Source organism: Panthera pardus, unplaced genomic scaffold (assembly GCF_024362965.1).
Source record: "Panthera pardus isolate Hobbes unplaced genomic scaffold, ASM2436296v1 HiC_scaffold_10, whole genome shotgun sequence".
NCBI classification, from domain to species: Eukaryota; Metazoa; Chordata; class Mammalia; order Carnivora; family Felidae; genus Panthera; species Panthera pardus.
The window spans coordinates 20,804,041-20,910,971 of record NW_026526655.1 but is presented as its reverse complement, the minus strand read 5'-3'; the positions used below and the strand labels follow the sequence as shown (position 1 = coordinate 20,910,971).

Below are 106,931 nucleotides of genomic sequence, written 5' to 3'. Positions count from 1 at the left end.
TTCTCCCTCTGCCCCTTCCCTGCTCTCTCCCAATCAATCTCTCTCTCTCTCAAAATAAATAAACATTAAAAAAAAAAGAAAGAAACAAAACAGATGAACATAGATGAAAGAGAGAGAGAGAGGTAATCCAGGAAACAGAGTCTTAACTACACAGAACAGACTGAGGGTTACTGGAGGGGAGGTGGGTAGGGGTGTGGGTTAAATAGGTGATGGGTATTAAGGAGGGCACTTGTTGTGATGAGCACAGGGTATTGTATGTAAGTGATGAATCACTAAATTCTACACCTGAAACTAATATTAAACTGTATGTTAACTATCTAGAATTTAAATAAAAATTTGGAGATGGGGCACCTGGGTGGGTCAGCTGGTTGAGCATCTGACTTCGGCTCAGGTCATGATCTCACTGTTTGTGAGTTTGAGCCCCATGTCGGGCTCTGTGCTGACAGCTCAGAGCCTGGAGCCTGCTTCAGCTTCTGTGTCTCCCTCTCTCTCTCTGCCCCTCCCCCTCTTTCAAAAATAAATAAACGTTAAAAAAAATTTTTTAATTGGAGAAAGAGAAAAAAAAGAACAGGTTATGGGGGGACTTTTCTTTAGACTTCTAGAATATTAGCTGTGATCAAGGAATTTGATAGCTGGTATGACAATGTGGCTGAGTGGATCCTGTACCTGTCAAATGCCTGTTATATCAGTTAGGATTCTTAGAGGAACCAGACAACATACTCAGAGACTTTCCATTGAAAGTATTATATACAGATGTGTAGGTAAGAATAAAGGAACCAATAGGAAGTATTGAGTCACTCAAGAAGGTAACCTCAGGGAGTTAAGGCCATCTTTAGACCTGAAGGAGCAAAGGGAGGAAGTGGTATTATGGAGTCTAAATGAAAGAAGCATCATGAAAAGAGTACAACTCGACAGAAGGTGGTAATGGAATGTGGCCACTGTGAGAGCAATGACAGCAGGGAAGAATCAGGAGTAATAAATATCCAAATCTCCTCTCCCTCCCTTTCATCTCCTGGTGATGCCAACCATTGACCAAACCCAACCATAAGGCAGAAGACAAATTGTCCTGGGTGATGCAGTCCCATAGTGTTCAGTTCCAGGGCAGAGAAGTCATTTGAGATTAGGGACACAGCACACCTGTGCCCCAGCTCTCACTTTCTCTGAACACTTCTTAGCTGCCACCTCCTCCACTCCCTCCCCCTTCTCTGCCTCTCCTGCTCTCACTTTTCCAGGCTGACTGAGCATCTCCTTAGGTGAAAAGTGCTGCCTTCATGGAGGTAATTAAAGCCCCAGGACATCTACCTACCGAGTGCAATGAAAAATTCACTGGCGCCAGCCCAGAGTCTTCCTAGACAGTCCCATTGACCTCCCACTGCTGTTGCTGCTATTTTGAGTCCAAATACAAACATAGTTCTTGCCTCTGTAGTCTCTTGATGAGAGGAGTGTGGGTGGTGGGCATCTGTTGTTTTTGCTGCCCAGCATCTATTCACCTCATCTTGATTACCATCCCCAGCTCTCTCTGGGGTATCACGCTTTCTCCCCTTACTCTCAGCTTCAGGTAGGGTTGTCTCATCCCTGCTCAGACACGGAACATGTGACGTAGGGTTAAACCAGTCATAGCTCCTCATTCTGCTGTACATAGTAATTGGTTCAGGGATGGATGTTATAGTTATATTTGCTAGAAATGCTGGGACAAAGACTGTTGTTTTACAGATAGAACATGTAGAAGTCATTATGATTGACTCTACACTAACCATTCCATTCTAGGTAATTGTCTAAACCAAGTTTTTTCAGTTTCAGCACTACTGACATATTGAACCATAGTTCTTTGTTGTGAGGGCTGTCCTGTGCAGTGTAGGATGCTTAGCGTCATCCCTGTTCTTTACCCACTAGATTTCTACTACATTTATGACAATCAAAAGTGTTTTTGGATATTGTCAAATGGCCCCTGTGGAACATCTTCCTTGGTTGAAAACCATTGGTCTAATCTAACATGATAATTGTATCCCACTTGTCCATGGTTGGTTGAAAAATGAGCAAGGGGGCAATTCTACCCCATAAGACATGAGAAGTCCTCTAGGACATTCTGGGGACCATTTATTTTTCCTGAAGAAAAAGCTGGAGGAAGAGGTAGTTATCCTTCTTTTCCCGTGCATTGCAATGTCTGGGTACGACACTTGGAATTCCAACAGCCATTTATGTGACCACAAGGGGAGCCATTCTGAGAGAAAAAATTGATACTGAAAATAAAGGAGGAGAAAAACTTGGCTCCTTGATGACATTGTTGAGGCACTTAATTAACCCATCTGGATCTCACAACATCTTTGGATTTCTTGTTGTGTAAGGTGAAAATTTTCCTTATTGATTAAGCTAATTTGAGCCAGGTTTTCTGTGGTTCACAGTTCAAATTCTCCTAGTCAACAAAAACTTTAATATGGATGTACATGACCCTGGGGATTTCTAAATGTTCTCTTGTGATCACAAAGAGATCCTACATACAACTTGAGAAAATACAGAGGATGTAGAGCTGAGAGGAGAAAAGAAACGTATTTTACTGAGAATGGTTCAGACATGAGACAATACATTTTCCTTGCTTGGTTTAGTCCATTAGAGTTGGGTTTTCTGTCCCTTACAGTAAAACATGGTCTAACTGATGCAGATGCAAGTAGAGCCTCCAGCATCAGAAAGTCACCTCAGAGAAATAAAGAGATGTGAGTACTTAGGATATCAGTCCACCCAAATTAATCTGGATCTTTTGGCTGTGTGTATACAAGCAAGTTAAGTAGAATAAGGTACTTCCCAACCTCCCCAGCCCAATTTCCTGAAGTATAACAAAATACTCCTACGTAAAATATTAATAAAACTAAGGAAAGTTTGGCCCCAGATGTGCACAACTTCTCACAATTTCAAATTCCACTGACTTACTGTAGATTTTGCCTGGATGCTCCATGTAGATATTTGATCAAAGTGAATGATATTGGATCCATAGAAGGAAAAAGTTGACAGTAAACTTAGATACATCCTATCTGACTTTTTCATTTTTGTTCAGGAGGAAACTGAGGCTCTGAGAGGGGAAATGATTACCAAGGTCACACTGTGCCTGAGCGGCAGAGCCAGGACCAGAAGCCATGTCTCTTGACCCCTCCATCCCTATGCATTCTCCCTCACTTCACCTACCAGATACTGGGTCTCATTTTCTGAAACGCTCCCTGCAGAGCCTCAGAGCTTGGCTGGGCTTTCCTGAGTGCTAGAAACCATTCTCCCAACATCCAAATATTCTGTCGGTGGAACCCCTGAGAACACACGCTTTAGTATCTTTTTCCTGGAGCAGCTGTGTCAGCAGCCCTGGGAAGCCCTAGGACCAGCGGGGCCCTCACCCTCAGCTAGGACAGAAGGCCCGTCTGGTGAAGCTGGTCCAACTGCCTGCTCTCCTTCAGGCTGAATCGGAGCCAGCTGGATGCTAGAGGGTTGGATAACTGGAGACAGCAGAGTGGGAGAATGGGCCCTCCCTGTGGCAGGAGGCACAGAATCTTTTGTGCCACCAAAAATTCAATCCAAGTTTAAAGCTGACACAGGTGGAGTGGGCGGGCCTCTGTGATTTGATGGGTTCTCTGAGGTTCTGGCTGCCTAAAAATATCTCCTCTACCCACCTGCCTATGACACCCTCCCTTCTTATCGGGCCTGCAATTCCTGCCATTAGAGTCTCCAAGGTTTAGATGACAAAGGATGGAGGATGTTTCCCAGCAGGTCACCGTTAAAGCAGGTTTCCTGGGAGTGGAAGGGAGGCCCTCGTGTCTGCTCCTTTTAGCACAAAGAGCTAACATTGCCAGGAGCTCAGAGAAGACGAGACTGGCCTACTTTACAATTTTGGCTCCTACTGAGACACCAGTCACTCAATTCATTCACGCCCATATGACCAGGGCTTTGAAGAAATTAGGAAGCAGGCTTTAATAAAAATAAGGTGAAGAAACTGACAAGCAAAGTATCATATTCTGCCTCTCCTTTGGGTTCCTACTTAGGTTTTTTCCTCTGTGGGAATCTGGGTCCAAGTTGGAGAACTTTTCCATGTGCCTGTGGCAGCCAGATATCAGAATGCTTCCAGAGTTATGCAGGGCTCTCCAATTACTGCTGTTCTTGTTTTCCCCTAAATCCTTTCCCATTTCCTCTTGTCATCACTTCCTTTTGGCCAATCCCAGAAGGAAATTTAAAATCCTGGCATGCTCCTGAGAAGCAGAGGGATGAAATGGTGGAGGGCAGGGAGGGGCAGTGGAGGAGATTCATAATCCTGCTGATTGATTTTGCCCACCCCATTTCGACAGGTGTGAGCTTCCACTCTGCTCTGTCAGAAGCTGAGGCGAGGGAGAAAGATCGACAGGAAGGATCAGAGGGAATGGTTGCTGACAGAAAGGGCCTGGCAGGTAGCAAAGTGATTAATGGTCTTGGGCTTGGGGAATAGACAGTGGCCACAGGAGGGGAGGACAGTGTTGACGGGGTTGGGGGTTATGCTAAGAATTTATAAGCTCTGGTGTGAAGGGGAAACTCTCTGAATACTTAAGAAGACGCTTGGTATAGGGCTGATTGGTGGGGCTCAAGGTGGGTACCTTGATTTGGATCAGATAATTCGTGCATTCATTTATAAGGTGCACGTGGGTAAGACTGGAGAACCCAATTGAAGGAATGGCTTAATGCCAGACAATTTTTCTGTCTTATCTGGGCTGGACACACTCTGGTGGCAGGGTGGGGGAGGTGGGGGATGGCTTGCCCTTGAAGCAGATGGATACTCCCATTGTCGATCATCCTGGCAAGAACTTAATCAGTTGTTAGCTATAAGAATATAAGGGGGAAGGACCTACGTTGGGAAGAAAAATAGCGTATTTGTTCTCCCCAAAGTAAGATATCTCTTCAACTGCTGCCTCAAGGCCAAGAACAGCCCCAGGATATTTCTGGTGTGAGTACATTTTGGGGCAGGTTGTCAATGGAGGCCAACCAGGAGCCAAGCAAGGAAACTGATTTAAAGGATGAGCCTGATATGGGAGCCAGAGTTTTTGATAATTCTCAGTTTTCATAATTTCCTTTCATTAACCCTGGACTTGAAGAAAATCTCCTTAAGATATATTACCTGGTCTCAGTGATGCTGTCATAGCTGAAGGGAGCAGCTGACACCTGCTTAGGACCCAGCAGCAGAGCAGTGAGCAGCATCCCCTTCCTTGAGGCCAGAGAAGTAGCAACAGTGGCAGTCACGGGCAGTTGTACCCAATAGGAATGTCATGAAAGTCACTGGCTGAGGCAGTGGCTTGCAGATAAGGCAGAATGAAAGAATATTATGGACTTGTTCCTGAACAATGGGTAAGGCAGCACTCTGGGAAGTCCTCAGAATGGTCTGATAGGACTAGGTCTCAGCTCAGGACACTGTAATTTTCTGCACTTTCTTTTATAGTATCAAACATTTCCTGAGGGGTCTGGCATTGTATCAGGCTCTAGGGATACAGGGATGAAATGGACATGATCCCTCCCTGAGGGCCCTTCCTGACTAAGTGACTTTACTGCATCCCTGCAGGTGTCTGGAAACAGAGGGCCTTGGATAGAAAAGGCACTCTAAATCCTGGGCTCAGAGGGACCACACCACTTGTTTTCCTTTGCCTTGTCCATGTTTCCAGGCCGGTGGCTTAATTTAGGAACCACAGGTTTGTAAGACCTGGAAAAAAGGTTGGAGGATATCTGGCTCATCTCTCTGATTTTACAGACTTAGGAACATCTATATGGTAGGATATAGGGGGTAGAGAATCTGATAGGATCTGATGTCCAGAACTGTCCCTTTGCAAAGCGTCTCTCTCTGCAAGTTGATATCAGAGCATCACCCTGGAAATGATGTCAGCCCTGTGGCCAAGCGTCCTGACTTAGACACAAGGATTTAAATCCTAGTTCCAGCTCTGTGACCATAGGTATATTACTGAACCTCTAGAAGCCTCATTTCCTTGTCTATAAAATGGGGACAATAACTGGCCGCTACTCACAGGGAGTCCATTGAGGATTAAATGAAAAAAAAAATCTGTGTCAAGAACTTAGCGCTGTGTATAGTACATTAAAAATGTTCCACAGATTTTAATTATTTAAGGAAAGCTTTTTCTCAAAATATGCTCAAGTTGGGATTGATTTGCCTTTTTTTCTGCCTCAAAGTACGTGGCATCTGTAAACCTTGCTACTTTTAAGATCATCAGTCATTACCAATTGATGAAAATAACCCTTGTTGAAGCTCTTGACTCTCATTTCCCTGCAGCTCTTTCCCTAATGCTTCTTCTTACATATCACACATTTTGTAATAATACTCTAGGTAAGAGGTAATGTTCCAGCTATCTACTTTTGCATAACAAACTGCCCTACAACATACTGGGTTAAAAAACAACTGTATATGTTATATCTCATGAGTTTATAGGTCAAGAACGTGGGCAGGGCTTGGCTGGGTGGTTCCTTTGCTCCATTTAGTGTTGAAAGAGGTTATTCGGTGATATTGAGTTTGCCCTGGTGCAAATGGCTAGAATTCTGGGCTCAGCTGGGATGGTCAAGTGCTTACACATCACGTCTCCAGCAAGGTGGCTTTTAAGGTAGTCAGACTTCTTACTCGGAGACTCAGGATTTTATGAGCCTGTGCAGCAAGGGGATAACCTTGCTTCCAAAATCCCAGGACATCAGTTCTACCATATTCTGTGGTCAATCAAGTCACTAAAGCCTGATTCAAGAGGAAAAGAATTAGACTCCAATTCCTAGAGGTAAGAGCAAAGGATATGCAGCCATATTCAGTCTACCAGAAGTACTGAGAGCATACAGATCAACTTTACTTACTTATTTATTTATTTATTTATTTATTTATTTATTTATTTATTTATTTTAGAGAGAGAGAGCAGGGGAGAGGAATAGAGGGAAAGAGAGAGAATCTCGAGCAGGCTCTACATTCAGTGCAGAGCCTGACATGGGGCTCAATCCCATGACCCTAGAATCATGACCTGAGCTGAATTCAAGAGTCAGATGTTCAACCAACTTAGCCACCCTGGTGTCCCAGATCAACATTTTTAATGTAAACATAGAAACCATTGGGGGAACAAAATAAAAGGAAATATACATGTTTGTTTGTCCCCTCTATGGATAGGAAAACCCTAAGCATAAGAGGATAAGAAACCAGAGACACAAATTTTGATAGAGTTCAAACTTTTGTATTTCAGAAGCACTATAAACAAAACAGAAAATAAAACTCAAGCTGTAAAACAATAGCTACAACATAAAATAGGTTAACGTTTCTAAGGTAGAAAACTAATACAAATAAATAAGAACAAATAAATCTAATAGAAAATTAGGTAAAGTAAATTCATAGACAATTCCCCAAAACAGGAAATGCATATGACCAATAAACATGTGGAAACACTTCAATCTCAGTCAAAAAATAGAAATTAAACCAATTATAAGATATTTTATAATCTCGTTGACTTTGGCTGACCAAAAATATTTGACTGGATACTGGTAAAGATGGTGGGGCAACAGAAATTCTTAACAGACTTCCTGAAAATCAACTTGATAAAATATATCAAAAGCTTTTAACATGTCATATTCTTTGAACCACTAATTCTGCTTCCAGGAATTTACCCTAAGGAAATAATTATCAGTGTGCACAAAGATTTAGCAATAAAGATATTCATTGCAGTATTGTACAAAATAACAAAAAAATTGGAAGAAATCTAACAATAAGAGATCACTTAAATAAATTATGATATGTTTGCACAGTGTAATTCTATGCCACCATTGAAAACAAGGTAAAATATGCTATTGACATGAGAACATTTTCACAATATATTGTTGAAGGGAAAATGTGCAGTATGATTCCACTTTTGCAATAAAAAAATATATTTACATAGAAAACAACATTGGCACCAGACAAATGTTATTGCTTCCACCACAGCCATTTGAAGATGCAAATATACGTTCTCAATATGACTATCATGGGTTGAATTGTGTTTTCTCCAAAGATATCGAAGTCCTAAGCTCCAGTATCTGTGAATATGACCTTATTTGGAAATAGAATCTTTGGAGATGACCAAATTCAGATGAGGTCATTAAGGTGGACCCTAATCCAACAGGACTGTGTTCTCATGGAAGGGGAAATTTGGATACAAACATAAACCCACAAGGAGAGTGCTGTGAGAAAATGAAGGCTGAGATGGGGGTGATAAAGCAGAAGTCAAGGAATGCCAAAGATCCCAGCAAACCATGAGAAGTTAGGGAAGAGGCATGGTACAAATCATCCATCAAAGCCCTCAGAAGGAACCAACTTTACTAATATCTTGACCTTGGACTTCTGGCCTGCAGAACCATGAGACAAGGAATTTCTGTTGGTTAGGCCACCCAGTGTATGGTACTTTGTTATGGCAGCCCTAGGAAACTAATAGAGATTTGCGACCCTGTCTACCAGATGAAGCTTCCTGACCTAAGCTGGGAGAGTTTTCTTGGCACGTGGAATTGGGACAATGAAAGATTGAGCCAGTGAGATGGAAAAATCATAGAAGCCCCAGAACAGACAGAGGACCACATGTGAACTAATGAGTGGGTGAAGGAGAGTGGTCTTTGGAGACAGAAGATTGAAGCAGGGGGACAGATGAAGCAGAGATGCCCTGGGAAGGAGGTCATAAGGCCCCTTGGAGCCAGAGAGAGCAGCTTTGGTGTCTGTTGGAGTTTAGTTCCCTTGAGGTCCAGAGATACTTTGTGCTCTGTGGGTTTCTCTGGAGTCCACTGCAGACTTTGATAAATACTCCTGTGTTTGGGCCAACCAGAGTGGATTTAACTGCTTACAGCTTAGAAGGCATTGAAGAGAACAATCAGGATGGATCCACAGTGAATGCCAGCACTAGGTATTTCCAGATGGTAGTCCTTATTCATTCTTAAGGCTTATCATAGTTTCTAATTTTTCTACAAGAAACCCATATAATGTGTTTCATTTTAAATTAACTAGATTAAACCATTTATTCGTTCACTTAACACATAGTTATTGAAAACTCCTTGTGGGCTAGGCACTGCTCTAGACCCTAAGGATGCAAGCACACAAGAATCCTTATCCTTGTGGAGCTAAAGATAAGGAAGATGGATCAATAAAACATAAGTGGTGATGAGGGTTATGGAAAAAAATAAAGGGGAGGGAGAAGGTATTGCCAGAGGGAAAGGGTTTTAATTTTAAATACAGTGTCCGGGCTAGGTTTCACTGAGAAGGTAAGTTTTGAACCAAGACTTGAAGGAGGTGGGAGAGCAAGTCACTGAGTGGAAGAAAAGTGACTCCAGCAGAGAAACCCACAAATGCAAAGTGTCTGAGGCTGCAGCCGGCCTGGGGACTGCTCAGCATAGGCACATCTTCATGTGGGGCTGCCTGGGTGTCCTCATGACACAGACACTGGTCATCCCTCCCCACAACCCCAGGGAGTGAGCCCATACAGAGCAGGTGACAGCCGCAAGGTCTTCTGTGACCTGGCCTTGGGAGGTACATTCCATACCCAATATTTTGCAACATTTTACTGGTTACAAAGACCAGACCCATTCAATATGAGAATGTGAATACCAAGCAGCTTTTTTGGAAGCTGGCTACCACAGCTATTCTATTTAAATGATCATTTCTAAGGGGCACCTGGGTGGCTCAGTTGGTTAAGCCTCTGACTTCGGCTCTGGTCTGATCTCAGGGTTTGTGAGTTTCAGCCCTGCACAGGGCTCTTCACCCTCAGTGCAGAGCCTGCCTCGGATCCTCTGTCTCCCTCTCTCTCTGCCCCTTCCCTGCTTGTGTGCGTGCTCTCTCTCTCTCTTTCTCTGTCAAATATAAATAAACATTTAAAATATAAATAAATAAATTGTAATTTCCGATATTTGCAATATTTGTCAAGTTCCACCTAACACCCTCTGTTGGGTTTATCTAATAAAACTAAGTTGTATAACTTGGTAACTGTCTGGTTCTGACTTCCAAGGGACCCGATCTATGGAAGCAGATCTTCAATCTGTTAATCTCCTGATATGTCATTTGTCCCCAGAAAGAAAGAATCTTTAACAGACATCAACTTAAAAAATTTTTTTAATGTTTATTTATTTTTGAGAGAGAGAGAGAGAGAGACAGAGACAGAGTGCAAGCAGGGGAGGTGCAGACACACACACACACACACACACACACACACACACACACACAGAATCTGAGCTGTCATCACAGAGCCTGATGTGGGGCTCAAACTCGTGAACCAGGAGATCATGACCTGAACTGAAGTTGGACACTTAACCGACTGAGCCACCCAGGTGCCCCTAGAGCAGGAAACTGATCTTTAAAATGCAATGTTGTTTTCCATGTAAACAAAAGGACTTTTTAAAATGGTTTTTCATGTATGCTAAGTATACACTAAGAATGGAACTGGCAGGAAAAGCACAGGAAGATGACACTTTATTTTGCTCAGCGCTTCACCAGGAATTGTCCACTGTTTTTGGAAAGTCTCATCACCGGTGGCAATGCTGTCTGTGGGAACTGAGTCTCCAACATACCTACCTGTACTAGCCTCCATTCGGATCTGTTCCATTTGTCTGTTTCATTGTCTTCTGGGGCTGGGCTCTCTGTAAGTGTTTGTCTGCCCCTTCTGTTATGCCCAAACCAGACACAGTCTCCAGCTGCATTTCCCTGAGGGTGATGTCCTGACATCCAGGGTGGAGGGGGTTGGGACAAGAGTTGAGCAGGGATCTCCTGAGCTTCCTGACATTCAGGGGCCAAGGAATGCCCCTGTGGATCACAACAGGAGGAGAGCCAGCTGGAGCTCACTGAGGAAGAAACATTTTGTTGCCTCACTCCTGTCCCCATTGCCACCACCACAGCTGCCCCCATCATTACCACCCACCTACCTTTATAACAAAACCCCAAGGCACAGGCTCTAGAGTCAACTTCTACTTCCCAGGTGCCTCCACTGTGCCTCCATTGTGCCAGGCATCTCTTAAGCATTGGCACAGGCATTATTGTCCTCAGTTTTACAGGTGGGGAAACTGAGACCCAGTTTCCACAGTATGGCAAAGACCCTGAGAAGTTCTCCTAGAACCCTCACTGCTTTCAGGAAGGGCTGAGCAGTCGTTTCCAAGTTCAGGCAGAGACAGGCCTTCTCTCTCTCATCATTCTCTCTCTCTCTCTCTCTCTCTCTCTCTCTCTCTCTCTGTCTCTCTTTTTAAATGTTTATTTATTTTTGAGAAAGAGAGAGAAGGAGGGTGAGTGAGGGAGGGGCAGAGAGAGGGGGAGACACGGAATCCGAAGCAGGCTCCAGGCTCTGAGCTGTCAGCATAGAGCCCCAGGCGGGGCTCGAACACCTGGACTGTGAGATCATGACCTGAGCCTAAGTTGGATGCTTAATGGACTGAGCCACCCAGGTGCCTGTCTGTTCTTTCTCTTTATCCCTTTTAATTCCTGTGCAGGCTTAGAGGAAAAGAGGGGCCGGGAGTTCTGGCCAGATGGCAGGGTAATAAATGACTCTGATTTAATAATCTGTTGCTCTCCTCTTAATTAAGAGGCTTTTCCCTAAATGACCTGCTGATCACACTAGAGGGCACACTGCTTGGGTGAGGTTTGGGGGGCCAAGGGAAAGCTAGATGTGGAGGAGAAGGAGCTGGATAAAGAGGTGCCAGATGGACAAGAGAAACCCACCCTAAACATGCTGGTGGGCCAGCTTCAAGGGATCCTCTTTAGGTCTCAAATATAGTTGATCTAATCACAGGGCAGTGAGGAACTGCTTCGTCTTTGCTGTGTTGGGCTGGAAGCTGAGGTAGCCACAGGGCTTTTGAACTTCTGGAATAGAGTGTTTTATCTAACACATACTTTGGCACTCAAGTCCCCAAAGCCCTATCGGGCCTTGGGGAGTGGTTAGATGGCCTATGGACCATTCTGCATATGTAGTGTTACTTATACCCTTGATACACAGGGGCAGTGGTGGGAGGAGGGCTAAGGGTGCCCATTGTTCTGGGCATTGTCAAGATCGGTAGTTGCAATCAGATGATACTATTTAATAAACCCCCTATTTCATCCATGCAGTGACACTGTGTAAGTCCTTGTGACTAAAAAAATCATGGCAATTAGCATGCAGCAGCATATTTTCAAAGCCTCGTCTGTAATTAGCATGGTATTGATAAAGTGTTAGCTAAAGATTCAGACTTTGAGTTTGTTCGTGAGGGACTGGTGTAGTTAATATTGGTACTACCCCCCTCCCCTCATCACCACTTAAATTGTAGTTGGGAGTTAGATTGAGATGTCAAATGCAATCAAAGCCTACATTAACACCCCCACTGAGGGACTCCTGTCCCTCCCTTATTGGCTCAGACTTGTTCAAAGGACCCCAAAGGTCATGTCATTCCAGAAAACAACCTGTCACTCAGTAACTCTCTCTTTTAAACATATTTCATTTAATCAACCAAACTTTGCTCAGCCTTTGTGATTTTGTAGGATTGGGTCATCCTTGTAACTACTATTTTTTCCCTTATTTCTGGATGTCAAATCCCTACTACTTCTTCAAAGACCAGTTGAGACAACACTGCTTCCTTAGCCTTCTTGGCTCTGCACTAGGAGCCCACCAGGTAAATGATCTCCTCACTGGTCCCTGCAGCAGTTTGTTCTTTTTGTATTGCATTTTTTGACACCCAGCTTCTCCCTTCCTCTAGACTTTAAGCTCCTTGGGACAAACTTTCCTTTCAGTGCTTGTTTTCCACCCACAGACAACAGGCATCTTGCACACAAATAATAGGAAGTCACAGATCATCTGCCTGTTACTATGTTATCAGTACCACACTGTTTCCATTATTGTAGCTTTATAGTGTATTTTAAATAGTAACAATAGATTCATAACTTGCTCCCATTGACCATTTACTGTGTCCCAGGAAATGGGCTAAGTGCTTTACATTCTCATTTAATCCTGGCTGGAAGTCTCTGGGATGGCTACAATTATTTCCATTTTATAGAGGAGGAAACCAAAATACAAAGAAATTAACTGACTTCAAAACAAATGCAATAAGCAAAGTGTAGAACAGTGTATATAGCATGTTACCATGTATATGAAAGGAAGGGGGGATAAATATGTTTTTAACTTAAATGTGCATAAAGTATAACCAGAAAAATATGCAAGAAACTGCTGATGCCATTAGGAAGGGAATGAGATGGCTAAGAGACAGGAAGGGGGGCAAGTTTTGGAGGCACTGAAGCTCATACACTTTGGGGGACAGGGAAACCTTTAAAGAAAAAATAATACAGGATCATGAATACAGAATTAGCTACAGGACCTTAGAAGAGGCCTATGCAGATGAGGGTCCCTGAAGCTGAAGCTTACATAGTTTCACATTAAATCTGCCTCCCGCCAGAAGAAAAACATTTCTCCGTGGGTACTCTTGCATGTGTATTGAGTTTGAATCATGCAATTGTATTGGCTATTCAAAAAGTATATAGTTATTTTGATTAATATTTTAAAATGCCATCTCTCCAACTGGCAGCGTGAAACAGGCCTTTTAATTTTTTTGAAGAGCAAATAACTAAGTTTCATTTATTTACAAGCAGAGAAGGATGTGCTCGTAACAAGCTGGAGGGGGCACAGAGAAGGAATTCTGGAGCTGCCTGTAGAATGGAAGGGGGGTTTACTTTCATCATTTAGAAGCAGAGGTTTGTGCCCAAGGTCTAAAAGTTTTGAGCGTGGAATGCATACTAGACGACACATCATTTGCTATACAAGGAGGGTTAAGAAGAGAGTCCCTGATCTTTCAGAAGCTTACAAGAGAGAAAAAAAAAAAAAAAAAAAACAAACCTAGAATAATATTGAACTGATTGCCAAGAGAGAGCTGATTTCCTGGAAACAAGTGCTGGAGGACCAAGGAGGTGAGTGGACTGGATGCTAATGCTCTTTCCCAAATGGATCTGATGGCCAGTGGTTTTCTCTTATTGCATCCAGAAGTAGGAGGTCCTTACTGTAAACTACCTAGAAAGCATTCATTCTCTTAACCACTCAATTAGGGTAATTCACCCCTATGATGAATGGGACTGTTCCTTCTCTTGGATTTGGTCTGTGCGGTGGGGGGAAGGGGGGTCATTGATGCAGATGTAGATGGTTCTGTTTGCAGCAGATGGCCAACCCCTCCCCCACCCCCACCCCCCACACCGCCCCTTCCCCCCCACCCTGTCCTCACTACCCTGATGCCTGAACTTGCAGCTTGCAGCTTGGAAGGGAATGGTCACAAGCCCCTCAGGCCCAAACAGAACATAAGATAGCTAGCAGCTCCCTCCATTTGTCTTTCTCCTGCCAACAGAACAAATCTGAACTTGCGGAGAATTTGGAGAGGATGCTTGAGAGAATCTTCTGACTGTAAAAACTGAAATACTGGATTAAGGGAAGGAAGCCTTCTTGGTTACAATGGATACAGGATGCAGCCCCCAAGGCCACTTAAATTTTCCCCTACTCTTGAACTTCCTTAACAGTTGAATGACCTTTTATTTGTGTGAAGTTTTATTTGGGTCATGATGTGTCCCCTCCTTTTTCCATTGAAGGAGAGGAGGCAATTGATGACCACAAAAGTAAAACTGAAACAAATGAGAGTGGAGGAAGGCTAGGGGAGAGAAGTAGAAAGTGCTTCACTTACATCTTTGAGAGCTGAAAGCCAGGAAGCAATCCAACACATACAACAAATAAAAATAAGCTTTTGTTCCGTGATGTGGGCAGTCTGGATAAGGGGTCAGAGAAGCAGAAATAAAAAAGAGAAGAATTAAAAGTAAATAAATATAATATAAAACGAAAAGGAAAGACATAAGAAGACACATATAAACACGGAGAACTAAGAGGTATAAAGAGGGACCCAGACAGAGGGGACAGGTCATAGTGACATGGCCGGCCAGCTTTCAGACACTATTATTCGCCCCCCTGTGGCCCTCATGGATATTGCACCAAGCCAATGACAATCTGTTGTGAAATTTGCACATCTGTAGAAACAAATGGGGCGTCACCACGTGAGCAATTTCCCACGGGAGAGATGACATTATATCAAGAGTAGAATATTGAACAAAGTCAGGTGGCTGTGCTCTCATTGTAGGGTCCATGGAGGAGCATAGTAAAGGGGGAGTAAGAAGTAGGACATCTGAGATGGAGCTTGGGCTCCCGTGTTACTTCCATCCTTGAGGAAACTACTTAGCTCCTCTTTGCCCCCATTTTCCACGAACAATCATGAAAAAATGTAATTGTTCCAGTTCATACTTCAGCAGGAAGCTGCAGAAAAAAATAACAGTCCATTAGAGAGTTCCACATAGAACCCTGACTTTCTACGCCAATTTCACATCTATTACTGCCAATGGAAGATGAGCCATGGAGCTAGGAGGGTGGGTGTGTGCGGGCCTCAGACATTCAGGCTCCGTGAGAAGGAGCAATGGTGCTGGAGTCTCCCTCCAGGCAGCTTTCCAAAATGAGCATCCAGCCAGGCCTGCATCATCTCTTCTCTGGCCCCCTGCCATGGCTTGCAAAAAGCCCTTCTCGCTGGCTCTCTTGCCTTCCTCCAGGGCACGCTCCACTCTCCTGCAGGGAGCAAGCTTCTTAAGACACACGTCAGATCACACCATTCCAGAGTGAATCCTTCAGTGGCTTCCTACCGGTATCAGAACAAAATCGAAACTCCTCCTCGTGGCCTGCAAGACCCTGAGGCTCTCTCTCCCACTTGCCTCTCCGGCCCTCTACTCCTCTAACACTGCCCTGCAGCCACACAGGCATTCATGCAGCTCTGCAAACACACCCAGCCCTTCCTCCTCTGCCTGCAGTGGCGCTGGCCTTTTCCTCTGCTTCAGAACCCTCCTTGCTCTGACGTCTCAGAGCTGCTCCCCTCCACCTTCAGGTCTCAAGGTTAATGCCTGCCCCCCAACCCTCGGGAGGCCTTCCCTGATCACTCTGAAATAGCTGCTTCTTCAGTCTCTACGTGAACCTTCTGCATGGGTCCTTCAGGCACTTATTTTATTTTTTTGTTTCCTTTTCTTTTTTTTTCCTGCTGCCCCAAATAGACCGTAAGCTTTATGGAAAAGGGGTAACATTTTCCGGTTCTTATTCGCTATTGCAATCCCAGTCCCTTTGCACTGTATGTGGCCCACAGGAGGTCCTCGAATGGTTGTTATATGAATATATGAATGGATGGATGGATAAATAAAGTGAAATTTGTGATTTTAGAGGAACACAAAAAGTGAAATTTTACAGGTCTAAAAAAACTGGATGAGGGTGTTGGGGGGGATGCTTTTGGCAAAGGGTACACAAAGCTATGCTGGGCAGAGTATGTGCCAGATTTGAGAGAGAAGCTTGTGAAGTAATCACAGGCACTAAGACCAAACAGAGAAATGAAGATGCTTGGAGAATACTCACCAAAGTATGGAACGCACCGTGTGAAAAAAAATCCTGGAGTTTCTCTGTCTTTATAATACATTTAGAGTTTGGGGGGGAGAGGAGAGCTAGGGAAAGGCAGACCCAGGAGGGAGAAAAACTGAACTGTCAGACTCAGAGCAATTAAGTCCATCAGAACGGAACAACCGCTAAGGAAGGTGAATTTCTTGGCTTATAAACCTTCACACAGCTCCTCCGTGCTTTGGATATGTAAATGCCTTTGCCGACTGGCAGCACCGGAGGAGGGAACAGCCTCCTTTTCCATCCAAAGTTTTGCATCTGCTCCAGAATCTTATCACAGCGCTCTAGGTGTAATTAACTTGAGCAATGACATGCCCTTGAGGAGGCTGTCAAAAGCTCTCTCCCCAAAGAACTGTCAAGCCCTCTCTGGGGGATCAGAAACAGAGAGAAGTGGGAAGCCCACCACCTACATCACTAGCATGTAAGCTCCAGGGGGAGGGATCTTAATCTGTTGTAGTTTTCCAGACATACTATCAGGCAAGGGCAAGCATGCAACAACCATTTAATTAGTGTCTAGAAAGAGCCCCACACTGGGACTGAGATTCCCTGTTCCAGCCTGGTCTCTGCCTGGTCTGTGACATCAGGCAAGCTGACTTCCCTGGGTGCATTTTTACAACACACCCAGGCTGATCTGGCTTCTATTTCCTCACCTAGGAAACTATATAGGCTCTGAAGTCCCTTCTAGCTTTAAAATCCAACATATCAATATATCTGTAAATCTCGTATATATCAATGTATTTTTGCTCGCAGCTCAGCTAAGCCTAACTAATAACATGAGTGAACTGTCGTTATGGTTGTCCGATAAAGTATAAGACACCCAGTTACATTTGAATTTGAATTTGAAACCACAAATGCTTTTTTTAGTATAAGTAGTCCTAAGCAACATTTGAGACAAATATTTAGGGCCTTTGACAAATCTGATCATTTTAACTATTTGTTTTCTATCCTCCAGATACAGTAAACTTTTGCAGAGACAGTATAGATCTTACACATCTTTGGCATCCCTCACTGTTGTGTCTGCCAGATTTTTGGATTTCACAGACTAAACATTATTGGATTTTCTTGGAGTGGAAAACAATTTATTTATTCTGGTAAATAAAGGTATTTATAACCATCATTGCTGTACTAAAGAAAACCAGTTAAACATGAAAAACTCTGACACCGGGGCGCCTGCGTGGCTCAGTCGATTAAGCATCCAACTTCCGCTCAGGTCATGGTCTCATGGTTCATGAGATCGAGCCTGGGCCAGGCTGTGTGTGATAGCTCAGAGCCTGGAGCTTGCTTCGGATTCTGTGGCTCCCTCTCTCTCTGCCCTCCCTGGCTCTCACTCTGTCTCTTGCTCTCTCAAAAATAAATAAACATTAAAAAAAAAATTTTTTTTAAAAACTGACATAAACTCTCTTTTTATATAACTAGATTTATAATTTACATTTTATATACATATCCATATATATTTATAATTATACCTATAATTATATGTAATTCTATTAATCATTTAAAAATGTTAACTTTACAGAATACTCACTACACTGTCCTTTCGTTTGCGGGTTTCTAAGGCAACCGGGTGACGCTTCAGATCACTTTGGCAGTGGCTAGTTGTCCTGTGTTTGCAAGCTTCAGCTGTGTGGTCCTGGCACCGCCCCCCCCCTTTTTTTTTTTTTTTTGCTTTAGCTGCCAGAAAGGTCCGAGTTCAACTGGAGCTCAACTGCTGTAAGTATCTTCTCTCCTCCCTCCATTTCTTGGCTTATGTGCTCTCCTTCAGGTCTTTAAACCCTTTAATGAATGAACTTTCACTATAAGATGCCTCAAGAACTTCAGAAGTATGGGGGGGGGCAGGGCAGGGGGAAGCCTTGCATATAGCAAAGCCTCAACAAATGATGCTATTGGCAAAACAGATGTGAATATTAAGTGGCATCTGATTATATTACTTGCTGAAGATGATTTTTTTTTTTTTAGGGAATTCTCATTTTTAATATGGCATTCTTAGAATTTTAGTGAGTGAGAGCTAAAAAGGTAGTTGCAAATTCTAATCCAATTCCAGACCCACCAGGTTGGGACTTTTGGGGATAAGATCCACAAACGTACAGGAAATGTAGGATCCAAACTGCACTGGTCCACATGCCCTCTTAGTACATGTCAAAGGGCACTATGTGGTTTTACAGGTTTTATGTGAGCACAACAGAGTAAACTCGCTGTTATATGAATAGGGGGCAGACACGGTGAAAAGCACAGCACCCAACTTTCTTAGCAAATTAACAGACTCTGTTGGAGGACAGGGAGGGCAGGTAAAGGTGTTCACTAATTTCTGTTCGTCTGTATAGTAGAAAGTTCTTGCTGGGTGAAGAGAAATGAAAGACCAAGAAGATTTACCTCAAATAATAGCAATATCCATCTGGCATCTGTTCTGGGATTTCACAGTTCACTAAGCACTTCTCTTGTCTTGCTTTGATCCTCACCACAACAAGGAGATTTAGCAAGGTGATATTGTTTTCGATACCAGATGAGAAAATGGAGACACAGTTGCTGTGCTTGTGTGGCCATAAAAGAGGTAGAGTGAGATCTGCACGCTTTCTGGTACTAAATGTCTCTGAAGTTGGCTAAGACAGGCCAATATCTTTGTCAGTTAAAAAAAAAAAATGATTTACATGTTTCAAAATTGATTCTGTGTTTCAAAAGTCACACAAGTTCTATAGTATTATTATAAGAAAATCCAAATAATTCAGAAAAATATATAGATTAAAAAGAAAAGTGTGTTCCATCCTATTCTGGTCCTGAGCAGTTTGGTGAGTTTTGGGGTTTCCTTTCTAAACCTTTTTAAATGAGTTTACATGCATTTAGAGGTAAGGCTTTTTCTTTCCTTCTTCTTCCTTTTTTAACGGATCAATCTATACACACTGCTGTGCTTTGTTTTTCTTAACATTATATCTTGGCCATTTTTCCAAATCCTTAAGTAGAGATCTACCTCTTTGTTTTTAAGTGAGCCATGTTTGAAAACAGAATAGAAACCTTTGTGTATACTGAGAGAAATATTACCATCAATATGTAATAACTGAGTTGACCGTGTAAGGAAAGGGGTACTGATGCTCAGAAATGGGGCAAACTGACTCTGAGAGTGTCAGATAGTTTAGAGATTTTCCCTGAAGAACGGGGACTTCGGATTCAGAATCACAAATAGTCTAACAAAGCCTTGAAAAGCTAATAGCTGTCTCAGTTTTCCTATCTATAGAGTAGGGATACGAATAACACATGTTCCATTAGGTTATCGTGGAGGTTAAATAAGATAATTCACATTAAATGGCCAGCACAACAACCGATGAAGACAATGATGATGACCACGACGCCAATTCTCTTTAGTCCCTGAAGGTCAGGTAGGAGTTGGAACAAAGGGCGGGGGTTAAATTCCGAGGTTATCGACACCTAAAATGGATGCTCCAGGGGATACTTTTTATTAAGAGCTACCAAATCAATCCGCTGTCTGGGATTCCCCTGGAGACAAGCTGAGACCGCGAGACTCTAGTTTTGGGAACTTCTAGTTTCGGAAAGTTCTCGTTTTGGAAACTTTAAGACCTGGTGTTTGGCTAAACCTTTGTGGGAACGGAGGACTACAATTCCCAGGCTGCATCGCTCCAGTCCCGCCCCGCCCACGTCGGTGCGTGTCCTCTAATTCCCGCCAGGCTCGTGGCCCAAACTACAGGTCCCGGAAGACCTTGCGGCACCGGTCCCCATCACCCACTTCATCACTCCCACTTTATGAAGCGCAACTGCGGCCGCGTTGCCTGCTGGGAAGCGAAGTTCTGCGGTGACCCCCTCACCCTCCAGGCCCAAGCGCGGCAGTAAGGTGGGCGAACTGGCGGCGCTGGAATACCCGCTCTTAGCCGCCCACCGGGAAGGGTAATCTAGCTCGAGAGGGATCTGGAGAAACCCCTGGGTTCGGGGAGGCCTCAAACGTGGCTCGTGTCCAGTGCCTCTACGGGTGAGAAGGCGGACGAGACCAAATGCCAGCCTGGAATAGGGGGTCGGCCACGGGGAAGGGTAGATCCAAGTGGAGATAACAGGGGTGGGAGTGGGGCGTGGCGCTCTGTTATTGCCCGGTGGCGGGAGGCGCGCCCACAGAATGGGGTGGAGCAGGGGGCCCCAGCCGAGGGGCGGCGGGGTGTGAGTGTGGGAGGGTGGGGATGGCTTCAGGACTTGGGGGCTGTTTAGTGGGGTTTCTTCGTCCCCTGGCCTCGCCTCCCGTGGCTAGTGAAGGCAGTCAGCGCACCCGGCTTGGGCCTGGAGATCTTGGGGGTGCAGGAGAGCCCTGGTTGGAAAGTTAGGAGCGTGTTACCCAGGGAGCCTGAGGGCTTCAGCTCTGACCTGGGAACAAAGCCTTTGCCATATCCTTCCTAACTGCTGGTGGTTAGAGGAAGTGAAAGGTCTTGGGGGGGTACCATGGAAACTCCGTGTGATGCAGAGCTGTGCCCAGGAGAGTCTTAGCAGCAAGGAAAGCTTTAAACCCCTTCAGAGGTGGAACAGCGCTGCTGGATTCCATCCTCAGGTCGTCATTGTAAGCACTCGTGGATGGAGGTCTGGTCTGAACCAAGCCAGAGAAATTGGTGTCCAGCTCCTTGGTTCTAGAATACTGTAAAAGATTGTATTGTTCATAGAAAAATGTCCAAGTAAATAAATTGAAAAAGAAAACCAGGACACGAAACAGTGTATGTAATGATCCTTTTCTGTAATACATAAATGTTTCTCCTGAATATGTGGTATGCATCTATGGATAGGAATAGAAAAAAATCACTCTAAGCTACTCTAAACCACTAATAGTGCTTATTGATGGGTGGTGAGATTACAGACTAATTTTACTCTTTTCTGTACATCTTTTTGTAGCATCTGAGTTTGTACAAGGAGCCTGCATTACTTTTTTTTTTTTTTGCTGATTTTTCCAAGCGTCATGGTTGCTCTAACGAGGGCCAGCTACTTGTGACTTTCACCTGGCCACCTGCAGATTGGTTTGCCAGGAAGGATGACAGGATTGAATTCAAGGGGGTGAGTTTAGTGTGCAGTCTATATGAGGCTAATCCTGCCTTCCTTCTTTATTTCTTCCAGATTGGCCAGAGTCTGTGTTCACAAGTGACACACCATGGTATGTGGCTGTTTTGGTCTATGTCAGTCTAATCCATGATCACTTCTGGTTTGAAATGTCACCCTTTTCATTATCTGAAAGATCTAGGTTGCACTGCATAACTTCCTTGGGATCTGATAACTCACATTGGCTGGGGGAGATGAGAGGGAGAAAAATACTGCAGCAAAATTACTATTTTAGCTTTGGATTCGATCTTACCTTGCTTTTTGCTTTTTTGTCAGGATCTTTGTTTTAGTGTATGCTACCCACTCTCCCTGTGTGTGTGTGTGTGTGTGTGTGTGTGTGTGTGTGTTTAATTATAAAAGAAACTTTAACATATCCCTTGATTGTACTCCTTGTGCATTTCCTGGGACAAAAGCTTGTGAAAATAAAGGTAGGAGTGTGGCCAATATGTTTGATGTTTATTTCAATATTGTTTTTCCTTCCTCAGCTTTTGCCAAGTTTCTGATTGAAGAGTGACAATCCTTGCATAAGCATTTCCCTGTTAAAATGTCCTTGCCTCTCACAGAGGAGCAGAGGAAAAAAATTGAAGAGAATCGACAGAAGGCTCTGGCCCGTAGAGCTGAGAAATTATTAGCAGAACAGCATCAGCGCGCAGGCTCCGGCTCCTGCATTGCCGCCAACTCTTCCCAGTCCAAGCAGGGTCTGCCCCCCAATCTCCCCAGGGAGCCTCCTAAGCCGGTGAGCCATGGTGTCCTTTTCAAACAACAGGATCTCAGCAGTTCATCCACTGGTGACCAAAGACCTCCTAATCCCCACCATTTTCATCTAAGCACTCCACAGCAGGCAAAGGGGAGCGGGAAGATACACGAAGATGTGCCCACAGCCTGCCTGAGCCACAGCCCACCGAGTCAAATGACTGCCACCAGGGTCTCTCCTCCCTTGGCAAAAAGTCCTCCAGGGGCTCCCACTCAACAGCTGTTGTGTTATCAGTCAGGTCAGGCTTCACACGAGACCAAATCCACACCCTTTGCTAACACAGCTCGTGAGCCTTTGGCCAAAGCAAAGAGTTTCCAGAAGACACCGGCTTCTTCCTTTGGACAGCCACACAGGGACCCTGGATTAGACGCCAAAGCAGAGAGGCCCTCCACCTCGGGGCAGAACATTTCTGACAGCCGCTGTGGTTCAGGGAGTGTGACAGCCAGGCCAGAAGGAAGGCTCTCACAGAAATCGGGGGCCTCGTTCCACAAAGCAGTAAGCTCGCAGCAGGGAGCATGCATAAGGAGTGGGGATCGTTTCCAGGTGAAGATCGGGTATAATGCACACCTCATTGCAGTCTTTAAGAGTCTGCCCAGCAGAAGTTACGGTAATGAGCCTTCGGTCTTGTTCTTCTGATGTTTTTTCCTATTTTTAGAGTCTCTTTTAATCTGACAGGTTCTCATAAATACGAAGAGAGCGCATTGGCACATTCTGTCCGTCCAGTTGTTAAAAATTTTTGTTTTTGTTCATGTTTCCTTTTGTAATAGACATCCCTCCAAACAGCTGTCAAACTTGGGGGCTGCCACAGGGCCGTATGGAGAATGAATGAATATTCACTGAGAGACCAGGTCCCCTGCCGGGTACTTTATTTGTGCTGTAGCACTTAAGCATAACAACCATTTTTTGCGATAGATGAATGTTATTTCCATTTTAAAGGCCATAGAACTGGCTCAGTAAGGGGAAGTAACATGCTGGCATTGGTTCTTCTGGAAGGGCAGAGCCGGGATGTGGTTGGTGCTACAGCAGCCCAGAGAGCATGCTCCTTCTCACTGTGCTCTGCCTGACTCTACTGGGTCTCGGAGAACTTGGCTTCTAGTTCCACCTCTGTCCTTCTCCCTCTTAGGTGAGGCCATAATGTGCCAGGGCCTGACTTGAGTTCCTCTATAGAGAGTAGAAACACTGTCCGCGCTTGTGTTTGCTTTTGGTGCTCTGCAGGGATTTTGTACATCGGTCGGGGCTCTCACTCAACTGTTTTGAACTCAGTACTCATTCATTCGTTAAGCAAACTTTTACTGAATGTCTAAGTACAACTTATAACGACAGTCATCAACGTCCTTGTGAGCAAACCAAGTACTTCTGTTTCCTTTCAGATCCTGCCACCAAGATGTGGAACTTCAGCATGACCGACTACAGTGCCCTAAGTAAGTGGGCGTGTCATTGCCTGGCATGCAGGGAGAGACTGGCACTAAACAGCTCCCAGAGCAGCAGATGTGGTCCACCTCATGGTCCAGATGGCGTTTAGGACACTCCCTCAGTGTTCTTCTGCCTTCTCACTAACGGCCAGCCTCGGGTGAAGGTCCCCATATGAACAAAAGCTAGCATTTAAAGGAGCTGCTACACAGCAGGTTTTTCTAAGCTTCCTATACAGGCATACCTCAGAGATTTTGCAGGTTTGGTTCCAGACCTCCGCAGTAAAGCAAATGTCACAATAAAGTGACTCAGGCGAAGGTTTTGGTTTCCCAGTGCATATAAAAGTTATGTTTACACCATACTGCAGTCTGTTAAGTATGTAGTGGCATGTCTAAAAACAACAATGTACAAACCTTAATTAAAAAATACTTTATTGCCAGGCACCTGGGTGGCTCAGTCACTTTAGTATCTATCAGACCCTTGATTTTGGCTCAGGTCATGATCTCACAGTTAGGGAGATCGAGCCCCATGTTGGGCTGTATGCTGGCTGCTTGGAGTCTGCTTGGGATTCTCTCGTTCCCTCCCTCTCTTCCCCGGCTTGTGCGCGTGCTCTCCCTCTCTCTCTCAAAATAAATGAGTCAGCGTAAAAAAATACTTTGTTGCTAAAAAATGGTAATTATCATCTGAGCTTTCAGCAAGTTGTAATCACTGGTCACAAATCCCTATAACAAATATAATAATAATGAAAAAGTTTGAAATAGTGCAAGAATTCCCAAAACGTGACAAAGAGGGAGTGAGACAAATTACTGTTGGAACGATGGCGCTGACACCTTTGCTCGATGCGGGGTCGCCACAACGCTTCAACTTCTAAAAACGATATTTGCGAAGTACAGTAAAGCAAAGAGCAATAAAACGAGGTATGCCTGTATACGCCGCGTCTTCTGTTTCTCATAACAACCGTTTTACAGATATCTGGGAAAACTGAGACCCAGAGAGGATAAGTAACTAAAATAGGATCACGCAGCCGGTGAGTTGCACAACTGGGATTCAGACCCACACAGTCTGACTTCAGAGTGCACGTTCCCACTGGAGTGCTGGCTCCAGCTTCGACAGGAAGCTGGCTGCCCCGAGAGTAACGGCTCGGCACACAGCACCCATCCTCACAACGCTACGTGGCTCGTTAACCTGAGCGCTCAGGCTCCAGCGGACTCCGTTGACCCAGCCTGGCCCGTTGTCAGAGTCCCCGGATGCCCCACTCTGTCTTCTCACATTTTATTGCCTCTTACACCAAGGTTTTCATCACCTCGGTGCCCGGAGCCTACACCTCTGCCAACGCGTCAGCCCTGGAGGTTCTGGTCTCCCATTTTCATCCTCTCTTTTCTCAGCCATTTCTATGCTCCCTCTTTCCCCACCCGGCTCAAATAGGGAAAAGGTGAGGCCTGTCGAGGTCACTTCTCTGCGGGTTTGGGGCATGAGGTAGAATTGTCTGGAGCCACCAGTCGTTTCTGGGCATGAGGGGTGATGGGACGGCCCCCTGCAGAACTTCCTGTGTCTCTCTTTGGAGTCCCACCTCTTTAAATGTATGGCGTCAGGTGATACCCCTTTCTTTGGTAGCTGCTGGTGATGTTTTTTGGGGGAAGGGCTCACTTCTACTGTTATTTTAATTCATTTGTTAGGTCTTGGGAGGGAGAGAGCCAGTACTCTGGGTTAAGATTGCAGGTTTCAACACCTGGTTTTCTCATTTTTGCTCAGTTTAGATCAGTGAGTTCCACTGTCATGGGTTTGTTTTACTGTCTTTTTACTCCTTTCTCACAACGCATGGTGACTTGGATGACTTCTGCTTTTGCAAATTCATTTCGGTTTTCTGTGTGATATGGTTGCTTTTTGTAACGCCCCACATCTTTTTTAAAAACTGGTTATTGGGTGGCACCTGGGTGGCTCAGTTGATTGAGAATCCCACTTAGGCTCAGGTCATGATCCCGCAGTTCGTGGGATTGAGCCCTGCATCGGGCTCTGTGCTGACAGCTGAGCCTGGAGCCTGTTTGGGATTCTCTCTCTCCCCCTCTCTCGGCCCCTGTCCTGCGCACTGTCTCTCTCAAAATAAATAAATAAGCTTACAAAAGAAACGGATTATTGGGCACAAAATTCTCCCTATTGCTTTTAGATGACTTTTACTGTTTATGAATAACTTCGCTCCTCTCTACATCCTTACCAGTGTTTTGCCCAATTGACCCGCTGTCTGCTGAGATAGCCCTTGAACACTCGCGCAGTGACCGTGGACTTGTGTGTTCATCCTTGCTCTTTTTCCTCTCTGTTGAAGTACAGTTGACACACAGCGTTACGTCAGTTTCAGGTATACAGCATGGTGACTCAGCAGCTCTGTGTTACGTGGTGCTCAGCACGAGGACAGCCACCATCTGCCCTTGGTCTTTATTTTTCGGATAGGTTTATGATGTGTCTTCACAGTGGTTTATGCTTTTTATCAGTGTCGTGTGTAAAGACTGCCGACTTGCTCTAGGCCTACCTGTGGATTTTGTCTTTTTAACCCTACCACATCTGCGTCGTAGAACGCGTAGAAAGTATATTATCGTGCAAGGAACAACTATTCCCCCATAGTCTCCCCACTCAGTTAACCACTATTAACATTTTGGTCCTGTGCCTTCCAGCCTTTTTTCTAGGCGTTAAAATATACACACTTTATTTTTGTATTAACGGTGAATGTTAACCACTAACTCTGAACTATGAAGAGGCAGGTGTCCATTACCGGACCACTCTGACCTCTAAAAAAATGATTTCATTCGGTTAAACTTAATATTGGCTTTTTGTATGTCTGTCTTTTCCAAAATTTCTTACTAAAAACAATTAATGGCCATATAACATTCCGTGGTATAAACGTGTCACCAGTTGTTTAAATCATTTCGTTTTTATTTCATTTGTATCCGCTCTGGGTTTTTCCAGTGTTAAAGCTGTAAGGAATACCTGTATCTGTTAATCTCTGTATTTTCAGTTGTCAGGTTGGATAGATTCCTGGAAGTGGAATCATTATCAGTGTTTAGGACTCTTCCTAGATAATACCAAATTGTTTTCCAAAAGGTTTTATTCCCAACTAGCAATGCAGATATCTGTTTGTGTGTTTTTTTAAGTTTATTTATTTTGAGAGAGAGCACGAGAGCCAGGGAGGGGCAGAGAGAGAGAGAGAATCCCGAACAGTGTGGAGCCGGATGCAGGGCTTAAACCCACAAATTGCGAGATCATGACCTGAGCTGAAATCAAGAGTCAGATGCTCAACCTTCTGAGCCACCCAGGCGCTTTTTTTTTTTTTTTTAATCTTGCAAATTTGATGAGTAAAAATGGCTCTTTATTTCTCTGATTATATGTGACGTCGAACACTTCCCCAGATGTTAGTCATTTCTCCCCTCTTTTGAGTTCGTTAGTGAGCTCTACTCACATTTCTTGCAAAAATCTTTATTTGGTAGTTTTGCCTTTCAATTCCATTTGGTTTTTTCGACAGTTTAGTTTTATATAGTCAAATCTGTTAATCTATAAGATGCATCTGTAACAGATAAAATAAGGTTTGAAACTGTGTTTTTGAACTGATGGTTCTGTGTCTCTTTCCCTGGTTCTCCAAGCAGTAGCAGAGCAGTGACCTGGGGGTCGGGTGAAGGGCGTGATTTCTGGGTGTTGACCTCAGTGGCTTCTGTGACACAGCAACAGAAGTTCTCTAATAAGGTCACACATCTTGGTGAGATCCCTCCTCCCCCTGTTCATTTGTGTGTTTTTTAATTTGAACACTTAAGGAGCAGAGGTTCCATTCAGTAACCCTGCAGTTCCCAACGCCCCAGTGAAAGCACGCTCACAAGCCTTCCTAATCTAACCAAGCTGTTTCTCGAGTCCCGCCCCTGCCCTTCTCCTTTGCCCGTCCGAGCACCCCCAGGGTGCTGTGAAAGTCATGCACCTTGTCACATATGTCCTTTTCTTCCGCAGTGAAAGCAGCCCAGAGCCTCCCCTCCGTCACCCTGCAGCCTTTGGAAGGGGCCGAGGACAGCAGGGAGTTGCCCTCTGCTGATGGTGTAGCCCAGGCCCGCCTGCCTTCAGCTCCCTCCCTTGCCTTTGTCAAAGGGCGATGCGTGCTCATCTCCCGGGCCCGCTTTGAGGCAGACATCGGCTACTCTGAACATCTGACTGCAGTGTTTAAGCAGATGGATTCCAGAAATTACGGCAAGTACTTGGCTTCCGCCTGATTCCCAGGATGCATGGTGGTCCGTGTTCTCACACAAGTTGTTTTTCTCTGTTTGAATATTCAGAAGTGATTTTTGTCCCTAGGAGAGCTCGAAAAACGGGCATATGCCATAAAAATAAATGCCCTGGGGTAGACGGAGTCAGTGGTTGTCCAACTTGAGCGTGCATCCAAACCACCTGGGGGGCTTGGTGACACAGATTGCCAGGCCCCGCTCCCAGAATAAACACTGATGCCTGGTTCCCAGCTGCAGATACTGATTTAACTGTTGCGAGCTGGGGCCTGGGCATTGGTATTTGTAGAAGTCTAATAATCAGCCGGAATTGAACACTGCTGGCCAAAGCAGAGCATTTGTGCTTCAGTTTTTCTGAAGCTCTTCAAAAGGTGCCCCATGAGAACACGGGGCAGAAGTTAGTTTTAAGAATTCTGCACTACCGGGTTTCATTCTCAGCTTGGGCTTTTATGTGGCTGTTATGGATCAATATTTCCCATCCTTGATATGGTTTTAGTCTTTTCCGTAGGTGAGTAAGAAAGCAAACCTTTGAAACCTCATGCCTTTGAGACATCATGTTTAGGCAATCTTATGGAAGAAGCCTCTATAGAATTACTTGCTCAGTGAGCTTTCATCAGGGTTTGGGGCTCCTTCCGGAGAAGGGTGATGCCAGCTATTACTGTTTTATTCCTTGGGTGGATCGAGTTTTAACTCGCAAGGGCAGCCTGCTGAGTGGGATTTGGGTGAGATGTGCCGGGGCCTGTCCTGAGACCAGATGAGCCACTGACACGAGGTCCAGGGTTCTTTGCCTTCCAGGCTCCCTTGGATTTTCGACTTCAGTTTGGAGTAGGCTGCCCTTAAAAGGCCAGTACAGAAGGCCTGTGTGTATTCCACAAAGAGTGACCTTTGAAATCACACCAAATAGATACGGTCTGCTGTTTTGGAAATGTAACAGCTAAAGTATTGGCACCCAGTCCTGCCCACGCTCAGACATCTAGAAACCGTGAGTGGATTTTTTTTTTTTTTTTTTTTTTTTTTTTGCCGTCACTGCTATTCACAGACTTCCCTGTTTGCTGCTCTGCCAGTGTCCGGGTCACGCTGTTGTCACGAAGAGTGTCCTGTTCTATTCCCACGGTGGGAGTAGCCTGTCTGCCTTTGGTCTGTCAGATTATACCGGGGCCACCTTGCTTTTTGTTCAGAAACTGACTCCCTATGTTTATGCAGCTTGTTCCCTAACCACCTTGCTTTCTCAGGTTGGTCATACGGAGAAGAGTTCATGTCTGCCGTCCAGAAGGCATTTATCTGCAACTATGTAGCTTTCATGATTTTCTCAGAAGGTAGCTCGGTAGGGGAGCCTCTCTAAGAACTTAGCTACGGTTGGGTAGTGAGACACTCCCCTTCTTGGTTAGTACTGTGTGTGGTGTGTACTATGCCAATCAGTGGATGGCATCATACTAATAACAACAATAATAATTTATAGTTACTAGCTTTCTTTTGAGTGCTTATTGTTTGCCAGGCACAGTTTCATAAGCATTTAATACTTAAATCTCATGTAATCCTCCTGAAAATCCTGTGAGGCAAGAGCTGTAGTGTCCTCACTTTTCAGGTGCGGAAACTGAGGCACAGAGGTGTTACATAATTTTCCCAAGGTCACACAGCTAGGAAGCGGCAGAACTGGGATTTGAACTGGTGTTTGACCGCTCTGACCCCGGTACCCAGCTTATAGGGTAGTGAGGAGCATGTGAACCTCTTGATACTATGCCTGGCTTAAAGTAAGCACCGGATAAGTGTAAGCTACTGTAATTATCCCCATCTTGGAAATTCAGGGCCTTTCTGACCTGTCAGGCCATGCCCGGTCACGTATCACCGTAGGACCCTTTATCACCCCCTTAACAACGCAGTATTATTGCCACATCGGTTTGTCTTTCCTCCCTGAATTCTGTGAAAGCCATGAGGGCAGGTGCTCCTTGCCTCTGTGTCCCCACTGGCGGGCACAGGACCAGCCACCTCATCCTGGCTTCCTGGAGATTTATGAAACCAGGGAATGAACGAATAAGTGCAGTGACGTCGCAGAAGGGCAGGCTGTCACGTTGGCTTGTGTGTTTCTTGTCATTGCAGATGCCAAGACCAGGAGGTGGAGCTTTCTCTTGGAAGAGCACAATAAATTAAGTGAGATGCCTGCCTTGCTTGTTTCATATCATGCTGTTGTTAAGCTTTAATTATCTGCCTTAAATTTAACATATTTTTAAAGAGCACCACCCCCCCCCCCCCAACCCCTGCCTGTGGTAAGTTCACCTGCTTGTGCCCAGGACATGTGAAGGTGAAGATGGTCCCAGGCAGCCACACCCCGTCTGCTGAGATGGTGGCTTTGGGGCAGCTCGGGCAAACACAGGACCTCTTCTTCCATCTGAGTGCGGCCATGCTAGTCAAGTTCCTGAGGCCCGTGCAACTTCCTACTCATCACAGAAGTGTTAGATGTGGACTTTGGGAATCAGCTGAGCTGGGTTTGCTTTGTGCAGATGGAAGCCACTGTAGATTCCCTCTAAGAAAGGCTCTCGGTTTGCTATGAGAACCAGATGATCAATGAAGGTTGCAGGGTCTAGGTGGCTGTGGGCTTTGTAGCACGCGTAGCATTTAATAAGCCCTTGGAAACTGACTGAGGGAAGGGATGTGTGTACAGGTATCAGTATAAGAAGGAGAAGCCAGTTTGGGCTTACCATTTTTCCTCTCTGTGCTCTGCATGGGTCGGGCAGTAAATTCTAGTGTGCCTGAGAAAGGGGGGACATGGGCATAGCTCAGCCTGCCCTGGAGCGCCCATCTGTCACCCAGCTTCCAAGCTGCACACTCCTGCAGTGGGTCTGTGGCTGGCGCCACTTAGGTTCCTCCTGCTTGGCCCCCTGAGGACTTGGCTGGGCCTCTGAGCCAGTGCTGGTCCCAGTCAGGCCAGGAGAGACATGATCCAGGGGGCAGCTCTGAGTCATTGGCCATCTTGCCCACCAGCCCAGGACTTTCAAGAAGAGGGAGAAGCTGGGTTTCTTCTCTCTGTCTCCTCCTCAAGCGACTGACTAGGTGACATCAGGTAGAGAATTCAACATTCTGGGTCTCCTCTGTCCTTTCAGTGAAAAAAAGGGGTCTTTACTCTGTTTCTATCCTACTGACAGAAGTTAAATAGAAGAGAAGTGTTTCTGATTCCTTGTGGAAGGACTTGCAGCAAACCCAAGGTTAAGTGTGACTGTGATGGGGTCCTTATTTAGCACCAGCAAACACTGGCTGACATGGCGAGGGTGACCGATGTCGAGCTGAGGCCCTGTGGCTGCGGCTTTCTGGAACTTGTGGTTCAGAGTGAACTATTTGGCCAAAGCTAAATTTTTGATAAGCAGTGGGAGTGAGTGTTTCCCTCTTGCCCCTTTGTTTTTCAACCGCAGGAAGGCATATAATTATGTTAGCTATAAAGGCTTTGATTTTTACGGACCAACACGAAGCAGGAAATGTACGGCCTTAGCGGAGGAATGTAATGGAAAACCATGTCTCGTGACTCCTGTAACATTATGTAATGGTTCCAAATCTTGTGTGTGCTGTAGACTCTTTGAAATACCTGAGGAACACGATGGATTCTTCACCCAGAAAAATGCACATCCTGGCCACACGTGAAATTTTGCATTTCACGTTAATAATTCCGCAGATCTTAAGAATTCTAGTGTTAGGGCTCAGATTGCTGTGTTACATGCTATCTTGTCATTACAGCGACTGGTGGAAGAGAAGACTGATTCTACACATTTCATAGATTGCAAAAATCTTGGACCCAGAGAAAGGAGGAAACAGTTGTCTTCCTCATTGGGAGCGTTGTAGGCTTACAGTCAAGCCAGTGACAGAAGTCAGACCACGCTGGTGATCTCGAGGTTGTAGCATGACCCGTTTGGAAATGTAGATACCAGCACCGTGAATAAGAGGCTGAGGAGACAAGGCTCTTCAGAATACCCCAGTTTAGCTCTCATTTTGTTGACAGACTGCAGACCTGGGGCCTCTCCTCCACCCCTAGCCCTCGTTCCTCCTGTGTGAAGTTAGGTTCCTGGCCCTGAGCTACCGAGCGTGTGCATTTGAAACTCATTAAGAAATGACAGTAAGACCTCCTGAGTGCATGAATGCTTATTGATGACATGGTGACAGTTATTTTCTCCAGATAACGGTGAATCTAAGAGCTTTCCTTCTCCCTCTTTTCTAAGTGACTTGAGGCCTTTCGCCCACGGTGAAATTGGCATAAGGCCTTTTGTTTTCGCCCGGCTGTCACAGTCCAGAAGGGCTCTGCATCCCCCTCACTGATCTTGTCTTGTCAGCTGCTATTTGAAAACACTAACATCTCTCTGCTCTGTGGCTCAGTAGCATTCTGCCGAAGAGCAATTTTACAGAAACGATTTCTAGATGACTCATGAAGCCAGACAGCACATTCCTGTCATCTTCCAGCACCTGGAAAGGACATTAGTGACTTGGGGGGCTGTCTCAGAAACTTACCCACTTGGCTGAACCAGCAGCGTAGGACCATGGAGGCAGTAGCTGGTGGGAGACCGAGTGGAGGTTGCTTTTTCCTCTTGAACGGCTGGGAGAACATAATGCTTACAAAGCACCACATTTCACACCGGCCGGGTCGTCATCCTTTTCTTAGCTTCCATCAGGTATTTGAGCACCGGCGGTCACCAGGATTAAAATAAAAATGGTTTCTGAAAGCACACGGAGTGCTCAGTCTCCTGAAGTGTGCACAAATCAGCATGTGCAGATTTAATTTGGAGGCATAAAATGTATTTCTCTGTCAGTAGGGGAAGTCTCTTTTATATTAAAGCCATCAACCTTACCTAATTTCTTATCATGGTGATTCTGTTCACGCAAACGGTTTCTAGAAATAACTGGTACGTACATTTAGTGAGAGATGGAAATGGATTTAAATATATTGAGACTACAGAGCAATTTAAGGTAGCAGTCGGATGGCTCAGCCCTCCATCTTGAGATCAATACTTACAATGGTAGCCACTTGATGATGTGGCAGAACACTTGGAATACCTCATAAGGATGTTAAGAAAAGACGTGACCACGTGGCACACAGAACCAACAACCTTAGAATTTCCAGTACTACTGGGTAGAAATGAAATACACCCAGTTTCTTATTTGGTTCCCTTTACCAGGTTCCTGAAGACAGTTAGCCCCTTGGTGGGTTACTGTGACTCCCAAGGTGCCTGTGAGAAGGGAAAGGACGAAGAGCAACAGAAGATCCGCAGACAGGAGTTACTCTTCTAATTAGATTTTTCAAAGGACAATGATAAGAGGGAAGGCCATCTCGAAAGCCTCAACCCATAGGACAGCAGGCTGTGATGAGTAGATTGCTGATAATTCCTCCACCAGTGACGTCTAGGTCTATCGTCTTTGGTGTTTAACTTGTCTCTCTCCCACCCCCAGAATTATCTGTTTTGTTTGTACCCCTGGTTTATTCTTTTTCTGTTTCTCTCTTAAATAAAGGAGCTTTTTTTTCCTTCCCTCTTAATTTTAAAATCGGGTGAGGCTAAATTCTCTCAAAAAGCAAAACCATTGAAATTAATTTCCTTTCGTTTCTTGTAGGTCCCAAGTAATTTTTCCCACTTGGGGTAATGGCTCTGACTGGAAGGAGAGATTTCCCTGTCTGTTATATAGGGGTCTGGAACCAGCACACTTGGAAGGAAAGTAAAGACCCCTAAATACAAGCTTTAATTGAAAGAGTCAGAGTAATAGTCACTCTTAGGAACGGTTTAGACTCTGAACTTGGCAGAGGTTGGTAAACTTTTTTTGTAAAGGGCCAGATAGTAAATATTTTAGGCTTTGTGGGCTATATGGTCTCCCATCTACTTGATTTTGTCATTGTGGCAAGCAGGCAGACAGTTGTCGTGTCTATGTTCCAGTAACACTTTATCTACAAAAGCAGACAGGCTGGTTTGGCCCGCAGGTCTAAGCTTGCCAACCTACTTTAGAGGTGCTCTCAGGTCACCTCCAAACCAAGGAACTTGGTCGTCTGCTTCACCATTGACGTCACTGCTGTAAAGCTCACCTCTCTCAAGGGGAGATCGGTATTCTGTCTTACGGAAAGGGTCTCAAGTGTGCAGGGCCATTTGTATTTTTATAAGTTGGTGGACTCAGCGTGACTCTGCCCTTTGTCATTGCTATTGTTGTTGTTTATAAATAGCCCTACTGTCCTCCTGATCTTTCTTGGAAACACCTAACAGCTTCTCTGCACAGAGCACAGTGCTTCCTTGCCTATCAACAGCAGATAACTTAGAGTTCTCAATTTCTCAAACATCAAAACCCAAATAAAACAAGAAGAGGGGTGCCTGGGTGGCTCAGTCAGTTAAGCATCCGACTCTTGATTTCGACTTAGGTCATGATCTCACAGTTCATGAGTTTGAGCCTTGCGTCAGGCTCTGCCCTAACAGAGCGGAGCCTACTTGGAATTCTCTCTGTCTCTCTGTCTCTGTCTCTGTCTCTGTCTCTCTGCCCATCCCCTGCTCTCGCACTTTCTCTCTCTAGATAAATAAATAAACTTAAAAAAAAAAGAGAATGGAAATGACAAGATTTATTCATTCTATATCTTGCTTTTTCATGGGTCTTTCTGGGCTGATTTTTAAGAATGTGGGTCCTTATTTGAGTGGGAATACTAAGAGAATTGTTTTAAATTACTTTAGGTTAAAAAAAAAAAAAGAAAGAAAGGAGAGTCACAGAAACATTTGCAATTCTTCCGAGTATCTGTGTAGTGTAGAAAATCAATTTGGCATTAGTGACTGCCCTCTTATTTGCAGAAACTAAGGGATAGAGAGGGAAAACCAGTTCTCTAGCCTTATGGACTTGCTCAGGATGTGACCGTCATCCCGCGGGTTTCTCTCCGGTTATGTTTTTGAGAAAACGGCATGTGCCAGAATTCCAGCCACCGAGCTCTGTATTTTGAAGCGCCCTCCCTGTCCTTAGCTCTCATGGGCATTAGCGCTTCCATTCATACCCTTCTGTGCTCCTTTCTAGTTGCACAAGTGCGCTGCCTTCCACAAGTTCAGCTGGATCCTCTGCCCAAGACGCTCACCCTGGCTTTCGCTTCACAGCTGGAGAAGACGTCTCCATGTGTCCCAGAAACCATCCCTGAGGCAGACCTTTCTGGAGTGGACTCCAAGCTCGTGTCCAGTCTGCTGCCCTTCCAGAGAGTGGGAGTCAAGTAGGTTCTTGGTCTTCGTCTTGCTTGGACTCCATCACTTAGTACAAATGGGGTTCAGATGCTTCTTCTCTTAGGAACACTCATCTTTCATGGACGTCTAGGAGCAGCTAGGCATTAACCAGCCAGGTGTGCGGTCAGCAAAGCCTGATTATAACCATTGATTGTAAATTCTGTGAGTTGATCAGGACTCTGGATCGCAGGTGTGCAGATACCCAACAAGGAGAGAGATTTCTCAGTGCGTGGAGTAGACAACCAAGGGTCTCCAAAGATCCCATCACACCTCCCTGTCTCACTCTCGGCTCGGCTCTCTCCTCAGTTTGCTTTGTTCTCAGCCAGGTGTTCCTCGGGTGTGGCGGCCAGGGCTGCCTCGCACTTCTGGCTTGCACCCGTCAGCTCAGCGACCCAGCGGAAGCACCTCTTTTCTGGTGGGCCTGACACTGAAGGGCCTGAAATCCGGTGCTGATGCCAGAACCAGTCACTGTGCCCTGGGGGCTGGGGAGTCTTGTTGGTGAGAATGGATGACAGGCCCTGGAGCCAGCTGGTAGGGCCTGCCCCACCTGAGTTACTTGGATTGAGCGGAAGGTGGTTTTCCAAAAGAAAGTCAGGGTGTTCTTATTATAGACAGAAAAAAAAGATAAGCCCACATCGTGACCTGTCCTGTGTTCTAGAGCTGCTTGGGAGGACCAAGTGGCAGGTTTGAACTTGCCTTCTAGTGAAGAGAATGGAGGTCATAGAGAGGAAAAAGGCAGTCCTCATGGCCATCCAGAAGACAGCAGGAGCTACCTCTGCCATTCGGTGGTGTGGCTGGGGATATAGCCCCGTGCAGAGGAAGAGAGGAAATCGTGGCGCTGGCAAACAGGACGGCCTGTCCACACGCAGTCCACTCGTGAGGTTTTGGCAAACGCGTGGCCACTGTTTCTGATGGGATTTTGTTCTGTGATTTGGGCCCAGTCCCGCCTCCCTGCATTCCCACGGCCCCAGCTCTACTCACACCCTTTCCCTCGTTTTTCCCTCCAGTTCCATCTGTCACGGATAACACGCTCTGCACAGCTCCGTCTTGCTTGAGAGCCTGCCCACCCCCACCCCTGGGCAGCATCTGTCTTCAGTATCCCAGTTCTCCTGGGCTCCGTTAGAGATCGGGGCCTACGTGGCACCTGCCGGCCCGGCCAGTTAACCTCGTCACCGCCGAGGGGTGTGACGCGCCTGAACGGGAGCCTGGCCGGCAGCTTCCACCTTTTTCACTATGGCTCTGACACTGCTAAACCGAAAGGCTAATGAAACTGCTAAAGCTGCACTTGCAGCCTTTCTTCAGAGCTCCTCAGTTAAATCCAGATTTTAACTTGCATTCTCTAAAGAGGGGGAATTTGGTGTTGAGGGAGCAGGGCTGTCGGTTCCATGTTGTTTTGTAAGAACTACAGTGAGAGCGCCCTTAAACGTATGGAGCAAAGTCTCCTAGGTAGGTACCAGCTTCCTCTAATATCTGAATGGTCCCTTTTAACAGATGAGGGAGTTGAGACCCAGCAAGTCATGTGCCCGAGGTCACTCAGCTTCCAAGAGTGGACTCGGGGCTGACACGCATGTTTTGTGACGATGTCGTGGCATGTTTTCTGTTAGACTGCGCTCCTGTTGTGGCCGCAACACAAGGCCCTCCGTGCTTTGTTGCTCACCTGCCCCTGTCCGCCCTGGCCATCATTTGTGTAAATCAAAAAGTAAGGGAGAAAATGAGTCTTTTCACACTTACCTCCCCACCTGGTCCGTGGGGAGAGTTGATCCTGGAAACAGGCTAGAAGATTTCTCTAAGGCCAGTGTGCCAAGGAGAGGCTGGGTCTGTTGGACAAGTGAGGCGGCAGTGTGCTGGGCTCCCTTCCTTGTCACTGAAGGCGTATGGTGGTCACGGCCCTGGGGATGAAGGGGGGGTACACACACACACACACACACACACACACACACACACCCCGGCTGGGCCGCTGTGGCCTCTGGGCGATGAGGACGGTGCTGTCACATGCCATGAGTAGCCTGCCCACCTCACCCCCCGTGGATGCACTGCTTGCTTCTCTGCCTTTGCTGAGCACTGGCTTCCCCAGGGCACCAACGCTACTTTCTGGCAACTCAAAAGGCCCCTTGCCAGCCATACCCGCTGCTGACCACGGGGGCTACGCGCTGCCTTGGCTGTGAGAAGGAAAGAAAAAGAGCTAGTTGATGGGCTTATTATCAGGTTTCTGAGCAAAAAAAAAAAAGATCAGTTTTCCAGGAATTCACAGGAAAGAGGGCTGCTGTTTGGAGCAGGAGACCAGACATCTGGCACTTGGGATCCGTTTTGCTTTTCACTGATTCATCTTGTGAGCCAAGCAAGTCATTTTTCTTCTGTTCGTCTTGATTATTTTTCCCTTTTTGAGGAGTAGCAGTTACAAGAGAAACACTTCCTCAGCACTTAGGATGGATGGTGCCAGGCACTGTTTTCAGTGCTTTAGACAGTAGCTCTGTCAAAGCCCGGCAACGGCCTCTGGGGTGGGTCCTTTCATGCCCGTCTCACGGCTGAGGCGTGAGGAGATTGGGTAACTGGCGTGAGGGTACCCAGCTGCGAAGCGGTGGAACCGGGCGGCCCCCCAGGCCAGTCTGGCCCCCCGGACGCTGGAACACGCCCCGATGCACACAGCGTTAGCAGGGGTTGTCACGCTGGAGGGCGGAGGGGCTGCGGCGGCTCCTGGTGGACAAGCTGCTGAGGCTGCTGCTCCCTGATAGACACCCCGGCTCCATCCTCCCCACGGCCTGTCCTCCTCTTCTCCAGTGTCCTGTCTCTGCCGGCTCCTTCCCTTTGCCCCTGTGCATAAACGTCCTCTCTGACCTTGAGAAAGCCTAATTTCAATGCCATCGTCTCTTCTTCCTTTCCCTTCTAGGCAGACCTTTCACGTGAGAGGCGTCCCTCCTGGCCCCTCTTTAGGGGCTGGTTCCCAGGATCCTTCTGGCCACTCCCCCAGGTCTCGCCTGCACTGGGCTGAGGGGCCGCCTGTCCTGGAAATTTTCTTCCTTGGCTTCCATGATGCGCTTATCCTCTAGAGCCCCTCCCTGCCTTTTGACCCCCATTTCACATTTTCCCTATTTTGAGTCTTCACTGTTATCATTGATTATAACTGAATCATTGTTATAATATAATATATAACTATATATATAGTTATAGATAATGCCACGCCACTGTCCTTCCCGCATCTGCTTTCAGTTTTGCCATAGCGAAAAGAGGCCGCCTGCTGCTTGCTGACGACATGGGCCTGGGGAAGACCATCCAAGCCATCTGTATCGCGGCCTTTTATCGGAAGGAGTGGCCGCTCCTGGTGGTGGTGCCGTCTTCGGTGCGCTTCACGTGGGAGCAGGTCAGTTCCCTTTGTGTTGTGATTCTAACACCGAAGCGTCCTCAGTGTTAAAGCAGTCGAGTGACAGTTGGGGACAGGGCCCGGGAGCTTTCAAGATCCTGTCTCAGCTGAGGGAGGAAGGGAGAGGAGATGGCCTTCTGAGGCCAGGCTTATGATTTTTCTGAATGAGAATCAGGTTGTACCTTTCCAAAGCTAGCCAAGGAGCCGTGAGCTCAGACGTGGACGCGTTGCCTCAGTCTGGCAGCAGACTCTTCCCCAGTACGTCCTGTGCCCCTGCCGGTAACACCTTTCACCTGCCCCACACTTCAGCTCAAAATGGTTACCTCCTCATCCCGAGGCAGCCGTGTGCAGTGGACGCAGTAGATGTCAACCCCGTTTACGGATGACAAAACTGAATCTCAGTGAGGTGAAGCAGCGTGCTCACTGGTGATGGGAGCATTACAGGACCGTGAAGCCGCGTCTCCTGAGGTCAGAGTTCTTGCACCCTGCCGAAGGTGATGTGAGCAGGATGTCCGTGTCGACCAGGTACCATTATGGCCGAGGGAGCCGACACGAGCTCGTCTTCCATAAATCTAGGGATCAGAGTGCTTCCAGTAAAGGAATAAACACCCAGACAAGCAAACTTGGTGGAGAATGAAGAGCTCATTGACCATCAGTGGCTTTTCCCAGCTCTCTGCTACTCATGGCAGCTGTCAGCCTCGTCACACGCCGGCTTCTGACTCAGCCCCACTGTGAGCCACTTGTGGAGAAGAGGCGACTCTGCCCGTAGCGCTCAGCCCGGTGCACAGACGTGCCCTTCCAGCTGAAGAGAAAGCAAAACTTTAAAAATGTGCATCGAAACAATACCTTTTTATCCCTGTCCCTATGACCTGAATCTGCCGCTGCCTCTAGAAACTAACAATTCAGCACGTATTTATTTGGTGCGTGTTAGATTCCCACAGCACCCTCAGAAATGCTGAAAGAAAGAACCAGGTGGTCACTTGGTTGTGAGCAGAAGCGAAAGTAGACAAAGAAGCAGCACTTGCCATCACAGCAGTGTCAGCCCCGGATGCCAGGGGAGCTCCCAGACACCAGCCGCTGACACGGAGGCTGCTGGGGGCCTCCCATTGGTTGCAGGCAGTGGCTTTGGCCAGAGATGGCAAGATTTCTGGAGAGAGCAGGTGACAAGTATTTTTGTCATTATCGGTGTCTTTGGTATATACCAGCATCTGGTAAGACTTCCTTTACAAAATTCCTCATTGAAAGAGTCACATTCTTTCCCTGCAGAAACCTGCCATCTAGTTAGAGGTTGAAGGGATGGAATCCGCAGACCGCATAGTGACTGCCAATGATATTTGCATACTAAGGAAGGCAGTGTCCCGTTAGTAGAAAGTGAAGGAGCGGACGGTTAAGAGGGCAGCGGAGGTGTTTGCTGTTCATGGGCCCAAGGGTGCCAGCAAATGCAGAAGGGTGTGGAGAGAAAGGCACTGAGTTTGTTTCTCGGGAGCGTTAACATTGTCCCTTGGGGGGGTGCTATTGATGGGTCGGCTGGGGCCTCAGCTGACGGCTGCCGGCCGGGTCTCCCAGGCTCCATTCTCCCCTCTCATCCCCAGGCCTTCCTTCGGTGGCTGCCGTCTCTGAGCCCAGACCGCATCAATGTCGTGGTGACCGGCAAGGACCGCCTGACAGCTGGCTTGGTCAACATTGTCAGCTTTGACCTTCTGAGCAAGTTAGAAAAACAGCTAAAAACCCCTTTTAAAGTTGTCATCATCGTAAGTGACTTGGCAAAGTCTTTAAGTACTTTCTCTCTGGGGAAACTTTCTCTTAAAAGCTCCAAGAACTTTGATGCCTGTGTTCTACGGGAGCCTCCCTCTGTTTCTAAGAGAATAGAAATCACTGTCTTTATTTTGTGGGAAACTGACATTTTATTCATCTCAAATAGCAGTCCTCAACCCTAGCTGCATATTAGAATCTCCTGGGGCGCTTTTTGAAAAGTGTCATTTACTAGGCCTGAACTGGGGGTTTGCAGCCCATCTCTCCAACACGAAGTCATGGACAGGGGCTGCTGGTGCGGACAACAAGGGCGTGTACCTTCATGTGGCGGCCTCTTGTCCGGGTGGCTTAGGCACACGGTCCAAACAGCTAATAAGGTTTTTTCCAGCCAGTATAAAGACCCTCCCTCCCCCACCTCAAAAAGTACAGCTGACCCTTGAACCACATGGGTTTGAATGCATGGACCCACTTATGGGCACATTTTTTTTGAAAAGTTCAGTCCAGTACTGTAAACGTCTTTTCTCTTCCTTGTGATTTCCTTAATACTTTTTCTCTGGATTACTTTGTTGTAAGAATTCATCATATAATCCTGTACCATACTAAGTATGTGCTAATCGACTGTATGTTACCGGTAAGGCTTCTGGATGAGTAAAGGTTTGGGGGAGTCCAAAGTAAACACTGACTTTTGACTTTACAAGGCGGGGGGCGGGAGGGGACGGGGGCAGTTAGTGCCCCTAATCCCTGTGTTGTTCGAGGGCCACCTATACTTTTTCCTCAGGTTTGTTGTTTTTTGAGTAGGCTTTACTCAAGTTCTGTGCACAGATGTGACAGCACATCTTTCAGTCACTGGCTTTCCTTGTTTACATGCTTCACGTACTCCGTAAGGAAAGTCTAGAGAGACCTGGTGCCGGCTACCTGTCAGAACCCCGTGTGTTCACATGGCTCACAACTAAAGATTATGAAAAGGTGTGCAGTCCCCATCCCCCATCCAGGTAGCCACTAACAGACATGCAGGGCCGAAGACCGCAGCAGATGGTTTTCAATGGAAGCTTACCCTTGTTTATCCTCTTCGTGAAAGAGGGACACCCAGTGCCTCCGGACCATATGAAAGAGTCTTCTTTATTCAAACGTGTGAATTTTAAAGCCAGTGGTATTTTCCTTCTCTTAAACATAGAATTCTCTGACAGTGGCTTCCCAAATTTTGATGCTCAAAATGTGTAGTGCATATCTCATCTAGAAGGAGAGAAAGGGATGAGTTTTTAGGAGGCCCAGAAAAGTCAGCAAATCGCAGTAGAGCCTGTGGGTTTCTCGACATGGGGCTGGCTGTCATGGGAGGCTCGTTCATCCGCGTGTCCAGCCAACAGCTGAGCACGAGCTCCACGGCCCGCACGGTGCTGTGCCCTGGGGGTGTGGAGGGAGGAGAGTCAGCCCCGTTCTCTAAGATACCATAGTCCAGTAGGACAGACAGACACATACGCACACGGATCATTATAGTACATTTTAGTGCTTTCATAGATGTGTGAGCCAAGTATTGTGGGAACTCAGAGAAGAGAAGAAGAAGGCATAGTTGCTGACCTCGGGCATCTATTATCATGATTTGGGCGTGAGAACCATACTATGGCCTTAGCTCAAGCAAACTTAAATGGTTATATCTTTTTGTAAAAGTTTATTTATTTCGAGGCAGAACAAGACAGTGTGCAATCGGGGGGGACAGAGGGGGAGAGAGAAGCTGTCAGCACAGAGCCTGACATGGGGCTCGATCTCACAAACCGTGAGATCATGACCTGAGCTGATCAAGAGTTGGATGCTTAACCCACTGAGCCACCCAAGTGCCCCAAATGTTTATATCTTCTCATAGCTGTCAGGGCAATGAGTCTTCGAGGGAGTCCTTTCTGGTTTGGCACAAATTTGGGTGTGGCTTTGAAAAAATGGTAGCATACCTGTAAAATGAAAACATGAAAAGAAGAATCCTAGGATGATGGTGACGGTTCTACAATGTGTAGGAAGAATAATGCCTTCATCTCCTGCGGGTTACCCTGTGTCAGGTACTTTATGTGTAACTGCCGATCTTCCCAGTGGCTCCTAAGGCAGATGTTCTCTCCATTTCAGCCCTAATGGAACCGACAGTGAAAGTGGTTACATGATTTGCCCACAGGCATGAAGCCAGCAAGATGGGGTGTCATTGATCAAAGCTGGACTGCATCTGGCTTTAGAATTCATGTTTTTCTGCTTCTGGCTCAACACTTAGCCTGCCATATGGTTTTTGGCAAGCCACTTACCACCAGTGTTGGTTTGTCTTCAGTTATTTAAGAGCCCTGTCTTCTGATTTCAGAGAAATGTTGTAAGAGGGAATAAAGTGTCAACTCTAAGATGTTACACTTCTTCGGAGAGTTCAGATAGAAGCCATTCCTTGGGGTTAGAGTGGTGGTACATGTTAGCCCACTGCTTAAAGGGTCTTTTCCTTCCCTGTCCTCTGTACTTTCTGCTGTTTCTCTCTATAAATCCCTTTTTCTTGGCTGTCATATGCATTCGTCATCACACCATATGAATATTACAGCCCAGCTTTCTGGGAACAGATACTGTGACATTTGTGGGTTCACCTTATACTCCCCTCCACTGTGCTTTTGAGGTCCATTTCGGTTTATCATAGCTGCAATGGAACAGGAGGTTTCTCACATCACCTCTAGAGATAGAGCCAGGATCCCCCCCCGTGTCCCCATCATAGTGTGGCCGACAACCACCGAGTGCTTACTAAGTTAGCTGGCAGGACTGTTCTGTGTGTCAGCTCATTAAGACTTACAGCAACCTGATAAGTTAGGTAGTGGTATTTTACCCATTTTATTGATAGAGAAACTGTAGAGAGGTCTGTTGGTTGCTCAGGTACATAGCGAGTGATTTGAATATGTACCAAAATAGAAACTTCCCCTCAAAATACTAAGAATGTATTAGTTACAAATTTGGGTTTAGAAAATATGACAGGGACTCATGATCGGTTATGGTTGAACAAGAAACCGCTAGGGGAGGCATCCTCAGTGCAACGCCATGCCAGGTCAAGCTTAACGCAAGCCCTGTCTCCATCCGCTCAGGATTTGGCTGTTTCTTTTCAGGATGAATCTCACTTCCTCAAGAACATTAAGACAGCCCGCTGTCGCGCAGCTATGCCCATCCTCAAGGTGAGTCCTGCTGAGAATAGACTTGAGGCTGGAGCCCACCCAGCGCAGAGGTCCTGCTGTATCTTGCTCAGGCTTGCAGGGGGGTCCAAGGAGAGCAGGGGCTGTAAGTCCAGGGCCAGGGGCTCTGGGCCGTGGACGTGACTTACGTTGACCGGAGCTATCACCGTGTAGGGCTTCAGTGCCAGACTCGGTGTTCTTCCTGACGTCCTGCTAAGGAACTGGCGCCTGGCGCAGTCACCTCTGTCTCTCAGAGATGAAGTCCTGTTGAAGGTCACAGGCTGGATGGGGACTGCATTTTGGGTGCTCCTCGGGCTCCCGGACGAGGCAGAGGGGAGCTGCCAGCATCGTGTCCTCTGAACAGCTCAGGAGAAGCTTCCTGTCTTCTAAGCCACTTGTGGGGGCCTGGCTCTCATGGTGCTAGGAACCAAGGGAGAGGAGTCATACAGACTTGGAACCGGGCCATCAGGGATCAGCAGGAAGCATTGGCAAACCCGAGTCATGCCCAGAAGCTGGTGCTCTTTCCTGGGGTCACCCTAAGCCTTTTTTGTTAGCGAGACGGGCAGCCATGCACACCCCTTTCTGTGGCCTACACGGGGGCGTGAGTGCTTTGGCTGGTTGAGCCTTGGCTTCAGAGCAGGTGGGGGTGTGGATTTAGTGGAGCTTCGGGTCTTTACCTGGATGTGTTCTATTCTGACATGAATTCAACCTGTGCCACGTTTCACCTGGCACACACTTCCATGTCTGTGGTTTGTGTCCAGACTCTCCCGACCCCAGACGGTGGCAAGGCCCCCAAATTTCCTTCCTTCTTTTTGTGGGGAGCTTTTTCTTAATATTGGGGGACAATACCACAATTAGGAAGGTAGCTTTTTCCTCTCCTAAGGTAGAAATCTCTCACAGATGACTTTGGGAGAATCTACTTTGGTTTATGTAGACTGAGCAGACAAAAGTACATGTTTATCTTGTGCTTTATTAAAGCAGCCTTGGTGTTGTGCCAGCACTTTAAACCTGCAGCTTTCATTGCTTAAAAGAAGCTTTAAGTTGTACCTAAACTAGGGAAAACAAATATGCTAAGTGTTGCTGGGGCTTATTAACATTTGAAAATTCACTTAATTTTTTCAACTCCCCCTGAAGCACAGCCGTCTACTCATTTCAAGTTTTATTTTGCTTTCTTTTGTTTTAGGAATAACAAGTAATATGATACATCTTCCAAAGCAGGATTATGTCATATGCTCCAAACTTAAAATAAAAGTCCTTTAATTAAAAACCTTGATCCTCTGCTCATGTAACCTATAAATATTTATGGACACACTTAAATGAAACTTTTTTCCCAGAGTGGTGACCCTTCTTTTAGGAGGCTTTAATATGTTCTCTTTTGCAAAATGTTACCAGATCTTCGTACTGTGGTTCCAGTATTATAGTCATACCTAAAAGTAAATGTGTACCCTTGATTGTTTAGGCCAAAGAAATGGCACAGTAGATCGGGTATATCATTAAAGGTATAGTTGGGGAGCTTCTGAGCAGCCATCTTGTTAATGCAGTCATTGCCCGGCCGGGAAAGCTGGACTGCATCCTTGTTTCCGAAATATATGCTTCTGAGCCAGACCTTTTAAAGCAGCATTTATATCTTTAATATCGTGGGTATATTTCAATTGATATATTTGAGACAAATGTTTTAGCAGTTAACTAGCATAGATTACTCTGCACTTGCTGTACAACTTGGATGTGTTAACACTTTAAGACAGGACCCACAAACATAGCCTGCTGTTTATGAAGGTGTCCTGAATCCACTCTCGTACATAACATTGAGTTCACAGGGTTCCGGACCTGTGAGTGGAGGTGGGGCTGAGGCATTCTGCCTCAAACCTTTCATCTCTCCGCTGTGTTTTCGTCTAGATCAGAGTTTCTCAGCCTTGGCACCATTGACACTGTGGGCTGGATCGTTCTTTGTTGTGCAGGGCTGTCCTGTGTGCTGTAGGAAGTGTAGCCCCGTCCCCGGCCTCCACCCACTAAGTGTCAGTAGTACCCCCCAGTGGTGACAACCAAAATTGTCTCCAGATATTGCCAAACGTGCTCTGGGGGGCAAATCACTCCTCCCCATCTCTGTTGAGAACCACTGATCTAGGTACTCCAAGGAGATGAATCTAAGTATTTTTGGAACAAGAGGAGAGTTGGGAGAAGTAAAATATGCCCTTGAAAAGCCATGTCAGGGGCTAATCTGGTACCACTTGGTTGTTCCTCCAACTTGCGCACCTCCTAGAACTATATTCTGATGATTTCAAGACATGTTCAGCAAATGTGCATGGTGGGGTGATTAGGTTATGCCATCCAGTGTGTGAGATGGCCAGGCCAGATCACATCCTGGAAATGCAGGTTTCATAAATGGTGACGGCAGACACAGGGCGCGTGTGGTTGAGGTTGTAGGAAACTGGTGTCGTCCCCTGGGAAGTGTGACGTCTTTCTTCTCCTACAGCACTATTTGTTTGGGCTACTAAAGAAAGGTATTCTGTTTTTATGTATACATGCATGAAAGTAGGCAAGACAGAAAGCTATGAAGAACAAAATTCAGATCCCCTTTATTCCTTCCAATGGAGAAAACCACCAGTAACAGCTTGGTTATTTTTCCAACATGGCAGTTGGAGAGCAGGGTCATCATTTTTAATGGCTCTAGAGCATCATGTTGTGTGGACGCGTCCCGTAATTTAACCCTTAGTGTTGGATGTTGTTTTGCTCTTATGAATAATTTTGCAAGCGAGCACCATCCGCGTCTTTCCAGCTTGCACACCTCGACCCCATTAGGACAGATGTCTACACGCAGAATTGCTGGGTCAGAATTTCACCTTTTGATAGATGCCTCTGATGTCCCATGTGGCCAAGCATGACTGTCTCTACTCCCACTCAGCCTGAACCGCACAGTCTTTCCCACAAGACTCTGGCCCTCATGGTTGTCAGTCTCTTTCTTTTGTGCAACGAGGTACGTGTTTGAGTCTTCCTTAGTGGTGTTTGGTTTATAGTGCTTCTTACTGTCAAACCAGTGTTAGGTGATTTCAGTAGAGAGAAAAAGCCCTCAGAATCCCCACCGTCCTTTCCTAATAAATACCTGTGTTTCTTTTTGTGTGAATAGAGCCTCTTTTACAAATCACTGTTGATTGGTTAGATGAAATGAGAGTAGTGGTCTAAAATGGATGAGCCTTTTCTTTTTCCATCCTCATTAAGTGTGTGTAAATAGATGATATATTCAGAAGGGTGTACAGTGAAAAACGACTCTGTCCCCCCTCTGGGCCCCTGACCCCTTGATCTGTGTCTGCAAAGGCAGCCCAGGTTACCAGATTCTCACGTTTACTTCTAAAATGTAGTCTATGCCCGGTGAGTATGTGCATCCGGGTTTTCTTCATTCCTTCTTAGAGTGTTCTACAACCACTCCTTTGCCCCTGTCTTTTTTCTCTTAATAGTGTACCTCAGAAACTGTCCCGCCTCATTTCAGATGACACAAGCTCATTGTTACAAATACTGTTTTTGGTTGTACGACTCTTCCATAATACATGTCATCTGTTCCGTTTTGATGGGGTTGTAGCCAGGCTTTGGCCATCTTTTCATACGATATACAAGCAGGTGGTAGAAAACCCAGTCCCGCCACATCGACAAGAGACGGCTCTTTGCCCCTCTCAGCCCGAAGGGAGAGTGGTGTCCGTTGGAAGGTGTGCTGTCCCAGTTGACGAGGCTGCAGGAGGAGTCCCTTGCGGTCCTGCTGTTCTGGTATGAATTCTCTCAATTGCAGCACAGAATCAGAAATGAAATTATTGGAATCTAGTACTTAAGGTAAAACAGACTTTTTTCTGGAGGAAAAAACATGCTTAGTATTTAATTTGAGCATGTGTGTTATATTAGTGATACCTATACCCAGGCATGCCTTGAAGGTCAAAACAACAGAACTTTAATTAGCTATAATTATAACGTTTAATGTTTTCTTGTACATTTTGGTGTTTTTGAACTGCTGTAGTCATGTTCTTCCTTGTTTCTGTTCTTACCTCAGAATGAGTTGCCTTTTACATGGCATCAGAATTTTATTAATATCGAAGCAGTGATGCTCGCCTGCCTTGAAGGCTCTGTGGTTGTCATGCAGATCAGTTTAGTGTTGGTGGTGGTGTTCAGACTTGTGACTGGAGCTGTGTCTCTTTTGGGGAAGAGGCTAAAACCTAGAAGGGAACCATTTTATATGAAATATGCTGAGCCGACCAGAGACTGAGGCCATTTACGAGGCATCACTAAGTGGTAGGGATCACTGCTGGTCCCTGGGGTGGCCCTTGGTCAACAGGGGCGTAATTATGCTCTTTGTCTTGGTTTGGCCTTGCGTGTCATGGAGAGCAGGGGGACGAACAGAACCTCGATCTGCTCGGATTCCAGTCACTGGATTTCTCCTGAAGATTGGGGTTTCCCTCTTGTTCTCAGGATTTAGATTTAACTACAGATGTTGACTCTTTGGTTGTTTCTTGGGTAGTGACAATGATCCTGCGTTTGTTCTTGATCTGTGTACTTTTAGTCACATGTCCCCAAACTGTGTTTGCCTCTCTCCTTATTTTTGAAGATTCTATAATGACTTCTACACTCTTGACAGCATAGCTCCAGTGTCCGTGCCACATAGAGCTTGTGTGTAACAGGACACTTGGGTAGCGTGGGCTTGACCTGCTTTTGGATGTCACCAGCCTTCTCACGTTGTACTTCTAAATCTCAGGGGACTCCACCTATGGCCTGAACTTTATTTAGAGTACCATCAGGAATAACACTTGGCAAGAACTTTGGGCTTTGGGAAGCATGACTTTCTCCCCAGTCTGGAGCCTTGGTGAAGTGTGTTTTAACTGGTCAGAATAATTCAGTAAAGCAAGTTATTAGCTCAGTTGGAAAAAAAAAAAAAAAAAAAAGAGGTAATGATAGAAAGCGAGAAAGAATTCCCAGGCTGCGTCTTGTACGAACATACAATTTTGGTTCTTATCTTTGCAACATAACATTCTCTTAGCTCATATTTAAAAATCTATGTGAAAAAAGAAACCTGTGTGTAGGTTATGCACTGTGAGTCAGATTGGGTTCTCCTTGGCAAATTACATATATTAACTTGTCCTGCCAGCAACCTGTTCCACAGGGCTGACCTGATGACCTTGACCCATGAGGAAACTAAACCTGCCTTTGAAGGTCATCTGCCTCCCCCCTACCCCCAAGCATCTGTTCCTGTGAATCACATGATCTCTAGCGGATACCACATAGAAATTATCTTTTTACACCGCTCCCTTGCGGATTTCTTGGGTACTGCTTTCTGTGCTTAGCCACAGGGGTTAACTGTAAAGTATTCAGCTTAGTGTTGATGGATGTAATTTTATACATTTATATTTTCTTAAGTTGGAAGTTCTCCGCAGTGGACGGTGACGTACAAATCATGCACAGCTGGGCAGGATGACAGGCTGCACGGGTGACAGTCATGATGGCACCACCGTGTTGGGGCTGAGCAGGGAGCAGGCTAAATCATTCCAGAAAAGATAAGACGCTGTTCTGGCTTCTTTTCAGAGCTGGTCTTTTTCTTTTTCTTTTTCCATAATGCTGCCTCTGCTTTTTAAACACCCACAAACGTCCATTTACAGCGGTTTCATCAGCCCTAGTCAAGGCAGCGTATGGGATAACGGTCTCCAGATTAACACTGTCCTGGAGTGATTTTCCATCACCTGGTTTGTGAGCTGCCCCTCCCCAGGCACCAACAGCAACGTGGGGAATAGGTTTAGGATGATAGGCTGATTTTCTCTTCTTGATAAGGCTTCTCATTTTCCCCGTTTCATTGAAATGGTCTTGAGCCAAGGCAAGCAGTGCTACAGACGTCATTCAAGAAGCTCATTGTTATTTTAATGAGTCTGCATTAAACCGCGCAGGAAATTAGAAGGCTGGGTAATTGAACTGTGGAAAATTATAGCTGGAGAAATTCATAGCTCTCCTGTCATAATGGAATTAGGTATTGGCGGTCGCTGAGAGGGCAGAAGTGCATCTTGAGAGTTGTATATATTGTATATTTATAAAGAAACATTTTTCTTCCCTCTGTTGCACCTTTATTTATTTATTTTTATGAGGCAGCATATCCATTTGAAAACCTAATTTCCTCTCCTAGGTGATTTACTGCGTGCGATTGCCTTACACTCCTGTTGTTAACTCAAGGTTACAGTGGTTAACAAGGTGTTTCTAGACAACTGAGCTCCGTGGTAGGCTTCCTTCCCAGAGCTGAAATGGATTTTACCTCCAGTAATTTTTGGCCATTCCCTCCCCTAATATAGCAGCGAGTGTCTCCTTTTCTATTCTCCCCTCTTTCCCATCTTAATACGACGTGGTACATTTCGGTTTGATCACCTTCGGGTCAGGTTGGTGTCAGGATGGTGGGGAACTTGGAGCTCATCGTTGGCGTAGACCATTTATTTCTGTCCTACCCACTGCCAAGCAGGCTGCTGCAGACCTGGGCTGGGTTTAGGGTCAGTGGACCCAGGTCCCACTTTTTAAAGTCCTTTTTAACTGAAAAATAAGCTAAATCAGGGCTCTCTGGGCTCAAGGCATTGTGTCACTGGGTTAGCGACAGCCTTTTTTTCCTCCAAAGAAAATCAGTTAGAGGCTTACGCACAGGCCACCCCTGACTCTTCCTCCTGTCCTCAGTGTCATTATCTGATCAGAAGTTCAACTTGGATGTCAGAGATCAGAGATCCCCTCTGGAGAAAGGTCAGACCTGGTGGTCTCTCCCCAGCTGCCACTTCCAATACTGAGTTCTTTGAGTTTCTTCTGTCTTCCCTTGGTTACTGGTTAGCTGAATATTTTTCAGCATGCATCGAGTATTTATAGATCGCTTGCTTTGTGCCAGGTAACTGTGCAACAGAAGATAAAGGTGGACACAGCCCTGATCTTAAGATGCTTGCAATCTAGTGAGGGAGACAGAAGAGGTAGAATTCAGGATAACGTGCTAGGTCCTGATACAGGGGGACAGGGCTGTCCCAAAGGCAGCCCAGGAAGTGGCATCCAGCTGCTTCCGTGGGTCACACCGTGAGGCTTGTGGAACTTGTGTGTTCTTCTTCTCTGGCCACGGTACCTTTGCTTAGAGTTCCCAGGTGTAGGCCAGCCTGCAGTGTCTTCAGAATCCAGATCTCCTTGGGTTCTGAGAGCAGTAAACTGGATAACTGCCGCAGTCAGAGTGCCCAGGAAGTGAGAAATGCTCCCGCTACATTCCAGGGGATTTTGCTGTCTCTGGGGCATCCGGCTCCTATCCCAGTGGGGCATTTGGGATATACCCTATGTGCTCCTCTGTGCACTCTCAATCCCGCTGGCTGTTTGTTTTCTAGGTTGCCAAGAGGGTGATCCTGCTGTCCGGCACACCAGCCATGTCCCGGCCCGCAGAGCTCTACACCCAGATCATTGGGGTCAGGCCCACTTTCTTCCCTCAGTTTCATGCATTTGGACTTCGCTACTGTGATGCCAAGCAGGTATTTATTCTCCCCTCCCCTCTCCCCCACCCATTCCTTACCCTGATTTTGAGACCTCCTTTGTGTTCCTTCTCTTTGGCCATGGTTACGATCAGAGGCACACTGGCCAGGGAGCCGGACCCAGATTTTAGTCCTGCTTTGCCCCTAACTCTGACCTTCGAGTGTCCTCAAGGATAAGATAAGAACAGTCCCTCCTAGTTGTAATGCTTGTGATTCCAGGGTGGTGTTTCCCAATAAAGGGACCGGTGGCTGATGCGTAGGTGCACGAACTCTGAGAAGGGCACCTAGGCGAGCTAGGGGTGAGGCTGGGGCCCATATGCTCTGTGCAAAAAAGACCACAGAGACATCGAAACGGGTGGAGTGGAGAGTGTGATCTGGTGCTGCCTTGGTGGGCTCTCGTCGGTCAAAATGTTGACTCATGACAGTGAATTGTGCCTGCTCGGGAGGCTTAGAAGCCTCTGAGCTACAGATTCTCTATGAACACAGTGCCAGTGGAGCAGGTTCCTCTGGAGCTACAATCTGCACAGCTTCAGTCTCCAAACGTGTCAGAGAGAGCCTTGTGAACACGAATGCCATTGCAATCAAAGTCTTGATTTTTTGTTTTAGGTTTATTTATTTTGAGAGAGAAAGAGCTCATGCACACACCTGTGTGCACGGGGGAGGGGCAGAGAGTGAGGGAGAGAGAGAATCCCAAGGAGGTAGTGCACTGTCACCGCGGAGCCTGATGTGGGACTTGAACTCACGAACCGTGAGATCATGACCTAAGCCAAAACCAAGAGTCAGACACTCAACCGACTGAGCCACTGAGGCGCCCCAAAATCTTGATTTCTAAAACCTCGATTTTTTTTTAACTGGAAAAAAAAAATGTCTATTTAATGACATGGGGAAATACAAGAGTGGGGAAAAAAGTAGGATGCAAAATTTTCCCCATAATTCATCCATTCATTCATTTGTTCTCTCTCCCTCCCTCTCTTTATCCCTGTCTCTCCCCTCCCCTCTCCCCTGCACCTCTCTTTCCTATATGATTGGAAGATGACGTACACGAAATAATGTACAAGAAATGGATTACTTTTGTAAACGAGAAAATTGGCATTTTTTAAATGTTTACATGATTTACCAATCCTGCATTCCTCCTGATGGGCCGTTGAATCCCTCAGTGTGCATCAGTCTGATCAAGCCAGCTGAGCACAGGACACTGTCCTCCTCAGCAGAGGAGGCTCCTAACTGAGCCTTGTTTCTCTCCTTGTCTACAGCTGTGCCTCCCTCTACGGTGGGCTCAGCATGTTTCCTGAGCTGGGGGGGGCCTCTCAGTGTCAGGCAGCCATAACCAGCTTGGCCAAAGCCTGGGCACGTTTCCCATATTCTTCCCCAAAAATAACCCAAGAAGGGATGACCCAGAAAATCAGCCTCTCGTTTGCTTAGGTGTTCATTTTCTTCCTTATGCACTGAGCTGTCTTCTTCTGGGTTTGGGCTCCTCCTTCTTGGCTCTGGTACCTTCTTCACCCTCTCCAGACCCCCCCATGGGATGCAGCTCCTCTGTTAGCTCGAGTGCCGTGGCCTTGGTTGGCCGCGGGGGATGGAAGCGGAAGTCCGGCCGGCGACCTGTCTGGCGGTTGGGATGGGAGTGGGGCTGGCTGGCGTCTTCTTCCTGCGCCCCTAGTAGCTCCCTCTGATCCAGGCTCCGGAACTTCCACAATCTGAAAACCAGAGGGAAGATTCATCAATTTTTCCTTCTAATCGCTGTTTTTGAAGCTGTGGCCAGGGCAATGAATTTATCCTTCAGCGGCAATCCTTCATCTGGCAAAGTCAGACTCCTCAACTCCTCACCTCTGTTCCCACGAGGGTCCACACGGCCCTGAATGAGAATGGCAGACTCAGGTCCCCTCTCTCAACTGTAGGTCACTTCTCCTTTCCCCCAGCTGTTCTGCCGTAACTTTGTAACTTCGTAACTTCGTGAACCTTGACGCCACATCCTGAGCCTCCCCTGACTTCTTTCTTGGGGGTGGGGCCCCTGCTGCAAAGGCTCCAACCGGTCTCTAGGACCTCATTGTTTCAGACCTTAAGGATTCCTGTTTTGTGATCAAATGACAACTATACTGAGCCACTATTTGCATCGAAGATGCTGACACATTGGAGAAATGGCTGCAGCTTACTCCTGCGTGCATGAGTGCATGCCTCATGCCGTCTTGAGAAAAAGCCTTGCTATGCAAGTTTGTGATGTAAATAAGACTGTCTGCCTTATTTTTTAAATGCTCTTTCAAAAAACTTTTCAAGTACTTTAAAAATACCCACTTACGTTCAAACACAGTGCTTATAATGTAAATTGTAGTGCTTTGCAAAGTTAATTGCAAACCATTTTTAGCTGCTTATTGAGGCAGGAAATTTCTGTTATTGAATGTATTTAAAGCGATACACTTCTTTAACGCAATCTGTAATGCACTTCCCCCAGGATCAATCCAGATTAGATTCCAGACCGTTGTCGTGGTCCCACAAAACTCTTCACGAGTGATTTGTACTTCTGTCCTATTTGTACATGACCCACTTTCTGAGAAGGACCTTCGCTTCCTCAGCCATCTGAGCCCATAGTGGAATGTTTACCTAGTGATGATAGGGGCTGAAGACAGAATCCATTGCCTTTGCCCCCAAACCGCCCCTTCCTGTGTCCCCAGTCTCTGTCCACCATCTCCCCAGTCTTCATGCCATCCTCATTCATCCTTTCTCTCTTCATTGCACCCCCCCCCCGCCACCAGTCAAGAAAACAAATATAGACAGTGCCTTTCCTTCCTTCCACCTAGCCCAGTGCCTGCTACATGGTAACTTTTCAATAAAAGCTTGTTGGATTGTGAATATTCTAAATTTTAAACCTTTAGTATTATTGGGTTTTAACCTATAAGATTAAAAGCTGACATAGTAGCACTTAGGAGCATGATATCCAGATTAATTATGGTATCCACTTGTGTCAACATGATGTTTATTTAATGCAGCCAGTAGTCCAGAGCTGTTTTGTTGTTGTTGTGGCCAGCTTCTTACATTGAGAGAAGCCACTGAAGAGAATGCCCCATGCTGAGCTCATTTTTGACCCTATGCATAGCATGAAGGCATTTGCTGAAACTTCCAGTTGATTTCAGGATATTTTTAAAAAGAAGACGCAGTTTTTGATCATTTTACTTTGCCTTTGACCATCTCTTCCTATTCTCTATGTAGCATAGGTTTATAGGACACCTGCCATATCCCCACGATGAGAGAATAGGTCCACTGGCCCTCAAGAATGAACAAGCCTAGCTTCTACTCGAGGTGGTTCATGGCCCTGGGGAGGCTGAGACAGGAGAAGAGATAAGCAGCTGGAAACATAAGGCAGCAAACACCCTGGTTCCCTGATTTTCTACAGGACTATAGACATCAGTTCTTATTTCGAGTAAGATTGTTAGTGAAGAATAAGGTTTTCATTTTAGCATCTTACCTAGCTATGTGACAGGGAATAGATACTCTTGCTCATTGCCTCTCATGAGCTGCTAAGTGAAGAAACTGATTTTATGAAGGACTGCTGGTGAACCCTAAAACCCACCTCTGGTTTCAGCCACACTGGTACAATCCTGTGCTCTGGGTTCCTTTCTTCAATTCCCACCAGCAGCAGCAACACCCTGCGTTCATGTCACTGCACTTGGTTGTGTTGGTGTAGCCCATACTAAGGAACAACAGCTTCTTAAATCCCAGTGCATCCCATCAAATAAAGGTATTACTGATAATATGATTTGTTATGTTGTGCAGTGAACTCTAGGAGAAGCCCTAGGGAAGATGATTTGTTTATTTAGAGTATGGGAATACTTTGACAAGCTGGGTGTCTTATTTGTCTTTTAATGTAATAGATACCAGACCTCTTGGCATCTTGCATTTGCTGCTAGAAAGTTTAGCATGTAGAACACCAGGATATATGTTTTTAGTTCACTTAATTCCTTACTGTTTCTCTTTTCATTCCTAGTTCCCATTTGTATTATATTAGGTTTTATTCATCTTTCAGAGCCACTTGAAGTTCTCTGAACAAAGCCATAGGAAGAGAAAGCTGTGAGAATGTTGAGGTCACAGCCTGGTTAACTTGGCCCTGGGAGAACCTAACTGGATGTATGTTTCTCTCCACAGCATCCCTGGGGATGGGATTATTCAGGTTCTTCCAACCTCGGAGAGCTAAAGCTCTTGTTGGAAGAGGCGGTCATGCTGCGACGCCTCAAGAGTGATGTCCTTGCCCAGCTCCCAGCCAAGCAGCGCAAGATGGTAGTCATTGCCCCAGGCCGGATCAGCACCAAGGCCAGAGCTGCCCTGGATGCCGTGGCCAAGGAAATGACCACCAAGGAGAAAACTGTGAGTCTGGGGCTGCAGACGGATTCAGGGGTTGATGTGTCCACAGCTGTTCCTTCCTGGGGGGGCTCTATGGGGGGTACCCAGAGTTCTCTGGGCTTGCCTTTCCATGATCTCTTCCCACCCCTTTCCTGCATGACCTCATGCAGGAAAAGTGCCTAAGGACAGTGTCAGTGGCTCTGAGTCCCTCCTGTTGTGTGATTGTCGTCTCCCTGCCCTTCTTCCCAGGGTCTTAAACACAAGGACAGTGAGTGAGCCCATGTCATTTCTCAGCCTACCTAGTCTGCTTCTAAAACCTCTTACTGATTTGCTGTTTTATGCATGTGTAGATCACTGTTGACAGATGGTCATAAAAATAAACCCCATGGTAACTGCAGAATGGTGATATATATTCTGAATCCCTCAAAGAAAGTTGGAATTTATGTTTAGTGTATTTTGAGAATGCCTTAGTCTAGTAACTGTTACTCAGTCTAGTAACAGTTAAGAAATTACTCCTAAGCGTATCTGATACATATGTGTTAACACTCTGACAATACATGTTATTTTAGTCAAAATAACAAATTGACATTTATATAACAAAGTGGAGTTTTCAAACCCTCTTAACCCTTAATCCTTATTACAGTCATTCATGGTTGGCAAGAAGTTGGCATCCCCATTTTACAGGAAGGGAAACGAAGGCTCACAGAAATTGTAATTTGGCCAAAGTCTTATGGCTGCTCCGTGGCAGAGCTGAGGCTATAACCAAACCTGTTACCCCTATATTTTAAGGTCTTTCCACTATGGTGGTTTCATCTTTTCAAAACACTTTCATATCTGTCTTTAGTGTCATACTGTGCTAAGTGCTATAAAGTAATTTACACCAGCTCCATCTCTGTCCTTTTGAGATAAAACCTTGCAGTTTTCATTGCCAAGAAAATAACAGTTATTGACATTTTTTGACATTATCATAAAGCATTATCTGGGCTTGTTATTACCTTGTATAAAGAAACTTAGATCCAGATGAGATCCCAGCCTTCTGGGAGAGCACAAAATAAATAAGAATGACGAGAGACAGAATGCATGGGTTTTTTTTTTTATGTTATTTTACCATGTTATGAGCAAGACCAGCAGGTAACTTTTAAGAAGCAGAGTCTAGGGTGGAAGAGGCACTGTAAGCTATCAAGCTGTATTTAATTTATGCTGTAGTGCATCTAATAATCTGGGTGGTCTGGAGGAAGTGAGCGGGCATAACGTCTTTGCTGTGGGGTTTTCCAGCAAAGTTCCCCTATACCAATGTGGACACACAGACCAGCCATTCTCAAATTGTATTTCAGTGGAGCCATGAGCAGAAGCAGGTGTTCTGTTGCTAAAATCAGCGTTGGTGGTCTTTTTCTGATGTCTAGAGATAAAAATTCGATGAATGGAAATTCTTTTTCTCAGTTTAAGCTTTTTCTTATAATTTTCTTAAATCTTTAATGTTTACTAACGGTTGCCCACTAGTGAACTCCGTCAAGAAAGCCAATGCTCAAGTACAACAAATATAGTATTAATGGGAAAAATTCAGATGTATGATAGTTTTAGATGCAAAGATCCGAATGTGTATAAACATTCTTTTATTTTAGTTCCTTGTGTGTACAGAAGTAAGCCTATCGGTTTTTCATGGAATTCCCTAGAAAACCCCCTCGCCTGTACCTGGCCCCCTCCCAAACCGGGCAGAGAACAGCAGTCAGTGGGCATTTGAATTGAGGAGGAACATCACATTGAGTGTGGCCAAGTGGCAACTGTAAATTGTGCAATATCGCTAAAAAGGAAAAGAAATAAATAGAAGTATGGGAATTTTTAACTTTTAGTGCAGCAAGATTTGAAAGCATTTTTAAAATTTTTCACCAGCTTATGTAGTTCTTCACATTAGGCGTGGGGGCTCTTTCCAAAGATGATTTCAGATGTAACCTGAAAGTTTGAGCTCTGAGTTTACAGGGCTAATGTAAAATTGACTAGGCTAAACCATGGAAATCAGGAATGTTGGGTATTTTTATAACTTCCGGTGGCCATATAAGTCCCCTAAATTCTGGCATATTTTGATATTTTCTTACCTAAAAAGGGGAGCCAGTACTGGTCTCCTAGACCTCATGCAGGAAAAGTGCCTAAGGACAGTGTCAGTGGCTCTGAGTCCCTCCTGTTGTGTGATTGTCGTCTCCCTGCCCTTCTTCCCAGGGTCTTAAACACTGGTTTTGCAGATTATGAAAGCCTAAATTGCAGCGTAATTCAAGAATCCAGCAGAGGAGGAGCCCAGCACTCTTCTCAGTCCAGTGCTTAGAGTTGCCATGTTTCCTTGGCATCTCAGAAAAATTAAGTTTGTCCCTAAAAGAGAGAAATTGAGTTGGTACAGATTACCTTCAGCATTATGCTGAAGCCGGTTACTAGATTCTTTCCGATAACAAGACAAATCCCTGAAAAATCGCTTCCCTTTTGTGTTTTTTAATGTCAATTCATTTTTATAATGGAAAATCCAAGTAGAACATGAATTCATGAGCTTTGCCCTTTGGACCGCCAGAACTTGTCTTACTCCAAAGCCACGGATGTGGTGTATCTGTCCACTGTGGATCTGATCAGAGGCTGCACCCTCACTTAATTCAGGAAGGGGAGCCAGGAGTGGGACCAGATGGCTTTTGACCTGCCTTCCAAACCCTGGCTGGCTGTGAAAGCTTGAGTTGAACAAAATAAAATGTTTGGGGATCGTGGTTTTATGGTTTTAGTCAAGTGAGGAAGCCCTGTGAATCTGCAGAAAGGTGCCCTCCCATTTTGATAGTTACCTTGTAGCCCCAAGTTTCCCTGCAGTGTTGTGCGTTCCACTGCTAACCCATCAAGAAGTGATTCTTTGTTCCCTCACACCTTCCCATCTGGAGGAAGTGGCCCATTTATGAAATATAATGCACGATGAAAGCTTTGTCTTATTTTCAGCTGAAATAATAGATATCTTTTCACAGGCTAAGAAAAGCTGACTCTAATTCTGATCAGCTTTTGTCTATAGTAATTTTTTTGATCAGCAGGACTAGGCAGAAAAATGGAACAAGTCCGTGCAGACTTCCTGGTGACAGTGTTACTTCACCCTTCTGCTGTTTGACGATGCATTCAAATTCCAACCTAAAAAAATAATTCAAAACCCCAGTGGACCTAATTTAGTACAAGTCAAGGACACAAGAACAGAGAATACAGGTTATTTAAAATTTCCTGGTCCACAGCTGGCAAACGAAGTGAGATCATTAATGGACCAGTATTATGTCTACTTAGTTTGGGGAAAGTTTGTTTTTGTTTTTTTTTTTTAAGATAAAACTATTGGTTTCTCCTACATTAAAAATACAGTAGCTATCTATTGCCTAGAATCTGAAAAATAAAAGTACTTATAAGAAACACTTATTGTTTCTTATACTATAAAAAAGAGTCACCCATCTTTTAAAAATATCATATAATGTTGGCATATATCATTTGGGTAGTTTTTTATCAAACGTGTATATTTTGCTTTAAAATATGTATTATATAGAGATATGGGTAACATATTTTATATATAGTTTTTTAAGTTTATTTTTATTTATTTATTTATTTAGAGGGTTGGGGAGAGGGGCAGAGAGAGAGAGAAAGAGACAGAATTCCAAGCAGGCTCCAGGCTCTGAGCCATCAGCGCAGAGCCCGACGCGGGGCTTGAATTCATGAACCATGAGATCATGACCTGAGCCGAAGTCAAACGCTTAACCATCTTAACCACCCAGGTGCCCCAAATGAATAACATATTTTAAAAGCAGAATGGATACCCTGTAACCATCCATCAGCCAGCGAAGAATACAGGTTACAAAACTACATTGTGAACACTTTCCTATGTTGTTAAATGTTCCTTTAAAACTTCCCCCATGCCCATGTTATAATTTTGCTAATAACTTTGAGTCAGACATTTGAGTTATTTCAGCTCACTTTTCTAAGTAATAGCAGCTTACATAGGAATTGGTGAATGTGGACTATATGGTGAGTGTAGATTTGAAGGAGAAAGTCACCGCCACTCAGGGACGTGTGTACTTTGAAGGCTTTGGTGCACATCACAGGTGCCCAGTGAACCTGGGTGTTTGTTCCACCGCACCTCATCAGCTCTCGGCAAACCTCACATGGGCAAGGTCTCTCAGAGTGCTTCCCGCCACTTGTCCATCATTTCCTCTCCCTGTCTTGTTAGCCAGTGCGGAGTGAATGAGCGTGGGTGGGAGGGAAGGACCTGACGAGAGCGGTGGTGGTGTCCAAAGGGCGTGGGAGTGAATGTCAGGACCAAGGACGACCGGAGTGCCGTCTGCTTGTGGCCCGTCCGCTGCAGGTGCGGTCAGTACCTGGAAGCCTGGCTCTGTCCCCTTGGTGTATCCTGTGAGGGACCATGTTATGTGAGAGGGCCTAGCCTGCTGCAAGGACCCTGTGAGGGGACATGAATGGACTTCAGGACGTCTGTGAGCTCACTGGCCAGAAGTGAGCTAGCTCCATCTGAGTCTAAACAGGGCCTGTGGCTGAGAAAGAGTTTAAGACACTGTCACGGGGTCGCGTTTCCAATAAGAGTTCCCGGGAAGTTTGAATTGTTCAGTTGGGCCTCGGTCACAACATAGGAGGGATGGTGGTTCCGCTGCACTGTCAGTGGCCCCCTGGCTTCCTGTGGTTCCGGGTTATCTTTCTTCCTTCTCATCGAGTCCTAGAGGAAAGATGCTGTTAAGAGCCGGGGAGCTGTTTTGGCCAGGCAGCTCCTCCTCCGTTGTGGTGCCCATTGTTTAAGGTATCATTTGGTAGTGTTTCTATAAAACGTGTGTGTATTTTGCTTTAAAACATGTATTATATACATGTACACTTATATAGAGATATACATAATGTATGTAATGAGTAACATTTTACTTATTTTTGTAAGTTTATTTATTTTTATTTATTTAGAGAAATAGAGAGCAAGCGGGGGAGGGGCAGAGAGCGAGGGAGACACAGTCCCAAGCAGGCTCCACAGCCTGGCTGTGGCTGCTTTCCTGAGTTATCCACGAGTTCAGGGCCATATGTGTTATTACTGTGGGGTCACTTCTTTGTTCCGTGAAGACGCTATTGTGTCTGTGACCGGCCTCACAGGGCCCAGGCACAGAAAAACTGAGGGCATCTGTAATCCCACCCTTGCTAGTGGAAGGAGAGGGCCACCCTAGCGAAGATGGTAAGAGTGTCCTCCCTGGGGGCCCAGAGTGATAGAAAATGTTATCTTGTGACACTGTGAAACTATGTGTGCATCTCCTGCGTTAGCATTCTCAATTAGTATTTATTTAGATGCAAACTATAAAGAAAATATGGTTTCTTCTCCTAGGAGGTCAATCACCTTATGTGGGAGCCAGGCCAAAACACGTGAATGAGGGTTTTGAGATGATACTAGAATAAGCTAACTGGTGCCAGTTGGAATCAATTGAGTAAGTCTTGGATAGAATTAAACTTAGTTAGGGGCGCCTGGGTGGCTCAGTCAGTTAAACATCCAACTTTGGCTCAGGTCATGTTCTCATGGCTCATGAGTTCGAGCCCCGTGTTGGGCTCTGTGCTGACAGCTCGGAGCCTGGAGTCCACTGCGGATTCTGTGTCTCCCTCTCTCTCTGCCCCTCCCCTGCTTATGCTTGGTCTCTCTCTCTCTCAAAAATAAAAATAAACATTAAAAAAAATTAAAAGAAAAGCCTTTAAAAAAAAAAAAAAGAAGTAAACTGAGGTATGGACACGATGTGGCAGAAGAGAAAGGGGGAGGCAAGAACAGCACGGGCCACTGGCGCATGGAAGTCGCTGGCTGTAGTAAATGGCTTAAATAGCTGAGCAAGACTGCATTTCAGCCGCTCATGTGAGCTCGGCACAGACGGCGGGTGAAGCCCCATTCCAGGGGCTTTCGTACTCACAACAGTTCTTGGGAGATGACCGGGTCCCTGTAATGTCACGTTTCCAATGACACGGTAGAGTCTATACAGTTCCTATGGCTTGGCTAAAGTCAGGGCCTCCTGGCTCTGATAACTGGCATTCGAGTCTGTAAAGCTCAGAGCGGTGATGATTATGTCAGCTTCTCCCAGGGTTCCCGGAGTGGGAGACTTTAAACCTAGTCTTCTGTTTCCACAGAACCGGCAGCAAAAAGAAGCCCTCCTCCTCTTTTTCAGTAGAACAGCTGAAGCGAAAATCCCGTGTGTCATGTGAGTGGCCCCCACATGCTGACTTCTCTCTCCCACCCTCTGTCTCTCCCTCGTCTTTCGAAAGATAACACCTATTACCTTAGTCCGCCAGAATGGTTTTATTGCTCTATATGAAATGATCAGGCATTAGAATTATTGCTGCTTCCGTACAAGGCTTAGGGCAGCACGGCTCATCACCACAGGGCAGAAGCGGGCCTGTCCCGGGAGCAGTGCCAGTATGAGTTTGGGGTCCTTGAAAGATCCTGTCTTGACCACTCATCAGTGGAGCTGCTGCACTTACAAGGAGGGTAGGGGTTGACCAAACACTAAGGGGAGCTTTTTCCCTTATTAGGAAAACTATGGTCACTTGCCTGTAGAAAAACATTAGGGGTTTAATGGAAGACCGAGAAGGTTCCCTCATATGGGGATTCTCTGGGGTTCTCCAAAGACAGAAGTTTCAGCTGTTCTTTACCTACATAGAAAGGCTGTCGTACAAACTGTCCAAGCTTGCTCAAAAGATACAGGCAAGTGGCCACTGTCACACTGAGTTTTCTTTCTGCCTTATAAACTAAGGCTGAAGTCATAATTCCTATTCTTAAATGTATTCACTGACTTGAAAAATTGTCTGCTTTTCTTAAAGGAAGGAAAAACCCACTCATGTTCAAATATTCACTGTGGTAGAAACTTGAGGCAATTCTCATGACGTGCGTTTGCCTAATTTTTTATTGTTTAACATTCATGTGAGGCTCTGGCAGGATAATGGTCCAAGTGATTTAATTACAATGAAAATGAACTTAGTGTGGGCTGAGCGGTGCCAGCTTGGCTGTGGGGACCAAGATCTGTGTATAAATTGAGACACAGACAGCCTACCTCACCCTCTCACTCAGCCTCCAGATACCCCAGCCTCTCCAGCCTCTCCCTCTGCACCCCTAAATGCGGTAAGGGAGTGAGTTCACTGCATTATTCAAATCTAAGTTTCTGCACAAAAAGACTGCTGAATGTTGGCCGGCTCTCCTTCAGCCTCTGGGCACTGCCCTTTTCATTTATGATCCTGTTAGGAAACTAATGAACTCCAGATGTGGTTTTACAACCTGGAAACTTATCTCTCAGAAACAAATCTGAATTGCCCCCACCACCCCATCTCTCACGAGCTGCTGAATAACAGATGGCAAGGGTGTGATCCTTTCCCTCAGTCTCTCAGCTCGGGACCTACAAAATCCAGGGTCTCTTGAGTGCTAGCCACAGAACCAGCCATTTTTCTTAGAAAGTTTAAATCTAGCCATTCAGCCACCTCATAAATAAACTTTGGTAATATCTGGTCTTCGTCCGTTTAGGCTGCCATAACAAAAATGCCATAGATTGGGTGGCTTGAACAACAGAGATGTATTTCTCGCATTTCTAGAGGCTGAGAAGTCCAAGATCAAGGCACCGGCACATGAGGTGCCTGGTAAGGGCCGTCTTCCTGGCTCCCAGACAGCTGTCTTCTTGCTGTGTCCTCACGTGACAGAAGGAGTGAGGATGCTCTCTGGGGTCTCTTCGATAAGATCATTAATTTCATTCATGAGGGCTCTATCCTTATGACCTTATCACTTCCCAAAGGTCTCATCTCACAGTAACATCACCTTGGGGGTTATCATTCACCATGATTTGGTGAGGGAGGGGCACAGACATCCAGTCTATTACCTGCCTTGTACATACTTTCTCAAAATTCCACGGTAACTTGGGTAGTGCTTTATTGTTTCCAGCCAGTTTTGACATCTGTTAACTCCTTTCACACTTGGAGCCTCTTTGTGAGATCAGTCAAATAAGTGAAACTGGCCCCATTTTCAAAATGCAGAAACTAAGTAAATTTCATGTATATCTCGGAGCCTCAGAGTCATACAACTAGTAAGTGGAAATGAGATTATAATTTTAAAACCCCAATTTCCTCTGCTAATGGTTTTTCTTCCCTTTTTTGCTGTTGTTTGTCTGTTTTCATTTTAATGGGCATCTTTTGATACAAAAGCCAATGGTATTGTGGTAGGCAGATATTTCCAGCCTGGCAATTTAGGGACTTGGGAAGGGTAGAAATACAAAGCCGTGTCTGAGATGCAGAGGAGAGAGAGGAATTAGGAAAACTGACACCTATAGTTGTTAATGAGCTGTCCAGCTTGATTGTATGGCTTTGTGACTTTTTGATGCTGTAGCAATAAACTTTCTTGCTTATATCACGGCAAATTTTATGTCTCTCAAACTAATTAAAGTAGATTCTATTAGTACCAACTATTCACAGATTAAACTCAAATCCATTCCCTGGTTGGCAGTGTTGCTTGAAAATAATTCTTAGATGCTTAGAGGAAGCCTTTGAGATTTGTCCTTCTCCATGGAGGGCAATGTCTCTTCTGTGCCCAGACACACCCACGTGTGAGGAAGGCCTCAGGCAGAGTGAGTCCTGTTTGTGTCCGAGGAGGCTCACCTTCCAGTTGCCCTTGTGGGAACAGTGACCTGTCCTGGGATTGTGAACCCTCCGCAGGGCATTAATCCCAGGGAAGCCATAAGAGTTTGTTGACTGGGTGATACACCACCCCCACCCTACAGCTCCCCAGGGTAGCTGCCTTCCTTCGGGGCCATGGCTAAAGATGGTCGTGGGAAGTCAAGAAAAAACACAGTTGTGGAAGAGAGAAGTAAATCAAGGGGAGAATAAAGAGCATGCAAATATGGTTCTTCACTCCATCTTCCTTTGCCTCAGAAAAAAAAATTCCCTTACCACTGACTTAACTGTTGGCTTTGCAGCTTGCCGTCTAATGTGCAAGGGAACTAGGGAGCTTTTCCCGACCGTCTCTTCAGTACTAATACTTACGTTTCAATATTGCACTTCCAGAAATTTGATTACTGTCAAGAATCCCTTAATCCCCCGCTTAGGCATTTTCAGATCTTAGACGACATTGCAATTTGTATTGAAAACACATTACAACAAGAGTAGAGCAGAAAAAGTGAAACTGTTAATTGTCTTCTGTGATCCCAGATAGTAAGAAAGTTTCAGCAACATCATCAGAGACACATAAAACATAACAGTATTTTGATTTATTAGCGTGCGGGAGATGACGTAAAAGTAAGGAATAACTCTTTCAGCACACGGCAGAAGGTGGCTTCCCTGCGGCTCCTAATTTTGCTTCTTCTGTTCAGGTGACCTGGTGTGAGCAGTAGAGCTGAGAGGTCAGCTCCCAGAGAAAGGGAGGGAAAGGGTTGGGGAGAGAGCAGGTGCCTCAAAGGTGTCTGCTAAAAATGCAGTGAAGTCATTTCAGCTGGATAAGTATATGTTTACTTCATTGTGCTGTCATTGTCAAATGCAGTGAATACGTCCTGGACCTACTGGAAAGTGGAAGAGAGAAGTTCCTAGTGTTTGCACACCATAAGGTGGTTCTGGATGCACTTACTAAAGAGCTTGAGAGAAAGGTGAGCCCCCTTCGAAATTCAACACAGGATGTGCTTAAGAAATCGTTTCCTTTTTAAGGTCATAAATTTTTTCTCCTGCAATTATTTTTTTTCTGAAAATTTTAGAGGTGGTTCATTAATCCATCTGGCTTTGAATTTTGTATATGATGTGATGCAGGAAGCCAGGCAGTAGAATTAAAAGCCATAATCCTTGGAAAGGAAAAATCAGAGCTGTCAGTATATTCAGGAGACTCAAGCCAACTAATTGGAAAATTATTAGAATGCACAAGAGTTTAGGAGAGTGCCTAGATTCCAAATAAATACACTAAATAAATTGATTTTTTTGTGTACCAGCTATAACTAATTAGTAAATATTCAAGTTCACAGCACAAAAAAGCATAAAGTACCTAAAAGTAATCTCACCAAGAAGAGTGTAGAAACCAATGAAGAGTTGGAAAGATTTGGGCCATGCTCCATTGAAAAAGCACAAGGCTGTAAAAATACTGGTCCTTCCCAAATGAATTTGTAGGTTTAACTCAATCCTAATAAAAATTCCAGTTGGGTATTTTAAGGGAACTTTATATTATTGTGCTAAAGGAGTCTCAAAAAATAAGCAGGAGAGATAGCTAAGACAATGTTGACAAAGAACAATGTTAATAGACTTGTGTCTCCAAATATTAAAATCTGTTATAAAACTCATGCTTATCCCAGAACTGGTGTTCAGATGGGTGGAATAGAATGGAGAGCCCTCTTTAGTGTTAAGAACTCTTTAGTTAAGTAGCCCTTTAGTATTTAAAAAAAAAAAAAAAAATAGTGTACTATCAAGGAGTCATCAAAAATTTGGCTTAATTTATTCAACAGATCAAGTTTGGATAATTGGCTAAGTAATTGGATGGAACACTTAAATGAAACTCAACTTCACTGTTTATTAAATTTCAGACAAATCAAAGCTCATTAAAGCCAGGAAGCATTAGAAGAAGCTATAGATGAATGTATAGCTAATCATTGGATGCAGGATGACCTTCTAAATGTAAAAACAATGAAAGAAATCACAAAGGAAAGAATTGATTTAAATTACCTAAAAATATGGATCTGTTCGGTCACACATATACACTGTGGTTAAACCAAGGGCTTTTTTTTTTTTTTTTTTTTTTTTTTTTTTTTTTGTACATTTGGTACCTTTTGGCGGGACAATTTGGCAATAACTTAATGCACACTCGAATTTTTCCCAGCTTCTCTTCTAGGAATTTATCCTAAGGAAATAATCAAGCTGGTCAGATTTATGTATGAGATTTCAAAGATTTATGCATAAGATTTGTGATATTATTTATAATATCAAATAGAGACCTAAATGTTCATCAGTAGGCATACTGCTAAATGATAGTCCATTCAACTATAAAAAATAATAGTGTAGATCTGTGCTTCTTAACTTTGTGGAGATCAGAGGACCGTTTAAAAAGAAGCTGAGATATGAAAAAATTCAACTCCACTCATAATCAAAGAAATGAAAACCAATCACATCAGCAGAGGTTTTAAAAACGTGCAGTGCTTAGGGTGCCTGAGTGGCTCAGTCGGTTAAGCGTCCGACTACGGCTCAGGTCATGATCTCACAGCTCGTGAGTTCCAGCCCCGCGTCGGGTTCTGGGCTGACAGCTCAAGAGCCTGGAGCCCGCTTCATTTTCTGTTTCTCCCTCTGTCTGCCCCTCCGCTCCTTGCACTCTGTCTCTCGCATTGTCTCAAAAATAAATAAGCATTTAAAAAAAAATTTTTTTTTAAACATGCAGCGCTCACTTTTGATAGCGGTGCAGTGAGCTGGACATCCTCATTCGTTACTTACTGGAAAGCGATTCTGCGATAATATCAGGATCCTTAAACTAAATCTCTCCCTTTTGCCCAAGTACTTTGATTTTCAGTAGTACAGTCTAAAGAAATAACCAAATATGGGCAAAGAACCATGAACAGATTTATTTTAACCCATCCTTTAAAAATGTTTTAGAGATTTTTATTAGAAATTCTTTCTATTAGAAAATTTTATATTAGAAATAGCCTTATAGAGCTATAACTGATGTGGAATAAACTACATGTAAAGTGTGCAGCTTGTTAAGAATCAAGATAGTCAATGTGTCTGTTGGCCCCAGGAATTTCCTTGTGCCCTTGGTCATCTCTCCTGTCTCTCCCTGCCCTCCTGTCTCCAGGCCACCACAGGGCTGCTCTCTGTCACTGTAAATTAATTTGCATTTCTAGGGCATGATATAAATGTGGAATAATTCAGTGTGCACTCTTTCTTTTAATTTGATTTCTCTCAACATATTTTGAGATTCCTATCTGGTATTACGGGTGTGAGCAGGTCATTGCTTCTTATTGCTGAGTAATATTGCATCATATGCATATACCATGGTTATTATCCATTCACCTGTTGTCGGTGGGCATTCACCGACCCATCCTTTTTTTAGTAAAAATTAAGAATCCGCCAAATGTGAAGGAACACACGAACAGATAAATTATACTGTTGCCACGTAACAAAATATGGACATTATAAGTTGCGTTTTAGAAAACTTTAATAGTTTAGTTTATTTACAATATGTTTATTAGAAAAAAGCAGGATCTAAAACGTTGTGTTTAAAAGGTTATCATACACGTTGAGAAAAGAATGACTGGAAAAAATAGGTCGGTAATAGGACTGATATCTGAATTTTTTTGTAATGTTTATCGTTAGAAAAAAATAAATGCCCCTTAAAAGCCAATAAAGCTAAACTGGACAAGCAAGGACCGTGTGGCCCAGCGGTTGGCCCCTGGGCACTTGACCTCAGAGGAGCGAAAGCGCGTGTGTTCACGGAAACACGTGTGCAGGTGTTCGCGGCACACGAACACACAGGTGTAGTAGTCCCACACTGGAGCCGACCCAGGTTCCCTCCAGAGGTGAATGGCAAAACTGTGGCACGTCCACACTATGGAGTAGGACTCAGTAATAAAACAGGAAAGAGCTACCACCACCTGCAACACGCTGGATGATCTTAGGGGTGATGCCAGTGAAAAGAGCCCGCCCTGCTCCCCGCCCCTGTCCCTGCAGCACGTGCAGCACGTCCGCATCGACGGCTCCACCTCCTCAGCAGACCGGGACGACCTGTGCCGGCAGTTCCAGCTGTTCGAGAGTCACGCCGTGGCCGTGCTGTCCATCACTGCCGCCAGCATGGGCCTCACCTTCTCCTCGGCTGACCTGGTGGTGTTCGCCGAGCTGTTCTGGAATCCAGGGGTAAGGGACGCGCGCGACCTGAGCTCCCCGGGCGCGCTCGTGGCCGTGGGGCAGCAGGAGCGAGCGTCAGTCTGGGCAGACAAGGTTCCCTGTAGCTGTCAGCTGTCCCTAGCGCCAGTTACTCTTCCGTCTGTCCCTGTGGGGCCTCGTAGACACATTGCTACTTCCCACACATCCATCGTAAAAGGAACGAAGACTCGCACATCGACTGGCTCGTTAGGTCTTCACGACAGCCTCGTAAGGACTAGGATTATCTACTCCGTTTTGCCAATGGGAATATGGAAGTTTTAGAAGGCTAGAAGGAACTTTAGCATCCATCCCTCTGTGAGGAAATTGGGGCACAGGTAGCTCAGGTGCATAGCTCTACCCGAACGGGGTCCTGTGGCGGCAGCAGCCGCAGCCCAGGCCTCTGGCTTTCCAGCCTGGGTCCCTTCTATTAACATCACTGTGAGCTGCTTAGCCAATGGGGCCACGGCAGGCGACCGGTGTGAGTGTTCCCTGAACATGGTCCTTGTGCCCACTGGCCTTATCTGATCAGCTGAGAGCTGTGACAGCAGATATGGGTCACTGGCCACACGGAGGGCCCTGCTTCATGATGGATGGGCTTCGAGGCTGAGGCCTTGTATAATAGAAACAATGCTCTTGGGTTTTGTTATTTATTGTAGTGCTTACCACCATATTAAAAAAATCGCCCTACCCCTAATCATATATGGCCTCTCCCTTGGTTGCGATGTGTTCGTTTATTTAGAAGGTAATGGTTTCTTTCACTGCGAGAAGAATGGAAGTGTGCCAGGCTTCCTTCATGTGCCCTTCAGTGTGGCCTCGTGCTCACTGCTCGTTCCCTCGTGGCACCTAGTGCTGTGCCCGGTACCAGAGGTCCATTCGCAGCTGTCCGGCCACAGATTCTAGTTCTCCCAGCCAGCATTTTTGTTTGGTTTTCTCTTTAGTTGGATGACAGCTTGTTTGAAGGTAGAGGCTCTCTGGCCTGCTGCCTTGGGTCACGGAGTGAAGTCCTTTGAGGAGGAAGGGTGTGGTGGGCTCGGGGGCAGGGGGCCGCCCGCTTCTGTCCTCATCCCCGGGTCTCACAGGTGCTGCTCCAAGCTGAGGACCGGGTGCACCGAATCGGACAGTCCAGCTCCGTGAGCATCCATTACCTCGTGGCGAAAGGCACAGCTGACGACTACCTCTGGTATGGCCAGCCCCTGGGGTTGAGTGGGGCTGATAGCAATGATGTATTTTCCTTCCTAACTGCCCCTGCTCTTGCTGGTGTCTTCAGGGACCCGTGCAGAAAGCCCAGGAACGATGCCCTCCCGCTTCCACCATAACTATGCCGGGCCTCCTTCTCAGCCTTCACTCACGGCTTGCTGGGTGCATGAGGAATAAGGCGGTGTGGCTCCTTTCCCACTGGCCTGACCAAGGTGGGGGGGAGCCGATTGTGATGAAGTGTAGGTGCAGGTTTGCTTGTAAGACACTGTGTCCCAGCCATGAAAGCACTGCTGAGACACACAGTGATATCCCCCTGTGCCCCTTTACGCCGTGTGTTGGTACAGTAAGGCCATCTTCCAGTGGTGCTGCTGACCATCGCAGAGAGTGGCTCACTCTGGGCCAGGAGGTGCTTCCTCAGCAGAGCTGGGGTAAAATTCGCAACGCTGGGGCTCAGGTCTGTTAACCAAGCAAAAAATCCCAAAATGCTCCTTCCCAATGCCGTTTACCCCTGCCAAATGCTAACTTTTTTGATTATCTCGTTAGTTTCTACTACTCTGTTTCCAGCCTTATGACTACAGAGTCTTACCTTTGCCATACGTGTAGGCGGTCCCTGCTTCCCAAATTCTTTGGATTTGTGGATTTGTTAACTGGGCATCTCATGAGAGCACCAGGTTCAGAATTTTGTTTAAAATTTTTTTTTAATGTTTATTTCTCGAGAGAGAGAGAGACAGAGCACAAGAGAGGGAGGAGCAGAGAGAGAGGGAGACACAGAATCTGAAGCAGGCTCCAGGCTCTGAGCTGTCAGCACAGAGCCTGATGTGGGGCTCGAACTGACAAACTGCAAGATCATGACCTGAGCTGAAGTTGGACGCTTAACCAACTGAGTCACCCAGGTGCCCCCAGAATTTTGTTTTAATGAGACATATATTTCCTCTACATCTTCCAGTAGAGCTTTGAACCTCATGATATGAGCCCTAAATTGGTTCACAGCTGAGAGGAGGGAAATATTTTTGGATGGGTATTTGTGCCTTGAGAGTTGCAAAGAAGTGAAACAGCATGCTTCAGTCCTATAAAATCAAGGAGGGTGGTCTCCTTTTAATCAGTCTGCTGGTTCTGTGCAGCTTGTAGTCACTGCAGCTCATTTCTCCCCAATAGGCCCATGATTCAAGAGAAGATTAAAGTTCTGGGTGAAGCCGGACTTTCTGAGACCAATTTTTCAGAAATGGCAGAAGCCACTGATTATTTCCACAAGGTAACACCAGCACATGACTCCTTGCCACTGGGGCGGGGTGGGGGGGTGCATTAAGTTGTCTGCTCAGCCCTTGGGTCCTGAAAGAGGAGGTGTGGATGCCTCCTGGGGATTTCCTCCAGCCTCGTGCAGATAGGCGGCCTTACGGTAGCTCAGTAGCTCATCTGGAAACCTCAGTGTCCTCTCCTTCTCATGGAACTGCCCAGAATCAGAAGGGGAGTTAAATCATCAAAATCTTTGAGTGACAGGAAGACTAGAGAGTCTGAGGATTTGATCTTTCATTTACATTCATTTAGCAACTAAAGGCTTCCTTTCAAATGTAATTATTGAGATAAATAATACTCAGATCATTTTTTACTTTTTTTTTTTTGAGAGAGAGAGGGTGCCAGTGAGTGAGGGGCAGAGAGAGAGGGAGAGAGAGAAAGAGAATCCCACAAGAGACAGTAAGAGCGAGAGAGAGGGAGAGAGAGAGAAGCGGGGCTCACCTGAAGCAGGGCTTGAACTCATAAACCCTGAGATCATGACCTATGCTTAAGTCAGATGCTTAACCAGACTGAGCCACCCAGGTGCCCCACAGAGATAATATTTTTAAATGTAGAGTGTAAATTATCCTTATAGATAGAAACAGTTAATAAGCTAATTTTAAAACAACCTTACTTTTGGGGTGCCTGGGTGGCTGAGTTGGTTAAGCATCCGACTTTGGCTCAGGTCATAATCTCACTGTAAGTGGGTTCAAGCCCCGCATCGGGCTCTGTGCTGTCAGCTCAGAGCCAGGGGCCTGCTTCAGATTCTGTGTTCTTTCTCTTTGTCCCTCCCCTGCTCACACTTTTTCTCTCTCAAAAATATATTAAAAATCATTAAAAAATAATAAGTTGAAAATTTCAAACACCTAATTTAAAAATAAATAAATAAGACAAACTTACTTTTGAGCTTTTTAAAGAACTCTCGAATTCAGTTGGATGGTAAATATTTTAACAGAGCCTTGGTTATCATATGCCCTTTGAAAAGAAGGAGGCTTATTTTTAAAGGATTCTGAATCGGTGCGAATGAATTTATTTAGAACTCATTTATCATACTGCCCTTACCGTCACTTACTCTGAATTAGTGAAGAATTTCTGCCTATGGTACAAGTGTGAGATAATATAAATGCAGTTTATCAACATTTGTTTTGATTGATAATTATATCTATTTTTTTAATTAAAAGAGGGCTGAAAATTTCATCAACTAGTAGGAAAAGAAAACGTTGCCTCCTAGTAGGAGGTAAAAGCAAAAGAGTTTATGTCTTGTTGAGATAGCCTGCCTTCCGAGAGGGGAAGTGGAATACTAATCTGATCTTGGAACTCTCTTCCATTAATCATGCATGCTCCGAATTAGCCCACGGTCTTGCCACCATCATAATCAAATGCAGGCTAACAGTTGTTTTACTTGGAACAGGCTGCCTTGTGGGGCAGCATTTCTTTGACCTTGCAGTTCCTTCAGACAGAGGCCGATGAGACTGTTTCTGGAGGAAGACATGTGGATCACGTGAGGCTGACCTTAATGACCTTTAATATCGCTCCTCCTGGGGAAGGCTGGGGTCCTGAAAGGCAAGGGAATGTTGGATGCAGGTTGATTGGATAATCTGGAGCTCTTTGATCAGGTTTCCAGGACTTAGCGTCACCAGTGCCGAGGGCTTTCTGGTAAGGAACAGTGAGGAAATAGAGTCCAGCTAGGTTGAGACCTGATTAGAAAAGGGCTGAAAAACCAGGGAAGCTACTTTAGCATCAGTGAGGTAGACACGGGGACCCCAGGATGTGACAAGAAGATCCTGTTCAAGGACAGCCTGGGGCAGAAGTCAGCCTGGCAGAAACCTGCCAGGGATTGAAATGGGAAGAGGCCTACAGGGGAGCCATTGCAAATCCGTGCAGGTGCCCAGTGACACGGTCTGAGTGAAGGGTGTGCCTGTGGAGCATCGCGGAGGGAACAGACAGGAGAGGCAGACTGGCTGCCAGTTTGACGTAGGACATTCACGGTCGGGACACCCTGGTGATCGCAAGCCAGGGAGACGAGAAAAATGGTGGGGAACCATGAAAACTGGGCTTTTCGGAAAGAGCTGCTGGTGGGAGGATGTAGGATTGAGAGGAGAGATGGTTTTGGTTTAAACAGTTTTAGTTTAATGGGACCGGGATGTCCGCGGAGATCCTGAAATGTCCCTCTGGATGGAAAGACGGTCAGGGTCAGGAATTCACCCTTGTGAGAGGACAGCAGAGGGGTAACAGCGAGCCCGTCGCTGTTGTCGCGAGCCTGTCGCTGTGGTTGTAACTGCCGGGCATGACCTGACACTGTATCGTTGCTGACTGCATACCCGTGGAGTTGGTGGGCGTATGAAACAAGTGTGGGAATCTGCTCATCGGTGTGTCAAGTATGTGTCTGTTTTATTAATCACTCTGAAAATTAGGGGTAAGCCGTGGCTGAGCACACTGCTTTGGCGTTGAATTACAACTTAACTATTAGCCCTTTGGTGGAGAACGGCTTTGCGGGAAGTGAGAGCTTGGGAGCAATTTCAATACCGATTTGGAAAGCTAGAAGGCAGAAAACGTTTCCAACAAATATTATAGTTTGAGAGTGCGTTCTTCAGTTGCTCTCACACCGTTTCTTCCTTTTCCTTCTTTCCTTTTTTTTTTCTTTTCCTTTACCCCACGAGTAGCAGAGAAGAAAAGATGTCAGGCGGTAAGGCCACCTGGGGCTGCACCGGCCATCGTGCAGCACTGGACGACGTAAAACGTGCAGCCCCCACCTCTGTGTCTCCCTCCCAGCGGAGGAGGTGGGGGGGTGGGGGCAGTGCTGGAGCCCGCACTCTTCTGCTCATCGCTTGTTTCCTCTCTCTGATGAAGGACCCAAAGCAGCAGCAGATCTATGACTTCTTCCAGAAGTCCTTTGAGGAAGATGGAAGTGACAGGGAGCTCCTGGAGGCTGCAGAATCCTTTGACCCTGGAAGTGGTTTCCAGGACCTGGGAGGCATGCTGGACGAAAGCACGTTGACGGACAGCCCCCTGAAGAAAAGGAGATTTGAATTTTTTGATAATTTTGACAGCTTTACCTCTCCCCTATAAGGGGTGGAGGGGAGGCATTTAAAAATCATGGAATTCATTAAAATAAAGTGTTTTGTTTTTAAAGCTTGCGTTCCTCTTGACATAACAGCAGTGCTGGCGTCTGTCTTCAGCCCAGCGCGTGACCAGGCCAACGGTCAGCATTTTCTTTCTGGCCTTTCTGTGTGGATCTGCTTGGGTCTTAAGCTTGGCTTTTCTGGCTGAGAAATAGAGACAGCAGACTGTAGTTGTGATACTTCATGTTCTTTGGGTAACGAGCCGCATCCCACACAACCCCTGAAATCTGGATTTTTAAATGCATCAATTCACCAAGTGTTTATAGAGCACCTACTATGTGCCCGGCAGCGTTCTAGGTGCCAGCAATAACTCACCAAACAAAAGAGAGAAAGTTCGTGCCTTTGCAGAGGTGATATCACAGGAGGAGTAATAGTTCTACATCCTACAAAGAAAAGTAAGGAGGTAAGGGCAGAGAGCAGTTGACAAGCTTTTTCTGTAAATAGATAGTGAATAGTTCTGGCTTTATGGGCCAGGTTGTCTCCATTGGAATGACTCACCTGTGCTGCTGTAGTTCAGAACAACCAGAGGTAATCCAGAAACAAGTGATTATGCCTTTCTTCCAGTAAAACTTTGTCATGGGCACTGAAATTCGAATTCATATAGTTTTCATATGTCATGAATTATTCTTTTTATTTAAGTTTACTTATTTTGAGAGAGAAAGAAAGCACAAGTGGGGGAGGGGCAGAGAGAGAGAACTCCAAGCAGACTCTTCACTGTCAGTGTGGACCCCCACTTGGGGCTCGATCCCATGAACCATGAGATCATGACCTGAGCTGAAATCGGATGCTTAACCAACTGAGCCACCCAGGCGCTCCATGAATTATTATTCTTTTGATTTATTTTTAGCCACTTAAAAACATGAAAAGATGTGCTTAGCCCACAAGCCATACGAAAGCAGGCAGTGGGCCGGACTTGGCCCTCGGAGCAGTTTGCTAACTCCTAGTCTAGAGACGCACAACCCAGTAGAAATTAACACAAGCCACAGACATGATTATAATTATCTGAAAGAGTGTTTTAAAAAATAAGGATCAAATTAGTAATATTTTCTTTAACTTGATATATTTGAAATATTGTCCGTTCACCATTTATAATCACTATTAAAAACTTACTGAGAGGGGCGCCTGGGTGGCTCAGTCGGTTGAACGTCCGACTTCGGCTCAGGTCATGATCTCGCGGTCTGTGAGTTCGAACCCCGCGTCGGGCTCTGTGCTGACAGTTCAGAGCCTGGAGCCTGCTTTGGATTCTGTGTCTCCTTCTGTCTGCCCATCCCCCGCTTGTGCTCTCTTAAAAATAAATGTAAAAAAAAAATTTTTTTTTTAAAAACCTTAACTGAGAAACTTTCTATTACCTTTTTTTCTTTTTTTTGTAATGCTCAGTCTTCAAGGCTGGGTGTGTATTTGACACCATCCCAGTCTGGATTGGCCACGTTTCAAGTGCTCATTTCCAGCGGACTTGGGGCTGGTAGCTCCTGTGTTGGGCAGCACAGGTTTAGAAAGTGGTGAGGGGTCTCACGTGGCCAGAGTAATAGGTGATGTCAGTGTAGAGACAGACAGAGGCCAGTGATGTGGAGCCCCTGTGTCGGGTAAGAAACGGGATTTAATTTTGAACGTGAAACCACTGACTGGTTTTGAGCAGGGATAGGAGGCGAACTGATTATGTTTTTAAAAGATCCCTCCAGTTTGTGGATAGAACATCGTTGAGGAAGAACGGGCAACGGAAGAGTTTGAGAGGAGGCTGGTGGACTGTGGCAGCCGATGCGGGGTGTGTCGTGCAGAGCAGAGGAGTGAAGGAAGCGAGAAGTGCTTGGATCGGACACATTTTGACTGTAGAGCTGAAAGAATTTGAGCTGGATTGACGGACAGGCATTGGAGGAAGGAGGAGTCAGTACTTAGACTTAGGATTTTGCCTGTGCAAAGCTGTCATGCCACTGATGGAGATAAAGAAGGGGAAGGGGGGGGCAGGGCAAAGTCAAGGGTTTGGTCATGGACTTGTTGAGTTTGAGATGGAGACGCCTTCCAGGAGGGAAGCTTGCTGCCCAGCTCCAAGGAGCACGACTAGCCTGCACCTGGCCACAGCTTCCGGTTGGTGCTGGTCCACAGAAAGCCACTTTGTCTGAGGTTACACCCTTCCTAGGGCACCCAGCATCGGTGACTGAACAAGGTGGGCATGAACACTGGGCCCCTTGGACATCTCTGGTTAGTAGTATTTGCTGCAGAACTGCCCACTGGGCACTGGGCTGTCTGAGGCTCCAGTTCACCTCCTCCTGGCCACACGGTTTCCTCCCCTTCCTTTCACAGACACTGATCTCTAATAAACACGCTGTACCCAAAACTCTGTGTGTTCCTGGAAAACGCAACTTGGGGCAAGATCCAAGTGGTGATGTTCCCGTAGGCTGTAGGATTTGAGTCTCCAGCAGGGGAAAGTCACAACAAGAGCTGTGAATTCTGCCCTCACCCAGATTTAGTGGTGTTTATTATAGTCTTGGGGCTGGATGAGACCACCAAGCAGGTAAGGTGGCTTCAGGAAAAAAGCAGATCTGACTGACCCCAGAGCACTCCAACATTTAGGGTTGGGAAGAAGATAAAGGAGACCAAGCAGCAAAGAGAGGGACAAAGAAAATGGGCGTCCAGGAAGGGATTTTAAAAAGTGTTTAAGTGGCGCCTGGGGGGCTCAGTCGGTGAAGCATCTGACTTCGGCTCAGGTCATGATCTCACCGTTCGTGAGTTTGAGCCCCACCTCAGGCTCTCCACTGTCAGCACAGAGCCCTCTTCGGATCCTCTGTCCCCACCTCCCACCAGCCCCCCACCACCCCCACTCTCTACCCTCCCCAGCTTGTGCTCTCTCTCTCTCAAATAAACAAACTTTTTTTTTTTTTTTAAGTGTTTCAGGAGTGGCCGGGTGGTTCAGTCGGTTGAATGTCCAACCTCGGCTCAGGTTATGATCTCAGTTCGTGGGTTTGAGCCCTATGTCTGGCTTTGTGCTGATAGTGCAGAGCCTGCTTTGGATTCTCTGTCTCCATTTCTCTCTGCCCTCCCCAACCCCTGTACACGCTCTCTCTTGCTTGCTCTCTCTCTCTCAAAAAAATAAATAAATATTAAGAAAAAGTGCTTCAAAAAGGAAGGAGTTGGGGCTTTAATCAGTATTACTGAAGGACAGTGGGCCAGATTTAAGTGAGGTTTAGAGTTAGCCCAATTTTCTTAGCAGCAATGCCAGATGCCTAAGGTGTTCCAGCTCGATTGTGCGTGCATTTGTTCATTGGACTTGGATGGTTTTTGCTTCTGTGCTGTTGGCTAGGTGCCAGGCGCTGCGCCGAACACGACACATTTTGACACAGTGAACCCCATCTTGGAGGAAGGTAGTTATATTTTCATTGTGCAGATGCAGAAACCCAGCCAAGGGAGTCCCAGCTAGGGAGCGGCAGGGCAGGACCCCCGCCAGCCCACCCCCTCCAGAGCCCACCCTAGGGCAGGTGCCTGGCTCATACAGCCGGAGCCTCAGTGGTGCTCTGGCGGGTCTGTGAGCAGTTTACCGAGTGGCTCCCTTCCTGAGAGGCTCAACCCTGGCTGTGAACCTGAGCTGGCCTCTCTGTGGGTTCCCAGCTAACTCTGCTCAAACCAGAAACTGGAATGCACCACTTTCTTATGCCTTTCAACCCCTTTCCTGGGCTTCTAGACAGCTCCAATTGAGAGAGGGAGCTCTGAGAGCCACCCAAGCCCCTTCGCTGCTGTCCAGGGTCAGTCAGGCATACTGACCTGTCAGTACCATCGGGACCGTGGGGCCATGTCCCGTGTAAGGCTCTGGCCTTGGGAAATAATGGGGAGGATACTGACTTTCTGCCTTCCTCGGTCAAACATGGCATTTGCTGCCTGAGCCTCCTATTAATTATCGTGTTGGTCTCTGGCTGTGAGCTTCTCTGCCGGGTCAGAGCTCCTCAGGAAATCCAGCCCGAACATCTGTGTCTAAGGGGCCCGAGTTGCTTCTCCCATCTTTCTGAGGACTGTGGAGATTAGCTGCATTCCGACGGCGTCTCCTGCCATGAGGAGCCCTGTGGTGGTGCCACATCTCCGTAGATAATTAGGCCTTTGGTTTCCTCCTTACTTCCTGAAACAAGAACGACCCAGTGTTATCTAGAGAAAATCCAGAGTCAGAGGCCTGAGAGAGGATGCTTGTCCGGGCTCTCATCTAGGCCACTTGAAGTGCTCTTTTACTATCTCACTTCCAGCTCTCTGTTTTATTTTTAAGTTTTGTTAGCTGTACCAGTTCTTCTGTAATAGTGACGGTGACCTGTTGGAAGCTTACAGAGGATAAGTATTGGGTCTATCTAAACTTTACTCTAACTTTGTCCCAAATATATAGATATAGATATAGATATAGATATAGATATAGATATAGATATAGATATCTAGATATCTATATCTATATAGATATAGATATCTAGATATCTATATGCGTATATATACATATATATATACATATATATACATATATATGTATATATACGCATATAGATATCTAGATATAGTTATATAGATATATGTATATATATATGCAGCGTTGTTTAGAATTCCCGAGCATTGTTAAATTAATAAATCCCTGTTTTGTTCACCTCGTGGCCTGGTGGCCCTTGAGATACTGCAAAAGGTGTCAGAGCAATGCCTGCTATTGGGAAGGTTTGCCCTTGGTCCTTACAACTTGGTGTGCATGTTTGAAACCACCATTTCTCCATCGTCTTAACAAATATGGCCTGTTGAGCCTCCATTAGAAGCCCCTAGTTAAATCTCCATTTCAGCTGCTCTGCAGAACTGTCTCTGAGATGCCCCTGAGGCCCTCCAAAGCAAATTCTATTGACACCATGAAGCCTGTATATTCTAAGTTATACCATCCCAAAGGTGCCTCTAAACTTTGTTGAGGACAGTTCAGCCATTACTGTGTGGTTCAGAAAAGACACTTAGACTTACTCATGGAGACTGGATGCCTTTGGGTTCAAGGAAGGATTTCCACACTAATTCCTTTTCCTCCTTTGCTTCACAGCTCAGTCCAAACACACTTGCCACCATCCACTGTGTTTTCTGGAAATGTCAGCTGTAATAAGAAAATCTGGGCCCATCTCATCCCACTTCCCGCCCCTGCCATCGGTGGTGCCCTCAGGGCCCCCTAGGCCCCCTGGAGTAGGCTCTGCCTCCCCTCACCAGGGCCATTATTCCCTGAGTGACCCTGGTTAATTTCTGCCTCCAGGCTGGCATCAGGAAGACTAGAGGGAGTGAGGGATCCTGTGAGCCTTGATCCATTTGTATTTGAATTATTGGGTCTTTTCCTTCTTGGCTTCCCACAGTCCTTTTTCTAGGTCAGAGGGAGAGCTAAGAAACCCAGCTGGCGGCGCCTTCCCCTCACCGCTGACTCTTAGGTTTTGCCTTGTCTGTGCATTCTTGTCTATTGGAATCCTGACCCTTTCTGAAGCTCTTTTTAGGTGACATTTAAACTGTAAGAGGGAGGAGCATCTGGCTGGCTCAGTCGATTAAGCGTCCTACTCTTGATCTCGGCTCAGGTCATGATCTCACGGTTCATGAGTTCAAGCCCCATGATGGGCTCTGGGCTGACAGTGCAGAGCCCGTTTGGGGTTCTCTCCCTCGCTCTCAAAATAAAAGCAACTTTAAGCTATAAAAGGGATGGAAAGAAGTCCAACCTTATTTCCTAGCCTATCCTCTCACTTCTTACCAACACAGGATTACAAAGTTAAAAACAAATGGCACGGAAGCTTAAAGAGAGTTTGTTGGAGTACTCTCTCATACCTAGGTGTTATTTTGGTTTTGTGTTTTCCTGTGAGGTCCCAGTGAAGGAAATGGATTCCTAATCACAGCAGAAAACACCGAGAAGCCTGTGAGTCACAGTATTTGGGATATTATGATGGCCAGCAGTTACTTGGTTTTACAACACCCTCTGCCCCCACATTCTCCACCCCCCCCCCCCGCCCCCCGCCACCCATTCACGTGATTTATTGAGTGCCACGGACTCTTCCTCTTTGTTCTTAAACCCCCCCTTTTGGGGTGAAATATACACAAAAGGGCTCGTAAAATAAATTTACAGCTTAACAAAATATTACAAAATAAACCCTCATGTAACCATAACCCCAAGGTTGTGAATATAGTATGTTCTAGAAGCTTTATTTATTTATTTATTTTGCTCTTAATGCTTAGATCTACAATCCAATTGCAGTTTATTTTTGTACATGGAGCAAGGTAAGGTCGGGATTAATTTTTTTCCACATGAATATGCAGTTTCTCAGTGTCATATTTTGCTTCTAAGTTTATGTATTTATTTTGAGAGAGAGAGAGCCCACGAGCAGGGCAGGGGCAGAGAGAGAGGGAGAGAGACAATCCCAAGCAGGCTCTGCACTGTGAGCCCTGATGCAGAGCTCGAACTCATGAACCGTGGAGGTCATGACCCAAGCAGAAACCAAGAGTCAGACGCTTTAAGTCAGACGCCCCTCAAAATCACTTATTGAAAAGACTGTCCCTTCATTCAGTGTCTGCACTGCCTTCTTTTCACTGTTATAAATTTGATATAAAAATTAATCTAAAAATATGTAAGTAAAAAAAATGAAAGCCCTCCATTCTCATTCCTCCTATTCCTAGCCCTACTTCCTACAGGTAGTAACCAATATAAACAATTTGGGATAGAGCCTTTGGTAATTTATTCCCTATGCATATAAATATATGAATATACATAGAATTGTTTTCACAAAAATTGTATCAAACATTTCGTACTAAAAATGGCTCATTTCACATAATATATTTGGCCATTGTTTCATACTGATTGACCTTATCTCTTTCAAAAGTCGCCAAGTAACTCCCATCCTGATGGATGCATTACCTGTGTCAACACCCCGTGAAATGTCCATTTAAAACAAAAAGCAAACAACTAGGGGTGCCGGGCTGGCTCAGTCGTGGAGCATGCAACTCTTGATCTTAAGGTTGTGAGTTTGAGCCCCATATTGAGTGTAGAGATTACTTTAAAAATAAAAAATAAAAAAAAAAAGCAAACAACTAGGATGATGTTTGTGGAAAGAAGAGAGGAGGGAATGAATCCACATGCTGAATCCATTTTGGACACCTGGTTCTTTTTAGGTGTTAAGGACTTGACCTTGGCAGGGCTCACCTTCCCCTTGCTGAATCCCCTGCCTGGTGTAGAGGTTGACCCACAGGGCTCTTGACATTGTGTGCAGACTTGTCTCTTGTCCGTGGCCACCAGGCACTTCAGTGAAGGGCAAGCGAGAGCTCTTTAGACACGAAGTGAAGGAACAGCGTGGAGCCTGGGACTCCAGGATAAACCCTTCTGGTCTCCAGCGTGAGATAAACTGGGGATGATGCTTGAACCCCAGATTTCTTTCAAGAATAAAAGGTTCCATATGCCCCAAAGAGAACTGGTTGGCTCAACAGCTAAAAGAACTCTCCTCTAGAGGCAACTTTTAACTTCCTTTTCTAAAGGCCAGAGTGAATTTTGATTGTTCCTGAGGAGCAGGGGTGACTCAGCAGAGATTTTTACTGAGACTTTTATGGGTACATATTAATCTCTACACCTGATCGTCGTCTGAGGGGAATGGAGATTTATTAGCCCACAGATAAGACAAATTGAGACTTTGTGCACAGTTCTCTGAAGCCACTTAGACCTGATTTCGCGAGAGCCTTATTTGTACACCCTCAAGCTTGCTATTTAGAGAATTGTTCAGTTTTAACAAAATTGCTCTGGGCATGAACAATTTCCTCCTACTATGGAGTGTCTCATTTTCAGCCACTCTATTGCATTCTTACTCATGCATTCTGTCTTCTCTCGCTCTCTCTCAGACCCCCTGAAGGCCAGAGTCTAGGTGGTTACACAGGGGATGGCGTGGGAAGATGGTCAGTTTGCTAAATGATGATCTGAACTAAGCTGTCGAGCCAGCCCGGGAGGGCTCACCTCAGGGTGGTCCGCTCCTGGGCAAGGCTGGCCCTGCTTATACCTCACCCAGGGCCAGCCTGCAGGCACAGACAGGAAGAGACGGACCATTGCAGTGTTTGTTTCTCAACCCTTCTTCCACCAGTCCCATTTGTTTGCACCACTAGGAATGTATTTTTGCTTTAATTTATAGTTTTCTAGAAACAGGGCATAGTTTTGGTGGAGGTTTCCAGAAATCATCCCCCAAATGCAGTGCATTTCTCTCCTGAGGGAGGAGAGACTTGCTCCCTCAGCCCCTCGAGATTCTTCCACCTAAAGGGGTAGAGGGTACATGGAGCCTGTGGTGGAACAGGGAGATTTTGAGCACATCCTATTTCCCCAGTGGGCCTCAGGTAGCAGTAGCCATGACTAGAATAGTTTCATTATGCCCAAGCTAAAAAGAAAAAAAAAAAAAAAAAAAAAAAAATTAAGGAAAAAAGAGATGCACATATTTTTAAGGGAAAGTAGAAAGCAGATGTTGTTGACCCCTGAACAGAAAATAGGATTGAAAAAGCAGCCAAGGAAACAGCTTGAAGCTTGTGATACAGTAGACAGAACATTGATCTGGAAGTCTTTTATTGGGCAAGTCATATGACCTCTCTGGGCCTCAGTGTCCAGTTTGGAGATCATCAAGTCCAGTACCTCATTGTAGAGTTGGTCACTGCTGAGAGGCAGGGAGGTGGTTCTCCAGGCCATGTAGGGACTGTGGCTAACCAAAAGTGTCATCGCACAAGGTAGTCGCAGAGTCTGGTTTGGACCAAGTGCCAGAGACCTAATTACAAGTTAAGTACATTTTCTGTTATGAGTTTTCAGTGCACTAAATATTATGACTTGGAGTGATACATGCTAATAATTAAGAGAACTGACTGGAGGATCAGGCAGACCTGGATTTGAGTTCTAGTTTCACTGCCTATTGCTGTGTGACCTTGGACAAGTTACTTAACTTCTCTGAATCTTAGTTTCTTCACCCGGAATAATAATAGTAATAGTTACAACTGTATAGTGTTTGGTATGTTGTAGGCACTGTGGCAAACACTTTTCATGCATTTAATTCACTGGCTCTTCACAACAACTTCTAAGGTAGGTATTATAATTATCCAGATGGTACACTTGAAGAAACTGATGAAGAAAAAGCAAAATAATTTGTCAAGAGTTCCCACAAGGGTTAGTAGCAGAGTCCTGCTTTGAACCCAGACCTATGTTTCTAACCATTACACAAGATATCCTCTCTTTATCCTACTAATGCAGAAAACGACTGTTGTGATTTCAAAAGGATCATAGGAAAAACCTCCTTCAGAGCTATCGTCAGTTTGCAATTTTATGACTGGTGAATGTGGTCCCATGACTGTCTCCTGGCTGGGCTGAAATTCTGAGAATGGAGTCTCGTTATTCCCCATTTTGCCAGCCACCTGCACGGGGCCCACGATTTTTAGAAGGTATAATGCAGAAAGCAGTAAGACTTGGAATCATAAGCTTTAAGCACTCTGTAAGCCAAATGCCAGCGAGCAAGTCACTTAAAATCGGAACCTTCCCTTGTCCGTACAATGGAGGAAATCGTACCTGCCTTGCAGGACCTTGTAACAGACGTGTAAGATAACGTGGATGTGTGAAGCGTGCTTCGTTTGTTGCCACAATCTGCGAATCAGGGCAACCCTGGCGGCGAGAAGACGCCTTGCCACACTCCCCCGGAGGCTTCCGGGGCGAGGAAACCTCCGGAGCATAGAGTTCAGTTCCTAGCTGGGCCTCCCATTCGCCACTTCCGCCCGCTCGCCTAAAACCGCGCTTGCGCAGTGAGTCTCTTCCTCTCTGGGCTCGGGCCTAGTTTGCGGCGACATGGTGAGTGTTCGTGCCGCTGAGGCCGGGAGTTCTATCCGCCGGCATCTGACCTTTTCTTGGTTTCTTCGCCCTAGCTCGGCCTCTGCTTACCCGCCCTGCCCCGCGTCGTCCTTGGCTTCCGTGCCTTCGCCGCCCCGCTGGGACGCCGACCGGGGCGGAGGGGCGGGGGCGACTTGGTGGCGCCTGGCCCCTCCGGGCCGGGTTAACAGAGTGCCGTGGGAGCATCGGGCCCGCTCCTGGCCCTGGTTTTGCAGGGTGGAATGAGGGGGAGCTAGGTCACAGGCAGAGGCTGGGTGATTGGAGGAAAGGGGTTTGGCGGGGGCAAGGTGTCCGACCCGGGTCCTAATATGGCTGGTTTCTCTCTCAACTCCTAATAGGCTAAACGCACCAAGAAGGTCGGGATTGTCGGTAAATATGGGACCCGTTATGGTGCCTCCCTCAGGAAAATGGTGAAGAAGATTGAAATAAGCCAGCACGCCAAGTACACTTGCTCCTTCTGTGGCAAGGTAAGGCGGTCGGTGTCTGGTGGGGGGAGGGAGGGGAAGGCTTTCTTCCGAAGTGAGCCCTCTCGTGAAGGAAGTCTGTAAGCCGTGTGCCGATTCTGAGTTGCTGAGCAGTTAGATTTGCGCATGCTGACGTTTGCTGATCAGTTACGGGACGTTAGGGTATTGTTGATACCTGTGGATTTTGCAAAATGCTTTTTGAGAACCAAAGGGTAAAACTTGACGCGGAGCCCCAGCCCACGCCAGACCTGCGTTGGGGGAAATGATTGTGTCCGTTTTGTCTACTGGGGTTCCGTAAAATTTTGTGGGGTGCAGAAGTACTGTTTTGGGAGGAGATGGAGGGGATCTGTCACATCACTGGCCATAAGGCACCATGAGGAATGCAAATTTTGCATTAGAGGACTTAAGGGTATTAGAAACACATGTAACCTACAGTGCATCAGCTTGGATTTCCTAATGTAAATCAGACACCTGGATGTGTGCGAGATAAAAGACTTTTCATTGGTTCACAGGGAAAATTGATTCTCTTTTACAGACCAAGATGAAAAGACGAGCTGTGGGGATCTGGCATTGTGGTTCCTGCATGAAAACCGTAGCGGGTGGTGCCTGGACCTATAAGTGAGTCCATTTCTTTGTGGCATTTGCAAGTGTGTGGGTCACGGCAGAATTCAGGTTTGAGGCCGAATGGGCTAGTTTTAACTCTCTAGGAGACTGAGAAAGTGAGCGTGCTTTTGTGTCTTCCACGACTCCTTGAGAGCTGTGGTTTATGTTCAGTTATTTAAGGTATAGAAACAAAACTGAAATAAAGTCTGACGTTAGAATTGTATAGGGTCCTAAGGGTACTCACTGAGCGCTATGATACTGTAAGCCCATTGGCAAGACTGGGTACATACTGAAGCTTGACTTGTGATGCAAGCTGTTTTTATAAAAGTTAGGTCACTTAGCTCCTCACTGTATCTGGAATCACGAGGCCTCCTGCACCACTACACCTTTGCCTCCTAAACAGAATAGGCTGGACCCTGACAAGTGCCCCATGATACTGCTGAGATAAATCTGTCTGTGCTGGTTATTGATTGAGTGGATTCGAGTTAATCCATTTCTGGGAATTGAAGCCGCCATCGAAGGCCTCTAATCTTGGAATGCATTGCCTTCCCTGAAGGCTGATGTGTTCTTCCTTTAGCCAGTACGTAGACGCGAGATGTCAATACACTAGCCGCCTACATATAAAATGATAAGACTGGTGTGGTTGAGGAACCGATTTTTTTTTTTAATGTTTATTTCTGAGAGAGAGAGAGAGACAGAGAGACAGACACAGATTCCGAAGCAGGCTCCAGGCTCAGCTGTCAGCTCAGAGCCCAATGCAGGGCTTGAACCCACAAACCGCGAGATCATGACCTGAGCCGAAGTCGGACGCTCAACTGACTGAGCCACCCAGGCGCCCCAAAGAATTGAATTTTTAACTTTTATGTTGATTTAAAACAATGGTGTGTGGGTACATAGGTGGCTCAGTCAGTTAAGCTTCTGACTCTTGATCTCAGGGTTGTTGACTTCAAGCCCTGCGCTGGGCGTGGAGCTTACTTAAAAAACGAAAAGCAAAAATTGCAAAATTGCAGCAGTGTAAAATACTGAAAAGTGTTGAAATGATAGTTTTTATATATGTGTCTTGTGGGGATTTTATGAGGGCAAGAAGGAGAGTGGAGACTAGGGTGCTGTCTTGGTTGTGATGATAAAGTGAACTAGCGTTCCTGTGCCCACCGTATGTGATGGTTACGGGTTTTGAAGATAAAGTTCCTGAATCTTTAGGTGTAACTTTTATAGTCATTTTAATAGCTGCCTTTCCAAAATATACTTTATTCTATTCTACCTATGTTGACATTGTTTTCTTGATATTTCTAATGTATTATAATACCATCTTAACAGTTTATTAGTTTCTTCTGGCATTCTGTCCATTCCCTTTTACTGAGTTTAGGTCAGCCTCTTGCAACCATTCATTCCTCCCTGTTCCTTTTTTATGCTGCTTGATAAATGAGATGCATGAAATTAAATTGCCTGTCTAATCCTGCAAGAGCCTGAAGACAAGACTCATTGTTCAAGGATGCCATCGTCGTTAAGATTGTACTGTTAAAAGGCAGGATTTACTCATGCCATTTCACATGTTAGTGTAGCTGTGTTGGAACCAACTTCTGTTTTTCTTTCCAGCACCACTTCTGCTGTCACAGTAAAGTCGGCCATCAGAAGACTGAAGGAGTTGAAAGACCAGTAGAAGCTTCACCATTTGAAACATTGCTAGCCTATAATAAATGGGTTAATTTATATAACAAATTACTTTGGCGTATTGTTAAATTTATTAATTAGATGTTCCAATTAGTGTTGCATTAATTTTGCTTTCTCAGAAGACTTGGAAATTAAAAATCCTGATTTTCTTGGAAAAGGGTGCTGAGGTGGGTTATCATAATAGCGCATTTTTCTGTAGTCAGATGACATGTGACAAAAATATGAGCCTTAGAGATTAGGTATGCATCTTCGCTTTCTATGCGTGTGTCCTTGCCAGTTCAACTTCTTTGAGGTACATTAGTTCAAGTTGCGCAGACTTTTGTCTTTAGATCAGTTCTTTGTTTTGTTTTGTCTCTAAAGATAGGATGGTATGTATTGCCTCCTGACTTCTGGGTGTTTTGTCTTACCACACATTGTATCAGCATCTGCAGAAAATAACACGGAACAATTTTAGAGCAAATTTTGCAAAATTCCACACCATTCTCCATTTTCCATTGCGTAGAGGATTGACCGTATTGAAGCGCTCAAGCTGATCCAGATGGTCCGTCTCACTAATAAACAGTGAAGTTCCATAGAGAAATTCAAGAGTTGTGAATAGGTCATGATTATGATGTAACCTTTTTTCCCCTTTACTCGAGAATTATGTAGTTCTCTGCCAGTTTTGCCAGTTTGCCTTTTCTCAGCCCTAAGCTGCCATGTGTGGTAAGGATTCCTTAGCCTCCTAACAGGTATGTCTGTGTACACTTCGAAGACAGTGATTCTTTGGGAACCCAAATCTGATGTGATAAAAATACAGATTCCCTCTGTCCTTGGACAAAGTACAAATCTTTGTGGATCTTCATGGACAGCCCTTAACTCTCTTTGGCCCATTACTAAATATCTTAAGTTCTCTGTAACACCTGTGCACAGATTTTTTTTCCCTCCACTTCAGCATTGGCTCTGGCACGAATGTTCCCTCAGGGCAATAATGCACTGTGTCAAGCTCCTGTTAGACCCATAGCGGTAACTATAGGTTTGTGTTACTGTTGCCCCCAACAGTTTTGTTCATTATTGTATCCCCGGTATAATTCCTTGCACATAGCAGGCTTAAGTATGTGATGAGTAAATGTGTGGCTCTCATTTTTGTGACAATGGTGCCTATAACTGAGGTGATTTTGTATTCTGAAACGGAGTACTCTGGGCCAGTACAGATAGGACCAAGATTGATAAATCAGGATTTTTAGACCTCCTGGAAACGTTTGGCACAGGTCTTCAGAATCCCCTGATTTTGCATCGTAAGGAGTTGAACAAACATGAGGTGCCTGGGGTTAATAGGCACCATACTCAGCCAAACTGCTCGGGTAGTTATGTGATCTAGGTTACTTAACCTGTGTTTCAGTTTCCTGAACAACTCCTGGTAGCAGAATGGAGTAGGTGATGGGAGCTAGGGCTGCTGATTCAGGATCTCATTTGAAGACTTTCTGTGTTGTTACTTTGGGAATTTGGATGTGATTCTGGAGGTAATAGAGAACCATTAGAATTTTGTAAGCAGTGAGGTAATGTTTAACATTTGTCAGGCTTGAGTAGTCTTAGGTACTGTGTATCATTTAATCCCACGACAACTTTAGGAAAAGTAGGTAATATCCCCATTTACACATGAGAAAGTTACATAACTTGTAAATGGTGGAGCTGGGATTTGAACACTCGCTTTGTTGGCTACAGAGTTGATAATCCTGGAACTTTATTACTTTTAACATGGTTTTTATGATAGTTGAAGAGTAGATTGGGGACATAGAGGCCAGTTAGGAGGCTGTTGAAATAGTGTATATTTTGTGGATAAGGAAATAGTTTGATAAGGTTACAGTAGGTGGCAGAGGTAGGGCTGAAAATTAGGTTTCTGACTTCTTAGTCCATGTTTTTCCCACTTGATTACACTGGCTTATGAGCTCAAAAGTATGTTTCTTCTTAATCTGCCTCTTCATAGATTAAACATCTCCACCTTCATTTTACTCTTAACAGAGCAACCCTATCCCCTGGCTCTCTTTCAGAACTTTCGATCTATGGGTTTGTACCTCACATTATTGCATTGATTCACGCCACGAAATGACACCTCTGTGTACAAGTGCACGATGTCAGTGATAGTACAGCGATGCCCCATGTTCCCATCTAGCAGCTTGCTGAAACTTACAACCAGACTGACACTGCATCTGATGTATACTCCCAAGTAAACTGGTAAATGATTACCGTGAGCAGAGGCAGGACTGGACGCTTCCAGAGCTTTACTTCTTTTATCAGCAATCCTTATTTTATATATGATGAGGCCCATCACTCCCATACCTAACTACGTCTCCTGGTAAATTTGGGTATAGTAGGACGTCTTGAGTGACCCAAACATTTTTCATAAGGCTTTGAAACATCTCAGCGCAGGACCCCCCAGTCCAGGCTGCCCCAATTTGCACAGTGACTCCCAGAACTGATTTCAAGTCGTTTGCCTGCATCAGGATGTAAAGGTGAATAAGGCAGGTGTTCCTCACTAAACTCACAGGCTAACTCATAAATATTTTTGTGTGCCGTGATAAATGCACAGGTAGCCAGAAAGCCAAAATAGCACATCTAATTGAAAGTTTTGTTTTGGGCTTACAGATGAGGGATGGGAACTACTTAAGAATAGGCCTAGAGACCAAATCCTGGAGCTGAGATCTGGGGCTGAGAACAGATTTTAGGAGGGCCCAGCTACGATTGGGAATAACATCAGCAGTTTTGAAATGTAGAAACCAGAACCTAGCTGTCCATACAAAGTTAGAAGTTTTTCCATATTTACAGTCTTAGGAAAACCAAAAGCCATTTTGTAGTTGATAGCACTTAGGGCCAAAACTGAAAACAGGGCAGGGAAACTGATTTTATGTGTTCTGGGATGTATCAGTCAAAACGAGTCAGGGGTCAAATGCATGTGCCATGGTCAACCCTGTAGGTCAGAGAGCCCTGAGAGCAGTGTCAGGACAGGGAGTAGTACGCCTGACACGGGGAAGACCCACAGATACTCTTGTGGTTCAGCTAATGCAGAAACTGGGAGGGAGATGGGGCAGTGGTTAGTTAGAGGGTGGAGACCATTAGATCAGCGTGTATTAACCGCTCCCTGAAATAGGGAAGAGACAGGATTGCCAGTGACCCTGCTCACTAGCAGGGGTGGAACAACGTGCCTCATTACACTTAAAACTTACTGGTGTGGAAAACCAAGAGTGTTTCAAAGTTACATGTAGTGAGTACATGTCTGTGTGCATATGTGTATGGCAATTCCAGTCAAAATGTGAATTTTTCTAAAGAGCTCTACAAAATGTTTCTAAATTTTATTTGGAAACAACTGGAAAGGATAAAAAGAAGAAAGTCCATATAGCTTAGTGGTTAAGAACATGGACTAGGGTCAGAAGTAGTTTATATTTCCTATTAGGTAGTGACCTTGGGCAAGTTTACCCCTTTTTTGAACTTGTTTCCTCATCTGTAAAATCGATCTAATGACATTTCCTTCAAACAACAAATGAGGTAATTTTTGTTCCAGATACTGTCCATATTAAGGTCCAGGAACCCAGGGTAGTTGGGGCCCCAGATCTTGGAGAGGAGTCCTGGGGACACTGGTGCTGTTTGAGTGAGGGTGTCAGGGCAGAGGCCAGAGGGAAACTGCCTGTGTTAGAAGAGTTAAGATGTGAGGTTCAGGCTGAGGAATCTTCTTTTTTTAAAAAAAAAATTTTTAGTTTATTTTTGAGAGAGAGAGGGCACGAGCAGGGGAGGGGCAGAGAGAGGGAGACACAGAATCGGAAGCAGGCTCCAGGCTCTGAGCTGTCAGCACAGAGCCTGATGCGGGGCTCGAACCCACAAACTGTGAGATCATAACCTGAGCTGAAGTCGGGCGCTCAACCAACTGAGCCACCCAGGCGCCCCTGAGGAATCTCTTCTAATGTACAGTTTTGGTTCAGGAGGAAAGAGGGGACTAAAACAAGACCTTTGAAAATAGGAAGCCAGTGTCACACTGTGTGCGTGCACGTATGCCCCCGTGATGTGTACATGGCCATGTGACATGCCAGTAATATGGAGCACTCTAATGGTTAAATTTTTGGAGGCTCTTGTGATATTCCCTGTAGGGGGAGGGTTTATTTTGCTCTGTTGTCTTCAATCCACATATGGTGTCCCTGTGAACTTGTCATGGTTTAAGTTGTAGCACATTTGTGATAAGTTTCCAGCAATATCTTTTCCAGGTGCTTTCCATGGGTATTTTAGTCTAATTGTAGATGACTTAGTCACTTGTCAGCTTACTCCAGCCTGTGGGGAAAACAAGTTCAGGAATGACTGCATTTGCGTAAGAACCATGAAAGGATTGCCCCAACCACTGTGGGAAAAAGGGATGGACAACCGATAGAGTAAATGGAACCAGTCAACTCTCTTCAGAGAGTTTGAGTCAAATGATACAGGAGCTGAGTTAACACTAAGGCAAAGCACTAAGCTTCTAGAAAAGTTCATGGACTCCCTGCTGCCAGGATCACAGGGCTGCCCCAATTCCCACTTGTTTCAGCTAGAGTTCTTTAGATGTGTGCATCCAGGCTGACTCAGGCTAATGGAAGCAGAAGAGAGATTACTGGAGGATAATAGAGTGCGCCAGGATAGAAGAAAAAGGCCCAAGTTTGTAAGGGAAAGAAACCAGGGCATCTTTTCTTCAGTTATCAATGGGAGATGCTGAGAAACCATCCCTTTAACGAGTCCCCTATGGGCGGATCAGATCTGTGTTTTGTCTTTTTGACAGTATTTAGGAGTGAAAAACCTGAAGAAAGCATCTAATTGGCCTAATGGGGGTTATATTTCCATCCCCTAGCACCTTAGTAGACAGTCTCACCAAGACTACACAACAGCAAAACTCCAAAAGGGAATCAGATTGGCTATAATTTTAGGAGGGAAGGTGTCTTTAACATCAAACTTCAATTGTCATTTGAATTGTGTTCTTCCTAAACCATCTAATTTGAAAGTAACATTGGAATTCTGTCTTTCAAACCACCTTGCAAATCACAACTCCTGGAAGAGCACTACAACATTGGCCACGGTCAGAGAAGGAGCTTTTGGAGGTCCGATGATAGATCATGTCTTGGATTGAGTGGTCAGTGGGTAATGGAATGATGACTCCATTCTGTGGTTTTTACCCCCTTCTCAGGATGTAGTATGGGACTAGATAGACTTAGTAAACAGTGAAGTCTTTTCAACTGTCCCTTGGCCAGTGGAGGAAGGGCTATTAGGTTTGGAAATTGTCAAATTCTATAAACCTTTAGAAATTGTGCTTTCTCCCTGCCCCCAACACATAACACCAAGATCGTAAAATAAAGAATCCCCGGGGAATCACAGATTAATGGTACCACCAAACAACTGAAATTGTCACAAGCAATAGTCTCATTATCATAACCAATTTCAGTTATGATTCTGAATGCAGTTTTATATTGGAGAAAATCAACATGTCTGGCCCTGACATACTGCTGTTAACCTAGCTAATGTTTTCCCATCATGCCTATCAGCAATGTACTCAAAATTAGTTTGCCGTCATGTTACATGGATGGCAGTATACTTTTATTGTTTTACTTCAGAGTTATCAAGTCACATGTTCTCTGTCCTAATCCTGCAGGATCTTGATCATGTTGATCCATTACACTAATGACACAATAATTGGAGTGAGAGGTCAGGATGTATTGTGATCCTTACATGGCTTAGAAGACATGTATATAGTGATTTAGGTCATCTTTGGAATAGTTTCTGAAGTGATAGACAAATTTCTTCGCCTTAGACATCCCCAACCGAGAGGGGCATAATGTTGGATCTCTTTGGATTTCAGAGGCAAAACACGTTTAGATGTGCTTCTCTGTCCTGTTTGTGGAGCAACCTGTAAGGCTATCGGTTCTGAGAGAGAGTGGAGAAAGAAAGGACTTTGGGGCAGGTCCAAGTCACTTTGTTACTTAGTCTTATGACCTATCAAATTCGAATAGACTGGAAGTATTAGTGGAAGAGATGTTTTATGATGCTCCAAAAGAAGAACCATAGTACACTAGAGGTTTGGGATTAGTGACTTCTGTTAACATCTATTATCCATTTGAAAGGTGTCTCTTGTTTGCTAGTGGGCCCTGGTAGAATGCCTGAAAATACATCATAGATAATTCTGTGCAACTGAAACTACCCATTATAAACTTGATGTTTACATAGATACAGATACAGATAGATATAGATACAGATATATAGATATAGATATAGATATAGATATAGATATAGATATAGATATAGATATAGATATAGATATAGATGGAATCAGCTGTGTGCAGTAGCGTTGTATTCTCAAATGGAATCTTTGGATTTGCTAGGTCATAGAGACTAAGTAGCAGAACAACTTGGGCCACAACTTAAACCTGTTCCAGAGTCTTTTCTTTCTCCAGGCAGTGGGCTTAGACAATGGCCAGCTAGTCAGAGAGGTGGGAAGAACAGGAATCAAAGATTGGTGACAAGGATGTTAGTTAAAGGGAAAGATATGCCGATAGAATTTTTAGAATGTATAGAGGTGATGAAGTTTTATCCCATGTAAATGCCCACCAGAAAATATCTACTATGCATATTGCTCTCACTAGCTAGATAAATAAGAACCCTTTCTGTGGTTGTCTGTCATCTGTTTTCCCCAGCCACTACCTTGGTGCTTGTTCAGTAGGCACCGGGACAAAACAATCATGATAGCAGAGATTGAGCCTGCATATGAGCTCAAAAGGATAGATTTCCCCTGGCCAACAGTGACCTGGCTGTTGCCTCTGCTGAGTGGCAAACTGCGACAAGGGAGGCCAGTGCTAAGTCCTAATATGGCCCCGTTCCTTAAGGGTACCATTTAGCAAGTGATGATGTTAGATACCTTCCAAGTCAGCCATTTGTCTTCTTAGGGAAGACGTGTATTATGGGTGAGGATTTTGTTGCCTCTTATGTTATAAAGATTTTTCTTTGTTGCCTACAGTAGGTCTGCTAGCATCACCCTTCGTGGACTTGGCAGAATGCCTTATCCATCACTGTATCCCATACAGTATGACAGAGAAGGAAGTGAAGAAATTATACCAACTGGCTCATACTTACGGAAATAATTTTTACCATACACCCCGTTATCCAGAGACAGCTTGCTTAATAGGCTTAGGTCTGCCAAAGGCTTAGCTATGGAACCAGCTGGGGGTTAACTCATTATGAAGCTAGATATACCATCCTAAAAGACACAGTATATGATGCTTCCCACCCCCATGGTCAGGATGCACGGATCAAGTGGGACTCCATTGAGAATTGTGCCAGCTGACCCATCGAAGGCATTTTTGCTTCCCTTGCTTGCGACCTTGAGTTTGGAGATTGTAGTGCCTAAGGAAGTAATCTTTCTTCCAGGGAACGTAAACTTAGTTCTATTTAAATTGAAATCTTGAATTACTTTGGGCTCTTTATGCCACTGTACCAGTAAGCTAGAAAGGAGTTTCTCCAGATACATCACCTTTACTGCCCAGCTCTGTGCTCCAGGAGATTTTCTGCCCTATGTGGGCTGTAGTAGTGGGTTCCCTTGTTCTCTGGCTTCTGGGTAGGTCCAGTAAAAGGAGACACTGGCAGAGGACTTGGCAGGTGAGAAGAAAGTAGTCACGAAATTTATTTCCCCTGCTCCTCCTTGCAGAGCTGCTTCAGGTATAGTGGCCTGAAGAGTCAGCCGTTAGGTGGCTCTTTGCCTATGTCTACAGCTTCTCTTTCTGAGATTTAGCACCACTCTTCTCCCCTCAATCCTGCAGGCCTAAAGTGGTAATGTCTCCCCATTGTTACTGGTGCTGGAGGGCTTCCTCCATTATTGATTTCTCTTAACCCTGCCCACAAGGTTGACCTTAGTCCCTTTATTCAGCTCTGCTCAATTACTCCACTTGAACATCCCATCTGTCTTGTGCCAGGACCCTGACCAAATCAGGTATTTCACAATGACCTGTTTTGACATTTCTAGAGCTGAAATCATATTCTCCTCCAGATTTGTTCCCTATCCTGTGTCCTCTATTATTCTTCCCTCTTATGTTATATATTAAGACATATTATTTTTGTTTACCAAAATCTCATTTTTTGGGCAACTTACCTCCTCCATTCTGTTGGTTATAGCGGGGTTACCAATAGCAGGATCCTTTCCCTTGGCCACAGAAGGATGTCACATGACACAAACTGGTATAACTGACCAAATTATTTCTGGGAATTTCTAAATTGTGCAGTGTCACACACACAGATGGCTAGTTGGAATTGAGTCTTTTAGTGGAAGTAAGACCATGAATTGCTTCCTCTAAGATTTCCTGAAGTTGCCCCAGTTCTTGCCTTGGTAGTAGCTCTTCCTTTAATTTGGTAAGATCGCACTGTGGAGTAGGACTCCAGCGGTTACACCCTGAGAGAAGTGAACAAGAAATAAGCCCTTACAGGGACTGAAGATGACTTCCAAATCACATAATGGTTGGATTTAGTTAATTTAGAATTACTAGTGCCTTATCTGCCTACAAGAAGCAAATGTAAATCCTCGCTGGGAAAAGAAAAGATACCCTAAACTTCAAGGTATCTCTACACTTTTTTATGTATGAAGTCTGGCACCCAAGTAGAAGTAACCAAGTATACACGGAGACAAGAGAGTTTAATTTAAAAAACCAAGAGAGGAACTTGGCTGACTCATTTAGGAGAGCATGCAGCTGTTGATTGTGGGGTCTTGAGTTTGAGCCCCATGTTGGGTAGAGATTACTAAAAAAATAAAAAACAAATAAGAAAACAAAAAACCAAGAGAAACAATAGACAACTGAGAAAGACCCACAGGGTATCCAAATAATAGAGTTGTTAGACACTGATTTAAAAATAACTGCTTAATATAGACAAGGAAATAAAAGGCAAGACTAAGAATTTCATTACCAACAAAGGACTATTCTTGGGGTGCCTGGGTGGCTCAGTTGGTTGAGTGTCTGATTCTTGATTTCAGCTCAGGTAATGATCTCATGGTTCGTGAGTTCAAATCCCACATCAGGTTTGTGCTGGCAGCGTGGAGCCTGCTTGGGATTCTCTCTGTCTCTCTCTGCCCCTCCTCTGCTCATGCTCTCTCTCCAAAATGAATAAATAAGCATAACAAGACTATTCTTATACTGAAAGATTTAATAACTAAAATTAGAACTCCACGATGGACTTAACGGTGAATGAGATGCTGATTAAGAGATAATCAGTGACTAGAAGATAACTCAAAAGAAAATATCCAGAAAGGAGCACAAAAAAACAAAGGAAAGGAACAAATAAGTGTAAGAGACAAAGGAGATACAATAAAGAGTTCTAATACATGTGTAATTGGAGGCCAGAAGGAGAAAAAGAGGAGGGGTGATAATGGCTAAGAATTTTCCAAAACCAATTACAAAAATAGCAAGCTGCAGATTTAAGGATCCCTGTAAGCTTTTATGCAAAATAAATACAAAAAAAAAAAAATCACACCTAAGAATATCACAGTATTATAAATATCAAAGACAAAAGCAACATCTTAAAAGAAGCTAGGAGGGAAAAAGCACTAAGGCAGTAGACTTTTTTAAAAGAAATCTCTACACCTAACATGGGGCTCAAATCCACAACCTCAAGATCAAGAGTTGCATGTTCCACTAGCTGAGCCAACCAGGTGCTTCTAAGGCAGGTGATTTCTTAATAATAGACTCTACAAGATAATAGATATATATCTATAAAGTTTGTCAAATTCTGTATCCAGTCACCATATCCTTAAAATATGAAGGCAAAGTACAATTTCAAACAAAGAAACCACTGAGAGCTTTTATTACTGCAGAGCCACCGATTGGACAGAGAGCAACTAATCTGAGGAGACTTGAAGATGGAGGAAAGATTGAAAGTCAACAAAAAGGAAAACTAACTAAATACAAGTGACTGTAGACTATACATAATAATAATTTGGGGGGTAATATTAAAATGTATTAAAGCAACAGCATATATTATAGGTCAAGAAAGAGGGTAAATAGTGTTAAAATGTTATAAGGCTCTTGCATTGTTCAGGAAGAGGTCAAACTACAAATCAAATACATGTTGTAATCTCTAGTAATCATTAAAAGAATAGAAAATAATGTATAACTAACAGTACAGTGGAAATAGAATTAACAAGCACTCAGAGGGGATAAGAAAGAACAAGTAGGACAAATGGTATGTGGTAAGGTGGTAGATTAACTCTCTCTCTCTCTCTCTCTCTCTCTCTCTCTCTCTCTCTCTATATATATATATATATATATATATATATATATATATAAACAGACTAAATGCCTCAATCGAAAGATAGTCAAGTTAGGTTACATACACAAAGTATCAAGGTTAAGGAAAGACAGACCTAAAGAATAAGGAATTACAAATGATACAAGGATCCAGATACACAAAACCTAAAGATACAGAAGGGTTTAAAGTAAAAGAATGAAAAGAGATATAAGCTGCAAATACTAATCCATGAAATAAAAGCTACATTAATATTTGACAAAGTGGATTTTAATGCAGGAAAGGATTTCTAGAGACAAAGAGGGACCTGTATACAGCAGGGGGATACTTTCCAAGAACCGCCCCCCCCCCCCAGTAGGTGCCTGAAACTGGATAATGCTGAATCCTATATAAACTGTTTTTTCCTAAACATATGTACCTGTGATTCAGTTTAATTGACAAATTAGGCACAATAAGAGGTTAACAACAATGTAATAAAGTAGAACAATTATGACAATATACCGTAATAAAAATCGTGTGAATTTGGTCACTGTACTCACTCTTCTTGTGATGATGTGAGATGATAAACTGTCTACCCGATGAGATGAAGTGAGGTGAGGACGTAGACATTGTGACCTAGCGTTAGCCTACTACTGATCCTCTGACCATACACCTAGAGAAGGATCATCTGCTTCCAGACCACAGTTGACTGTGGGTAACAAACTGGGAAGCCGGACTTCAGACAAGGGGAGACTACGGTATCATAAAACATACAGAAAAAAAATGTGCACATTTTTTCCAGCATTTCTGGGCCATTGAGGAAGGTATAAAACACTACATACATCGGTGATGTAGGTGACGATGCTCTGAACTTCTTGAGGAACAGATTGAAGAATTACTTGAAGAACTTAGGGAAACACCAACTAGAGAAAATTAAGGAGAACTGACAAAGTCTACAAAGTCAATGCCAGTTGACCAAGAAGATCCAGCAAGTTGGAATCAATATAAGCTAGAAAACATAGGAATTAGTTAATTTCTAAATAATAGATATTTCTATGAAGTGAAAACTTAAAATAACAAATGTTTCAGAGCTCAAGACATAATAGATGCTAATTATTAAGAAAAAAAATCTTTCAATCTGAACTAGAGCCACCCTCATGTCTATGTTTTGTTCTCTGTTACTAAAGCCTGCCACTCCATTTGTTTTCTGCTTTGGCATTAAACATGGAAGTATCCCTAAAAATGTCAACAAAGGGAAAACAATAATCATTTGGCACGTATATCACTCTATTCACTGTTTTGTGTATTGACCAGAAAACAATCTTTGTAAGGTGTCACATACAGTCACTAGTTCTTTAGATATTTTTGAAGGTTTTTATAATGTACTTTGGCATTAGAACACAATGGATTTACATATATTCTTTGGGAATCTAACCTGTAAGTCAGAACAGTACTCATCTACAGATAATATTTATTCCTTCCACAAAGCAGAGAAATTGGTCAGCATGTATTAGCTGCAGAACATCATATGTAACGCTAGGGGGTGATACAGCGTATTAGAAGAAAGTAACATACATGGACAAGTAAGTAAGGTTTGGGAGATTCATCTTGAGGGCATATATAAAATAGTGAAGAGCTTGTGCAAAATTACAGTTAAGTAAGTACCAAGTTATTTTTAAATTTCCAGAATGGCATGATGTGACCAAGCCAAAAGTAAAAAATTTAAAAAAAAAATGAGAGAGACCAAAAGGAGTTGTTAATGAAAGGTCTTTTGAGATAAACAACCCACTAATATAATATATAATTAAGATAGACTTGGGTATATTTTCTAGGATCTTCTAGTTTGAAGGGAAAATATTAGTATTTCCATTTTGCTAATAATATTAAAAATAGTTTTTACCAGTTGTAAAAACAAAACTTCATTGGTAATGCATCATCAAAATACATTGAATTGAATTGAATTGAATTGAATTGAATTGAATTGAATTGAATTGAATTGAATAAGATTTTATTTATCAAGCACTTCTCAATCTGGGGTGTGCAGGGCCCTAACCACAGTTTCAGAGTCAAGATTTTTTTTTCCTTTAAAAAGATCAGTAAAGGAGGAAAGTATTAAACACACTGTCATAAAACACTGGGCTTTGTAATTGAGTAACTAGAGCACTGAGGACATGAACCAATGGGGGAAGCTAAGTGAGAGCGCGGCCCCCCAAAAAGTGGGTCAAAAGGTTACACTGATGCAGGGAGACACCCTGATGGTGCCACCACTGGGCAGAGCCAATGGGATGCTCAGTAGAAGTATGACTTGGACAGGAGCCAGTGGGAGAGAGACTTCCCTCTGGAGAGGGAGCTGTGTGTGTGTGTGTGTGTGTGTGTGTGTGTGTGTGTGTGTGCATATGTGCATGTGTGCATGTGCACACACTGAATGGTGTGATTTGCTAAGATGCAAAGGCTGGTATTATACAGATGACATGAGGGTCTTCTCTTTCCTGATGTTCCTTTTTTCTAAGCCTTTTAAATCTTTCCCTCCCAAGCATCTGTTTTTTAACTCATCAACTCAAGGCTGTTCTCATAAATTTCCCTGCTTTAGTTTCTAAGTCATGATTAACAGTGGGAAGGTTTTCTTAGGAATACGTAAGCATGCACCTTGCTGTGAGCCTGGCTGTGTTCTAAGGGGCTTGACCTGTATAGACACAGTCAGTCCTCACCACAGCCCTGCACTGTGCAGCTGTGGGACCATATTTTATGAGGCTCTTCATGACCTGACTCCTGATTACCTTTCCAACCTTGTCTGTGGTGACGTCCTGTTTCCTCTGTAAGCACCAGCCATGCTGAGTTTCTTCCAGTTACTTGAAGACACCATACTTTAAGATCATAGTGAGTGTTGACCGTGTTCTTTCTAGTGCCAATTCTCCTTTCCTCCCGCATTGTTTCCCCTTCTTCTCACACCAAACTCGTGGGGTTAGAATGATTGTTTCCCCTTCTTACAGATGAGGAAAAAGAAGCTTAGAGAACTTGAGTGTTGTGTCTAAGGTCACACACGTCAGAGAGGGGACACTAATGGGGAAGAAGGATGAGCTTTGGACCCAGAAGTTATGTTATCCAACTTCTCTCTGTCATTTACTGGCTTAAACTTCAGAGAATGTTTATTCTTTCTTTCTTTTTCTTTCTTTCTTTCTTTCTTTCTTTCTTTCTTTCTTTCTTTCTTTCTTTCTGTCTTTCACAGACAAAGAGACTGAGGTTCTCTGAGAGTAGCATGTTGTAAAGGATTTTGGTGACAGGAGGGCCAACCCAGGCACGAGACAAAGGCATAAAATTAGGGGAAATATGAAATATGACAGAAAGGAAAGGAAAGAATGTTTTCAAGAGATAATGTTAGCAAAGTACAAACAGGACCACACTGATGAATTCAGGGCCCCTGCATGCTCCGTGCCCCAGACTGAGGAACCCGGGCAGGTCAGGTTTCACAGAGGATGGTGAGTATGGAGAGTGGACGGCAGAGGGAGCCCTAGACGGGTTTTGCTCCAGACTGGAGTTCGGAGAATGAGAAAGTGACTTGTCCCTCATGCTATCTCACCATGAGCTCTTGCTTTTCTTCGCTCAGGACCCACCTAGTGCTTCCCTAACAGAAAAACAGGCCTTGGGAAGTGCTGCCTGACTCCTCTTCTCCAGAGCAGGAAACCAAGCCTCAGAGGGATTGGGTCACGGCCCCCATTCCAGTTACACAACTAGTAAGTTGTTGAGGCAGGATTTCAGTTCTTAGGGCTCTGGGACTCTCAAGTGCAGCCTCCTCACCCACAGTCATGTTCTGCACCCCTCAACCTCTCATGGGCCTGCATTCCCTCTCTGTCAATGCAATCCTGGGTACCAGCGGAGTTCAAGGTCACTCTCAGAGTAACATGGTCTGTTCGTTTTAGCAGGGACATTTCAAAAACAAAGCTTTAACTCAGAGTTAAGAATTTTTCTTAAAAAAACACCCAGCAAGGAGAGGACTGTGGGCTGGTGGCAACAACAGTACCCAGGCCATGGGTTTGGGGGCTTTAAAATCCCCCATAATTTCCATTTGCTTCCTCTCTCTCTTTCTTCTGAACAACTGACATCATCTTAATCTTCCATTCAAAGCTTTGCAAACACAGCTTCAAAACCCTACCCTGGCTGCCCCCTTCCAACCTTCCCCAAACCTCCACCGTGGCAGCTTTGACCATCAGTCCCCAAACCCTGCTCCTGGGTGTGAGGGTGGGCTGTATGCATGGGTACCCCCAAAGGGAAAGAGCTCCAGCTTCACATCTTTAGTTGCAACAAAATAAAGACTCTTGTCTTCTCCCCTTCCTCCTCTGGGACCCCACTGTGCAGGTCGGCGTGGGACCAAGTCCCAGGGTGGGGGATGCTCAGCGAAGACTCGGTGACAGGCTGATTGATGGGTTCCCGCCTCTGCTTGCCCTTCCGTCCACTCTTGCAGGGCTCTGGCCCGGGTCCACCATCCGGCTGCCTGAGGGGTCTGCTTTTCTTTGTTGACTCAGCACCAATGAGTCAGGGCCAAGATCAGATGGGGGTTCTGGGGAGCACTGCAGGGCACTGGGGAGGGAATACGAATTTAGTGGCCCAAAGGAAGGCATGGCAAGGAGCGTCTGAGCGGAGGGCACTGGGGTTGTGGTCTGAGGGGCCTGAGCAAGGAGCTGACCTGTTGATGTTATTGACCATCAGCCGTTGGTGAATCACTTTCTTGTAGAAAAACATGGGAGGTTGCTCAAATCGTAGTGCCTGTAGGGCCCTAAACATTCCCAGTCTCGTCCCTCTTGCACTCTTACTCTTTTAGAGATGCCAAAATGGAACTAAGTCCATGAACTCAGCTGGTGGAAGAGAGGAGAAAGCAGGTGAGTGCAATTCTCAGATATACCCCAACGACGATTCAGCCATGTCTTTTTGCCAGAGCTGCTGAGGGTCAAAACAAAGTGGCTGATGACACTTGGTGGCATCCTTGCATGCTTGTCCACCCATACATAGGTCATATATGCTGGTAGCGGGGCAGGAGGAGAGTTGGGTGTGCCTAGGCAGGGGGACAGAAGCTAAGGAGACATCAGCCTTCCAATAACACTCAGGGAGGAGGGAGTGGAGGGGAAGAGGTAAACCAGTGACACTATTCTTATTCGTTCAGGTAAGACAGTTATGCCAATGCCCTCTGAACCACGGACATCATGGCATCCTGGAATCGTAATGCTGGAGGTGAACTTAGAGGCTGTCTCCTCCAACCCCATCATTTTTTTTTTTTTATTTAAAAAAAAAATTTTTTTTTTAATGTTTATTTATTTTTGAGACAGAGAGAGACAGAGCATGAACAGGGGAGGGTCAGAGAGAGGGAGACACAGAAGCGGAAACAAGCTCCAGGCTCTGAGCTGCCAGCACAGGGCCCGACGCGGGGCTCGAACTCACGGACCGCGAGATCATGACCTGAGCCGAAGTCGGCCCCTTAACCGACTGAGCCACCCAGGAGCCCCTAACCCCATCATTTTCAAGAGTAGGAGATGAAGACCCAGAGAAGTGAAGTGACCTGTCACCGTCATACAGCCGGCTGACAACAGAGCCAAAAGCCTTAATCAGGGCTCTTTCCATGACGAGAACCTGGGATCAGATCCGCAACAGGCTTTGGTGGAGTTCAGCATTGTTTTGGCCACAGATTTGCAGATGAGCGATTCATTACTGCCCGGGGGCTGAGACACTCTAGAGGCCCTTGGTTCGACATATCTGTTCCTCTGAAAGAAGTAGTCTCTATTCAGGTCAGTTGAACTCTTGAAAGTTTTTCGCTCTCAAAAGCCAGGTCATCAGGAGAAAGGGCCATGGAAAGTAAAAATGCCTTATCAAAAAAGCTTTCTGCCTAACAGAAGGGAGATGATGCAGGAGGGTCTGTTTCTCGCTAGGTCTACGTGGGCATAAGATATGGCGGGTCCGTGGATATTCTACCAGTGCCATTCTGGGAAAATAGTAGGCCTTCCATTCTCAGGAAAACTCTTATCCCTTGTGCCTTTCTCAGGGGGCTGAGACGTGCCTGTTGTGAGGGTTAGTACGATACAATGAACAAAATTCCCTGCGACAAGAGGCTGCATACCTGCGCCCAGAGCCATGTGATGAGGCCACCCCACCCCACCCCGGCCTCCTCAAGAGAGACCCCCCCCCCCCCGGCCACCGCTTCTCTGGCAAGCGATTTTCATCTATTTATAAAAATCTCCTAGCAAGAGCAGAAAGGCTTTCTGCTTTGGTGGCACATTTCTCCCACAGCAAGGCAGCGGCTTTGGAGAGGACAGTGTCCGGAATGGACATCCCGCACCCAGGAGGACGCTCATGGTCCTCTGTGGACTGGGGCATCCACTCCATTTCCCCGGTGCTTTCCTCCAACATGCTCGGAGCACAGCGCAAACGATTTTCTTAACCCTACAAGATCCGGGCCGTGGTGAAAAACAGGTCTCGGCTTCAAAATTCAAGACCTAGGGTGGCCGTTTTTACGTGTTACCGTATGACAATGCCACAGACTCTTAGCAGGTCCAGATGGACGGGATCTTAGAGTTGACCCCACAGATGTGGCACAGAGGTGAAGAGACTGGGCTGTCATATTAGACCACTCGCATTACATCACTAATTATTCTTGGTATCTTTACTCCCTTGGGCAGTTTCCCAACCTCTCCAGGGCTCCCGATCCCTTGTCTATAAGTGAGGACAAAGACAATACCAATACCCACCTCCTAGGTTTGTTGTAAGGACAAAATGAGATGCTTTTTCTAAAGTTCTCAGCCTGACACATGATAAGCATTCAATTAATGTTGTATATTGTTATTATTACATTATTACTTTTCCCATCACTTTACAGAAACTGAGGTCCGTAGAGGTATATTTTAGGAAATATATTTTCCTCTCTTAAAGTCGCAAAAGCAGCTTAGTTGTGTGTGCACATTTTCATTGATTAAAAAAAGGAGTCATGTGGGCATCTGGCCATGAGCCAGGAAAGGCCAGGTTATGTGGCAGTCACAACTCCCTATGCCGGGTTTTACAGCAGAAATGTTCATTTCTTGTTCGTACTCTTTGTCCATCGTGGGCTGGCTTGGGGCTCTGCTCCTATCGTCATCCTTGTCCTGGGGCCTGGGCATTTGGAGCACAAACCTACTCTTACGGCCTCCATCTGGAAGGGATTCTGATCATTTCTGCCCGTTTCTGGTCAGAGCAAGTCCACATGGCCATACGGCATTTCAGCAATGTGCGTAAGCATGACCCCCTTACGGGAGGCAAGCAGGTGCTGGTGAAGAGTGCTGCCATCTATGGTGATCCTGCTACACAAACACATATAATCTTAGTGGGACTGACCCTCTGACGAGAACCAATTGAGACACCTGCCCTCAGATGTCAAAACTGATAGGAAAAGTGAAAAGACCCTTCACGTAGCATTAAAAGGAGCATCAATTGATGCCCACTCCTTGAAATAATTCCTCAGAACCCCCAAACCATGGCCAAGATAAAAATCTCCATTCCTTGAAAACCAACCACACACAGTGATTGTAGCTCATCCTAGAATGAGAGGGTCCTTGTACTAGGATGTCACAGAGAGTTCGCTTTGCTGTCCCACCCCAAAGCGTTTACCACCCATCCCATCCCACTGCTTACCCTTTGTGGTTCATTCATTAACCACTGCTGATTTAGTGGTGATCACCGGCCCAGATGGTGGAAACACAAAAGAGGGAGGGACACAGCCCTTGTCCTCAGGAAGAGGGGTAAACTTCCTTCGAGTGGGGGAAGACTAGAAGTAGAGTCAACAAAGAGAATGTAAGATAAGGGCTGGTATGGTCTGGGTGCCATAGACCCACAAAGGAGGGTTACTTACTCAAGCCTGGGGGTGTCAGAAAAACTCAAGTTGGGAAGGCTGATATTGTGGAAATTTTATTCTTAAGGAGGGGAGGGAACAGTGCAGTAGTGCATCGATATTGGGGACAAAGTATTCTGTTCTTTAGAAGTAACTGTTTAGGGGGCGCCTGGGTGGCTCAGTCGGTTGAACGTCCGACTTCAGCTCAGGTCATGATCTCCCACTCTGAGTTCGAGCCCCACGTCAGGCTCTGTGCTGACAGCTCAGAGCCTGAAGCCTGCTTCAGATTCTGTCTCTCTCTTTCTCTGCCCCTCCCCTGCTCATGCTCTGTCTCAAAAATAAATAAAAACATTAAAATAAAAAGTAACTGTTCAGCCTTGTAGGTATTTCTCATTCATTAGCAAGTATCTTCTGAGTGTTGGACACTGGCAATACAGCAGGCAGTTAAATGACATAAACTGTGCCCTTTGGGACTTAACTGAAGCCAGGGTGCTGAAAGAATGGGTCTGGGGTCATCCACAGTTGCAGATTTGTGGGGCCCACACCAGAGTCTCTACGTATAGAACCCAGAAACTGGCATCTTAAACAAATGCCTATGATATTTTTATCACACTCGAAATTTGGGGGTTACTGCTTAAAAGGCAGCCATAATATTGATAAACGTGGAGAGGACCCAGGGAAAACGGGGCACGTATACTGAACCAAGAAATACATTGGAGTAAAAAATATTTGTGTTACCTGTGGGTCAGGGGCCAATGCCCGGTGAAGTGCGGTGCAAAGGTTAGAGACTTTGGCATTTCTTTGTCAAGCCTGCTGTTGGCTTCAGTGCACTACCGGCTCTCCAAGCCAGCTCTCCTACGCTAATGATCTGCTTTGTTTTTAAATTTGTGTTGCCTTTTTATCTCTCCCAATAAAAAAATTTAATGGCAGAATCGGATGCTCACTTTGTGTATAACAACCAGTGAGGGGTAAAGATGATTAGTGCCTGGGGAATAATGACATCTCTCCGTTGGCTTGGAGTTTACAAAGAACTTAGAGTGCCTCCGTGGATCTTCACCCAATCAGTGGAGATATGTCTTCTACTAGCCTTATTTTGCAGTTGAAGAAACTGAACTTGGAGAGCAGACAATCTGCCCAAGGTCACGTAAGGTAGCTGGTTAGCTAGCTGTGCCTGAATTGGTGGACTTCTTTGAGACTTTAGCCTTTGGGATTATTCCTTTGACGCTAAGGATCTGGGTGAAGAGTTTGCCTCATTTGCAGCCAGGCTACCTCTGACAGAATTGGCTCCTTCAAGAAAGCCCCATGAGCCTCACCCTGATCACGTGATCCTCCTCTTGAATCCTGGCGTCCTCTAACACTGCTGGATCAACAAGATTGAGGTGGTCCAGGTGAGAGTGAGGGACAGAAAGCAGAAGAGAGAATCAAAGAAAATGTCGGAAGATGGAGGCCGCCTTCTCTCACTTCCTAAATGCAGCGTGCTGTCTACAGCGTGCTGGACCAACCTTGGCAAAACATAAAGAAGTTGTATGTGGCCTGCAGTCCTCCTCCCCTCCCCTCCGCTGTCTCCCTCACTCCTGTCCACTACCTAACTTTTAGCTCAGTGGTCTCCTTTCCTTCCTAAAGAGACTGTGAACTTCCTCAAGATGAAAGAGTTAGGGGGCCGATTACGTTACTCTCCCCAGGGGCATGCTGGTGCTTTGAGCATAAGGCCATATTGGGAGCTGCAAGACCTAAAGGAACGATGATTAACAAGTGCTGGGAAGGAATGGTCGTTGTTGGCCATTATGGGGAATCCCAGAGAGCTGTTTTCCGACCTCTGGTGAGAGAAGAACAAGCCATAGAACCAAGGACCCTGGAGAGTCTCCTTCCCTTCCTTGTGATGACCCTGACATACCAGCAATAGCAGATGGCTTTGGCTTTAGAAAGCTGGGCTAGAATTCCAACTGGACCAAATGCTTGTGGTGACCTTTGACAAGTCTCTTCACCCCCGTGATGCTCAATATCCCCATGGGTTGAGTAAGGATAGAAAGGCCTGCCCCACCCTCCTCATAGGGCGGGCACGAAACTCAAAGGAGAGGATGTACACAGCTAAGTTAGTGCCAGCTGCGTGGCACCAAAGCGCCACGGGGAGTAGTAGCAAGTGACAATGGAGCTGGGGAGTCCCTGAGGACAGGTGCTTTGTGAATGACCACTCTGAGTCCGGTGGAGGACTCTCCTTTCATCCTATGATGGGCATGAACACGGGTCACAGGCGAACTTGTAACGGCAATCAAAAGTCCATCAAAAGTCAAGTGGAAAGGACTGGTTCAGAGGAGGAGCTTAACCCCACTCTCTAGGTTTCTATGACTGTGGCTCTCCCAGCTGTGTGATTCTGGGGAGGTATTCAACTTCTCCAGGCCTCAGTTTCCCCATCTGTGAAATGGAGATAATAAGGATCCCTATCTCAGTGAGTGGCTCTAAGATTTCAATGAGACAAGAGTGGAGCATTCAGCAAAATGCCCAGCACCAGAGAGAAGCCGCAAGCATTAGCTGTTATTATCAGTGTTATATTTGACTGGTAT

The 106,931-nt window shown here is 45.2% G+C and overlaps 2 protein-coding genes and 1 long non-coding RNA gene across 4 annotated transcripts; 2 read left to right on the top strand and 1 right to left on the bottom strand.

Moving 5' to 3' along the window:
• Positions 1–20,239: 20,239 nt before the first annotated feature.
• Positions 20,240–73,710, top strand: SMARCAL1 (SWI/SNF related, matrix associated, actin dependent regulator of chromatin, subfamily a like 1). The gene is made up of 18 exons (XM_019446051.2): positions 20,240–20,474; positions 21,534–21,570; positions 22,001–22,876; positions 23,640–23,690; positions 27,664–27,897; positions 30,027–30,077; positions 34,938–35,124; positions 38,342–38,492; positions 40,085–40,243; positions 43,352–43,417; positions 50,770–50,910; positions 55,048–55,266; positions 61,384–61,454; positions 64,766–64,868; positions 67,918–68,100; positions 69,189–69,289; positions 70,462–70,558; positions 73,429–73,710. Exons 3-18 carry the CDS (start codon positions 22,060–22,062, stop codon positions 73,645–73,647), a joined length of 2,850 nt encoding a protein of 949 aa, XP_019301596.1. The 5' UTR covers positions 20,240–20,474; positions 21,534–21,570; positions 22,001–22,059; the 3' UTR covers positions 73,648–73,710.
• On the bottom strand, positions 72,953–83,341 carry LOC128777738 (uncharacterized). 2 transcript variants are annotated; one of them, XR_008423084.1, is made up of 2 exons: positions 83,233–83,341; positions 72,953–74,083 (listed from the first exon to the last, which is right to left on the bottom strand). It is a non-coding gene; the product is annotated as an uncharacterized LOC128777738 (long non-coding RNA). The 2 variants fall into 2 exon arrangements; XR_008423085.1 differs by lacking the exon at positions 72,953–74,083 and adding an exon at positions 82,232–82,419 and having other exon boundaries at positions 83,233–83,330.
• A 46-nt stretch (positions 83,342–83,387) lies between these two features.
• Positions 83,388–86,333, top strand: RPL37A (ribosomal protein L37a). The gene is made up of 4 exons (XM_019446052.2): positions 83,388–83,508; positions 83,886–84,014; positions 84,547–84,629; positions 86,211–86,333. Exons 1-4 carry the CDS (start codon positions 83,506–83,508, stop codon positions 86,272–86,274), a joined length of 279 nt encoding a protein of 92 aa, XP_019301597.1. The 5' UTR covers positions 83,388–83,505; the 3' UTR covers positions 86,275–86,333.
• Positions 86,334–106,931: the final 20,598 nt, after the last annotated feature.

What these genes read in the sequence shown, in the direction of transcription:
- SMARCAL1 (XM_019446051.2), top strand. Translation starts at nt 22,060, where the DNA reads ATGTCCTTGCCTCTCACAGAGGAGCAGAGGAAAAAAATTGAAGAGAAT. An exon ending in CAGCTATGCCCATCCTCAAG is followed by an intron (nt 43,418 to 50,769) that starts GTGAGTCCTGCT and finishes TTTGTTTTCTAG; the next exon opens with GTTGCCAAGAGGGTGATCCT. An exon ending in CTAAAGAGCTTGAGAGAAAG is followed by an intron (nt 64,869 to 67,917) that starts GTGAGCCCCCTT and finishes CTGTCCCTGCAG; the next exon opens with CACGTGCAGCACGTCCGCAT.
- RPL37A (XM_019446052.2), top strand. An exon ending in CTTGCTCCTTCTGTGGCAAG is followed by an intron (nt 84,015 to 84,546) that starts GTAAGGCGGTCG and finishes TCTCTTTTACAG; the next exon opens with ACCAAGATGAAAAGACGAGC. An exon ending in GGTGGTGCCTGGACCTATAA is followed by an intron (nt 84,630 to 86,210) that starts GTGAGTCCATTT and finishes TTTTCTTTCCAG; the next exon opens with CACCACTTCTGCTGTCACAG.